The 144179-nt window shown below is 36.1% G+C and overlaps 3 protein-coding genes across 3 annotated transcripts; 1 reads left to right on the top strand and 2 right to left on the bottom strand.

Annotated features, from left to right (window-relative positions):
* Positions 1–26203: 26203 nt before the first annotated feature.
* LOC114474128 (rho guanine nucleotide exchange factor 26-like) lies at positions 26204–77383 on the top strand. The gene is made up of 15 exons (XM_028464172.1): positions 26204–26391; positions 27407–28762; positions 29814–29865; positions 29978–30120; positions 32587–32643; positions 34000–34160; positions 36632–36784; positions 36929–37058; positions 38532–38606; positions 39713–39802; positions 41517–41671; positions 48132–48341; positions 74105–74175; positions 75636–75737; positions 76103–77383. The coding sequence occupies exons 2-15, from the start codon at positions 27458–27460 to the stop codon at positions 76243–76245; spliced, it is 2847 nt and encodes a 948-aa protein (XP_028319973.1). The 5' UTR covers positions 26204–26391; positions 27407–27457; the 3' UTR covers positions 76246–77383.
* Positions 77384–78721: 1338 nt separating this feature from the next.
* dhx36 (DEAH (Asp-Glu-Ala-His) box polypeptide 36) lies at positions 78722–110543 on the bottom strand. The gene is made up of 26 exons (XM_028464669.1): positions 109991–110543; positions 106955–107112; positions 106777–106869; positions 106452–106647; positions 106189–106227; positions 105920–106090; positions 104268–104347; positions 101751–101825; positions 100637–100803; positions 100476–100557; positions 100264–100404; positions 98345–98450; positions 95674–95761; positions 94639–94694; positions 94480–94544; positions 92690–92833; positions 91773–91890; positions 90458–90556; positions 85493–85666; positions 85316–85402; positions 85143–85226; positions 84942–85041; positions 84744–84834; positions 82978–83098; positions 80126–80278; positions 78722–79230 (listed from the first exon to the last, which is right to left on the bottom strand). The coding sequence occupies exons 1-26, from the start codon at positions 110393–110395 to the stop codon at positions 79000–79002; spliced, it is 3324 nt and encodes a 1107-aa protein (XP_028320470.1). The 5' UTR covers positions 110396–110543; the 3' UTR covers positions 78722–78999.
* Positions 110544–116350: 5807 nt separating this feature from the next.
* On the bottom strand, positions 116351–126870 carry LOC114474737 (probable G-protein coupled receptor 149). Its single transcript, XM_028465224.1, has 5 exons — positions 125731–126870; positions 124410–124590; positions 123308–123807; positions 119272–119415; positions 116351–118003 (listed from the first exon to the last, which is right to left on the bottom strand). The coding sequence occupies exons 1-5, from the start codon at positions 126670–126672 to the stop codon at positions 117503–117505; spliced, it is 2268 nt and encodes a 755-aa protein (XP_028321025.1). The 5' UTR covers positions 126673–126870; the 3' UTR covers positions 116351–117502.
* Positions 126871–144179: the final 17309 nt, after the last annotated feature.

Genomic DNA, 144179 nt, shown 5'->3' with positions numbered 1-144179 from the left:
CTAATTTTTTGAATTTCTTGTTTTTGTGGGTTTTATGAGCTGGAAGCCCAAATTACGTAAAAATAAACAAATAAATACTTGAAATTGTTTAAATGTTGGGCCCTGAATCTATAATATATGAAAGTTTAACTTTTTGAATGGAATTATGGAAATTGAACCACTTTTCCATGATATTATAATTTTTTGGAAAGGTTCTGTACATGCAGAGAAGTCATGGATATATTGTCAGAAAATGTGGATTGTGTTACTATTGCAAGACTTGTCCATAAGTTAACCTGTTCAGTTTACTTTGAAACCAAAACTAAGTTGAATTAATTTAAAGATGATCAGCCCACCAAAGAAATTATGACAGCGCAATATTTTTCACCTTAATCCTGCCATTAAGGACAAGCTAATTATTGTTAAAAACAAATGTTAAACATTCTGGGACAAAAAAAACCAACACATTTTTAAGGTATATAGCTGGTTTTTAAGCTTTTTTTGTTCAATTTATTCCTAAGTTTTTTTTTTAATGTTTTCATCTCATACTGACCTGGAACAAGAGGCTCATAACAACAATGTACAAAGCTTTGCACTTTCTGCCCTGATGCTTGTCACATGGTTCATGTGATGTGAGGCTGAATGGTGTCCAGTGTTTGTGTGTTTGTGATCAGTGCACTGACAGGAAGGAAGGGTGTCTCCATCTAAGACTTCCTGTCCTGCTGTGCGACACTGTCATTCCTTCTTTTGCTCTTTCCCCCTTTTTTTATATTCCTTTACAATTTTATTGTACTCTTGTAATATTTATTTTAGAACATCTAAATATTCTACTCAGCGGTAATGAAATGTCTGCTGAAAGATTATTATTGTTATTTCTTTTTTTTTTTTTGTTTTTTTTTAAACAATGTGAAAAGAAAAAAATAAACATTTATATTAGCTATTAACCATGTTTACATTGAAAGTAGAAAAAATAAATAAATAAGGAAAAAAGTGACCTAGAGAAACAGGCAAACTGGAGATGGAGAGTTAGCATTTAGCCTAATCTTGGCCAGCGAAATTTTAGCTAAAAAATGTAAACAAATGGCATTATGTAGCAATTCAATCATTACATTCTGATACACAGTGTGTGTGATGCATCCCCCAGTGGACTGTGAATGTACTGCATATTTAAAACTTTCAGTATTGAGCAATTGGATTTGGAATTATTAAAAAAGGGTTTTGGATAGATTTTCAATAATTTTATGATGAATAATTTTGAGAAACCTGCTGTGGACTCATTAACCAGTATAACATCATTAGGCTACCATTGTTAGATCTTGTTTCTTGATGTGAACTAATAATGACACCCGTTCTTTCAAAGGCTTTTAGAAGATAGAACAAAGAATGATAATTATGGTGAACAAATGTAACCTGAACACTACATTTGGGCCATTTCTTTGTGACTTGGTCCTCTACAAACATAACAAAAGGGTGCAAACACTACAGGTAGTTAGACTTAAGATCTCATGTTGTTAATGAAGCTGTACTTTAAGGTGCTACTTTCATGCTTTGGTGGTTTCTTCCTTAGTTACCATTAAGAAAACATCTAAACCAAAATACTCTGGATGGTTGAATAGTTTAGGCCACGTACCACATGTTGTATCTAAAACATCTGTGGTTTGATTTATTGCCTATGGAGCATTTATTGCAATATTAACATCCTCTATGATTAATCTATATTTAGGGTACAGTATATCTCTTCACTATCTCCAGCAGTGCTGAAAACAGCAAAATGAAGGGAAAAGTAATCTGACAGTTAAATGTAATTTTTTTTAATTTTTTTTTTTTTCATTAAATATGCCTTGTTTTGATACTATTGCCAAATTTCGCAAAATGCGCAGAAATTTTGTAATTAGAAGCTATTAATACTCAGGTAACCATACAAGTAAGAGAAAACCTGAACTAAATAAAATAGTATTATTATCAAAAGTGTAATTTAAACAAATCACAGTTACATTTAAACAAATATTAGATCATGCATTAATGAAATGTGTAAACAAATGGTGTAAATAACCTAGGATTCATCATGTCATCAGTAAAGAGTACTGTCAAAAGCATAAAGTACATTCCAGCACTAAACATGCATGGCTCAAACACTCATTACGCTACACATCTTTCCTACTCTGTGTTTTTTTTTTTTTTTTTTTTTAGTTCATGGATCCAAGCTTTATTTTTCTATCCACTAACTGTGTTTAAGCTTTCAGACCATATGGACTCAGGGGCTTAGTGGACCACCAGCCAGCTTTTCCCCTCCCTCTTAGGGTTAACTGTCTGAGGGTAATTCATGATGGCCATCCTGTCCTGTTAATGCTTCTCCAGCTTCCAACTTTGTGTGAAGAATTTTAAAATGGCAAAAATCTTGCTTCATTTTTGTTTCTCAGTTAAGCTGTATTACATTTTTATATTAATTCCTGGTTTAAGTTAAGTGTATTTTGTTGCTCATGAGAACGAGACAAGACGAGATTTTAAGAAAACTACAGTGACAAAATATATGACTGGACCAACAGACTTTTATTTACAGAGTTGCACATGCATTTTGAAATGCTTTATTATAAGTCTTTACTTGCATGATGTAAGCATGAGCTTTTAATAAACTTCTTCTTCCACAAATTGAAACGGAAACTTAAATTTACAAAAGTTAAAATAAATAAATACAATTTTATATATATATATATATATATATATATATATATTTTTGTATTTTTAAACATGGAAAAACTGAACTTTTCTAGTTTTGTTTTTCCCACTGACTTCTTCTTCCACCTGTTTTACTGTGTTGCTCTTTTTTTACAGTTGTACATTAAAATGACAAAATATGAATATTTAACTTAACATATAAGTTTAAAATAAACCCCAAGAGCAGTAGAGTATTCAAAGGTACGAGGGCGTATTAGGGCCACATTAAAATAAAAATAAATATGGACACTAAGAAATTAAAGTCATAATATTTTGGGAACATAGTCGTAATATTTATATGACTATAATAAGAGAATAAAGTTGTTATTTCATGAGAATAAAACCGCATCTTAAAAAATCTGAGTGCTACGAGATTAAAGTTGTAATATTTTTCTACAATAAAGTTCTAATATTTCAAGAGAAAAGTCGTAATGTCTTGAGAATAGATTCGAGATTTTATGAGAATAAAGCTAAGCGCCCCCTAGTGGCCACACGTTCCGCAACACTGTCGCAAAAATCAACAAACAGTCAGTCGGGCTAGCCTCCCTTGTCTTTTGATTGTGTATGCAAAAGTTGACCTGTAACTTCAGGATAAGATGTGACTCTAAGGGCTGGGTCGGTCGGGCTGGGATGCGAAGCGGGGTTGAGCTTGCACCAACCTCCTCTCCCCGGCGCTCGACCCTCCTCGCCGCGTAGGTGGCACGCCCCCCCTACTCCCTGGCCTCGCCGCCGGTGTTGGCCCCCTTTCGCTGGAGGTCAGTGAGACGAACGGGGGAAGGGCCACCCGGCGTGCGTGGGGCGGTGTCCGGCGCCGGGCGGAATGTGGGTCGGCGGAGGGGGCCGGGTCTCGCAGGCGTCTTTTTAGCCTCCTCAGAAGCAGTTTTAAACTTTTTGCTTGCCTCGGCCATGACCAGGAGTCAAACAGGTGGAAAAATACTAGCAAAAGCCTTAGCCCAATGAGTATATCCGAGCCTGTGGTCACGTGACTGCCGTAAAGTGATACGTTCTCCAGGCATTTTCCAGGTCACATGACCTTGCCAAAGACGGTCCGGTTCGTCTCTCCAAACTTACATGGTCGGTATTTCAAGCACTGTATATTAAAATAACTCATATGGGTCAACTCTTTAGATCAAAAAGTCTGCGGTGTGCCTTTAGCATACAACTTTATTCTCGAAATGTTGTGACTTTAATCTCAAAATATTACAACTTTAATCTTGAAATATTGTGACTTTATTCTCATAAAATTACAACTTTATTCTCGAAATGTTGTGACTTTAATCTCAAAATATTAAAACTATAATCTTGAAATATTGTGACTTTATTCACATAATATTACAACTTTATTCTAGAAATATTACGACTTTAATGTCGTAGTGCCCAGAATTTTCATTTTAATTTAATGTGGCTCCAGTCAAACTTTTATTTCAATTCTGGAATAATTTGATCAACAGTTGTTCTACCTGATGTCACCTCAATATAAGCATTAACAATGGCCTTTGTAACAAGTTTGTTTTGTGCTTTAGCTTGTGGTATGCAAGCTGATCAAACCTGTCTTTGCTAATCCGTCTGATCATCTGCATCTTTGCGTTATTTTTCTTTGGAAAGTAAAGTTGTTTGTTTTAAACTGGAAACTGTTATCTAATAATGCAGTTTCAGCATTAATACTAGATTTGTGAATAAGGAGCTTGTTCTTGCAACAGCACTGCTGTATGATTGCTAATCTGTCTGTCTGTGCATTCTACCTATGCTGACTTGCAACACGAACCAGACTGCAATAAAAGCGAAGGTCACTTGAATCAAAACACTTTAAAACTCCCACGCTTCTCCTCCTGTCAGGCTTTCTCTCCTCGCCGATTAGGCAGATCACATAAAACCATTTACCTCAAACTCGCTGAACATCCGGGTAAACAATGAAACAAGCTGTTTCCTTTGGAAATGTGGGGGGAGACAGATTGTAAACCCCCTGTGGCACAAATCCTTCCACCCCCATTGCATTTTGTGCCACAGTGTTTGCTAACTGTCCAACATAGTAGCATGGATGAAGACGCAGCTGTAAGAGAAATAGAAGGGCATACGAAGAGTGGGAGAAGCAGAAGAAAAGACAAAAAGGGTGCTTGACTTTTTTGATCTTTTTTTAGTCCCTTTAATGGATCCTACAGTGAGAAAAGAGACACCAACACAAAAAGAGTGGCTCGGTAACAAAATCAACAATGTGTTTTTTGAAAACTGATTTTTCAGAGGTAGCCCACTGGCATAGTCACCATGACAACAACACACATTGCCCACCAGTTTACTAGTGTGATCAGCACTGGACTGTATCTCAAGTCACATTCTTTCTGTGCAGTTTTATAATAAGACACTAAACGTGGTACATCCTAAAAACGTGTTGTGTACGTAATCCCGTTCAGTATTTCAATATAACTGATTGAAGATAAACATGTACGCTACGATCAGATTCGTTAATTTCTTTTAATGTGTTATTTTATGGCCATCAGCGTGCGGACAACTGAGGCCATTATAAACGGTATATTTCCGTGTGTCTCTGCTGTGAAGTTGTATGCAGCGCACACAGGGGGCAGACGTCGCCTGCTTTTACGAGTGCCTTTATACGGTGGCTGACGGGGGCAAATCATAGACTTTAAAAATAATGGACGGAACAAGCTCACGGGGAAGTGAAGCTTTTTTTTTTTTTTTTAGAGCCCACCCTGCTGACTGGCTGCAGTATAGGTCATAAACCCCGCCTCCTCAATGATAACAGATAACAGGATGTGGGTCAAAATGTAAAGTTAAAATACTTGTCACACCATTTTTTTCCAAACCTAAAATCTGCTGTGATTAGTTATTATCACCCTACATTATGTCCAAGTGCTCATTTTTCTGTGACGTTTGTTTTTAAATAAGTTATTGAAGATTGAAAAATGTTATTTGACGTCATATATATAACGATGATTGACAGCCGCGGATCTTGCGTAGCTCTCTTTGTGAATAGCATAAGCAGTTACGTTGTGAGGAAAAGCCGAGACGCCATTAAACTTTTTTGTTCAGTTTTTTTGTCTTTTTTGAGCTACTAGTACTAGTACTAACCTATATGATCTGATCATCTGAACAAGAATATGGTAGAATTTCCAGCAGTAAGGATACGTAAGTTTTTGGCGTAGCTGGGCTGCGTAAGTCATCAGGGCAGTACGCTCAATGGGCGGGCGTGTTACCAGGGCCCCTCCTGCCGGACCCTACTGCGCAGACTTGACATCAAACTTGCAAGATGGAAACGCTCCTAAGCGCGGTATTTTGACTTCACTAACGTTGAGTGGGAACAGCTACACTGCACGCCCACTGGGGCAAACGCACAGCAAAACACAGGAATGCTACAAAACTGTACCTTTAAGATTTTAGGGCGTAACATGCTAATGACGATCAAATTCAGCCGCCAAATTGATCAACACCCGATCATTTGTACGCTGGGATTTGTCAGATACGAATGTTTTTTAAATCACACATTGGTCCTGTCCTACGACCAAACTCAGATTTGAACCCGTTTTCACATAAGGTTGATAAATGAGGGCCACTGTTTGCCTCAATACTTTTGCCATTCATTTTTAACGAGCTGCACTTTGCCAGGATATCCATCAAGATTATTTTAAGTTATGACCCACATGTTCACAGGGCAAGTTTTTTCATTTGACATTGCGTTTACGTGGGAGAAATTCTAACCGCAAGCTATTACCTGACACGTACTGTAAATCTGGCTCTAACCTTGCTTTGCACGTTGGTCCTTGCAAAAAAAAAAAAGTAAGAATTAAAAAGTAATGGGTTAATGTGAATAAAAGGACAGCAGCTTTTATAGTCAAAACCTCACAGTAGGTGTTTTTGGTCAGCTGTGCATTCCAGTGAAATGAATTCATTCGGCCGTGCCTCCTGGGGAATACACAGAGTGGACTTAAACACACACACTGCAGAGTTATGTGGCTGTGTCTGAGCCTGCAGTTGATAAGATAGGGTTGGGTTACACAGCTTGCAGGCAGATCCTATTGAAGCCATTGACAGGAAACTGAAACAGGGTGGAATGATGCGAGGTTGTTATTTGTGTGTGTGTGAGTTTGTCATGCATGCTTGTTTGATCATTTGCCCCCCCCTCTCTCCCCCCCTCCTGTCAAACCCTGGCCACGCACTCTTCCAAACAAACTTGCTGTTTTTTTGCTCCATGAATACGGCTACTCACTCCTGCATTGAGAGGGCTCTTGTGCTCTAGAGTGAACGAGGGTGACTGACTCCTCCCAAATAACAAGCGTGAAGTGAGGAGTCATGCTGGAGGTCGGTCTGCATTCTGCCAGTTGGCCAGCAGACGGGACAGTTGGGAGGCTACACTGGCTGACACTTTTGTCCTCACGTAAATAAAAGTCACGTCACAAACCCACAGACACATTGACCTAACGCTGTGTTTCATCCAAGTTTCAAGAGTCGTTTCCTGTGTAGGAGTAGTTCTGTGTATGCAATCTTCACATACTTCATGATTGAATGTGAGGAAATCAGATTTTTGAGTGATATATATGCACATCCATGAGTTTGAAATTAGTTAAAAATGGATGATTTAAAGACCCTGCTATTGGTAAACAGCATGACATGACTTTTATTACCTCTGCCAGGAAAGTTGTGTTTTTGCCAGTGTTGATTTATTTATTTGTCTAAGAACAGTCTAACTCAAAAAGTAATTGCCTGATTTTAATTTTTTTTTTTTTTTTTTTTATTATTATTGTAGGAAATATCCAAAATGAGATAAGGAGCAATTAATTCAATTTTGGGGATTAAATGGATCAATAACCTGAATCTGGATCTGGATTTAAAAAAAAAAAAAATCGGAGGCCAAATATGGAGCTGTTTGATCTCAAGTAGGCCAAAGATTCTATGCAGGAAAACGTGTACCGGTAATTTTAACATTATTGTGCCATTGTTTACACATCTACATACACATAAAATACAAAATATGTAAGAAACCAACAATTTCCGAGCAATAAGTGATAATTACCAGTCCCAAAAGGATCTTCACTTTAAATTTCCTAGATTGTGTGACTGATTTCTATTTAATTAAGGGAAATACTATGTAATAATTTGAAGAAAATTGAAGGATTTTGAGTTTTTTCCAACAGTTTAACATAGAAAAATGACTGCAATCATATGATATAAGCACTGGTAGTGTTGAGTTTCAATTACACAATGATTCATGTTTTCTCTGTTTTTTTTACTTTCACCTGCAGGACGAATTGGATGCTCCAAAGGGCCGGATTTGGCTCCAGGGCCATGAGTTTGACACGTGATCCAGATCACATCTAGAATGCAAATTTTATCTTGAATTTTTTTTTTAAATGAGGGTGTCCCATATTTCGACCTACTGTACAGTTACTAATGGGGACAGAAATATCTAAAGTAAAACAAGCATTTCATATCAGAGATGCCCCCTAGGAAGTATATTCTCCATATCTTTGTAACATGTAGGCAGTGACGTGCCGTGAGTACTAGGGTTGGGTAGGCAAGGCGTTCCAAATCTAGACCACCAATGTCAACACCAATGACAATTTCATATGTTTCTGTTGGCAAGTGTTAATTCATTTCAATTCAATTCAATTCAACTTTATTTGTATAGCGCAATTTACAACAAATTCATCTCAATGCGCTTATCAAAATATAAAATTCATAATAAAGAAAAAATCCCAACAAGATCCACATGAACAAGTATTTAGCCATCTAACAAAAGCAAAGTCGTAAAACATAATTTTAGAAACATAAGCAATCATTTAATATAGCCTCCATACTCTCCCAACAAGATATATCTCATGACACGGCAGCTTATCCGTTGTTCGTGTTGGAAACACAGAAACATGGACAAAATGACAACAACAACAACAACTTGGAACAGCCTCAGTGAGGAGCAGCCACAAATAACAAATAATCAAAATATCAATTCACCCTTGGGTAGGCACTGCCTACCCTGCCTACCCTGACTGCACATCACTGCATGTAGGTGACAATGGGAGACTGCTATGGCATGGTGGGGGTCCGCGATCTCTGAGTGCTTTTTGTTATAATAATAAAACATTATGTACAAGTGCAAATGACAAAAATACTATAAAGTTGTACAAACTTAACTTTTCTATTTCACGTCAAGAGTAAACTTCTCAGAATCTCTACATAGATATGGTTTTCTCAACTTACCTTTGACTTGCTATAAAAGTATAAACAACTCATTGTATGATTTCAGACTCAAGTATTCAAAGTAGGAAAAAAAAAATGTATATCCTGCAATTAGTGTTTTTCCAGATAACTGTTGTTTGTTCATCATCTACCCATACCATATTCTGTACATTGCAGAGGGATAATAAATAGTTGCATTCTTCACTACATATGCAAAGTGAAGAAAACCAAGCAATGAGGCTACTAGTCTAAAGTTTCTGAGTGACAATAACTTTCAGCCCAGAGGCTAAAAGTAATGCTACCTGTGAGGCTGAAGAATACACCCTGCAGCCTGGGTTACACACAGGTCTCTGATTCAAGTTGTGAAGTGAAAGAGGGTCATTGCAAAGAGCTCCATTAGTCTTTGAGAGGCTTGCAGTCAAACAGCTCGTCTGGGAACGGAGGCTCTCACCAAATGTGGCGTCCTTAGAGAGAGAAGTAGATAAAGGAGGGGTTTTCTGAGTGTGGAAAGATGACTCACTGTGTGGGAGCAAGAAAACAGATTAGACATCTCTAGACCCTCAGGCTTTTTAATCAAACCTACTATTACAAGAGACAAAAAGAAAGAAGACAAAGACAAAAGAAAAGCTTGTCCGTCTTTCTGTCAATCCTTCTGTTCCGTTTTACGTTATTCCTCATCATATTTCTAAATGTTGGTATTGATATCTGCTAAACTATGGTATCTCACTATTATGGCATAATTCATCACATCACTGACAATCAACAAGAAACAGCATTTATTTTTTTGTGTTTTTTAACACCAAGAATACAATAAGCCTTTCTTCCTTAGACATTCAAAGAGAAGAGGGTGGTCTGGGTTGCAGGGGGTACCAAACACAGTCCAGGAGCCTTTTTTAGCTTTTCTTGTAAGCAACACACAAGAATCTAATAATTACAACATTATGCGGCTCTGCTGACCTGCTTTACTAGCCTTATCTCTATTGGTAAGGCAATTCATTAGTTCTACAGCACGGGAATTGTTCAAGGGCCACATACGACCCAGTTTGATTGTAAGTGGGCTGGACCAGAAAAATCCACGTTTTAGTGAAGGAAAAAAAGAACAAATTCCAAACTGGGAAAGAAATATTGTGGTTCACTTACAATATGAATGTTGAGTAATTGTTCTAAAATTCTTGAATTTGCAACACATTTTTCAAAAAATGTGTGGGATAATTTGCGAGAACCCTATGAATTTTGGAAAAAAAATATTTGCTTCAATATTACTGTAAATAGCATAGCACTGCAAGCCCATCATATTTGTTTTTTTGGTGTTTTATAGAATATAGGATCTGAGATGGAGGGAAATATCAACAACTTACTGTATATTGTAATTTACAAAAAGTCAGTTTTTTACTTTGAACGACTACTTCCTGTGGGCCAGACAAGATACAATGGTGGGCTGAAGTTGACCCACAGACCTTGAGTTTAACACATATGTGAGAAGATCATAATCAGGCCAATGAACCGCATTTTCAATCTAACTGAAACCTACTTTGACTTTTGCACAAATTAGGACTCTTTGGTTTGTTGTGCTTTAAATTGACACCACTTTCCATGTCGGGGCCAGAACAGTTCATTTCTCCTTTAGTGCATCTTTATTGGTGCAATAAACTTCTGATTTGAAGAACTTTAAAGCTGCTACCCATGCTAATTTTTTTTATTCGATAAAATCATAGTGTGTGCCTCATAGATTAATGAATCGATTATTTACTTCAAAAAGAAAGGAAAAATGTTGAAATTTCCCCTTGAAAGTTTGTCTCCACCATAAAGTACTCCATTTGTTGACATTTTTGGGCATTGCATTGTGGGATGTGGGGGTGCATGGAAGTGTTTTTACTTCATTTTGATATCACAGGTAATACACATTAGAACTAGTAAAACTGAGTAAATCACTGTCCTTTTCTGGCAAAGACACACACAACATCAAGTTAAAAATTAAGAAAAAAACACTTCTATCCATTTACAGGACTCCAGATCCTATAATGCAATGTGTGAAAATGTCAACAAATGGAGCATTTATGGTGGAGATGGAAGCCAAATTTCAAGCTATAATCTTGATCCTTTCTTTTTGGAGTAAATGATGTTGGATTGATTCGTTAAACCTGGTAGTAAAGGGGAATTTGAAATATGGGATCCTGTGGTGAATAATGCACTTCATATGTAGGTGTACCACTTTAACGGTTGGAAGATGAGCTCACTCAGTGGTGAGCTCATGCTGCAGGGGTCTTTGTTCCCTCAAGGCTAAGAGACTGCTTCCTGTATAAACCCATCTACCTGTTCATCACTGGTTTCAATGACCTTTTTGTCATCACACTTGCACGTCTAAATTGTTTTCATGACATTGCAGTAGAGGCCATAAATGTGTCATATTAGGCTCTGTGCATTGGTTATACTGCACTGTTGTTGGGGAGAAAAGCCGTTTAAATCATTCATTATAAATGTCTTCAGTACCCTGCAGTTTTTGATAACGTGTTGGTGACTTCATACTTAATGATTCAAACACAGAGCATGCATGCACTGTTTCAATACATCCCGCAGGCTCTTTCCAGAAAATCCCATCTGGAGCAGAATGGAGGAAATATTCTCTCTGTTGCTCTAATGCGGGGGTGTCGAACTAATTTTAGTTCAAATGCCAAATACAGATAAGTTTGATCATGGGCCGCAAAGGTAGAGAATCGAACAATTTCAAAATAGTGCTACTTTGCAATTCCATGTTTAAATGACATAAAAGTATGTAGTACATAAGGCACTGACAATATCCAAGCACTAGGTGACAGGTAGTGACTATATTTGTTCAATTTGGGGCAGTCTTGTCAAATAATTTGAGGATTGAGCAGGATTTTGGAAAAATCTGGTTTCTTTCAACAGTTTGAGAGTAAAAATGACTTCAAACGTGTAATACAAGCATGGGAAAACTGCAAACCCCTGCAAATATTGTAGAGTTCCATTGAATTTGTCACAAATTCTAACTGCAGGATGAGCCGAAACACCTCGCTCCAATTTGATGACGCGTTCCCATTTTGATGACGAATTTGAAGCGGGACTGAGCTGGAGAAGCCACGCCTCCAGGAAGCTCTCTGCCTTAACTGACATGTAAACAGACACACCCACAAAGGTGAGCATTTTAGCGTCCTTCACGCCATGCTATGTATGTATTTTCTACAGTCTATGTATGTACCAGCAAATGCTCCGCCCCCACACTCTGTCTCGTGTTTAAAAAGCAGCATGAGCTCCGCTACGGAGTGGGTGGGAGGAGGGCGGGCCCTCCTCTGGCCCTACGTCACTGTCAGGGGAGGAGGAAGTCAGTGGTCGTCTATTGACGCGCCCACTCATGATTATGCATAAGTAGGCCATAAATCAGCCTGTTTGTCAAGAGTTGCACAGAAAGTGACTTTATAGAGGGCTAAAACTCTGGAAACCAGGCGAGTTTGGGAAAATAATACTATGTTTTTGGGGTTCTTAGAACAAATGGAGATAGGTGAAAAATAACATGACATGGGACCTTTAAAGGTCCAGATTTGGCCCCGGCACCTTGAGTTTGACACATTTGCTCTAATGTGTCACAAGTACTGGCTAAAATTAAGCTGTGGTTATTCTCTCCTAAGGGTTTCGGCAACTATTCAGATTTGATTTTTAAAGCCAATGCTTAGACATTGAAAGAGAATAAACTGCAAACCCTGTCACTATTTTAGAAAATGAAAAAAGTTGGAGGATTAAACACTAGCTGGATGATCAGGCTTTTTTTTTGTAAAAGAGGTTGATGTTTGCGGAGGATGATGAATGGGATGCTGCCAAATTTGTCAGTGGTAGATGTGACTTGTTGGGCAGAACTGTCATTCTGTCGCATTCTGGGCCCGTCAGAACGCAGGGATCTTGCGAACTGAGGGACGTGGGAGGGAACACTGTCAGAGGACAAGGAGGTGGATCTATTCAGAAATACTCGCTGTTACCACTGAGTGACAGCGCAGTGAAGAGGGTGAGATGTTATCAAACTGGATGTTTCAAAATTATTGCTATACAGAGTAGATCTGGCCAAAAGCTAGGAGTTCATACAGTATCGTATTCATATTCTCAATTTTCTGAGACAAGATTATATATAGAGAAAGAGTTCCTGCAAAAAAAAAAAATTACATGAAATAAAATGACTGTTTTCCTCTCGTTGAAAACTAAATTAAAGTACAGTATATTAGTTTCAGGATAGCAGCCAGAGAAAATAAACAAATGTGTGCTTGTTCTGTTAGGAAAGACATTTTTCTCATTGGTTTGAGGATTGATGATCATCAGCATATGGACATCAGTGGACACTGACTCATAACCTTATGCCCAAGAAAGAAAGAAAAAAGATGGAATGAACACAGAAGAAGAGGGCAAAAAACATGTCATGAAGATTCCTGGGGGAAAATGTGCCAAAGACGCCTAAAATAGTCTTTGACGCAGAATGACTAAGACTTTAATTGCAGAGGAATAGGACTGTGGTGTTCTGTTACCATGTGCATGTTCATGCACATTGCACATGTGTGTGTGTTTGCCTTCCTACACTGTGGCTAAATCCTATCTTCAGTACAAGAATGTGCTTACTATGCAATTCAGAACTATGTTATAGTTCCAGCGAGATTCATTTTGTCTTCTTTTTGAACAGTATGTTAAGTTGAGGTTTTGTTTGTTCAGATAAGGCTTTTTCAGGAAATTGTCGGGAGATAAAACATTTCCTGAACCTCACCTTAACATCAGAACTATGTTGTTTTGTTTTATGATTTTTTTTGAGTTTGTGTGTGTGTGTGTGTGTGTGTGTTTGTCTTTGCCTGTATGACGTGTGTACAAGTGTTTGGTATCTGTACTGTGTGAGAAAAAGAGCAAAACTAAACAACATTCTCTGTGTTTTCTTTCATCTTTTGGTAAATTGCTGCTGTCGTGTTGATCCTCTGGCTCAGACAAACACACACATACCCAGATTCACACACACACAGATGCACACACACACGCACGCACCCCTCTGGCTTTTTCACACTTTCTAAATGAAATAGCTTCCCCGTTACATCATTTCATTTCTGCAGAACATCTGTCCTTTGTTCTGTGTTTCTTCATTTCATAATGAGCGTCTCTGCCTGCAGATGATTCAAACCGATACTTTGTGTATGTTTACACGTGTATGGTTACAACATGAGCGTGATAGCATTGGGAAAGGTTGTTTGCCCAAAGGTAATGCTAAAGGTAGGCAGTTTATATTAATACTGCATACAATTGACTAATTATCTGAGTTGTTACATACCATTCAATGATTAATAAAAACAACAGATTACAAGAAAGATGAAAGAGGTGTGTGTGCGTGTGTTCGTGTGTGTGTTCGTGTGTGTGTGTGTCACACCATTTCTCTCCCACAAAAGAATGATATGCTGTCAATTGTCCTTTTTGTGGTTTGGGGTCTTTTGTGAGCTAATGTTTAATGTTTGTTATGTACTTATGTGCTTATTGACTTGTGGTTGGATTTTATTGGATGTCATTTAACTAACACTATTCTCTTTGTATTACTTGTCAGCAGATGAATATTCCAGGAATTGCAAAGCTGGAACTGCCTCAAAACGTTTCTGACCGTGGAAAAGCTTATCCTCCAAAAAGCAAAAACAAAAAGCTTTGTCCAGACTTGAGCCATGATGAACGCAGTTTTGTTACTTACTTGTTGTCAGAACGTATGGATTACAGCAAAGTGACATTAAGATTTTGATTTGGTTCAATCAAAAGGTTTTTTAAGCAGCTTTGAGAAGAATAATTACTGAAACTGATGTGTTCACTGAAGCTGAGACAGGCAGCTGAGAGGGTCAGGGACAGGCAGGGTAATGTGGGTGATGAGTGGATTGAACATAACTAAGTTTTTTTTTTTCTTTCGATCGCTAACAAGCATTGATTGAAACTGAAGTCACATGTTCAAAACTCTTAGCACAGCATGTTAAACAGAAGTCCAAAAACTGTGAATCACTTTTCATTGCTTTCACACTAAATGCATTCAGTGACCACAGTCACCAAAGTTCATGAACTCTTTTCTCAGTCACGACTCACGAGTTCACTAAACTTTTAGTGCACATTTTTCATATGTTCAAAACACTTAAATACCAAATCAATACAGAATAATTGTTGGGGGGGGGGGGGGGGGGGCATGGGGAATGTCTGCTGCAGCCACATTGAAATCTATTGGAAATTATATTAAAAAAAATATTGAAAATAAAATTAAATAAAACAATGATGAAATTCCAAACACAACTGAGTGTTAGTTCTCAACTGAAAACCGATTTAGGTGATCTGTGTTTGGCCTCATTAGAAACAATCTTTTTCCTTATATATAAGAGCAGTGGATGAGGTTGGTAGAAAAAGAAGAGTGGCCAGGAGAGGAAGAGGAAGACCAAGAACTGTGCTCTGATGAAATCAGGGCCACAGTGATTGACCATGTGCTAAATCATGGACTCTCTCTAAGAGAAGTTGCTTTAAGGTGCAGCCAAACTTGCAGCATTCAACAATTTTCCAGCTAAACAATAGGCAATACACGCATCCTACAATTACTGTATTGAGCCAGATTTGACAAAATAAATAAAGTAATCTATGGCTTTACATCAGCTGGAAGTTTGGAACATATATTTATTACATTACAAAAACATCTCGCCAGAAAAGACATAAGATGTGACGTGGATTGAAATTGTATTCTGCCCCTGGAATTCTGAGATTCTGCATTTTTCTGTTTAGAGTAATCATTGTATTTTCGTGAGGTCCTGAAGTACTTATGTGCCAAAGCACAAATGTTCTTACTGTAAATTGTTTTAATCGTCAAGTTCAGTGCTTCCCAAACTTTTCACAGTCCCGTACCCCTTCAGACATGAACCCATGTACCCCCTACTCCTGCACACTTCAAAACATAATAATGTAGTGTCATATAGAATGTAGCCCTAGTGCCTACAGTGAATTTCACCTATCCTGTTGAGGAATAATATATAATAATAATAACAAAAAGAATATTTGCATTTGAGGATGCAGGTGCTGACCTGCGTCGTACTGCATGAGCTTATCATTGGCACTAGCATTAGCATTAGCCTAGTAATACCAATAACCAAGCAATAGCATGAATCTTGCATCAACATTAACATTAGCATAGCATTAACCTAGCATTAATATTGACCTAGTATTAGATTAAATATAGCATTATCATTAGCCTAGCAATAGCATTAGCATTAACCTAACATTAACGAAGCAATAGAATCATCCTAGCATTAGCTTTGATCTAGCATTAGCCTAGCAATAGCATTAGCATTAGCCTAGCAATAACAAAATCCTAGCATTGGCATTAACCTACCATTAACATAAGACTAGCAATAGTATTAGCATTAACCTAGCATTAACATTGCTCTATTTATATTGTAGTTTCAAATGTTGTCAGTGTTTTTCTTTTTCATTCACGTACCCCATGACAATTTGCGTACCCCATAATTTAGAACCATCCAATGCAAAGATCCTGTTTTATAAATAAATACTGATTTACCTGACAAGAATCATTAAAGATTGAAAGCTAAGATGCATTTCATGTAATTCTGTTTGTTGTTAGTATTCTGTAGTTCAGTGTGCTCAGAGTGACACTGTGTGTTTCTATAGTGAGTTGATTTAGAGTTGATTTAGAGTTGATTTACGCTTTTGAGCTGAGGCCTGATACTGTGTTAAGAGTTTTGAACATGTGACTTCAGTTTAGATCAATGCTTGTTAGTGATAAAAAAAGTGTAACAAAAACATATATGATGGGTACAGATTAACCAATAGAAAAAAAAAACTTAACTATTTAATACATCCTATTAATAACATACAAGACAGTATGTAATATTGTTGTAAAATTATTTTAAAAGTGTTAGCCAATTTTTGATTTGATTTAGATTTTTTGATTTATTTATTAATTTCAATCATGTAAATGACAACTTAAAAAACAGTTTGAAAAAAAATAAAATAAATTCAAGAAATAAAAACAAAGCAGTATCTTGCATCTTCAAATTCTTACGCATCTTAGTTTACATGAACGAAAAGGAGTAGGAAGAATATACCCTTTTAATTTTTTTCTAGATTTCCTAACTGAAACTTTAGCAAAGTGTCAATTTACTAACAATTTGAAAACTATAATGTAAATAAACAATCAATGCGGTATAATACTCACACAGAAACCATGCAATGATTGTTTTTTACATTAACCGTACCTCCTTTATTAAACAATGTACCAAATCCCGCAACTTTTTTATTCCAAATAACAAGCGAGCACCTTGTGCCAATTATTTATCAACATACCTCTGAAAAATAATTTATTTATGATTCCTTTTGAACAGAATTGTGCTCGGAATTATTTTCATTATTACTGAAATATTTATTTATCCTGTCTATGGTTGAAGGGGGAGGGGCCTCTCTCGATTGGACATGTGGCTTGAATCCATACATGCAGTGGGACAGCCCTATAGTTTTAAATGTTTTAACAACATGATATTTTTCATAATGAGTGAATACCATTGGACAAGATTTTCCTGTCCCTCCCCAAGGGAAAAAAATATGTTCTCTTATTGAAAACCATTACTCTTTAATTCAGCTGGAAAATGTACTAAATATAATATTTATTTAGTTGTGGAACATTTAATATTTATTATAGTGTAAGTGATCTTTCTTTCTGCTCGATATCGTGCGCCTTCATTATGTTTGATCTCTAGCACAACTTTTTCTCTGACTGTAAAATCTTTGACAACATAATGAGCTCCACTGGGGCTTTTAGTAATACCACTTTCAGGTTGTCATTCATCAAAATGCTGCAGTGTGAGCAGCGCGCTCTACAACATTTTATTTCTCTATCTATAAAGAAAGAAATGGAATATAGCTACTTGGAAAAAAAATAATAAAAAAAATCATATTTTGTTGCACGTGGGATTAATGAAAAATGAAGATACATTTTGTACTAAATGTGTGGTATACCATCCCTACGACTTTTATTCATATTTCCTTTTTAATAATCTTTGTCTGTTTCCATCCTGCAAATCCAAACAGTCTGATGCAAACCTAACATTCCCGTGGGGAATTGTGCACCTTTGGGTCTCACACTCTCCCTGCCAGGTTGTTAGAGGAGCTGAAAACAACTGCTGTGTCATAGTTTTGATCCAATTCTTTCTCTCAGTTTGAGCCCTGTGGAGCATCTGTCACTGCCACACACTGCAACACACGCTCAACTTGATGACATCACAGTCCTGGGGGAGCAAACAGCCAATGAGAACCCTCAGGGGAGAGTCAATCACGGGTCAGTGCTATGTCTGCTAATCAGCACAAGCTAAAAGTCCTGTAACCATGGTGATTAGCCAGGGTTCAAACCAGGGTTGTGGTCAATTACATTTTTCAGTTACAATTACGTTTTTTATTACCCATGTTTAATTACAACTTAATTGTGATTACAGTGATCAGCTATATTTCCAATTACAATTAAATTACAATTGTTCTTTATCCTCACAAAGTCAATTTCAATTACGTTCTCAAGTACTTACGTTCAGTTACAAATAATCACAATTACTGAGCCTTAAATAAATAACCTAATAAAAGTGAACCTTCCTCATCTAATTTCTTTCCTAACTCATTATATAGGTTTTAATATTTTTGGTGTGGGCGTCTGAGCCTTTTTTTGTGTCCATATACTCCGTGATTTACTTTTTTTTTTTATGCTAAAATGTGGCAAAGCTTGATATGAAACATATTTTAATAATTGTTAACCAAATATGTGTATAATTGTACATAGAACTGTAATATTGTTCCCCAGTTTAAGTCAAAGTCAATAATCTAAACTAAATTACAATTTAATTATAATTACAACAGCAACAGTTTTATTTATTTATTTATTACAATTACAATTATAATTACACCATAAATGTAATTAATCATCAACTACACAATTACAATTAGAATTGACCCCAACCCTGGTTCAAACATACGTGTGACTTACATCCCCCTGTAGTGGTTTCTGACAGGGCCGGCTTTAGGTCGTTTGGTAGGCAAGACAGTATTTTGCCCCCAAAATGGTGCAAAATCCAAAACCAATGCAAAACCGTGCAATCAAAAGTAAAATAAGATATAAAAGTTTCATTACAAGGACATTTCTACTTTCCTGTTTGGTTTTACTAGTCAGTAACACAAATCATAAAACCAAAAAACATAATGTGCAAACAACACAATAGAATTACGTAGAATAGAACAATAATTAAATTAGAATAAATATAAATATACATAAATATGGGCTGAAGATTAGCAGGTATAGTTACAGATTTTTAATATTAATATTTAATCAAGAGAAAACATGTACAGGGATTGTTAATGGTGTGTTTCACGTTTACTATACCTTTTTAAATTATTATAAATAAATAAAAAATTAAAAATGGGGTGCAATTTGGTGCTCCTCCAGCAGATCGCGCCCTAGGGGGCCGCCTGTGTTGCCTGTCAGGAAGGCCGGCCCTGGTTTCTGATTTGCTAATGCAGAAAATATAATTCCTCTCTAGATTAGAAAAATACATCTTGTGCATATGTTTGAAGAATAAGCGCTAACACGTGCAGATTTAAATCCTAATCAATAGCAGAAATGTATTTTCTCCAGCCTCTAGACGCGATTTGCTTCCTAAGCTGTTTTTCCAGATGCTTAAACGTACAACTGTACTAATGACAGTGTTTAGCACCCCTTTGTGTTGTTCTCTAAGTGGACGGATAAAAAGACATGTGGGTGGAAATGCAGGCTGAGGGGATGGGAAGCAAGGACAGCAAGCAGCACAGCACAGCACAGCACAGCTGAGTACATGTACAATAGACTGTGAGTCAGAGGAGAGACAGGGGTGAGTAAAGGAAAGAGAAGAGGTGTGCTGAGAAAAAAGCTCTGTGTATGGAAGGCTTTTAATAGCAGAAGGCTGAGAGAGCGCTGGAATGTTCAGTGTTCTTCTCTGCATTGCAGCTCTGGCTGTTTATCCTATGTTGTAATCATCGTATTATGCAAAACAAAAGAACTGCCTCACACAACATTTAACTTAATATGCTACCAGTTGTTTATTCTGTATTCTGATACTTGGAAAGGAACTAAACCTAAGGTTTTCGGTGACGTGCATCTTGCTGGAAATTCAAAAAATGCCTAATGGGCGGGGCTACTGGAGCAGTTAAGACACGCCCAGTTTATACTGTAAAATCTCCAAATAACAATCTATGCCAGTGTTTTTCAACCTTGGGGTCGTGACTCCATGTGGGGTCGCCTGAAATATGTAGTAATTAATAAATTAAAAATCAATATAGCTATATATATTTTAATATGTTTACAATTATTATAATTTTTCAAAATAAAACCCACCACAAAAAATCTCAAGAAACTGTATTCTATACTTTCACTTTCACAAATTTTAATTTATTTAGTTCAAATGAAATTGAGTATAAAAATATGAGAGCTGGCACAACTTGTCACTTTTTGCACTAATGCTGGCTACTCTGTATTTGTAACACAGCATAACAAACATGTTCAAAAATTAAAATGTTTATGGGGTCACCATAAATTGGTGATATAAAAATAGTGGGGTCACGACCTCAAAAAGGTTGGGAACCACTGATCTATGCTATGCTAAGTACTACTCAATACTCACTATACCTCCCTATTCACAATTATCTCATTCTAACCAACTACACAGTCTAGAAGTGCTAGGTTTAGGGGTGGGGCTAACAAGAGTTCAGCCAATAGTAAAATTTGGTTCCAATAGCCAGGTTTTAACCCACAGAGGGCAGTCACTCTCATATTTTACACCAAATTAAAATAGTTTAATTTGGTCAATACTACTTCATACTCAAATCCATTTGTTTTCATCAGAAAAAAGTAGTTTTAAGGATTAGTTAGGCTACATTCACAATGCAAGCCAATGCGACCAAAATCTAATATGTTTGCCCATATGTGACCTGTATTCGATCTGTTAAAGACAGTCTGAACAGCACAGTTCAGATTTTTTTTGTTATCCGACCTAGGTCACTTTTATATGTGAGCTGAGGCATTTTCTATCCGACTCCTACGTCATCACCATGCGAAAACGTCATATGTCCCAGGAGAAGCCGCTTGGAAAAAACAACAGCCATGGCGGAGGATGCAGTTATGAAGTTATTAGTGCTGACTTTTGTTGGAAAAAACATTTCTCAGGGCGACACATGTGTAGCCTCCATATTTACTTCTGTAAACACTGTACATGCCTGTGGGGTCATGTACAGTCATCTTAAATCTCTTTCGCGCATGTGCATCACTTCAAGGTCGCATTCCATTCATACTCCAAACTAATTTAATACGTAAGATGAAAAAAAATCTGATTATTTGAAGAAATCTGAATTGTGTATTAGATCTGTAGTGTGGACGTAGTGTTACTCTTTAAGAGTCTGACCTCTGCAGCTACAGATAGCTCCATTGTTAGCACTGTTACAATTATCTCTACAAAATCAACCATGAAAATATGCTGAACTGTAAAACCTGCAACACAACTGACAGATGTGTACATACACTACCGATCAAAAGATTTAGAGCACCACACTTTTTCCAGTTTTTTACTGAAAATTCTTCCGTTTAGTGTGTCATTGCCCTCTGAATTGAAAGCATTGAACAAATAAGCAATTTGAGTTGAAAAATAAATAATGGAACAATACTGTTAGCTGATGCTCATGAGGGTCTGGTACCACAGTGTGTTCCAACACTGCTTTTATGCTGACAGAGGGGGTTGGAAGTAACCAAGTAAGTTGGAACACCTGTAGGAATTAGTAGCACCAGCTTTGTTGCAGAACCTTCATTGCTGCAGAACAGCTTTAAATTGTTAACCCACTTCATGTTCCCTGAAAAAGGCCTATTTGTATAATTCTGAAATGTACATTATTTTTCCGTGTTGGGTAACCAAACCTTTTTTTTTTTTTTACCTCTGGCTGTTCAGTACTTACCTTTGTACCATTTCAAGCTATTCATTGGACTTGCACGACTTGAATTGCAATAAATAACTGGAAAGATTTGGATGTTCTAAAACATTTGAAGAATAGTGTATATGGACGGTCTTCAAAAGTAGATCATATATAGACAGTATTAACCTGCGATAGCATATGCAGACAAGGAAGGACAAAAAGTAGATAATGAATTTCTAGAATGGCTGACCTCTCGCTGTGTGTGTTTTTTGCTGGTAGTTGGCAGAAGATCAGATGAGTCCGTGTTGTATCAAACTGGAGCAAACAGGAGGTCGTCCAAGGCTGCAACTGAGTGTTTGTTCACATTCTCTATAGTTCAAGCATGTTTATCATTGTATGATCCTAATCCAGATTCTTTTGTCATCAATTTAGTTTGTGGTTGTGTCCATTTCAAGCTTTTCTTAGACCTAGAGAAAAATGGATCACACACTTGAAATTCAGCTTGAGTTTTCTTTCACTACCTTTTGGAAAAGGAGGCCACAAAATGTGGATAAAGAAAAAATGTTACATTTTGTGGACTAAACAAGGGAATGAGTTGTTGAAGTCTTGACAGCAGTGACAGGAGTATGTAAGGCCATATTTTAGAGGTTGGTCGAGGGTATTAGCCTACATACGGATGCACTCATAGAATACCGTCTGTTACTGACTCAGTGGAGTACTTGAGTATACTTGAGTATAACTGTGTATATACTTTGGGTCCTCCTCTTATAGGAGAGAAACAGCATTGTGATAAATGTATATATATATATGTGATTTTTACTGCTTGCTTTATAAAGAGAACTAGTGTTAGCAGTTACCAAGTTTACCTTTAACATGTCTGTGCAGGAAAGTGGCAATTATGTTGAAGAGACACCTTTCACCCATTTCATTTAAGTATTTGCCCAAGGTCACAGCTCTTTAAAGGGGAAGTAAAACACTCCAACAAGTCAGTTTGATGAAATCCATTAGAGTCTTTGTTAAATATTATGTGCATTATAATAACAAATACATTTCCTTTTGCTTTCACATTTATAAACTCTGAACTGTTCCACTGTGTCAGTGAATGGATACTGTTAAACTAACAACAAAGTAATAATGCTTTGATAACAATTATTCAAAATATATCAATTTGTCATTGTTTTTTTCACTTCTCCTATAGTGATTTACTTCCTTTGTTTATTGTAACTCGTTTTGATCAGTCTGTTATTTCTTTCAAAGACAACACAGTGGAGTTGTCTTCAAGTTTGCAAACTTAAAGCTGATATTCGGAGTTTCAGAGAAATGTCTCGATGTCCCGCCCTCAACAGCTCCAGTTCCTCCCCCTGCCTCTACCAATCTACCAGAAGCCACGCCTCTACTTTTCTGCACGCGCATCGCGGAACATAACAAGGTCGCATTGATATAGGTCTATGGGTCAGGTAAGAGCCAAAATCATATTTACCTGTTTGCTGTTGTAATGCGCAGCCTTGTTTTCATGCACATTTCCTCATTCACTTTGATTGACAGTCTCAAAAACAGGAAGTCAAAGCCTATTGGCTGGGGGCGTTCGGCAATCATTTCCATTTGTATAGGGGTCTATAGGACGAAGGAGAGACTTATATACATTAATGTATATGAATGACCACCAGCAGTAGATCATAGTAAAAGACTAGTTGGGTATTTTTTTGCATTTCAAAAGAATCATACATAAACATAGATCTCTCAGAAACTCCAGATATCAGCTTTAAAGATGTTTGAGATAATAACCAGCACTAGGATTTTTTTGCCTTGAGCAAAAACACTGACGATTAATGTGATTTCATCTGTCAGGCTCACAGCCTCGGAAAATTATGCTTTGATTCAAACAGCTGCTTTCATTTGAAAATATATTATGTCCATTTGTTTCACTGGACTCTGTAGCTCTGATGGGACTGCTTTTTATAGAAAATACATCCATCCATCCATCCATCTATACAACCATCCATACATCCATCCATACAACTATCCATCCATCCATACATACATAAATCCATCCATCCATACAACTATCCATCATCCATCCATCTATGCAACCATTCATCATCCATCCATACATACATACAGTACATCCATCCATCCATCCATCCATCTGTCATCCATCATCCATCATCCTTTCATCCATTCATACATTCATACATTCATACATACATACAACCATTTATCCATCCATCCATACATACATACATACAACCATCCATCCATCCATACAACTTACCATTTATCCATCCATCCATACATACATACATACAACCATCCATTCATCCATACAACCATCTATTCATACATACATACAACCATCCATCCATACAACTTACCATCATCCATCCATCATCCATCCATCCATACATACATACATACATACATCCATACATACATACATACATACATACATCCATCCATACATACATACTGTACTTGTATATTCATAGCCATAGTCAGATGTGTTACCCCTTTATATAAAAGTGACCCTAAATCTGTGCAGACAATGTATTTCTAGTCAAGCCCTAAACTATACTTTAGATTTGTGCTTTAGCTTTGCAGGTTCAGTCGCTTCAATACAAAAATCAAAGGGCTTATTCCATGTTCCTTGACACTGGGTGTAGATATATCCAGATACATTGCTTGTGTTCTGTAAGAAAATTGATTACTTTTGTTAAACGTTAAGAACACCGATCCAGTCAAATGTTTATTTAGCTTCTATAAAATTAACTTTATTTGGAATTTTTCTGCAGCTAGCAGTAAGGATTCAAAGCATTAAGCCTGAAGTTGTGGTAACAGTTTTGACTGTTATTAGGTCATTAGGGGAGAGAAAATGACTGATCATCATGCTGACACTGAGTACTGCATTTATCATTAATGCTATATAAGACATTAACTTAAAGCCATAAAGCAAAAACATGATTAAAATCAGCCTAATCAAGAATGAGCAATTTAGTTTACAAAACCTGTCAGTAATATGTTATGGCAGATTACCTTGACTGAGGTTTATCCTCCCAATTATCAGATTGTATCAAAAACCACTAATTGGCCTCTAATAATGATTGATTTGAAAACGTATGAAAAATGAAATAACACACAACTCTGATTTGTATAAGTCATCCAGGAAAGAAAGGAACTCCAGTTCCTAATGTGATGATAATCTGCTGTGATTTATTGCACTTTTAATTCATGAGGGAACGTTTCTATAAAATTAGACGAGACAATAGCGCCTCTTAGTGGTCACAGTAATAAAGTGCAGGAGCCTGAAAAATGCAACAGATCAATCCTACTGATAATAACCGTCCGCTTTAAAGTTTTATTGAAAATATTTGCCTTATGGTTGTGATGGTTATGTGTCAGTATCACGTTTCAGTCTGTTAAACTTTTTTTTTTCATTTAAAAACAACATAAATACATCGTTTTTATTGTTGGCACGATTTTTTTTTTTTTTTTTTTTTTTTTTTTGAATTTATAATGTAATCTCGTTAATTGCATTTTTGTTTACCATATTAATTTTTGCTATCTTCTTCTGTCTCTGAGTAGCAGCCTAACACACATGTTGTCTGTCTGTCCAGGGGGTACACCCTGTCCAGCGCCCAATGAGAGCCGGAGATTGGCACCGGCAGACCCCCGCGACCCTGGAGAAAACGGGAGCAAGTGGGTCTGAAAATGGATGGAATTATCTATTTAAATTTTGATAAGTAGCTATAATTTAAATTGGGTAGTTGTTTTAAAACATATTTCTCATTTCAATCGTGGTTTCCAAGTGGGAAAAGTAAAAAATAAAATAAATTAAAGTTGAAAAAAAAATTAAAAAAAAAAAAAAAACCACCTCGAGGACTTTCTTTTTGCTCCTTTTTTTCTCCTTCAGATGAAACAAACTTGGAGTTTAGTTGAAGTTTTGATACTAAACACACGATGGCGACAACAACAAACATGTCAAATAATCCCAGTAGACCTCCTTTCACAACTGTTTATTTTGACATAGTTGGCGTAAACACATTATTCATTATTCGTTTATTGTGATAAGAAACATTATGGATAGTTGCTGCTGCTGTTTCATTAGAAAAGGTGTGGAGAGGTGACGTCAGGACATGAACGCTTGGATGAAAATTTGGCCTTTTTGGAGTTAAGAAAACTGTAATTTACAAGTTTTTTATGGACACATAATATCACAGAAAAAGGTGCTAAAGTAAAATAAAATAAAAACGTGACAGTCTGTGAACTTGTGAGTAGTGACACACACTCTCTCTCTCTCTCTCTCTCTCTCTCTCTCTCTCTCTCTCTCTCTCTCTCTCTCTCTCCTTCTCCTCAGATCTCCAGACGCGTTCAGTGCGCTGAGCACCAGCTTCATGTCAGGCAGCCCATCGGGACTTTATTGTCAGGTTTTCAACAACTTCTTCTATTTTTGATTTTTGGAGGAAAACGCATCGATATTTGCTTTAAAGCTGCATGAGAACTGCTGGAAACATGACCACACTGCAGCCCGACGACACATTACAGGTAAAGTAGACTTATTTTAACGCTAAAACAGGTTATATAGCAGTACCAGGGATGGGCAACTTTATCACAGCGAGGGCCACAAAAATGTGATTATCAATATTCATGTCAGCATTTAGAATAAAGGCCATTCTAAGCATTGATACAGGAAAGGGTTTATGTCACCTTGTGCAATTTTTTTTTTTTTTTTTTTTTTTTTTGGTTTTTTGTGTGTGTTTTACAATCATTTTGTGCATTTATTTATTTTTTGTCAATTTGTGCATTTTTCTTCCATCTTTTCTTTATTTCATTCTTGTTGAAACACTTTTTGTGTTTTTCTTTTTTTGTGTGTGTTTTTTAAGTAATTTGTGTAGTTTTGTTCTCAACAAATGCATTTTGTTGTCAATTTCTGTACTTTTCTTTCTTCTTTTAGTCATTTTGTATGTGTTTTTTGTATTACTTTTTGAGTTTTTGTGTAGTTTGTTCTCAATTAGTGCACTTCTTCCATCTTTTCTTCTTCTTTTTTTTTTTTTTTTTAAATTTCGTGCATTTTGTTGTAACACTTTTTGTGGTTTTCTTTTTTGTATGTGTTTTTGAGGCCAAAATGAGACCAAGGCCCCCATGCCTGAACTATAACTATAACAACCTGCTCACTCACTGGGTTTCTTCATTCACAACGCTGACAATTTTTCACTCAGGAATTGATTTTATAAAAGCTGTCAATGCAAACAGAAAAAAACTCATATTAAGGTCACAGATTAACAAGTGCTAAAAGTGTGATTGCTGTCGATTGTTGGGATATTACAGTAATCAGCCTAGCGGACAATAATACTCTGCTTTGTGTTGTAATTAGGGCATTTCACTGCACTGAGCATACACAATAAGACTGCCCTCTATGGCTTTTCTTCTGTTGCTGGTCAGTTGTTTCTTAAGTCCAACTATTCTGCTCTGAGCCGCTGTTAATGAGTAAACTGAGAATTTGTGCAGCTATGACCTCTCAGTTTCTGACCAGTATTTTTGTCATCTGTTTGTCTTTTAGGTGTAAGAAGGTGGTTTGGACATATAAGTGAAGAATTCCTACATCACAATCATGGATATTGGCAATGATGTGGATTTGTCTAACATTAACATCACTCCCTTGTGGAGAAGACGCACAGACACCAGTAAAATATTGCAGGAAGGGAGCAAGCCCAAACCCAGACCTAACAGTTATCACGTTAACGGGATCATCACTACAGACTTCCCTGTAGAGGATAAGAAGTGTTCCTTCACCTTAAGCCAACCCGCAGAAAGACTGGGGTTGGCATCGCCATGTGCTGGCAAAAACACTGCTGTGTTAAAGCATGTTCTCCATAAGACATCGAAAAAAACCAGAGTTGCTAGAAGCATCAGCATTTCTTTGTCGAAATTGCGGTCTGACAATAGAAAATCTGACAGTTTAGACAGTAAAGAGCCTAATGGAAGTTTCACTGAGAAGAAACTCAGTAATAAAGAAGTGGTTTGGCCTGAAAAGTCAGTCCAGGATTTTGAAAAACGCCTATTTAGTCCCCTCAGTTTGAACACTCAGAAAGACCAGACCATTACGTCTCCTCATGCTCCCAATCATCACAGCTCTGACAAGTGTGAACTCGCCTCTCTGTCGTCCACCTCAAGCATCCCCTCGCTCATGTCCTCCACCTCCTCTGACCCCCCGACCCCACGCTCCCCATCCCCAGAAGACAGAGGGCAACCATTTCTGAAGCAATCCCAATCCACCTCGTCTCAGTCTTCACAAAACACAAGACACACGTCCTCATCGTCTTCCATTTCCTCTCTGTCCTCCTCACCTTCACCATCCCAATCACCCAGTCCCTCCATTGTCCTCAGCACCAACAGCGCTGCTGCACTGAAGATGGGCACCCACCAGCTCATTCCTAAAGGTTTAGCATCTGGGACTAAGCAAAATAAATCACCTTATACTTCAGGGACACAAGGCCAAAGTTTGTCAGGGTTCCTTGGTTTGGACCAATCCAAGCGATCCGTTAAAGCGCTCAGCATGGTGGAGTCTGGCAGCTACTTTTCTACAGGAGGAGGGCGGGGTGAAGAGGGGCAAAATGAGAGCCCAGGAATGCAGAGGAGAGGCTTAAGGAGCACATCCTACAGGAAGGCGGTTGTAAGTGGAGTAGAACTAGAGGCCGCATCAGAGGATCCTAAAGCCCTTCTCTTGTCCCAGCTTGATATCAAAGTAGCAGATGTGCAAAAGTCAGTCAGTCAAACAGGTCCTACCCCTGTTAGCATCGGTAGCATTGAATTACCTAAGAGTGCCCAACAAGGAGCCAAAAGTCCAACCAGCCCCAAGAACTCAAAGCCTGCTAGCCCGGCAAGGGACAAGTTAAAGCGGGACGGAAAGAACAAGGTGGGTAATTCATTCTAACAAAGAGACCGAAAGAGATCCTCTCAAGCATACTTAGGTCATCTTACCAGCAGAACATGGAGGCACGTTAATGTTTGGAAAGACCTTTTAAACTTTCAGTATGCAAATAGTTGAATAGAGTTTTAAATGTTTCCAGCAAATTCATTTTGTTTTGTTTTTGTTTAATTGAAATACATGTGAAGGTTTTGTTTATTAAGACAATGTTTTTCAGACATGTTTCGACTCACAAGTAAAGCATCAAAGCATTTTCTGATGGCTTTCATTTATCCCTATAGGTGTATCATAGGGATACATCAAAGCATATCACCTCTGAGGAAGACTGGCAGTTGACAGTCGAAACATGTCAGGAGATGAAAAAAAAATCCTGAAAAACCTTGTCTGAATAAACGAAACCTTAACATAGAGTTTTAAATGAATTAAGTCAGTGTATTATGATTACAAAAACATACATGGACAAAGAGGAAGATCCTCATCACATGCCTGCTATTGAAACGCCCTGTGCTCTTTGGCACTTCTTTTATTTGTTTGTGCTAAAGTCATTTACTGACACTCCCTGTTACAAGTGAATCAAACATTTAAGAAAAAATGTTTTCCATTTCATAATGCAACACTAGCCTTTGTTTGTAACTAAGGCACAGAGGTGCACTGATGCTGTATAACCCAAACCCTTAAAAGGATTGGCAAAAAGACAAATCGTTCCAATGTGAGACACTTGACACTGAGTCTCGATTTCAAGGATCAAAGTCTGAAGTGCAGAAACAAATGAAAGAAACACACATTGGCAGCACTAGCAGCAGAAGAAAGGATGAAAACCTTACAGAAAACAATTAAAGCAGTTGTTGGAAGGCATGAAGTAATTTGACACTGCACATAAGTGCTTAACTACAGAATGGCTGTGATTAGACAGTGGTCACTAAAGGAGGTTAGCAGAGGTTACAGACTGGTAGGAAACGGGTGGCAGAGAAACACATGGCTGCTTCCATTCAAGTGTTTTATTTTTGTCAAAGATGTGACACTGATGCTTCTTCTCTAGGATCTAAACAAAGAGAAAGTTCTGTCCCCTCAGGCGACGTTTGACAGTGAGGGTGAGAAAGACTTATCTGTTTTGAATTATTTTACTCTGCTGTGTTTCTGTTTTTGTCCGTTGAATTTCTCATCGTCTGAGACTTTTCCATCTTTCTGCCAAAAAACATTCAGAGGAGGAGCTTTACCAGAACTACCAGGAGAAGGCCTTACATAACGACTCAGACGAGGATGCTGAATCCAGAGAGGCCAAACCTGATAACGGCATCGTGGTCCAATATAGGCCCATCCGTACCTCATGGAGCCAGCTCAGCGTGGTTAGACATCTAACACACAATCACACACATGTATGGAATGAACAAACGCATAGTTAGGCTGTGGCTGTCCAGGACTGGAATTTCAGTGCTCTGAAGAATGCTGTAGTATCCAGTTTGGCCACAATCTCTACCCTTCCTCCCACTGTTTCTGCACTCACTCCTCCTCTTCAGCGGGGAGCACAGGAGCACTTGTGCAAAAGTTCAGAGAGAGGGAAGGGAGGGTGGGACACTGAGCCAGACCCACACGCAGTTTTGGAGTTTTGGAAGTGCTGCTGGGCCTGTTGCCAGCACGTTGGCAAAACTATGAGCAATCGTCAGACTGTGCATATGCTTAGAATGTTGTAGTAAGAGATTAGACTCAATGAAAGCATAAACAGAGTTAAGAGGACGGGAATGAGCTCTGTTGTTAGCCTATAAGAGATATTCCCATTTATTTAGTTTCTTGGTAAATACGGGAACAGTGTTACCAAACTATGACTGAGATTGTGATTTGTTCTGAAAGAGCTTGCAAATGTTCATCCTTGGATTTATGAGACAAAACCTAGATAGATAACTTACTATCTTCACCAAGGAAGTACTAATAATTCCACCAGCTTTTATTTATTTCTTTGATTATATGAAAAGTACTTAATGGATTTTGACCAAAGTTTTCACCAAAGATAGACCTTAAACTTTGAAACAGGATCAAATTCCGGATGAGTTTGAAAAAAATAAAAAATAAAATACCTATCGCATATTATTGGCGAATTTAGAAAAACTGAAGATCTTTATGAAATTTGACTCATTTTTTTAAAAAATTCCACCAATTTTCATCCAGATCGGATCCGGATTGCGCAATTCATTGCAATTTTTCCTAAAAATGGGGGTGCCCATACATTTGGACCTATTATATTGGTAATAAAGAGTCAATGATCAGAGTACTATGATCAGGATTACTGATCCAGATAACTGGGACCCCTTAGTGCTCTTGTAATGAGATGTCAATAGCAGATCGAAAAAGCACAAGGTGATAAAAACGCCTTTAAAATGAGCTTCAATGCATCTTTTGTTGTTTTTTTTAAAGATAGTTTCTTGTAGCTGCCATTGTCCAGATTACAGGAGGTTTAGTTTTGTTCTGAAGGCAAATGAGAACCAGATGTACAAGTTGTCATCGTCTGAGTTTTTACCTTATCAGGAAGTCTCCTCACACTCAGCTCCTCCTTCTTAAACCACTCATTCATTCTTTAATAAATGTCACATCTCAGAGCATTTTAATATCTCTTGGACATGTCACCACTGATCCTAAAATATTGGCCTTTTCTGCAGTTCACTTCTGTAGATCTTTTTTTCTCCTTTCACGTGATTAAAATAGACAAAAGTTTGATTCACCTGGAACTTCATGGCATTTTGTTACTGTTGCTGTTTGTAAAAGCTGCCTTTGATGTGTGGAAGAGTAACTTGACAGAACAGAAAGTTGTAGCCAGTTTGTTTACGCTCAGTGTTTGCTGAAGGCTGCAGGGCTGATACTGCTGTTGAGGTGATACTGCTCTTCCTGGACTTCCAGTATCATCTCCTTGTGTCTGTTTAAAACCAATAAGTTAGTGGAAAGAGGGAAGTTTGTGTGAGCTAAACCTACCAGCAATATAATGCAAAGGCATGAGTCCATTCCCTTAAAACAGAGATGGGCAACACATTATCAACATTCATGCCGGCATTTAGAAGAATGACCAATCTAAGCATTTCGTATGATTTTAAATTCATTTTGTAGATTTTCTCGTCAATATGGCAAATTGTTGTTTTTTTGTGTCGTGTGTTTTTGTTATATTTTTTCTGTTCTTGTCATTTTGTGCATTTTTCTGTCATTTTGTGTAATTTATTGTGTCTTTGAAGTCCTTTTTGTATATGTTGTTGTTTGTGTAGTCATTTTGTGTGTTTAAGTGGTTGTTTAGTGAGTCTTTGGTGTCATTTTGTCTGTTTTCTATATATTTAGTGTGTGTTTTTCTTCTTTTTGTACTTTTCTTGACATGTTGTGCATTTTGCTGTCGTTTTCTGTGTTTCTAGAGTTTGGTGTATTATTATGTTGTTCGCCATATAACTTCCAACTTTGTGAATTACAATTTTGTTTTGGGAGCTGCATAAAATTAGACCGGGGGCCGTATGTGACCCCCTGGGCCGCCAGTTGACTATGTCTGCTTTAAAAGTTAGTATTTATTTGGCCCAATATGTCATTACACAGGCCAAGCAGTCACATACCAGCAAGCACACTTCACACTCTCAGCTTTTATCAGTTTGCTTTTACAAAAGCTCCTCAGTCAGAACACAAGAGCTGTCTTTTTTAACCTCAGGCTGGTTTTGCTCACAGCAGCTTTTTTTTTACACAGTGAGGAGTGTTAAACAGTGGTTTGACTGCATACTATACATCGTTTGATTACAAAAATGTTCTTCACAACTCTACAAGTATTAAACACATGTATATTTGTGTCGCAGGTGAAGAAAAGTGGTTTGTCGGACCAAATGACTCAGGAGGAACGCAAGAGACAAGAGGTAGGAGTATTTTTACTAATCACACTGTGACAATGATTTGACTTCAGGTCATTTGTGTAACTTTAGCCTAAGCAATAAAAAGTCCATTAAAGAAACAGTACATGACTGCTCACATCACAGGCTATTACACTGTCAGACATAACCCTAGTAAGTGAGTTAAATGCTATAAAGAATATAAAACTGTCCAGTCTTTTGGGGGCTCTTTCAAAAATGCATTCTTCTACAAATTACTGCAATTATTTTCATTAGTGTTATACTATTGTAATGGTATTCTGATAGTAATTTCCCAAAAAAGCATCAAACAGCTATAGCTGCTTCAGAACGCTGCAGTTGAGGTCTAAACCAAAGAGGTCAGAGCACATTAGTCCAGTTTTAAAGTCTTTACACTGGCTCCCAGTCAGCCTCAGAATAGACTGTAAAGTTCTGCTGCTGGTGTATAAATCTGTGAATGGGTTTGGTCCAGAATACATCAGTGAGATGTTAGTCAGGTATGAACCCAGCAGGTCTCTCAGATCTATGGACACAAGTCAGATAGTGGAGCCCAGAGCTCACAGCAGACATGGTGACACTGCTTTTAGTTGTTATGCTGCAAAGAAGTGGAACAAACTGCAGCAGAGCTGAAGTCAGCATCACATTATGGCATGACACCTGTCATAATAATGAATCATGAAGGCTGTCATTAAGTGTCGTTCATTACTCTAACCCTTTGTTACTCTAATCACGAACCTTAACCCTACCCATCACGCCTAACCGTAACCATAACCCTACTTAACCCCATTAGATCCCTCCACCTAACCCAAAAATTGCCAACATAGCTCCAAAGGTGTCATAATTTAGCGAACGACACTTAATGACAGTCTTCATGACACCTTATTCATGCTAATGACAGATAATGTCAGCCTCATATGAAAAAACTTTAAGTAAAGTGTTACCAAAGCATTTATTTTCTCTACTGCTTATGACTGAGATGGGTTTTTAAAAAAATTATTTTTAATGTTGTTTCAATTTTTTTATGTTTTCTGTTGCATTTTTTAATTATGTGAAGCACATTGAATTGCCTTGTGTAAAAAAATGTGATATATAGAGATATTTGCTTTGCTTTTACTATCAACATCAAAAGACAGACTACTAAACCACAACTCCATGCCAGTATGTGGCAGCGAGTGGCTTGCACAAAATGATTACAATGAAATCTAGTTTTTCAATGTCGTGCACCTTATTGGCCATATCGGCCATTATAGACATAAAAAATCCTGATCATGTAAAGCCTACAGCAAACATTTTCTAATAAATAAGAAATGCAACACCATTGCTATACCGTATAGCCAAAAATCTTTTTTTTTGTCTTCTCCTCAGGCTATTTTTGAGGTGATTTCGTCGGAGCACTCATATCTTCACAGCCTGGAAATCCTAATCCGCATGTTCAAGAATTCTGTGGAACTCAGCGAAGCCATGACCAAGACTGAACACCATCATCTGTTCTCCAACATTGCTGATGTGTGTGAAACTAGCAAAAAGTACGTGAGTGGAATGCTTGTACTCTATGTTATTTTTGAATTGTACAGGATTAAACAGTTTATATTTGTGAATGACATGAGACTCAAGTTGGACATTTAACCTGCTTTGGTCCTTCTTTGTGTCTTTTTTGCTATACTTTAGGTGTTGCCCTTGCAACTATGATATATGTGTTCTTTAACCTGTTGTTGTGGAAAGGTCATCCAGTGTAGAAACTAGATATTAAGACTTGCTGGCTAAATGGAAGTGAGGGTTAGTTTTAATGGTAATAAAAAATTAAAAAAAAACTATAGGCACAGTTATGCTTGATTCATGTTTTACAGGTAAAATAGTCACAATGGTTTACTTGTTTGTTTTTATAAATGTTGTCAGACTTTGCAATTGTTTCTATTCTGAGCACTTGGTTCCTATGGAGCAAAGAGAAGACCATGAGATACTGGTAGATATATATTTATAGAAGTTTTTGGATTGAAATGTTTGTGTTCTTGTGGCTGTGAAAGCTGAAAATGGTGTAAAATGCTGTATCTGCTGTTAAAGTGCCCCTACGCACTTATTTCCATAAATGATTGACAGGCAAGTCCAAGGTCTTTCGCCTCCTTTAATAGGTATATCTGTGTAGACATGTTTTGATGTGTCATCATTTCACAGGTGTTTTTTATGAGACCAGAGGTCACTGAAAGTTGAGCTGTAGCTCAGACGTTGCAGAAAAATCGGTTGTATTAAATGGACTTGATTTTATATAGCGCTTTATCACCACACTGAAACAGTCTCAAAGCTCTTTACATATCAGCTCATTCACCCAATCACTCTCACATTCACACACCAGTAGGACAGGACTGCCATGCAAGGCGCTAGTCGACCACTGGGAGCAACTTAAGGTTCAGTGTCTTGCCCAAGGACACTTCGACACATAGTCAGGTACTGGGATCGAACCCCCAACCTCTCGATCAGAGGACGACCCTCTACCTCCTGAGCCACGGTCGTATTAAAACTCGTCGTGAACTCTTCAGCTTCTACTGTTGTACAGTTTCACCTACGGCAAAAAGTAATTGTTGGTATCGTTTTAAAGAGTTTTACCTTATTATGGAAATAGGACAAGGCATGTCATAAAATGATTTATGTTTGGTGTGCATCCTCAGGATATGGTGCATGTCGTCCTCGTTTTATAACACCTGAAGGTTAAAAAAGGACATCATATTTCCTTCAATGATTTATTTATAGGCTCATGTAATAGCAGGACAATCTTCGTAGTAAATGTTTTACTTCACAACAGTGGTTCTCGAACTTTTTTTTTTGCTCAAGTCTCTTGAGTCTATTTCTGAACCTCCTTTGTCCAATTACAACATTTTGCTCAGAATACTATAAAAATAATGAAGTAATGAATGAGTGATAACACACATTTTAAATAGTATGTGTAGAAAATGTTTTACTTTACAACAGTGGTTCTTAAACTTTTTTTTGCTCAAGTCTCTTGAGCAAAGTCTCTTATTTCTGAATCCAAGTACAGTATCTCCTTTGTGTGATTACAACATTTTGCTCCATAATACTATAAAAAAACAAACTATAGAGCACAATAATGTAATGAATGTGGGATAACACGCATTTTCAATAATCAGATTTTGTAAATAAGTGGAATGAAACAATATTTAGTGTCTCTGACTGACAAACTGATTGTTGTATTTTCAGTTCTTGTTCTAATCATATTAAGATGATTATCATTTTTAACTAAAAAATAAACAGTAGAAAACCCCATTTGTTAATTGTTCTATCTCTCTCTCTCTCTTTCAAGTATCCTCTGTAGTGCCGTTGCACACCCCTACGGGTACATATACCCCCATTTGAGAAACACTGCTTTACAACGATGTTCTGGCCAAAAGTATCAACACAGGCACAGCTGTAAAACCATTAAAACCTGACTGAAGTCTAGAAGTTATCAGTTACCCTAACACTAACCCAGTATCTACTGGTACTTTCACTTTCTGTTGGAGAAACTTAGATCTGATAAAGATCTGAAGCAAGAGCAATGTGTTCAGATATTTGTTAGCTACAGTCATGACGTTTAGATAAAGTTTGGGAAGTTGAGGTGTTTTTATAGAAGAGCTCAAACCTGATCCAGCTGGACATAGTCAGCGTCCGCTGTCTGTGTAACAGTTTCCTCTCTGTCACCTCAGGTCACACACACAAAAGCACTTGTTCCTTTAAAGTTGGCATGTGGCGTGCTGTTAAACAACCATCTGTTGATGCTCAGGAAGAGGAAAAGCCTCTGTGTTGTGGTTAATGGCAGCCTACGTCTATTTTAAGTGGCTGCTTGTTCCTCCTTTGTTATCGTCTGTGAGGGATTGGCCGCCCGTTACTTTCCTGATTTTGTTTTTGTCATCGCATCCTATTTTTTCTCCAGTGGAATATGACTCAGGATGTCTCTTGCTGTTTGGTATGACTTTTATACCACTCTTTATTGTTTTGTTTTTTTTAGATTCTTCAAGGAGCTCGAAGACAGACACGAACAAAACATTGTTATTGATGACATCAGTGATATTGTTTGCAAACATTCTCAGTCAAACTTCGACCCTTATGTCACGTACTGCTCCAATGAGGTCTACCAGCAGAGAACCCTGCAGAGGCTGCTGTAAGTCACTGTTAAATCACACAATAGCAATAATCACCATCACGTTTGGATTTGATCCAGCACAGCTGCTTTCCCCTCTTTGTATCTTCTTGCTGCGCATGCAGTTGCTCCTTTCATCAAACCCATATATTTCCTTCTGTACAGGTCCAAGAATCCAGTTTTTAAAGAAGTGTTGAGCAGAATAGAGTGTCATCCAGACTGCAGAAACCTCCCCATGATCTCCTTCCTTATCCTGCCAATGCAGAGGATCACACGCCTTCCTCTGCTCATGGATGTGAGTGCACGCAAGAAATACCGGAACCAACTATATTAGTACAAGACTTTAATGCTTGGATTTTTACTTTGTTTTAATAGTCAAGCATCACTTTAGGTCTATTTTTATATTCTCTCAGTCCACCTGGCTTTTGGTGACAGTCCTGACAGCAATCACACCAGTTTATCATTGGTTGATCCCAAGCTGTTCCCACGCTACTTTAATAATAAAATAACAGTCACTTCTTGGTCCTCTTTGCCTGTTTAGGACAGTGCCTTTAGAATCAAAAGAGCCGCTTAAGCCCCGCCCATCAAGCTAACAGGAAGCTCAGAGCCAAAGATAAAGCACTATTACAAAATTATAATAAAGCACACGCATCTTTACATGGGTTAAAGATTGAGTTTTCAAAGTAAAAGCACACAGTTTATGTTGAATGGCATCAAATGAGCCTGATGACTTATTTGTTGGTGAGACAGAAGGTGATTGCTCACTAAACCACAGGGGAGAGGCAAGGGAGCCACCCTAACCCTGGTTTAGCTGCCTACTGACCAACAGTTCTAGGCCCTTTAAGTGCGGGGTAGTTATAACCCAGGGTAAAAATGAGAGCTGTGTCCTCAATGCCTACAGTACCTCACTTAGTGTTTTATCATGTTCCGCCAGCACTTCCTGTCTTAAATATCTTTTTCCTTGCGTAATTCTCAACTTTTATTCCCCCATTGCCTGTTTTCCATCAATATGTCCCCGGAGGCACTGGAGGGTTTATGTTTACGCACTCAAAGCTTTGCAGATCATGAGAAAGTTTTGCTTTTATTTTCATCCCACCCTCAGCTTCATCTTCTATGACACATTATATTCTATGATGCTGTGGGAGTGAGGGGCCAAATACAGACCAGTTTGAGCTTAAGTGGGCCACAGATTTTATTTTGGAGATTTTCAACATTTTTGTGCCCTGGTTTTCACTTATAAATCCACATATAAATGATTAAAGTATGTACAGTAGTACAGTATATCAGTACCTGCAGGATCTTCACTCAAATTTAACTGATTTTGGGGAAATTTTGTGCAATAATTTGAGGAAAATTTGGCATATTTAAAAAAAAAATGATAGTTATTTCAACAATTTGAGAAAAAAAATGACTGCCATCATGTAATAAACTGATCTCTGCAAATGTTGTGTATTTAAATTGATTTTTTTGTATTTGTAGGGGCTGAGAGGTCTACAACTGAATTAGTTGGTAATTTACAAAATACTGCATAATTTTGACTTTCTCGCGCGGGCCGAATTTGATGTTTTAAAGGGACGGATACACTGTATTTGGCTTCCGGGCCTTGAGTTTGACACATGGGGTTTAAGGGTTCCTTCCAGAGTCTCAAAGTTAACATAACAGTATATTTTCTTACTAAACACACTGGATTATTGTGACTTTATTTGTGTTTGTTTGCACTAAATGCTTTTAATGCCCTGTTTCTTTGTCCTAAATCTTCGTTTCACAGACAATTTGTCAGAAGACGCCAAAAGACTCGGCACAGTATGAAGAGTGTACAAAAGCTTTACAGGCAGTCAGCAAGGTCAGTGCTTTGTTTAACATCCACAAGTTCAACTAAAGTCCATCTCTTTCATTAAGATTTTTTTTGATAAAAGTACTTAAAGGTGCAGTCCGCAACTCTCAGATCTCTCTCTCCCCCTCCCTCCCCGCTGCTCTCTTGCCCTGCCTCCAAACTTTCCAAAGTCCCTCCCTCAGAGGAGCTAACAAGCTAACATTAGTCTGACAGCAACATCACAGTAATATAACATGCTGTGTTAAAAGCATATTACTGCATTGCTTCTCTCTCTCTCTATGTGCACACAGCTCAGCAGCAGCAGCAACTACACAGTGTCACTTATAGCACCCAAACGGAGGCTGCTGCGCGCACACACAAACAACACATGCACTACAGAGTTCTAGTGTAACAATTACAAATCAAGCATAATGTAAATCAATAAGCAGTAACTACCTCCAGACCATACACTGTAAAAAAGATGGAGTTCCAGCTCGGGAAAGGGGCGGGGACTGTGAGCAACAGCTGTCAGACAGCTCATCAAACACAATCCGGCTCTGATTGGTTCTTTTTGCTCGGTCGTGGTGCATTCTGGCAATCTGCCAAAGGCTGCAGGAGCAGCAGGGGGAACTCAATGAGTCTGTTTATTTTTCACCCAAACTACTAGTTTGATGTAAAGCTGTCCTTACATAGTGACAGCTTTAGCAAACATGACAAAAAGTCACTTTTATATGAGTTGCAGACTGCACCTTTAATGCTGCATCAAAGTCATTTGGAAAGGAAAGAGCAAAACTGTCAGCCACAAACGCTCTCGGGCCTCGGAGCTGCCAAACCTGTAGCAACATGACAAAAACAAATAGGTCAGGGTTACACCACCTGAATCCAGTTACATGATTAAGACTGAATATGTTAAAGCTTAAAGCTTTATTTTATAAATACTAATGTTGTAAGCCTTTAACTGATTTTGAGAGCTTGTTCCAGTGAGTAAGGAACCTTGTAGCTCAGAGTCCTGCCTCCCTTTGTGCTGTTAGAACCTCAAGGAACCTCCAGCAAATAAAATACTATTGCACTTATACTGTATGTTCTTCAGTCAAAAAGTGATCCCGTAAAGGTTGTGTGCGTGTTTGTGTGACCAGGTGGTGAGAAAGTGTAATGAAGGAGCTCGCACAATGGAGAGAACAGAAATGATGTACACCATCAACTCCCAACTGGATTTCAAGATCAAGGTATGATACATTTGTTTCTTTTTAAAGATTATTTTGATCAAGTGCAGAAGTACTTTACTAGCTTTTTGCTAACTAGCCACAACATTATGACCATAGAACGACATTAAATAGAAACAACAATCAAGTAATGATTAGGGTATAAAGCCTCCAATACATCCTCCACAATAATTTTGTTGCATTTTTGATTCAGTTTTGTGGAATATGTGCCTAAATCAGAAAGAGTCATTTGCTGGAAATCAAAATGCAAAAGTTTGAAATTGCCGCTCGAAAGTTTGTTTTAATTTCCACTGTAAACACGACATTTTCGGAGAAGTTTTGCACAATGCATTGTGGGATGTGTACTCACGAAGACGGATGCATAAAAGTTTTTACTTCATTCTCAGTGTATTCTTGTGTTTCTTCACCAGAAAAGGAGTACAGAAATTCACTTGACACCATATTTGTTCTATTTTGTTTCCAGTATTCACCGTGATATCACCTCACTATGCGAGACAATCAATCTCGACCAGATCTTTCCGTGTAAGCCCCAAAATTAACAATTGTTACAGCTTTCAGTCCATGAAAACACCACCACCAAACACAAGAGAAAACACTTCCATGCATCCGTCTCACGGACTCCACTTCCCACAATGCAATGCACATAACTTTTCCGACATTGTCAATAAGAGAGTGTTTATAGTGGGGATCAAAACAAACCTTTCAAGAGGCAATTTCAACCTTTTAAAGATTTTTTTCTCACAAATGATCTCCAATTTATTGACCTGTGAGGTTTTGTTTTTTTAAATGTAATAAACCAAGCATTCATTCTTCCCTGAAGTACATTCAAGACTAGGGGTGTCCCGATGCAATATTGATTTTGGACATCGGTGAAAATGAATATCGGATTTTATCAGACTGCATCTAAAATCACAGCTTTCTGATAAAATTTTCCGCTCCAGCACTTCTATCCATAGATGACTATGGTTCACACTCCAACAAAGTAACCTACTGTTTCTGACTATTGTTCTCTGTTTGAGTAACATCACTTGATCAAGCCTTTTCTACCATTCCACACTACAAAATAATATCAATATCGGTATCGGCCGATACGCAAGACCGCAACATCGGTATCATATCAAAAGTGAAAGAGTTGTATCGGGACATCCCTATTCAAGACTGTACAGAACTAACTTGTTCTTAACCCTTCTATTATCAATGGGGTCAATTTGACCCCATTGAATGTTTATCATTCAAAAAATAATAGTTGACTTTTTTATTTTTGCTTCATATTTCATGACTTTTCCTAATTTGATGAATACAATTGATTAAGCATAAAATTATCGTGATGATTTTTTTTTCATTGTGCTGAACACATATTGCACACGATGGTGTTCGTCTGTGGTCAATTTGACCCCAAGCTGTTTTAGCTGTGTAAAACTAGTCTATTCTAATTTAAAAGTTTAGCCTGATGGTGGCGCTAGAGAACAGGTGAAGGTTTCATAATCAAGGAGTTATTTCTGTATTTAACAAATAAACAAAATGTCTGACACAAAAACTTGGTCAACAAGTTTCTGATAATCATTTTCTGGAGGCAAATATCCCTGGGGTCAGATTGATCCCAAAGGTATTTGAGGATAATAGGAGGGTTAAAGCCAGGTTACTTGACCAAATTGACATTACAAATACATTTTTATTTATGAATTCCCATTATTCCATAACCTTTTCTTTCTCCTAGGCTTTCCCCTTGGTGTCTTCTTCCAGATGGATGGTAAAGAGAGGAGAATTGACTGCATTTGTCGAGGATAATGGGATCTTCCTCAAGCGAACATCGAGGCAGCAGGTGTATTTCTTCCTGTTTAATGATGTCCTCATTGTCACGAGGAAAAAGAGGTGAGTCATCGCTGTGGCTACATGGATACTGGCCAAAGTGTGCATGTTCTGTGTTGGACTTGCTCCTGTGATTGTGGCCCTTGGCATGCAAACCTAATCCATAACTGACTTGTTAAGACGTGTTTTAGGTGAAAGTGTAGGTCATTAGCATTGAGGATCTGCACTGCATGTGTGACAGACTCTGAGAACAAGGCGTGTGATTGAGCCTCTTCCATGATCGTGTTTGAACGTGTTGTGGGAAATGAGGCTCTGCAGAAAAAAAACTTCTGTTGAAAATGTAAATTGCTGATAAGAAAGTCAATAACATTCAGAAAAGGAAGCTACAACATGCAGCTTTATGACGTAGAAAGGTTATAATCAACTGATCTGAGGAATATTGTGTTTGGTATCGGCACAGAATCCCTCAGCCTCAGGTCTTTCAACGTGAGTTACTTGAACTTGCTGAAACCTGGTGTTGTAAATCTGACCTTGTTTTATAACCTCAGCTTTGAAAATGTCCTACAGTGATAAATCACCTGGATTTTGTAAACCTGCTCCACATTAGTCTTGTCATTGAATCTTCTCCACTCGTTCTCAGTTTTCACAAGTTTGAGGCACAACAATCCTGAAAACATGAGCTAGACCAGGGGTCTGCAACCTGCGGCTCTGGAGCCTCATGTGGCTCTTTGACTCTTTTGCAATGGCTCCCTATAGCTTTAAAAAAAACTATTGAAATAAAGAGTTGTTTTTTTACAGACGCCATTAATGATTAATGACAGATAAAATCAAGATGTAACAATTTGTTAACCTAAAATAAATAATGTTGTGCAATGACACCTTCCTACTTCACCTCCTGCAACATCTACAGACCATCAACTTTCCTGCACCTGTGGCTAATATTAAGTTTTAAATCCCTGGTAAGATAACTAAACCAACAAAAACACTATTCTGGAAGAAAAATTTAAAAATTTGAATTGTGTGGGGACAGATTAATTTAATATGCTGGTTAAATATGCATTCTTCATGTGTGGCAAGAAATGATCAATTAGCATGTGTTGACCACATGATCGTGCGTTATCAAATTCAAGTTACTTTTTGTAGCCTTTCAAATACATTAACTAAAAATAATATTCTTTATATAACATTGTGTTCATGTAAACTGAGATGTAGAATTTGAAGATGCAAGATACTGTTTTATTTCTTGATGTCATTTTATTGTATTCTATTCTAAACTGTTTTTAAGTTGCCATTTACATGATAAATTAAATTAAACCAAACATTATTCTATATAATTTTAACAGTATAGAATTTCATTCACTTTGTTGTCTTCATTGAGACGGTATTTTTTCTGCTCTGGGAGGACTTTAATCAAGGTGGCTCCTTTGAGAGTAAAGGTTGCAGACCCATGAGCAAGACTGAGCTTCCTTAAAATACTGTGTTTGTGTTTGCTACATTGCTGTTTAAATGAAAACCAATAACCGTTATCTTCCTTTGCATCTGGAACTTATTGTCAATGTCTAACCATTTGGACTATTTTCAAAAGAGTGAAAAAAATATCCACGCAATATTACTTTTCTTCTGGGAAACTGGTCGTAGAAGGCTGACTGCAGAAGCACGTGGAGGCAGGCTTGGGTTTGGAAAGAAGGATTTTAGAAGAGGAGGGACCTTGGATCAGAACCTTTGAATGGGAGAAGCTGTTACAATTTTAGTTTGTCCCATGTGGAGCACTGAACCCTTGCTCTGGCACGCTACTTCACTGCACTCCCTCCCTCTGCAGCCATCAAAACAAAAACACACCGAGGGTAATGCAAGGCAAGTCAGGCACCAGCAAGTCACAAACCCTCCCAGACATAACAGAGCAATAGCTCTGTTTGAGCCAAATGATAAAATGTGCTACATCGGAATTTTGAAAAAATCATTTCACAATATTTACAAGGGGAAGGGTATGAAGTGGAAGGCTACATCGTTGCTATGCACACAATGGTTACTAAAAAGCCCCCTCCCCAACAATTATTTTATCGTGCCATGGTTCCCTTGCGTACAGTAAACATCTCATATGTAAACTTAAAAAGGAAGAAACTAAATTTTGCACAATTAGAACTTCATTTTTTTCTACAAAAGCATCTGTATAAAATAAAAGGTTTGTCAAAATATGCAATTTGTTTTAAAATAAAATAAAACCAATGAATTAACGTCCAAATTGATATAAATCTCAGGCTCAAAGTATAGATACATTTTTGAACTCTAAAACTGAGAAAATAACATGCATTCAATTATGTTTTGGCGCGGTGCATTCCATTTAATCTAGTTGGTATAGGATATGATGTGATGCATTTCATTGTTGTCTGTTTATTTCATTTTTTGTAGTTTCACAACGTCCATTCACGGTCATTTTAAAGCAAGAAATAATAATTTACTCAGTAACAATTGGGTGTAGAAATATAACAAATTACTTTACTTATTTTAGAACGTAAATAAATAGAAGTAAAATTACAGGAAAAAATAATAAGAATAGAAAATATATATACAAGTACCCATAAAAGCAACTCAATGACAGTAACCCGAATACTTGTAAACTATTACTTTCACCTCTGCATATTTTTTATTTATTTATTTAAGTCATTTGAGAAGCATATAAACAAAACAAAGATTACAGAAGGAAAATAATACAAAGTTGCCACTCAAAAGGAGTAGGTGGAAGTTCAAAAACCTTATAAGAAATCCTACCCCTCTTTTCTTTATTTTATAGTGCTGTATTTACACAATTCATATCCACAAAACAAAAACAAAAACAAAAAAAACTGAGAAGCATAACACATACATATTTTATTGTTTGTGGTCCTACAAAATAAAACATATAAAAGGAAACTGGAGAACTAGAGTATAAAGTATTAGCGTTTAGGGTTGTACAAACCAAGATAACAAAATAAAAAACAATAGGAACAAGGTATGTTATCATGTTATGCTAATAAAAATGAAGCGTCATGCATTCTTAATGACATAGTTTCTGCAAATTGTATTGACTATGATCTCGATCCAAATTGGTATTGGTTATTCCAAACTCAGTCCATGTTACTATTGTCACCCATTGGGAAAGTGTTGAACTGCTGCACTCTTTGGCTCACACAGGAACACTTACATAACTGCAGCTGGCTCGCCTCTCATCTTCACTTTCCCCCCTTCTTTAGTGTGTGAACACTGGGCACCAGTCCAACATTTATTATTGTTGAGGTTTTCCTATCTGGCTGTGTTCCTGCCTTTTTTGAATGGTTGTGGCATAGTGGGTTGTCCTTTTTGAGGTTTCACGTTCCTCAAGTTTATTTCTCTTCAGTGTGTGAATAGGATATTTTTTTATGTGTAGGTCACAATGTGACATGTGGAAATCTCCCTGTGAATATGAGTGAGGTCATGTTGTTTGTCAGAAATCCGACTGTGCGTAGGGCAGCTGGTAGCTGGTACAGCTGAGATAACGTGAATCAGATGCCACTGCTATCTGTAACTGCAGATAACATTTCCCTCCAACAGAAAACTATAAACATATATACTGCCGCGCTCACTCACTTAGATTATTACAAATGATATTTCAGTGGATTTGAATTGCAAACCCTTAAGTAACCTGTCAAAACTGTCTTCCTTTGGCATGTGAGAAAACCACAAATATGCAATTTTATCACCCAACTTACTTCTAGTCTCATGTCAACGGTATTTAAGGTATTTTACCTCAAATACCTTTAAGGTACCTTTAAGTGCTAATCTTTTTAAAACTCAAGCAATATGTTAGAAATAGGATCTCCCTTCTATGTAGTATGTCATTGTCTTTTTCATATTTTGTTTTATCATAGGTGTATAGTTGTATATGATGTCCAGTGCCAATCACATTGTTTATTTATTTGTTTGTGTGTCACATCAATACATTTTGTAGGGAATCCAAATCGATATACTGATTTTATATCAGTTTAAACAATGTAAAAAAAAAATCTTTATCTCTAATCGCAGGCAAAATTTCAAAAAATTATATTTCGATTCGTAATTGACCGATCTTTATGAAATTTGACTCAGTTATGTCAGGTTGATTCCTCAATTTAAACCTACTGTATTGTTATTAATGAGGATATAAATTTCTTCCAAGCCTTTACAGTGTAAATGATCATAGTACCATGATCAGGATCATTGATCCAAATAACTGCCAATATCTGAGAATATTTGGTGTGGAGGTTTGCGCTCTGAGTGCTCTTGTTGTTACTGTAATAATCAATTAATTTAATTTAATTTAATTTAATTATGTTTTATTTTATTTATTCTACTTAAAGCTGATAGCCAAAGGTTCTGAGAAACATCTCGATGTCCCGCCCTAAACAGCCTCACTTCCTCCCATTGCCTCTCCCAATCTACCAGAAGCCACGCCTCTACTTTTCTGCACGCGCATCACGGAACATAACAAGGTTGCATTGGGCCAAAATCATATTTACCTGTTTGCTGTTGTGACGTACGGCCCTGTTTCCATGCTCAGTTCTGCATTCACTTTGATTGACGGACTCTACTACAGGAAGTCAAAGCCTATTGGCTGGGTGATCACGGCGCTCATTTCCATTTGTATAGGGGTCTATAGGACTTATATACATTAATGTATATGAATGACCACCAGCAGTAGACCATAGTAAAAGACTAGTTTGGTATTTTTTCGCATTTTAAAAGAATCATACATAAACATAGATTTTTCAGAAACTCTGGATATCAGCTTTAGGCACTCTATGCCCATCAATTTGTGGATGAAAAATGAATTTGTTGACCCTCTTGGCCTTATGGAGGATGTTTCTATTCATTTGGCATTATTTTTTTATGCTATCATTGTGAGCAGGCAGTGCACAACCACCTCTCTCTTTGAAGTTGATGGACAACAATCCAAACTTGTTAATATTTTCCCATCAAGGACTGTTAAGCAGTCATCTAAAGGCTTGGGAAAAAAGTCGATGTGACACAAAGACACATGGACTGATCATGTTGACATGAATACAAATAGAAAAAAAAACAATTTTTTCTATAAATGCAATAGCATCGTCTCAAGTGTGTCAGTTGTTTTTGTGTACACTACATATTTCTTCCTTAGGATGTAAGCTGTTATAGTGGAAGCCCATTTCACAATCAACTCCAGATGTTTCTGACTAACTCATGTACTGGTAAGCATTGGGTTCACTTTCGACCCTGTCCAGCAAATGTTCTCGTGGGAAAAAGGGTGAACTTATTTAGTATAGTGAATATATGACACAAGCATGAGACCAATGCAATGACTGGTAGATCTAGAAAAGGAGTTAGGGATAACGGTCTTGGTCTGTGGAACAGTGGGTAGCAGCGCTCTCATTCAGAAATCCTGATACCACTAACTCATTGTGCAGGGTGGAATGTTCTCTCTGTGTGTGCTGGTTTCCTTCAGTCTTCAGATTAAAGGTGTAAACATGTGAAAAAGTCCAATTCTATATTGTTTTGACTGAAGGTTATCGGTGCTCCTAGTTTTGACTGCTCAGTCAGAAAGAACAAGGGCAATGAATAGAACTGCTAATATTTTTTGACCAAATGGATTGAGCAGCTTTTAAAAAGTATATTTAAAAAAAAAAATTAGGATACATTTTATCTAAACTGACACTTAGCCATATCTGCATGTGTGCTTCGTGTAAAATATTGGTTGTAATTAGATTTACTGTTAATAATCTAATATAATCTAAACTAAACTAAAATTGTAGTTCTTGTTAAAGGGGTACTATTGAGATTGTGGTTTTGGCCTAAGGCTCGTGGTGGTGCATTAAAAGCAACTCAGAACTCTAGACATTTTTCTGACCTTTACTTGAATAAGTGCATTGGAATACTACAAACCACAAAAACATGAAAGTTTTTGTTTTAAATACTACGTCGGTGAACAATGTTTTAGAGGTATTTTGACGTCTGGAACGCTTTGAAGATGGAAATTGGAATTTTTAACTTGGAAATAATTTTTTTAACTTGGGGAAATAAGGTGAAAAGACCCTGAAAATGCAGATTTGCAAATTTGTATTGAATGCAGCATCAGCCTGTACTGTTATAGGTCATAGGTGGACTTCTGGGCGACTGCAAATTGCACCTCTACTGTGTATGACTGAGAGGGAGATTTTTAATCATAATATTGTTGATTCAATGTTTTTATTGCTGATTTTAAATGTTTTAACTGTTATTTTATGTTTTTAATGTTGTTATTGATTTTTAAGCTGTTGAATGTTTTCTATCGCACTTTTTGATCATGTAAAGCACATTGAACTTTCTTGTGTATGAAACGCGCTATACAAATGCCTTGCCTCTAGGTGGGGGCGAATCTGGTTGAAATTCAATACATCGCCCCTTTAAAGTGGCAACATTAAATAAAAAAAAATAGTTTTCCCAAAGAAGCTCTGCATTATTTAACAGTGTTGCAGAACATACCTGATGTAACACTGAACACTTTTGTTTTCCTCAGTGAGGAGAGCTACAGCGTGATCGACTACGCTTTGAGGGATGAGATCTGGGTGGGTTCCTGTCAGCCTGAAGATCTCAACCTGTCCCCTGTCAGAACCACCACCAGCATATTGAGCTCACGGCAGCCCGGCGCCAACCATCTCTTTCGTCTATGTTTTCGTAGTAACCGCTCCGGAGAAAAAGTGCCCATGATCCTCAGCACAGAGCTGCTGTGAGTACCTCCTTATTACATAGCTTTTTATTTACCTTGATTTAAAAATATATAAACTCCTTTTCTATTTCGGTTAGTCCAGTGCTGCCATGTGTTTTGTGTGTGAGATGTTGGCTCTCAGTTTCTTTTGTTTCATAGTCTAAATACTTATCTCAAAGAACAAGCTTTGGTCAAATTTCTGCTTTTTTATCATTTCTGTATTCGCTCCAATTTTCCTTTTAACCTGACGTAAGAAAATCCTTCTTCCTGTCCGTCCTCTACTCATATTTCACAGTCCCCTTTTGCACCCTTGCAAGTCACAGGAATATTTAGTTACATCCATTTGCAAGACGGAGATTTAGCCTTACTGCAGTTTTGGAAAGGCTCTGGTACTCAGAGTCGTACTGTAAAACACACAGCGTGTTCAAATTCATGTTGTTTTTACCCTGACTTTCCTTCCAGCCAGTCGTCTTTTGCAGGAATAATATTTATGTCTCGAGTGAGCAAGTTAAATTTGAAATTTATTCAATGTGAAAGGGGAAGATTACCCATAATCTTGTTCTAAAAATGCAGTTGGCTTGTTTGAAAATCCTTTAAACTCTTGCCTGTTGGTAAAGCTCAAATGCTCATCACCTGTTTTATTCCATCCCAACGAGCACGTCCCGATTATATAACCTCTACAAACAAATGGGATCACCCATATATTTGGCTTTATTCAGAGTTTTTTTTTTTTTTTTTTTTTCTCGTTAAGAGTCGCAGCTCTAGCACACACACGCATTTACAAATGTGTAACCGCACACATAGTTTTAACAGTGGTTATTGGCACTGGTTCCACGCTTTGTTTGCTTATGCACTGGGCCTGTTCCCCCTCATTCCTCTGTCTGTTTTCTCTCCACAAAGACTTTGGGTGTATTCCATTATGAGCAGAATGTTCTGAAGGGAAGTGTTCTGCTGTTATGACACCAAGTTATACAAATAACATGCAAGTTTTAAAGTTAAAGGGTTGCATTTTTAAAAAGTGTTAGATTTAAAGGAGGAGTCCGCAATCCTGTTCAGAAAATCTTTTGGTCATACTGGGAGAAATTGTCCCTCCATCCTGAGAGAAGTCAATACAATATGTCTTCAGAAATAGGAACAAAAAGAGTCAGACCTCTGTAGCAGCTGGAATTGTGTAAAAACTTTCCCTCCCATTCGGTCCGAAATGGAAAGAACCAATCAGAATCCTTCATGTCTCATCCTGAAAGATTGAGTACACGAGAAATACTATATTGGGACATTTTTTAAGTATGGACACTGGGCACACTAGTGCGAGTGGAACATAAAATTGTCCTGGAATAAGCTTAAAGCTAAAACAATCCTTTTGTAAATAGGGCTCTTGTTCTGAAGTTAAGCGGAAGTTTTGTCAGTAGCACAATGGAGGGTCTCCGAAAATCCCTGATATGTCTCCATGAAATGTGTTTTTGCAAGATTTTTGGATTAAATGACCACATGTTGATAATCTACTTGGTCACTTTCTCACTTAAAATGTTTTCAGAACTTTCAAAAGTGGAGAATCAACAGAGATATTTAGCCTCAGTGTGCTTCGGGTTTTTGTTGTTTTATGTTGGAAATACATCTTGGGAGGCGTGGAAGTATACTTCAGTGGGAAGGGTCATCATCAGTCATCATACTAATAGTATATAGTAGACAGTATATACGCATTGTGTTTGTAGTGTATAGTATGGAGTGTGCTGTTTTGAACACAGCCAATGTCTTCCTCCTGCCTCTGCCAGTGGGAAAACACTCTATTTTAGTTAGCAAAACTGTTCTTTATTCAAAGTGTGTGTGTGACTGTGATCACATGGTATGTGTGTTAGCTTCATGATGGACTAAGCTAGCTGGACTAGGTCCTTAAAATAACCCAGCAATAATATATATATATATATATATAATTAATTTTAAAGGTAGACTTTTGAATTCACTATTCCCTGTTGAATACTGATGGTAATTGTTACTGTACAAACAAAAGTTAACTTACTCATTTTGGCTTCTTTTTCTCACAAAAGTGATTCATGTTTGATTGATTACGCCAAGCTTTAGCTCACTGTCAGCTACCCTCTAACATACTTTAATCATAACAATTGAACAAAGGCAGTTATTGTACCCAGATTAAACCTCAGTGAGAGTCTAATCCCGTAGTAGTTGGAACTTTTATTTATACTGGAGTAAGAACCTACAACTTCTCCCTTCAACCTGAGGGGAAAAAAACAGTTTACAAAGAGCTTAAAGCTGATATCCAGAGTTTCTGAGAAACGTCTCGATGCCCCGCCCTAAACAGCCTCACTTCCTCCCACTGCCTTTCCCAATCTACCAGAAGCCACGCCTCTACTTTTCTGCACACGCATCGCGGAACATAACAAGATCACATTGGGTCGCATTGATATAGGTCTATGGGTCAGGTAAGAGCCAAAAACGTATTTACCTGTTTGCTATTGTGACGCGCGGCCTTGTTTCTGTGCACAGTTCCTCATTCACTTTGATTGACAGTCTCAAAAACAGGAAATCGAAGCCTATCGGCTGGGCGCACTCTGCGATTTTTTCCATTTGTATAGGGGTCTATAGGACAAAGGCAGGACTTACATACATTAATGTATATGAATGACCACCAGCGGTAGATCATAGTAAGAGACTAGTTTGGTATTTTTTCACATTTCAGAAGAATCATACATAAACATATATTTCTCAGAAACTCCAGATATCAGCTTTAAAGTTACCTCTAAATGTTGCCATATTTTCTATACCTATGATGATATTGGTATAGAAAATATTGGTATTGATTTATAGCTGGATAAATTAATCCACATGTTTCTAATCTAAATTACGCTAGGAATAGTTGTAAAAAGTCAGAAGTGGGTTTTGTTTCATACCTTTCCTATAACTGCTGACCGCTCTCATCTTCCCACTGATTGTTTACATGTCTTTTTTTATTTGTAGCATATCTGTGGCATTTGCTACTTTGTGTTGGACAAGTTATTGTTGGTAAACTCCAGCGTTTCTGCTTTGATCACATGACGAGTTTGGGGCCCTTGGCTGAGATGTAGGCTCCACTCAGGAGGAGAGGGGTGACCCTGGCGAAGGTTCATTGTTATCAGTGGTTACTGGGCATTGTTTGTGTCGTTCCCTAGCAACAGCTTCTTGCTAAGTACGATGTTTCCCACGACTAGCCCTGGAACGCTGCTGCAGCCATGATTCTTTGTGCTTTGAACCAAGAGCCAGACTAAGCGTGGCAAACTAGCGCATTGCTTTTTCACAATGTGAAAATGTCTTATAGTGTGACATTTAGATAATAATGCTAACATCAACTGGCTTTTAGTGAGAACTTAATTCATTTTAGAGGCTGCTTGCTGTGTAGCAGGGATGCTCATGTAGCATATGTAAATGTATACTACAGTCCAACAAGATGTCCATCAATACCAATGGAGTCTCAACATTGTCCATCTAAACTGCTCCTATAATGTACTAGTTACATTTTGATTATACATTTTAAACATGCACAACATTATGCGTTCAATATATTTTTATTTATCAAAAATGTAATGAAAAAAATGAAAATGTGTAGTTCATACTTAAAAAGGGGGAAACATTGTTATTGTGCTGGAATATTTTCTTCTTTCTTTCTTTCTTTCTTTTCTTTCTTTCTTTCTTCTTTCTTTCTTTCTTTTCCCGGTGTCTGAACCAACTCACCTACTCTTCACCCACTGAACCATTATGTAGAGTCACAAAAATTCACACAAAATTCAATCACGTGCTTCTCTAATTTCTGGCTATTTCCGATTTTAAAAATGCAAAAATTTGACGCGCCAGCGCCCCCAAGTACACTTGCAACAATGCATTACGAGATAGTAATTTCCAAAAATATGAATTAATCGTAGATAGAATCATGAAAATTGACAAAGAAGTAGATCATGACAAGACAAGTAGAAAATATAATTATGACCACACCAGAAAATCACAGGAAGTCCAGAATCTTTAATTGAAAATTGAAAATTACAAAATTGCTATTTCGCTCACGTTGTATTTTAACACTTTTCTACTATGGCGTTTCACTGACGGGGTTCAAAATCGCTGGAGATCATCTAAAGACGTGGGACACTGAAAGCCATCCATTAATTTTTGATAACTTTTACAGTATTTGCAGGGCGGAGCTGTGAATCTTGGCCAAAATGACTAAATATAATTTATTTGGTAAATGCTCCCATTTGCACATACAAACTTTGATTTGCATCAAATGTGAATCAGTTTGTAAACTCCCAGCCCTAAACCAGCTCAGTGTGGAAAAACGGACATTGCCGCGTCAGTGCTTTATTTATTACTATTATTTATTTATAGGGCATATACATATGTATAATCAAAGTCAAAGGTTCACGGATAATTAAATAACATGGGACAGGTTTTTAATGACAGTGAGTCTTTAAATGTGACTTAGATATGACACTGACTCAGACAAGCTTTTATCCCTGAGGCAAATCTTTTTTTTCAAACCAAATTTGAAAAAAAAAATTTAAGCTATTTTAGCTAATTATATTATTTTGTACCAACAAGACTTGCAGTAATCTTGTGTTTACCTTGATAGGCTATATTCAACGTTAAAAATAGGCTGTTATTATTCTATTCTAGGCAGCTACAGCAGGTAAGCAGTAGGCCATCTACCAGCAAAGAAGTTGAAAATGACACTTTGTACACTTTTTTTGTTCTGACAGGGGAAAAAGAGTACAGTACACTAATCTATCATTGTAGCTTGTAACTTGCTTAACTTCCATGTGCGTTCATTCCAAAGAAATAAAACGATAATGATTGACTGATCAGTGCTATAATGTGAAAACGTACCATTTCAAAGGTCAAGTAATTTTATTAAGATATGACATTAAATAAATATGTAATTCATTCAACATGTGCCTGTAATGTTTATTTATTTTTTAAGTTTCACACTGCTATAATAAGGCAGCCGTCAGTTCTACACGCCGCATAAAATGCCCTTATTTTTCACTGAACACCTGCCCCCCAAAATGTCTGTTGCACGCCACGGATGATCAGGGAGGAGTTTGTGAAAGGCAATTTATTAATTTGAACCGCTCTTTAGTTCTCTGCCCGTTTGATGCTGTGTGCTTACGTTATTGAATAATTGTTATTTTTTAAATTTATTTATTTATTTTATTATTACAGTTTACAGTGTACAGATTTTTATATAGATACTTGGGCCCAAGAGATGACCTGTAGGGGGGTAACGGCTTTTAACAATTTGTCTGACTTTCCATCTATCAGTCCTATTTAGTCCTATTTCGCCTTGTTTGTGTAAGTTAGTGTGGTGTGCATGAAGTTGATGTTGTGTCTAGCTTCTGTTGTAAATTGTAAATTATGAAGCCAGAACACAAAGCAGTACTGATCAAACACCCACTCCTGCCAGACGTGGGATTTGTGCTTCTATCTCTCACTCGTGCAGTTTTCTCTTATAGTCTGCTTACATTTCTATGAAAGCTGTATAGTTTCTTTGTGGGAATCTGGTGACTCTGTCTGGGAACTCTTTTATTTGCTTTGAGCTTAGATATGCAATGTTTTGGTGTCAGATCGTACCCTATTATCACTCTATAGAGGTGGGAACATGGATGGTCTCAGTACAGAGTAAACAAGTTGATACGGCAATGAGAAGGACACTGAGGAGGGGAAACAGAAGTAGGAGGAGCCTGATGTTGGTTTTTGTTTGAAAAGAAGAGTAGAAACCATCTGTTATCAACCAGTTTATGTTCCTGTGAGAGTGGTTTTACTGCACAGCAGCAGAACCTCTTCTTTTCAGCTTAGAACACAAATGCCCGACAAAGGATTTATGACTCTTGGCATTCTTGTTCTCTATGGGATGAATGGTTGAAGACAAACGAACCTTTGCTCCCATGTTTGGAATAAATCCCGCCCACACTTACAGCTCAGAGCATGAATCAGGACAAGCACCTGCTACTGATGCTAATGCGGTATTACTATTCACATGCCTTTGCCTAAGCACATACTTACAATCCTCTTTCTTTTTTTAACCACTTTAAGATGAGGAGAAAACAAACCTGTCATGACTGCACACATGTGTGCAACTGTTGTCGTGCATGTTCAGCTGTCAGGAGCAACACGTAGCAGCTGCTTTTCTCACAGACAGTTTTGTGGAATGTGGAGGACGTGCACAGAGGAATGACTGTGGCCACACCTCTCTCTTTAGTACAATTCCTCTAAATCACATGTCAAACATAGTATTTAGTAGGCCTGGGCAAGTCAATACGCTGTTAGCAGAGGTGAAAGTAATGGATTACACGTACTCACGTTTCTGTAATAGAGTTGCTTTTATTGGATACTTGTACTTTTTTGAGTATATTTCCAAACCAGTCATTTTACTCTAACTTACGTACGTTTGAAAATAAGTCATTCATTACATTTCCACACCCAAGCGTTACTGAGTAAATTATTATTCTTTGTTTGAAAATAATCCACGGACATTGTGAAATTACAAAAAACGGAATGACCAGACAACAATCGAATGCATCACGTCATAATCAACCAAAAAGAAACGTAAGGGGTGAAAGTAACTAGTAACATTTACTTTGATTACTATTTCATTGAGCTACTTATGTGTGGCTTACTTGTACTTGTACTTGAGTACAATTTAAATCCAGTAACAGTACTTTTACTTGTGTAGGATACATCAGTACTCTTTACACCCCTGTCTGTTGGCCAGTTTAAATTATTAGTTTATTTATCAATAGACAATTCAGTAAATCATTTTATTCATAAAACAATAAGATTATATTTATTTGATTTCAGGAGCATCTCAGCATAAAACCAGATCCTTCTTTTCACCCAGCATGAGTCATCATGACTGACGTAGTTGACTTAGCTAAATACATTCTGAATACCAGCTAAATTTTTTGTGTTTTCTTTTTGAATAATATGTCAAGGTTTCATTTGTTAACATATTATTCAAAGAGAAGACATAAAGAGTCTTGCTAGAATTACTATGCGGAAGTCAAGAAGTTGTTTTTTGGTTTTGTTCTCAAAGTAAAATGTGTGTCAAGCAAAAAAGACATGACTGCGCAGAGGTTTAAAATGTTACATCTTTATATATACAAATATAAAATAGGTTTTGTGTGATTAGGTTTATTGTGAAACGAGAGCATATCTTTGTGTACTACAAAGGCTTGTAACAACTTGAGAACAATATTGAGTTGCGAGTCATGAAGCCCAGCCTGCTGAGGTCCATGTGAGTCCTTTATAAAAAAGGGGAACCCCGTCTGAGTTGCTCATGGGCCTGATGCAGACCAACAGCACTGAGTCACCGAGAGCCCTTGTGATCTCCCACTGTGGTTCATTTCCTGCTCCCCCATCCAGCCTTTCCTCTTTTTCTCCATCTAAATCCATCCCAACAGGTGAAATGAAAATATAAGGTTTCATGGAATCCGACCTGTACGACTCCACCTACTTCCCTTTTTTTCCCATAGATCTCACACAAGAGAAATAGTGATGATGGGAGAAGGCAGGTCTGTCCTCCCTGAGAATCAGCCTTTGTGCTGGTTGTCCCACTGAAAAATCACTCCTCTGTTCTGTCACCACTGGGATACTGGGGGGGGGGTCGAAACTGGTCAGGCAAGAAGATAATCTGTTTATCACATTACTGCAAACAGCTCAACGGGGGGATGGAAACACACACACACACTTTTTTCACTTGTAAGTATGATACTTGGAATTTGAAGTACTAATTTACTATTTTTAGTAGAACTTTTAATGTAACTAATTTAATCTAGAGTTTTGGTACAATATGGAATATATATTCCCATCAGAGCTTTTTAATATAAACAATAATCCTTTTCAAGAGAATTGCTCTCACCTCTGATGGTATGTACAGTATGTTGTATGAATGAGATTTATTCACAAATTATTTTTGCTGTATGATTGACTTGTATGACTGAGTTGAATTCCAACTGGAAGATTTATTGTATTAGTTAGTGATCTTAAAATGATATTTATAATGATCGTAATTTTATTTTTATTTTTAACCGGTAGAATGTACATAACATGCACTGTATATATTGCATTTTGACCCCTCCCCTCAAGGACTACAGATGGAAAAAATAGCTTTTTTAAGATAGAGTCTGGTACAAACATATCTGTTTTTATAACTCAATGTATTTGTACACTGTCCTAATAAATTAATAAAGAAAGTGTCTATTTGTATGGTTGCCGTACCGACAACCAACCTTGCTATTGGTACAATTACCGAAGTACGTATGTAGCGTTCTAGGGTTAGGGTTAAGATTAGGGTTAGGTTATAATCCTATATTGCATCAATTTTGAGGGTTTGGGTTTGGGTCAGGTTTAATCTTAGTCACGTGACCTAAACTGGCCAAATATAGGTGCTGCATACGGATAGAATGTCGGTATATTGGTACGGCAACCGTACGGATAGCCACTGCCATGAATAAATAAAAATGAAATGATATGTATATATGGAGAGAGAGAGTTCATTTGCAAAAGCAGTTAAGTTGTATATGTATAATAAGGTTGTTGTTTTAACCCAGATAGCACACATACGTCTCGCCGATATCAGCCTCAGATCTTACGTCGGCATTCTACTCCTAATGCGTCATTTTGTGTGTGTGTTTTTTTTTGTCCCAAATCAGTGATATCACTTATAAAATTGTAGAACTGTAAAATGTCTCTTACATGAAGCTGTTTTTGTGTTGGGGCTCTTTTTTTGAAAATACATTTATGATCATGAACTGTTTCTTTATTTTGTCCACACATAATAAGCTATTTAGTGGTTGCATATTGTTTTTTGTTGTTGTTGTGATATTGCCATATTCCTATCAGATTTAAGTAAATACTCATCTATGAATATGGAGATATTTATACTAGTTGAATGATCTGAGCTAAATAAAGGTTAATAAAAGCTGGAGAGAGGCCGCGCTGAGCATCTTTAATCCATCGTCCAAACATCGGCCAAATGCTGATGTCTCCACAACTTCTGCCCAATGAGCAAACGCTCTCATAATACGTCCCGCCGATGCAACTTCATTCATCGTGCCAACGTCAGCGAGATGTGTGTGCTATCTGGGAAAATACATTTTGTAATTTATTTTAAAACTAATTTTGAAAAATTATAATATGATGCACATAGTTAAACAGGGCTAAGAAAGCAGTAAGGCACAAAAAATAACAAAAATAAAAAATCACCCAAATTCGGAGGTAAGGCATAATTTTCAAAAATTTCTAAAAAAAAAATTGAGTTAAGACCATCATTAGACCCTAAAAATGACTGCAAATGTGATGCACATACTCAAACAGGGCTAAGAAAGCAGTAAGGCACAAAAAAATGACAAAAATTTAAAAAAAAATCACAGAAAGTCGAAGGTAAGGCTATAGCAAGGCATAATTTGAGAAAAAAAAACAAAATAATTGAGTTAAGACCATCATTAGACCCTAAAAACTACTGCAAATATGATGTACATAGGTATACAGGGCTAAGAAAGCATTTGGGCACAACATTTACAAAAATAAAAAATCACCCAAAATCGGAGGTAAGGCTATATATAGCATATTTAGCTGTCGGCAGTGCAACCAGCTAAAGCAGATAAGCCGGCTTCCTCCTTCAGGTCTCGCAACCAGCCCATTGCAGTCTATCATGGTTCGGATAAGCCTAAACCTGACCACCGCCAGTCTACAGAGGACATCCAACCAGGGACTAAGCAGCAGAAGTGGAAGAGGATGTGTCTATACTGCAAGAGTACCGAGCATTACCTCTCACAGTGTTCAGACATCGTCCAGCGCTCGCCTGAAGAGATCGAAAGGTGGATCAATGATAGCAAGCAATGTTGCCACTGTGGTCGAGCTAACCACAAACAAGATGCCTGTACCCTAAAGAAAGCATGCAGCGAGTGCCAATAGATTCACCTCAGAGTACTTCACACCATTGCCAACCAAAGCCCCTACGTCTACCTCATTACACCAAAGGATCACACTTCATTTTCCAACTCCGTCAAAGGGGGGAAGGTGTATCTCACGGTGGCACCAATCATCATCAGCAATGGGAGTAATGGGTGCCGAACGCACTATTATATTGCCGGCAGCTGTCAAACACTTGGTACTTAAAGGTGAGACTGAGTCACTAGCCCTCCAGACAAAATGCCAGGACGTAACCTGCCCACAGAATGACACTGATTAAGGGTGCCTTCACTTCAAACCGGCGTAGTTCTTCAGAGCAAAATTATCCGTTTCTACACTTCTGGACGCTATCGACAACTGAGAGACATAAACTGCAGGGGTTCATCAGAGCACAGCCACCAATGCTACTGGGGTCAGATGCACCCACGGATCACTGCCAGAAAGCCCGTCAGTTCGGCCCAGCTGGGGCCTGGGCGTTCACACAGCTCTCGGTTGGGTCTTCAGGGTCCCGATGGTTTGGGTCTCAAACCTTACTACTTTACTTCAACCACTCAAGCCAGGGCAGATGAATCTTTGACATGTCGAACGTATGGCAGCTGATGTTCTAAACCATTCCGGAGTGAGCGGTTAGCCAGTGCGGTCCCGTCTGGATCATAAGGCGTGAAACATCCTTAGAGGAAAAAACTGAAAGGTAAAGGTCGGTGACATCTTCCGATATGCTACACCTCTGCCACGTATCGATGTCGGTGCAGTCATTCCCATGCTCCGTAGCACCGAACGATGACTAATGAATGACCCAGCTAGGGCTAAAGTGCATGAAGCCGAGATTAAGAAGCTTATCGATGGAGGATGCGTCACTAAACTTTCAGCAGAAGAGGTGTACAGTTCCAAAGAGTCATGCAGGTTCAAAGTCTTTGTGGGTACAAGGGTCTCTGAGATTCAGGAGCTGACGGCTCTGCACACCTGGCGGTATGTTGATACGGCAAACAACCCGGCCGACGATCTAACATGCGGCAAGACTTTGGCTGAGCTGGCGACATCGAATAGATGGACTCAAGGACAGCTGGCCATCACTTCCTTCCTCTACAGGATCAGAAGATGCTTCCGAGCTAAAGCACAGTATCTTTTGCGGAATCACACAGACAGTCCCAAAACTTCAGCTACCAGACGCCACAAAATTCAATAGTTGGATTGGTGTGGTCAAAGCCACACAAGAGGCAGTAGTGGATCCCCCCTCGCAGCAGCCTGAAGCTTGGGATGCTGAGAACTTCCTGCTCCAGACCAGCCAAGCAGACTGCTTTCTGGAAGAAATGAAGAGTCTCGGGGCAGGGAAACCAGTATCACCAAGCAGTAAGCTCAGTATGCTTTCACCTGAGATGGATCCTATGACGGGCCTCATTCGTGCGGGTGGACGCTTCCGGCAGATGGACGCTTCCGGCAGATGGACGACTCCTGCTCTGCTGAAATCCATCCAGTCGTCCTCGATCCTCATCATGCAGTGACAAATCTACTCATCCGGGATTTCGACGAACGCCTACTCCATCCAGGGTCTGACAGGGTCTTTGCCGAGATCAGACGCCAGTACTGGATACTGCAGGGGAGGCAGGCCATCAAGCACCATCGGAGATCTTGCACTGAATGCAGGAAGTGGAGAGGGAAGCCAATTGTGCCGAAGATGGCTGACCTACCTCCTGCTCGCCTGCGTGTCCTTAAACCTCCATTCTTCTCTACTGGGGTGGATTGTTTTGGGCCGTACATCGTTATGGTTGGACGGCGCAACGAGAAACGTTGGGGAGTCACCTTTAAGTGCCTCACGACACGTTGTGTCTATCTTGATCTACTGGCAAGCCTGGATACAGACTCCTTCCTCTTTGCCCTCAGGAGGTTTATCGCTCGTCGAGGAACACCTGCAGAGATTCTCCGTCCAAGGGATGAACTTTCGGGGTGCAGAGAGGGAGCTGAGTGGGGCCTTTGAAGCCATAGAGCCAGAACTCCAAGAAAGTCTCGCAAAGCACCGGATAAAGTTCAAGTTGAATCCACCAGCCGCACCTCAATTTGTCAAGCAGGCACTGCAGGTAGTCGTCGGCACACAGCCCCTCCAGGAGGAGGTCCTACTGACGTTCCTGATCGAAGTGGAAGACATTCTCAACGCAAAACCATTAGGATATGCTTCTTCAGATGTGGCAGACCCGGATCCCATGATGCCAAGTATATTGCTGATGGGGCGGCGAGATGCCTCTCTACCACAGGTCTCCTATGCCGCTGACACACTCACGAGAAGGCGTTGCCATCACTGCTGGGCGAGGTTTCTTCGTAGCTACCTTCCAACTCTCCAAGTCCGCCAGAAGTGGCGCCAACCTGCAGATAATATTGCCCAGGATACCGTGGTGATGGTGTTTGATCCTCAACTACCGCGAGCTTACTGGCCTGTCGGGAGAGTAGTGAAGCTGATTGCAGGGACCGATGGATGCATCGGTTCCGCAAAGGTCCAGGTTGGGGCAATGACTTACCTGCGACCAGTTGCACGTCTGGTCCAGCTTCCAGCCATTCTGGACGACTGTATGTGTGGAAATGTATGTGTTCTTACATAATAGCCATGCTATTCTGGGGGCGGCTGTTATACATTTCCTATGTTTCATTTTTATTACTGTGTTTTTATGTTCAGGCACCTAAACGGGCTGCTATTGTTTTCACCGTTGTGTTCGGGCACTGTTGCGGTCCGCGAAGGGGTCTTAACCACTGAATGTGCGATTGACAGTATTTTCCACTACACCCCGCGAGTGTTCGACCGGCCGATGTGTCGTCTGCTTTGAATGTGATGCGTTCATGAAAGAAAATACCATCACAAAATATCGGTTATCTTGTACATCAGTGAACAAGTGGATAATTCATCACTGTTTCCCTGCTGTGGCATACATAAAGACAAAGACTGAATTCTGTATCCTTGTTTCTCTCTCTGACTGGAGCAACTGGGTGGATGAGATGTTCCAGCAATTGTTATTACACACTGTCAAACACACGTGAGAAACAATAATCTCCAATAGCTATAGCAAGGCATAATTTTCAAAAATTTCAAACAAAAAAAAAAAAATTCAGTCAAGACCATCATGACACCCTAAAAACTACTGCAAATATGATGCACTTGGTTAAACAGGGCTAAGAAAGCAGTAAGGCACAGTAAATGACAAAAATAAAAATAAAAAATCACCCAAAGTTGGAGGTAAGGCTAAAGCAAGGCATAATTTTCAAAATTTCCAAAAAAAAAAAAAAAAATGAGTCGAGACCATCTTGAGACCCTAAAAACTACTGCAAATATGATGCACATACTTAAACAGGGTAAAGAAAGCAATTGGGCACAATATTTAAAAAATTTAAAAAATCACCTAAAATCAGAGGCAAGGCTATTGCAAGGCATAATTTTCAAAAATTTCAAACACAAAAAAAAGGGAGTTAAGACCATCAGTAGACCCTAAAAACTACTGCAAATATGATGCACATACTTAAACAGGGCCAATAAAGCAGTAAGGCACAAAAATGACAAAAATCAAAAAAATCACCCAAATTCGGAGGTAAGGCTAAAGCAAGGCAAAATTTTAAAAAAAATTCCAAAAAAAAAAAAAATGTGTTTAGACCATCATTAGATCTTAAAAAGTACTGCAAATATGATGCACATACATAAAAAGGGGTAAGAAAGAAGTAAGGCACAAAAATCAAAAATATCATTCAAAGTCAGAGGTAAGGCTAAAGCAAGGCATACATGTCAAAAATTTCCAAAAAAAAAAAAATTGAGTTAAGACCATCAGTAGACCTTAAAATCTAATGCAAATATGATGCACATACTTAAAAAGGGGTAAAAAAGAAGTAAGGCACAAAAAATGACAAAAATCAAAAAAATCACTCAAAGTCAGAGGTAAGGCTATAGCAAGGCATAATTTTCAGAAATTTCCAAAAAACAAAAAATTGAGTTAAGACCATCATTGGACCCTAAAAAATACTGCAAATATGATGCACATACTTAAAAAGGGGTAAGAAAGAAGTAAGGCACAAAAAATGACAAAAATCAAAAAAATCACTCAAAGTCAGAGGTAAGGCTATAGCAAGGCATAGTTTTCAGAAATTTCCAAAAAACAAAAAATTGAGTTAAGACCATCATTGGACCTTAAAAACTACTGCAAATATGATGCACATACTTAAAAAGGGGTAAGAAAGCAGGAAGACACATAAATGACAAAAATCAAAAAATCACCCAAATTCGGAGGTAAGGCTAAAGCAGGGCAAAATTTTAAAAAAATTTCCAAAAAAAAAATGGGTTTAGACCATCATTAGACCTTAAAAACTACTGCAAATATGATGCACATACTTAAAAAGGGGTAAGAAAAAAGTAAGGCACAAAAAATGACAAAAATCAAAAAAATCATTCAAAGACAGAGGTAAGGCTATAGCAAGGCATAATTTTCAAAAATTTCCAAAAAAAAAAAAATTGAGTTAAGACCCTCATTTGACCCTTAATACTACTGCAAGTATAATGCACATACTTAAACAGGGCTAAGAAAGCAGTATGGCGCAAAAAATGACAAAAATTTAAAAATCACCCAAATTCGGAGGTAAGGCTAAAGCAAGGCAAAATTTAAAAAAAAATTTCCAACAAAAAAAAATGAGTTTAGACCATCATTGGACCTTAAAAACTACTGCAAATATGATGCACATACTTAAAAAAGGGGTAAGAAAGAAGTAAGGCACAAAAAATGACAAAAATCAAAAAAATCACTCAAAGTCAGAGGTAAGGCTATAGCAAGGCATAATTTTCAGAAATTTCCAAAAAACAAAAAATTGAGTTAAGACCATCATTGGACCTTAAAAACTACTGCAAATATGATGCACATACTTAAAAATGGGTAAGAAAGAAGTAAGGCACAAAAATCAAAAATATCATTCAAAGTCAGAGGTAAGGCTAAAGCAAGGCATACATGTCAAAAATTTCCAAAAAAAAAAAAAATTGAGTTAAGACCATCATTAGACCCTAAAAAACTACTGCAAATATGATGCACATACTTAAAAAGGGGTAAGAAATAAGTAAGACAAAAAATGACAAAAATCAAAAAAATCATTCAAAGTCAGAGGTAAGGCTATAGCAAGGCATAATTTTCAAAAATTTCAAAAAAATTGAGTTAAGACCATCAGTAGACCCTAAAAACTACTGCAAATATGATGCACATACTTAAAAAGGGGTAAAAAATAAGTAAGGCACAAAAAATGACAAAAATCAAAAAAATCATTCAAAGTCAGAGGTAAGGCTATAGCAAGGCATAATTTTCAAAAATTTCCAAAAAAAAAAAATTGAGTTAAGACCATCATTAGACCTTAAAATCTACTGCAAATATGATGCACATACTTAAAAGGGGGTAAGAAAGAAGTAAGGCACAAAAAATTACAAAAATCAAAAAAATCACTCAAAGTCGGAGGTAAGGCTAAAGCAAGGCATACATGTCAAAAATTTCCAAAAAAAAAAAATTGAGTTAAGACCATCATTAGACCCTAAAAACTACTGCAAATATGATGCACATACTTAAAAAGGGGTAAGAAAGAAGTAAGGCACAAAAAATGACAAAAATCAAAAAAATCATTCAAATTCAGAGGTAAGGCTAAAGCAAAGCATAATTTTCAAAATTTCCAAAAAAAAAAAAAAAATGAGTCGAGACCATCAGTAGACCCTAAAACCTACTGCAAATACGATGCACATACTTAAACAGGGCCAAGAAAGCAGTAAGGCACAAAAATGATAAAAATCAAAAAATCACCCAAATTCGGAGGTAAGGTTAAAGCAAGGCAAAAATTTAAAAAAATTTCCAAAAAAAAAAAATGGGTTTAGACCATCATTGGACCTTAAAAACTACTGCAAATATGATGCACATACTTAAACAGGGCCAAGAAAGCAGTAAGGCACAAAAACAAAAATCAAAAATCATCCAAAGTCGGAGGTAAGGCTAAAGCAAGGCATGTTTTTTAAAATTTCCAAAAACAAAAAATTGAGTTAAGACCATCATTAGACCCTAAAAACATGATGCACATACTTAAATAGGGCTAAGAAAAAAGTAAGGCACAAAATATGACAAAAATAAAAAAAAAATTGCTCAAAGTCAGACGTAAGGCTTTAGCAAGGCATAATTTTCAAAAATTTGCAAAAAAAAAAAATTTGAGTTAAGACATCATTAGACCCTAAAAACTACTCAAAATATGATGCACGTGCTTAAATAGGGCTAAGAAAGAAGTAAGGCACAAAAAATGACAAAAATCAAAAAATCACCTAAAGTCGGAGGTAAGGCTAAAACAAGGCATAATTTTCAAAAATTTCCAAAAAAGAAAAAAATTGAGTCAAGACCATCTTGATAACCTATAAACTACTGAAAATACGATACACATACTTAAATTGGGCCAAGAAAGCAGTAAGGCACAAATATGACAAAAAATCAAAAATCACTCAAAATCGGAGGTAAGGCTATAGCAAGGCATAATTTTCAAAAATTTCAAAAAAAAAAAATTGAGTTAAGACCCTCATTTGACCCTTAATACTACTCCAAGTAATATGCACATACTTAAACAGGGCTAAGAAAGCAGTATGGCGCAAAAAATGACAAAAATCAAAAATCACCCAAATTCGGAAGTAAGGCTAAAGATAGGCATAATTTTCAAAATTTCCAAAAAAAAAAAAAAAAATGAGTCGAGACCATTAGTAGACCCTAAAAACTACTGCAAATACGATGCACATACTTAAACAGGGCCAAGAAAGCAGGAAGGCACAAAAATAACAAAAATTAAAAAATCACTCAAATTCGGAGGTAAGGCTAAAGCAAGGCAAAATTTTAAAAATTTCCAAAAAAAAAATGGGTTTAGACCATCATTAGACCTTAAAAACTACTGCAAATATGATGCACATACTTAAAAAGGGGTAAGAAAGAAGTAAGGCATAAAAATCAAAAATATCATTCAAAGTTAGAGGTAAGGCTAAAGCAAGGCATACAGTACATGTCAAAAATTTCCAAAAAAAAAAATTGAGTTAAGACCATCATTAGACCCTAAAACTACTGCAAATATGATGCACATACTTAAAAAGGGGTAAGAAAGAAGTAAGGCACAAAAAATGACAAAAATCCAAAAAATCATTCAAAGTCAGAGGTAAGGCTATAGCAAGGCATTATTTTCAAAAATTTCCAAAAAAAATTGAGTTAAGACCATCAATAGACCCTAAAAACTACTGCAAATATGATGCACATACTTAAAAAGGGGTAAGAAAAAAGTAAGGCACAAAAAATGACAAAAATCAAAAAAAAATCATTCAAATTCAGAGGTAAGGCTAAAGCAAGGCATAATTTTCAAAATTTCCAAAAAAAAACCAAATTGAATTAAGAACATTTTGAGAACCTAAAAACTACTGCAAATATGATGCACATACTTAAATAGGGCGAAGAAAGAAGCATGGCACAAAAAATGACAAAAATCAAAAAATCACTCAAAGTCAGAGGTAAGGCTAAAGCAAGGCATACATGTCAAAAATTTCCAAAAAAAAAAAAAATTGAGTTAAGACCATCATTAGACCCTTAAAACTACTGCAAATATGATGCACATACTTAAACGGGGCCCAGAAAGCAGTAAGGCACAAGAATGACAAAAATCAAAAAATCACCCAAATTCGGAGGTAAGGCTAAAGCAAGGCAAAATTTTAAAAAAATTTCCAAAAAAAAAATGGGTTTAGACCATCATTAGACCTTAAAAACTACTGCAAATATGATGCACATACTTAAAAAGGGGTAAGAAAGAAGTAAGGCACAAAAATCAAAAATATCATTCAAAGTCAGAGGTAAGGCTAAAGCAAGGCATACAGTACATGTCAAAATTTCCAAAAAAAAAAATTGAGTTAAGACCATCATTAGACCCTAAAAACTACTGCAAATATGATGCACATACTTAAAAAGGGGTAAGAAAGAAGTAAGGCACAAAAATCAAAAATATCATTCAAAATCAGAGGTAAGGCTAAGGCAAGACATACATGTCAAAAATTTCCAAAAAAAAAAAAATTGAGTTAAGACCATCATTAGACCCTAAAAACTACTGCAAATATGATGCGCATACTTAAAAAGGGGTAAGAAATAAGTAAGACAAAAAATAACAAAAATAAATAAATCACCCAAAATCGGAGGTAAGGCTATAGCAAGGCATAATTTTCAAAAATTTCAAAAAATAAAATTTGAGTTAAGACCATCATTAGACCCTAAATACTACTGCAAGTAATATGCACATACTTAGAAAGGGCTAAAAATAAGTAAGGCACAAAAAATGACAAAAATCAAAAAATCATTCAAAGTCAGAGGTAAGGCTATAGCAAGGCATTATTTTCAAAAATTTCCAAAAAAAAAAAATTGAGTAAGACCATCAATAGACCCTAAAACTACTGCAAATATGATGCACATACTTAAAAAGGGGTAAGAAAAAAGTAAGGCACAAAAAATGACAAAAATCAAAAAAAATCATTCAAATTCAGAGGTAAGGCTAAAGCAAGGCATAATTTTCAAAATTTCCAAAAAAAAAAAAATTGAATCAAGAACATTTTGAGAACCTAAAAAACTACTGCAAATATGATGCACATACTTAAATAGGGCGAAGAAAGAAGCATGGCACAAAAATGACAAAAATCAAAAAATCACTCAAAGTCAGAGGTAAGGCTAAATAAAGCAAGGCATACATGTCAAAAATTTCCAAAAAAAAAAAAATTGAGTTAAGACCATCATTAGACCCTTAAAACTACTGCAAATATGATGCACATACTTAAACGGGGCCCAGAAAGCAATAAGGCACAAGAATGACAAAATCAAAAATTACCCAAAGTCGGAGGTAAGTCTATAGCAAGGCATAATTTTTAAAAATTTCCAAAAACAAAAAAATTGAGTTAAGACCATCATTAGACCTTAAAAACTACTGCAAATATGATGCACATACTTAAACAGGGCCAAGAAAGCAGTAAGGCACAAAAATGACAAAAATAAAAAAATCACCCAAAGTCGGAGGTAAGGCTAAAGCAAGGCATGTTTTTTAAAAATTTCCAAAAACAAAAAAATTGAGTTAAGACCATCATTAGACCCTAAAAACTACTGCAAATATGATGCACATACTTAAATAGGGCTAAGAAAAAAGTAAGGCACAAAATATGACAAAAATAAAAAAAAATTGCTCAAAGTCAGACGTAAGGCTTTAGCAAGGCATAATTTTCAAAAATTTGCAAAAAAAAAAAATTGAGTTAAGACTTCATTAGACCCTAAAACTACTCAAAATATGATGCACACGTGCTTAAATAGGGCTAAGAAAGACGTAAGGCACAAAAAATGACAAAAATCAAAAAATCACCTAAAGTCGGAGGTAAGGCTAAAACAAGGCATAATTTTCAAAAATTTCCAAAAAGAAAAAAATTGAGTCAAGACCATCTTGATAACCTATAAACTACTGAAAATACGATGCACATACTTAAACAGGGCTAAGAAAGCAGTATGGCGCAAAAAATAACAAAAATCAAAAATCACCCAAATTCGGAGGTAAGGCTATAGCAAGGCATAATTTTCAAAAATTTCAAAAATTAAAATTTGAGTTAAGACCATCATTAGACCCTAAATACTACTCCAAGTAATATGCACATACTTAAACAGGGCTAAGAAAGCAGTAAGGCACAAAAATCAAAAATATCATTCAAAGTCAGAGGTAAGGCTAAAGCAAGGCATACAGTACATGTCAAAAATTTCCAAAAAAAAAAAATTGAGTTAAGACCATCATTAGACCCTAAAAACTACTGCAAATATGATGCACATACTTAAAAAGGGGTAAGAAAGAAGTAAGGCACAAAAATCAAAAATATCATTCAAAGTCAGAGGTAAGGCTAAAGCAAGACATACATGTCAAAAATTTCCAAAAAAAAAAAAATTGAGTTAAGACCATCATTAGACCCTAAAAACTACTGCAAATATGATGCACATACTTAAAAAGGGGTAAGAAATAAGTAAGACAAAAAATGACAAAAATCAAAAAAATCATTCAAAGTCAGAGGTAAGGCTATAGCAAGGCATAATTTTCAAAAATTTCAAAAAAATTGAGTTAAGACCATCAGTAGACCCTAAAAACTACTGCAAATATGATGCACATACTTAAAAAGGGGTAAAAAATAAGTAAGGCACAAAAAATGACAAAAATCAAAAAAATCATTCAAAGTCAGAGGTAAGGCTATAGCAAGGCATTATTTTCAAAAATTTCCAAAAAAAAAAATTGAGTTAAGACCATCAATAGACCCTAAAAACTACTGCAAATATGATGCACATACTTAAAAAGGGGTAAGAAAAAAGTAAGGCACAAAAAATGACAAAAATCAAAAAAAAATCATTCAAATTCAGAGGTAAGGCTAAAGCAAGGGATAATTTTCAAAATTTCCAAAAAAAAAAAAAATTGAATCAAGAACATTTTGAGAACCTAAAAACTACTGCAAATATGATGCACATACCTAAATAGGGCGAAGAAAGAAGCATGGCACAAAAAATGACAAAAATCAAAAAATCACTCAAAGTCAGAGGTAAGGCTAAAGCAAGGCATACATGTCAAAAATTTCCAAAAAAAAAAAAAATTGAGTTAAGACCATCATTAGACCCTTAAAACTACTGCAAATATGATGCACATACTTAAACGGGGCCCAGAAAGCAGTAAGGCACAAGAATGACAAAAATCAAAAAATTACCCAAAGTCGGAGGTAAGGCTATAGCAAGGCATAATTTTTAAAAATTTCAAAAAACAAAAATTGAGTTAAGACCATCATTAGACCCTAAAAACTACTGCAAATATGATGCACATACTTAAATAGGGCTAAGAAAAAAGTAAGGCACAAAATATGACAAAAATAAAAAAAAAATTGCTCAAAGTCAGACGTAAGGCTTTAGCAAGGCATAATTTTCAAAAATTTGCAAAAAAAAAAAAATTGAGTTAAGACTTCATTAGACCCTAAAAACTACTCAAAATATGATGCACGTGCTTAAATAGGGCTAAGAAAGAAGTAAGGCACAAAAAATGACAAAAATCAAAAAATCACCTAAAGTCGGAGGTAAGGCTAAAACAAGGCATAATTTTCAAAAATTTCCAAAAAAAAAAAAAATTGAGTCAAGACCATCTTGATAACCTATAAACTACTGAAAATACGATACACATACTTAAATGGGGCCAAGAAAGCAGTAAGGCACAAATATGACAAAAAATCAAAAATCACCCAAAGTCAGAGGCAAGGCATAATTTTCAAAAATTTCAAAAAAATTGAGTTAAGACCATCAGTAGACCCTAAAAACTACTGCAAATATGATGCACATACTTAAAAAGGGGTAAGAAAGATGTAAGGCACAAAAAATGACAAAAATAAAAAAAAATCATTCAAATTCAGAGGTAAGGCTAAAGCAAGGTATAATTTTCAAAATTTCCAAAAAAAAAAAAAAAATGAGTCGAGACCATTAGTAGACCCTAAAAACTACTGCAAATACGATGCACATACTTAAACAGGGCCAAGAAAGCAGGAAGGCACAAAAATGACAAAAATCAAAAAATCACCCAAATTCGGAGGTAAGGCTAAAGCAAGGCAAAATTTTAAAAAAATTTCCAAAAAAAAATGGGTTTAGACCATCATTAGACCTTAAAAACTACTGCAAATATGATGCACATACTTAAAAAGGGGTAAGAAAGAAGTAAGGCACAAAAATCAAAAATATCATTCAAAGTCAGAGGTAAGGCTAAAGCAAGGCATACAGTACATGTCAAAAATTTCCAAAAAAAAAAAATTGAGTTAAGACCATCAGTAGACCCTAAAAACTACTGCAAATATGATGCACATACTTAAAAAGGGGTAAGAAAGAAGTAAGGCATAAAAATCAAAAATATCATTCAAAGTCAGAGGTAAAGCTAAAGCAAGGCATACAGTACATGTCAAAAATTTCCAAAAAAAAAAATTGAGTTAAGACCATCATTAGACCCTAAAAACTACTGCAAATATGATGCACATACTTAAAAAGGGGTAAGAAATAAGTAAGACAAAAAATGACAAAAATCAAAAAAATCATTCAAAGTCAGAGGTAAGGCTATAGCAAGGCATAATTTTCAAAAATTTCAAAAAATTGAGTTAGGACCATCAGTAGACCCTAAAACTACTGCAAATATATGCACATACTTAAAAGGGGTAAGAAGAAGAAGTAAGGCATAAAAATCAAAAATATCATTCAAAGTCAGAGGTAAGGCTAAAGCAAGGCATACAGTACATGTCAAAAATTTCCAAAAAAAAAAAAATTTAGTTAAGACCATCATTAGACCCTAAAAACTACTGCAAATATGATGCACATACTTAAAAAGGGGTAAAAAATAAGTAAGGCACAAAAAATGACAAAAATCAAAAAAATCATTCAAAGTCAGAGGTAAGGCTATAGCAAGGCATTATTTTAAAAATTTCCAAAAAAAAAAAAAATGAGTTAAGACCATCATTAGACCCTAAAAACTACTGCAAATATGATGCACATACTTAAAAAGGGGTAAGAAAGAAGTAAGGCACAAAAAATGACAAAAATCAAAAAAAAATCATTCAAATTCAGAGGTAAGGCTAAAGCAAGGCATAATTTTCAAAATTTCCAAAAAAAAAAAAAAATGAGTCGAGACCATCAGTAGACCCTAAAAACTACTGCAAATACGATGCACATACTTAAACAGGGCCAAGAAAGCAGTAAGACACAAAAATCAAAAAATCACCCAAATTCGATGGTAAGGCTAAAGCAAGGCAAAAATTTAAAAAAATTTCCAAAAAAAAAAAAATGGGTTTAGACCATCATTGGACCTTAAAAACTACAGCAAATATGATGCACATACTTAAAAAAGGGGTAAGAAAGAAGTAAGGCACAAAAATCAAAAATATCATTCAAAGTCAGAGGTAAGGCTAAAGCAAGACATACATGTCAAAAATTTCCAAAAAAAAAAAAATTGATTTAAGACCATCATTAGACCCTAAAAACTACTGCAAATATGATGCACATACTTAAAAAGGGGTAAGAAATAAGTAAGACAAAAAATGACAAAAATCAAAAAAATCATTCAAAGTCAGAGGTAAGGCTATAGCAAGGCATAATTTTCAAAAATTTCAAAAAAAAAAAATTGAGTTAAGACCCTCATTTGACCCTTAATACTACTGCAAGTATAATGCACATACTTAAACAGGGCTAAGAAAGCAGTAAGGCATGAAAATCAAAAATATCATTCAAAGTCAGAGGTAAGGCTAAAGCAAGGCATACAGTACATGTCAAAAATTTCCAAAAAAAAAAATTGAGTTAAGACCATCATTAGACCCTAAAAACTACTGCAAATATGATGCACATACTTAAAAAGGGGTAAAAAAATAAGTAAGGCACAAAAAATGACAAAAATCAAAAAATCATTCAAAGTCAGAGGTAAGGCTATAGCAAGGCATTATTTCAAAAAATTCCAAAAAAAAAAAATTGAGTTAAGACCATCATTAGACCCTAAAAACTACTGCAATATGATGCACATACTTAAAAAGGGGTAAGAAAGAAGTAAGGCACAAAAAATGACAAAAATCCAAAAAAAAAATCATTCAAATTCAGAGGTAAGGCTAAAGCAAGGCATAATTTTCAAAATTTCCAAAAAAAAAAAAAAATGAGTCGAGACCATCAGTAGACCCTAAAACTACTGCAAATACGATGCACATACTTAAACAGGGCCAATAAAGCAGTAAGGCACAAAAATCAAAAATCACCCAAATTCGATGGTAAGGCTAAAGCAAGGCAAAAATTTAAAAAATTTCCAAAAAAAAAAAAATGGGTTTAGACCATCATTGGACCTTAAAAACTACTGCCAATATGATGCACATACTTAAAAAGGGGTAAGAAAGAAGTAAGACACAAAAATCAAAAATATCATTCAAAGTCAGAGGTAAGGCTAAAGCAAGGCATACATGTCAAAAATTTCCAAAAAAAAAAAAATTGAGTTAAGACCATCATTAGACCTTAAAATCACTGCAAATATGATGCACATACTTAAAAAGGGGTAAGAAAGAAGTAAGGCACAAAAAATGACAAAAATCAAAAAAATCACTCAAAGTCAGAGGTAAGGCTATATATAGCAAGGCATAATTTTCAGAAATTTCCACAAAAAAAAAATTGAGTTTAGACCATCATTAGACCTTAAAAACTACTGCAAATATGATGCACATATTTAAACAGGGCCAAGAAAGCAGCAAAAAATGACAAAAATCAAAAAATCACCCAAAGTCGGCGGTCAAGCTAAAGCAAGGCAAAATTTTCAAAATTTTCCAAAAAAAAAAAAAATTGAATCAAGAACATTTTGAGAACCTAAAAACTACTGCAAATATGATGCACATACTTAAATAGGGCTAAGAAAGAAGCATGGCACAAAAAATGACAAAAATCAAAAAATCACTCAAAGTCAGAGGTAAGGCTAAAGCAAGGCATACATGTCAAAAATTTCCAAAAAAAAAAAAAATTGAGTTAAGACCATCATTAGACCCTTAAAACTACTGCAAATATGATGCACATACTTAAACGGGGCCCAGAAAGCAGTAAGGCACAAGAATGACAAAAATCAAAAAATCACCCAAAGTCGGAGGTAAGGCAAGGCATAATTTTCAAAAATTTCCAAAAAAAAAAAAAATTGAGTCAAGACCATTTTGAGAACCTAAAAACTATTGCAAATATGATGCACATACTGAAATAGGGCTAAGAAAGAAGTAAGGCACAAAATATGACAAAAATGAAAAAACAATCACCCAAAGTCAGAGGTAAGGCTATAGCAAGGCATAATTTTTAAAAATTTCCAAAAACAAAAAAATTGAGTTAAGACCATCATTAGACCTTAAAAACTACTGCAAATATGATGCACATACTTAAACAGGGCCAAGAAAGCAGTAAGGCACAAAAATAAAAAAAAATCACCCAAAGTCGGAGGTAAGGCTTTAGCAAGGCATAATTTTCAAAAATTTCCAAAAAAAAAAAACAATTGAGTTTAGACCATTGTTAGACCCTAAAAACTACTGCAAATATGATGCACATACTTAAACGTGGCCCAGAAAGCAGTAAGGCACAAGAATGACAAAAATCACCCAAAGTTGGAGGTAAGGCTAAAGCAAGGCATAATTTTCAAAAATTTCCAAAAAAAAAAAAAAAATTGAGGCAAGACCATTTTGAGAACCTAAAAACTACTGCAAATATGATGCACATACTTAAACAGGGCCAAGAAAGCAGTAAGGCACAAAATAAAAAAATCACCCAAATTTAGAGGTAAGGCTAGAGCAAAGCATAATTTTCAAAAATTTGCAAAAAAAAAAAAAATTGAGTTAAGACATCATTAGACCCTAAAAACTACTGCAAATATGATGCACATAGTTAAACAGAGCTAAGAAAGAATTTGTGCACAATATTTACAAAATTTAAAAAATCACCCAAAAATGGAGGCAAGGCTATAGCAAGGCATAATTTTCAAAAATTTCAAACACAAAAATTGAGTTAAGACCATTATTAGACCTTAAAAACTACTGCAAATATGATGCACTGTATGTGTGCTATCTGGGAAAATACATTTTCTCCAACGGATTTAATTTCAAACTAATTTACCAAACATGTATGAAAACAGAGTTTAGACTCTCTAAAATAGACTCCTATGCAGTTATGAGAAGAATGAAAAACTCTTGATGCATAGCTGGGTTGTTCTGGAGGTCATAAAGGACATTGATGAGCTGTTTGCTTTGCTTTCAGGAATGAACGTGCTCGATGGATCAGTGCCCTCGGTCACAATGACAACAACAACCAGAGTCTGGACAGAGCCAGTAAGTTTACACTGACTGACAGTGACCGCTTTATTTAGCCTCTACTACCATCATGTGGTGATTTGGTGAACTACAAATAACGCCCACAAGTCATCTTGAAAGCTGAGAGCATTAATTTATCTCTAATCCGTCATATCAACCACAGTTGAGCTTTACTAGTGCTAGAAATTACACAAATACATGTACCTCAATCAAATAATGTCATTATTAGTATCAGTGAAGCAAAAAGCAGAAAGTCTTATATGCTTATACAGAGGCGGGAAAAAGAAAAATCAGGTTTGCCATTGGCTTTCCAAAATAAAACAACCAATCAGGAAGCTGGATTCCTCCTACATCATTTGCATTAAGTCTACTAGTATTACTAGTGAATTTTTTGGCTTTACTAATAGGGGTGACTATTGGAAAGGATGTTGCAATACGATATGTATCACGATACTTTGGTCGCGATACAATATTATTGCGATATATAGCAATATTCTACCCAGTTAATATCAAACTTAAACGTAGAGATGAAAACTGAAGTTGCTGTATATGTTCATCAGAAGATATTGATCATTCAGATGACAAATTGAGTCCAAACTATTTGCTTCAAAACATCCTTTTTATTATTTATTATTTATTATTAGTGATTTGCACATTTTCACTGAAAAAAAAAGAAAATGCAGCATTCCACACTGCCATCATAAAATAAAGTGCAACAAGTTTCTTTTCACTGAAACTATTGTGTAGAAGTCTCAAAGTAACCATGACAACATAATGGCGGCATTGTAACAACTGTAACTGTAAAATAATTTGTCCTATTGTGTCAGTTTAAACACTGATCTGAACAGATTATATGAAAATAAAATGTCTGCATACATAAATAATGCAGTCATTACACTTCCATCATAAAAACACGTGCATCAAGTAACCATTGCAACACACTGAAAGCATTGTAACCACCACTGAAATATTGCACAAATACACAAAAATATAGATAAAAAAAACAATTAAAAAACTGATTTCAAATCGGCACCCGAAAAATCGCGATATATCGTGAAATCGATTTTTTTTTCACACCACTATTTACTAGTAATACTAGTGTTCTAGTATTCTTAGTGGTACAAGTAAACTTTTTTTTTTTTGTGCACTAGTGTACGAGTAGACTTTACTAGAAAAGGATTATTTAAATGAATTTAAAAAAAGATTCTGTAACACCACAAGGAATCTTTCACTTCCTCAAATACAAGATAAACAAAATGTATGAATAAATAATTAATGAAATAACAATAAAAATTTAAATATATTTCATTTTTTTAAAGATCATTATTATTTTTCAAATCCTCAAATATATATATATATATATATATTTTTTTAAAGTTTCTGGGGTCCCCAGAAATTTTCTCATGCTAAATTAAAGATCCTTTTGCATGTGACGTGTGATGACTCAGCATTCCTTCCTGTTTGTGTGTATTTTTTAGATGCCATGCAGGTGGAGGTGATCAGAACGTACACCTCCAAGCAGCCGGATGAGTTGTCTCTGCAGGTGGCCGACGTGGTACTAATCTCACAGATGGTAGATGGTACGTCAGCTCCTAGTGTCACTGTGTTATACATCAGACCCATTAGAAAAGCATAGAAAGCCCAACATTAAAGAGACGATCACAATATTCTCACTTTTTCTTTCTGCTTTCAAAGCTCCATTCACCCTCCACTGCCTCCTTTAATCATGCTCTTTTGTGCTTTCATTTTTTTTTTACATAATACACTCCATATTTTCAGTATGTGGCTTTGAATCAGCACAAACACACTGAAGCCAAAGGTTATTTTCCTTTTGGTGGCCATAGCAACTGATTTTAATGTGAGAGAAGGCAAGATGGTAGTAATGCTTAGGGGGGAAAAAGCATGTTCTTTGGTGTCATGTGAGTTATGTAATGTGTGTGCGTAGGCTGGTATCAAGGTGAGCGACTGCGTGACGGAGAGCGGGGATGGTTTCTGACCGAGTGCGCTGAGCCAATCACATGTCAGGCCACCATAGAACGCAACCGGCAGCGTATGGACCGCCTACAGGGACTGGAGACCAACGTGTGATCAAGGCCTCCATCTAACCTTTAGTATTATCCACGTCCTGCTCTTTTAAAAGACTAAATGCAGTGAAATGAGTTCAGAGACAGAGTCATCAGAACAAGTTCATCACTATGGATGTGTGGAGGCTGCTGATGAAACAAACAATAACAACAACAGAAGAAGAACAGATGTTCCTCCTCACTGATTGGTCTGTATGTGGGCGTAGATAGAAACTTTACACCGTCTACCAAAGTTAAGCATATATATATATATATATATATATATATATATATATAACTCAACTCAAGACTAGGAACTTAAACAAAAACATCTTCATGGAAGATGTTTGTAATACATATTTGTCAGTGTGGGTTAATAGAGAAAGTATATACAAATATGACTTATGAACTCTACTACATAAAAAAATAAACCAAAAGCAACGCATAAAGGTGACAGAAATGACGATAAGTTCTGACTGGTAATATCAAAACGTTCTTTTACTGTATGTGCTTTTAAAAACTTCCAATTTTTCAATAGAAATCAATTATACTGTATATAGTTTTGTGTTGTCTTACTTTCGGTAAACAATAATAATAGCTTAATACTGGTAATGATATGGGTGTCCTGATCCAACTTTTCCTCTTCCGAAACGATACCAATATTGCAGCCTTGAATATTGGTAGATACCGATATCAACACAGATCATACATAACTATATTTATTTTGTAGTGTGCAATGTTAGAAAAGTCTTGATCATGTGATATTACTCAGAGAACAATAGTCAGCAACAGTACAGTATAATAAGACCTGACCCATTTATGTATTATTAACAATGGGTTACTTACAGTACATTTCAGCCTTAAACATAAGAATATTCTACAATTGAATAAAATGATTGAATAAATTCATTGGAACACCCTGAAAAATAACATTAATAAACACATTAATAAGAAAAATTATATTTGTAAAATAACCACTAGTTTAACACAAATATAAGAATATTCTACAATTGAATAGAATAAGAAAAATCTAAATTACCAGTAGAAGAACGTGAAAAATAACCTCTAAACAAATAAAAACAAATTATACTTCGGATTCAAATTTCAGATTTTTTTTTTTTGCGATTACTTTTTTTATTCAATTGTAAAACACTAAATATTATGTTAAAGGTTAAAATTGATGTAATCAGTTGGTTAATAATAATAGAGTCAGTTTTTCTCATACCTACTGTTGCTGACTATTGTTCTCTGTTTGAGAAACATCACTTGATCAAACCTTTTCTAACATTCCACACTACAAATAAGTAATTATTCTTTTTTTTATTAAAAAAAAAAAAAAAAGTAATACAATTATGTATGATTCATGCTGATATTGGATCAATATCGGTACGATACGCAAAGGCTGCAATATTGGTACCATATTGGAAATAAAAAAAGTTGTATCGGGACATCCCTACAGTAAACACAGATGAATAGTTTGTGTTGTTGCAGTTAAGTTTTTAGTCACGCTTTGCTTAAAGATGCATTTAAGTTAAAAAGTAATTTATTTCCTAATGACGACCACAGCAGTCGTGGGTAGAACTGGAGGAGTGTTCACTTTGCTTTGCACTCAGGGAAACACATTCACAGCTGTTTGTAGCTAATGTAAATCATTGGTGCAGTGTTCTGTAAATATGCAAGCTGTCTTTGTAATTTCGATGTGTTGTTTTTTTTTTTGTAAATACAGATTTCAAAAAACTATTTGACTTTTGTATATTTTAAATACAGCCACTGGAAATAAAAAAAAAAAAAAAAAAAAAAAACATCTTAACAGTCTGATCCATCTCTCTTCCCTGCAGATCAAAGCTGGATAAATAAAAGAAAACTCATTTTCGTTTTATATTTCCATTTGGAATCATGATTTAGCAGCAATCTCTAAAGTCACGTGTCAAACTTAAGGCCCGGGGGCCAAATTCAGCCCTTTAGAGAATCAAATTTGGCCCGCAGGATTAAGTCAAAATTACAGAAAACATGAATCATTCTGTACAAATACAAAGTAATCCAGTTGCAGAATGCCTTCAATGAGTATCCTCAATATTTGCCAGGGCTCAGTTTTCCCACACTTTTATCACATGATGGCAGTCACTTTTAAATCCAAAATTTTTCAACTTTATTGAAATTATTCCACACATTTTCAAATTGAATAAAAATTGGTCACAAGGAAATTGGATTGGATATTGTCGTTAATTTCCATTACTTTACATACACATATATATATATGGCAGAATAATGTTGATATTGCTTTTTTCCCACCTAAAATTTGCAGCCCATCTTAAGATCAATGTGGTCTGTGTTTGGCCCTTGAACTAAAATACTTTGACACTCATGCTCTAAGGACCTGAATAGCGCGTCAGTAGTTTTTAAAGAATCTTCAGAAATCAAAAGGACAGCTATGACATCAAACATTAAGCTGAGATTTAAATAAATGCAGTGTTTGATTTCAAACATGAGTTCGGGGACAGTTTCCTTTCATGCCACGACAAGCAGTAGCATCTTCTTTTTATTGCACAAGACATGAGGTAACAATGCAAGGAAACAAGTGTTTGGAACAAACAAAAGAGTTTTTTATTGTACACAAAGCTCCACCAAGCCTTTTCATTAGGAACAAAAAAAAACAATTAATTGACGTGCAGAGGACGTTTCCCTCCAGCAGCCTTCTGTGATTGGCTTTAAGGGACATCACGTAAATTCTTACTTTCCTTGGATGCTGTTTTTTTTTTTTTTTCTTCACAAAATGCCTCTAATCATCATCGTCGTCGTCATCGTCAAAGTGAAGGCGTGGCCCTTTCTCAGCAGATTCCCAGTGTCTGTGGAAGCTTTGATTGTCACGTAGAGGTTTCTCCTGAGTGGTGATCAGGTCTATGATGGCCGTGATGACGGCACAGTCTTTGGACTGACGGTTTAGCCAGTCCACGGGAGCTGGGTTACAGATTTTCTCCTGCAGTAGAAAGTCCAGCTCCTTCTTTAATCTCTGAAAGGAAAGCATTGCAACAAAAACATTAGTGATGCGCCCACATTCCGGCCACCGAAACACTTTCCTGACTGGAAAAAGCCAACTGAAACAGGATGGTGCGATGACGTGAGTAAAGAGTGCGTGTCACTTGACTCGTGGAGAACTGTATTTCCACACATCTGAGTACTTAAGCGTTTCCTGAGCAGATATGACATAGTTTCTGTGTTACTGTAATTACGTGTAGCCCCCTACGGACCCCTGCACCGCAGCTTGAGGCACAGCTGCTCATCGATAACATCTAGTTTCAGAGTCTGTCGGCGCACATTTCTCAGAGATTCTCTGCACTTGATCACGACTGTACTTGGTTCACGTTCTAAAGACAATTACATGGATGGGAATAAAATTAAACCAGCATGCACAAGAAATAATCCATGCCGCAATCAATGTGTGTGTGTGCGCCTCCAAGAATATGCTTGCATCATAAATAAAGCTGATAGTAATAATAAGTAGCTGATTTTTATCAAGAACGTCAATGCACTTTGTGTTTCAATGAGAGAACATATTTAATGACTGTCTTTCAGCAACTCAGTCTGTTATAGACCTTTAAATATTATGTAATGTATGAGTGGGATCTGGTTAAACATTTTATTTGTTCATTTTATATTGTGCATTGTTGGAATGTCATTGCTAAATAAATATCATATTTTTAATGTATTTATTCTTTGAAGCATTAATATGAATTTATACAATTGCAAAGTTTTAATTTTAGTGAATGCAATGGGAATAATAATTTCTTTCAATGTTTCCGTTTTCGGCCTTGGTTTTCCATTTCGGTGCATTTCTAAAAAACAGTTCTGAATCTAACGTTGGCTGAATTGTTGATTGTTGATGCTGCTGAGCGAACTGTGTTTACCTGAACAAGGTGAGCTATGCGAGCTGGGGATCTGAAGACAATCCACTGGTCCACGGCGATGGTCTCTTCGTTCCCGTCCATCTGGATGGTGACGTCTCCACCGAAGAACAGCAGAGAGAACGGGGACACTTCAGTGCAGTCGTAGAGGAAGATCTGAGTGAGGACAGAAAGAGATGGTAGATGCACAGCAGGAATGCATTCTGTGGCAGGAAGTCATGATTTGGTGACATCGTGACCTCACACGCATTGTGTGGAGTGTTTCCCATTGCTGTGGAGAGGTTAGGGATGGGTAAGTTTGCCTAAAAAATTAAGTTTCGATTCGATTTTCGATCTTCTTTCATCGTCCTTAAAAATGACTGCAGACATCAGATATATTGTCAAAAGTGCAACTTTATTGCTGTGATTGTCCTCAAGAGTTAAAATGTGTAGAACAATCTCAAAATAAAAAGTAAATGAGGCTCTGTCATTTAATAACTTCAAGCTTTAACCCAAGTTTAAGCAAAAGTGCAACAGCAACTGCACAGTAGCTTAAATTTTCTGATTAAGAAATCAGATAACTACATATTTTATAACATTACAATAAAAACAATAAACTCTTCCCTTAGTATCTCAGCATAGCGCGAATACAAAATTTAACATCGGTATGCGGTAACCCACAAGGACGGATCGCGAAAAAGTCAGAAAAAACTGTGGTGAAAATAAATGAATACAAAATGTAAACTCAAATTTGCAAAATAAAAATAGTTTTCATCTACAAATTCAATAAACTGATTAAGTCGATTTTTTTTGCCCAGCTCTAGGAGAGGTTAAAAAGTGTTTCGGAGCCACCAGTGGGAGTCGTCGTGCTCAGTCTATGAGTCTCACTTATTTATTACACATCCTCATTTTCCTCTTCTCTTCTACTTAAATAGTCTTTAATAAATGCTTTTAACTGTTGACTCAACGCTACTAAAACACAAATCAAGGACTTGCATAAAAATTAATTTCAGCCGAAAGTAAAAAATTAGAGAAAAGGAGAAAGATAAATTTTTCCCTTTTCTTTTCCTCCATATACACGTGATGTGTAACCAAGGCAACTGTGTAACTCAAAATTACTTTCACGTCCTTACAAATTCAGCTTTTATTCTGAAGTTTCCTTCCTTTTCTGTTAATAAATAAATGACCTTGAAAGGCTTGCCCTTTCATAACGCCAACACAGCAAATAAAGAAATAAATACGAGTAACAGCTTTTCCTGAACACAGGCAGCCAAGTCACGTCCACAGATCAGAATCAGAAGAATCCACATAAAAGGTGTTTTTTCCAGCAGGATGGAAACATTGACACTAAGAGACAGCACAGGAAGAACAAAGACTAGATGTGAGGGAAATGGAGCGTCAGAGGGAGGGTGGGGGAAAAAGGCGGGAGTCAGGAAAGAGTATCGACCGTCCTGGCCTCGTCTCCAACCTCCAGCCCTTACGTACATTGTGTCTGCCAGCTTTGAAGCACAGGCACCTTCGAGAGGAGGCTGAAAGGCTTATTTTAATCAAATATTCATTGAGCCACAGGAGCTGCTGTAGCTCTGTAGCTCACCTTTACTAACCAGTGTCGTCTCCTTTTTTTTCCTTCTTTCGCTTTTTTTCTTTTCTTTTCTTTTTCTTACTTTTAGTAACCAGTAGGGCTGAATCATTTTGGAAAATAATCTTAGGGATGTCCCGATGCAACTTTTTCATTTCCGACATGATACTGATATTTCAGCCTTGTGTATCGGATGATACCAATATCAGCATGAATCTTACATTCTTTTTTTTCCCTCTTTTTTTTTTTAAATGGAAAAATATATTTACTTATTTTGTAGTGTGGAATGTTAGAAAAGGCTTGATCAAGTGATGTCACTCAAACAGGGAACAATAATCAGGAACACTAGGTATGAGAAAAACTGACTCATTTAATTACATCATTTTTAACCTTCAACATAATATCTACAGTATTCTACAATTGAAAAAAATAAATAAAAAAATGAATTGAAAAAAAAAAAAAAAATCGGAAAATCCAGAAATTTGAATCCGATATCCAATATTCGTTTTCAGGCTAATATCAGACCGATATCTGATATTGATATCGGATCAGGACACCCCTAAATAATCTAACTCCGATTTTTTTCCTCAATATTGCGATTGCGATTTAATATGCGATTATTTTTTCAAGGGCTTCTTGTCATGTATTTTTCAATGAACACAAGCAACAAGTCAATCTGTTTCATAATAAACAATTTCAGATTAATTTAAATTTTGAAATATATATTTATATATATATATATATATATATAAAATGTAAATTTTAAAGCACGGATTACAACAATAAAGCAAACAAATCTGTGGCTTTACCTCTTCAACATATCTAACTAACTTCACATTTCATGAAACATGTAAACAAGCGGACTGCACTTCTTAAACACTCTCTGAACTTAACAGGACAGTACATGACAGGATAAATAAATAAAAAATAAATAAATAAATAAATTGCAGCATTTGCGATTAGAAAATTGTGTTTTATGATATCGCGAAAATATCGCAAATGCAATTAATCGTTCAGCTCTACTAACCAGTGCCTTCTTCTTTTTTCACAATTATGCAATAAAATCAATGCATTTATTTAATTGCAATAACAAAACATGCATTGTTGTCACAAAAAGATTGCACTACATGTAGTGTTGACCTTCGACAACTTGTGCAGACAAGGTGAAAAAAAGGGAAAAGAAAAAATGAAGAAAAAAAAAGAAAAAGTGTCTGTTCTCACTATGAGTTCGCAAACGCACGTGAATTAAAATGTAAGATCACACAGCAGCTGCTGCAGAATAGTGTGGTTCACTCACACTGCTCGTCCTCATCTTCAGGTGGTAAACGAGCCACTTGTAGTTGAAGTTGGTCTCTTCAGCGTTGACAGATTTGGGGTGGATACACACCTTTCCATCAGCCTGTGTGTACACCTTAACTCTGAAGGAAAATGACATTGTGTGACAGCGAGAATGTTGATGACAGGAGAATATTGTATGTGAAGATTCATCCATGTGAGATAAATGTATGGATCATACTTCATAATCTGAGCGGGTGGGGGGAATCAGGACAATGAGTGTCTGGTTCTGTTCCATCCATACTTTGGTATTTTTAATCAATCCTACCATTTCTTTTCAAGCCATCAAATCATTTTCGGCAGGATAAACTATAAAGTGTTTACCTGAGTTTAGAATTATGATGCTGTTCAGTCGAGACACTTCAAACACAAAGCCTCTTTATGCCTCTGATCACGTACTCTGGCTTTTTATGCCTGTATCTATTTCCAGCAAGTATTTTAGTTCTTTTTGCATTTTTTATTCTTTTGACGTCACGCCAGCTCTCTTATTTCAATTAAAAATTCAACCCTGAATGCACAGATGAGCACAAACATTTTAACCATTCAGGTCAAAGGAAAATGAGTCAGAGACCACAAACATTGGCGTCATTTTGAGAGCCTCGAGAAGAGATGGTGCTGCTTGACTCTGCCTGAGAAGAGTCATTTATCGTCAGTTTTATTCCCACAGGACTGGATCAAGCGGATGCCATTTACTGTGAGGATCCACTGCTGCCTGGCATGGCTCACTATTTTACCAACACATTCCTGCAGTCTTCATGTACAAGAGGATTTGTTTCCTTAGGTTAAAGGAGGTTTAAGGGGAATTTGAAATTAGTTTACATTGTATTTGTATGCAAACTTTTTTATTATATGTGTGGTTTGTTTTTTGTTTTTTTGTTTTTTTTAACAAAGCATTTTAATTATTTTAGTCATGCATTCTTTGATCATTTAACCTTCATGCAAATTTGAAATTGTGAAGTACTTTGCATTACAAATTCGCAATGAAGAGCTTGTATTGTTGAATGTCACTATTGTTCTTCAACAGACTCACTAGGTTAATATTGGTTGACATTAACTCATTGAGTGCCATTCCCGTCTATAGACATGAATTGTGTTTTTCAGCTGGGGTTGCTAGGAGACAGTGTGACGAAGCTCTCCGGTGAATATCTAACTTGTCCCATGATGTAGTAACCAACTGGTGACATGTAGGGGGCAGCAGCGCACCTTTGGATGAGATATTACCCGTGATGGGCAAAGCTCAGAGGAAGAGGAAACTAGTTTACAAAACAGAAAATGGCGCTACGAGAGTTGATGCTGAAGTTCCGAGCAGCGCACACTCGACCAGAACATGTGTGGAACCTAAGTGGACTATTGAGAGCGTCGCGATGGTGAGAAAAAACAATTAAAAAGAAATGATATTCAGATTGTCATAGTACAAAATATTCTGTGGGTCTGTGGGAAAATTAGTCAAAATGCTCTAAAATGGCTGGCACTGAAAGAGTTAAATAGCAACTTTAATTTAAGTTCTAAAGAGTGGTCTATGCTGAGAGGCTCACCACGTACTGGGATCTAAAACGATTATTTGCAAAGGAAAAATTACATAAACTAAAAAAAAAAAAAAATCAGTCAGTCAATACGGTATTATTGAACACTAAAAGGTCACACTACCTGTTGGTTAGGTTAAATTTATCAGTTGACAGACATAAAGTAATTAATTTGGTTTTCTTTGCTGGATCGGATCAGACTCACCCCGGTCTCTTTTTGCTGTGCGATGGTCTGATCATTGCCACCTTAGGGTACAAACCAGCTACTATTACTGCCTTGATTAACTTCTCATTACCTGCAAAAAGGGAAAGACAACTATAAATACATTTACCGATTCAAGTACATTTCCAAACCACATGACTAAACACTACACAGGACTATAGGAAAAAAAATCTTTGTTACAAGAATTGAAGTTGGATTTAGGGTCCTTTGGGTTCTTGCTGCTGACAAATCCTGCATTCATGAGATGTTCTGCAAATTGACCCTTCATATTGTGCAGCATCTGCATTCAAAATAGATAAATAGGTTAGCCAAACGCAGCCTTCTGCTCTAACAAAGGGCTTTGTTCCATCTCGTTAGATTCATACAATCGCCCTGACTTACCTGAAGCGTATTGGCAGACAGAAAGTAGTCCCAGCAGTACTCCCTCTCACACCTGGCACCATGTACTTTTGCATCTTCCCATCCCTGTCAATCAATGCAGGACAAAGGTTTACAAATAACCACAAGAAAAAAAAATCTGTTGTGGTTGTTTTTTTTTTGTTTTTTTTTATTACCTGAAATGCATTGACAATGGTGAGATGATCACTCTTGGAGTTCCTGGATAAAACTTTCCTCTTCATGTCTGCCAATTTTTCTTTACCCTAAAATACAAAAAAAGAACAAAAACATGGTCCTTCTTTTTACACTAACACAGCAAGCTTTTTTTTTTTGTTGTGAACCATGCAACCTACCAGGGGGATGAAGAAAGGGTCTTTGAAGCTGAGTGCAGCAGCAATGGTGAGCACGGGGTCGAGGCAGCCCAGCAGAGCTCCAAACAGGATGAGTTTACCGATGTGAGGCTCAACAGGAAGGCGAGCCAAGTGGATACCCAGCGCAGTTAAATTCTCTTCATGATCCAGTGCGTTCTAGCACAACAGTCACCACACAAAGAGAGGACACAAATCAGTCAGCCCCTTGATGTATTCAAAGCAAATACAACTTTAACTAGAACTGCAAGCAGTTATGAAAGGGGGACAAGCCTTCCCGCGCGACTCGGCCCCCAGATTTCGCGGAGCCCGTGGAAGTTTGCACGAAGGATGACGGGCTTGTGGCGAGCGTCAGGACACAGGCCAACGTGCCATTTGCTGTTAACAGGTGGATATGAAGTTTTGGAAGATGTGATTTAAAGTGTAAAAGTTACAGGGCAAAATGCGTTTGCACCCATTTTAGCACCACCGAGTGGTGCACTTTTTGGTATGGGTGATCTGTGTGTTCTTTTATAGTTACCCTGTAAATTTCACAGCCCTCAACATAATACTTCAGCTGAAATAAAGGTTTGTTTATTTATATGTTATGTAGTAATAAGCCACGCCCACTTTGACCAATCGCGATTAACTTTGAGATACGGTCCTATCAGCAACCCAAGGTCATACCCACCGAGTTTGGTAAAATCGGTTGTGCCATTTATAAAATATACTTTTCCCATATTTGCAACGCCCCCTAGTGGCGTAAATAATTAAAATTTTGCTTATACCCCCACAGTCACATGCCAACAAAAGATCTCAGATTTGGTGTTGTTAGCAATTATTTTGACCGAGATATGCAACAGTTATGCATTTTTATAGCTAGCTAGAAAAATTTACTCAGTAATTATTCACGAATATTTTGAGCCAACAAAATTATTTTATCAACTTTAGATCAGGTTCAACTGAAGACTCTACGTGCCAAGTTTCATGTTGATTGGACAAAACCCCAAAGAGGAATTTGAAAAAGTATCTTTTTGATATGTCGTGACTTACAAAAAGCAATGTGCTGTGGGAGTGGGCCTGGCCTATGTCAGATGATGCAACTCTATGTAAGGAACATGTGGATATGAAATTTATGAAGATGTGAATTAAATTGTGAAAGTTAGAGGCAAAAATATTTTTACAATTATAGCACCACCTAGTAGTGCAATTTTTGGTATGGGTGGTCTTTGTGGTCTTCTATATCTACCCTATAAATTTCACTGCCCTCAACATAATAATTCAGCAGAAATAAATGTTTGTTTATTTATGTGTTATGATGTAATAAGCCACGCCCACTTTGACCAATTGCAAATAACTTTGAGATATCGCCTCAGGAGGGACCCGAGATCATACCCACCAAATTTGGTAAAAATTGGTTTTGCCATTTAAGCCATAAATATTAGTTATTTGCGCCCCCTAGTGGCCTATATTAATCAAATTTGGCACATACCCTCACAGTTACATGCCAACTAAGGATCTCAGATTTGGTGTTGTTGAAATCGGTTGAAGAAGTTGAAATCTGTTGAAAAAGTTGAAATTGGGTGAAATCTGTTGAAAAGTTGAAATTGGGTGAAATCTGTTGAAAAAGTTGAAATCGGTTGGAAAAAGCTGAAAATGGTTGAAAAGTTGGAAAAAAAATTAAATCGGTTGAAAAAAATTGAAATCGGCTAAAAAAGTTGAAATCGGTTGAAAAAAAATTGAAAGAGGTTGAAATTGGTTGAAAAGTTGAAATAGGTTGAAAAGACTGAAAGAAGTTGAAAAAAGTTGAAATCGGTTGAAAAAGTTGAAATAGGTTGAAAAAACTGAAAGAAGTTGAAAAAAGTTGAAATCTTTGAAAAAGTAGAAATCTTTGAAAAAGTGGAAAAAAGTTGAAATCGGTTGAAAAAAATTGAAAGAGGTTGAAATTGGTTGAAAAGTTGAAAAAAGTTGAAAACGGTTAAAATAGGTGAAATTGGTTGAAAAAAGTTGAAATCGGTTGAAAAAGTTGAAAATAATTAAAAAAGTTGAAATCGGTTGGAAAAAGTTGAAAATGGTGAACAAATGGAAATCGTTTGAAAAAAGTTGAGAAAAGTTTAAATTGGTTGAAAAAGTTGGAAAAAGCTGAAAATGGTTGAAAAGTTGAATTTTTTTTTTTTTTTTTTTTTTTAAATCGGTTGAAAAAATTGAAATCGGCTGAAAAAAGTTTAAATCGGTTGAAAAAAATTGAAAGAGGTTGAAATGTTGAAATAGGTTGAAAAAACTGAAAGAAGTTGAAAAAAGTTGAAATTGGTTGAAAAAGTTGAAATAGGTTGAAAAAACTGAAAGAAGTTGAAAAAAGTTGAAATCGGTTGAAAAAGTTGAAAAAAGTTGAAATTGGTTGAAAAAGTTGGAAGAAGTTGAAAAAGTTGGAAGAAGTTGAAAAAGTTGAAAAAAAGTTGAAATTGGTTGAAAGAATTTGAAATGGGTTGGAGGAAGTAGCTGAACATGTTAAAGTTTGAATGGTTTGATCATCGATGCGGCCATTCGCAGCTGTGGCCGTAAAGTCTCTGGTGCCTGTCGTGGCGACAATCCCAATCCCACTGCCACGTTTTCCGATGAGGAAGCAGAGGCTGGGGATTCAGAGGCGGACTCGCCTCTGTCAGCGAGGTGGTTGGAAAGCTCCTCGGGGGCAGGGCTCCGGGGGCGGATGAGATTCGTCCTGAGTACCTTAAGTCTCTGGATGTTGTAGGACTGTCTTGGTTGACACATCTCTGCAACATCGCGTGGCAGTTGGGGACAGTGCCTCTGGATTGGCAGACCGGGGTGGTGGTCCCTCTCTTTAAGAAGGGGGATCGGAGGCAGTGCTCCAACTACAGAGGGATCACACTTCTCAGCCTCCCCGGCAAGGTCTACTCCAGGGCGCTGGAGAGGAGAATCCGGCCGATAGTCGAACCACGGATTCAGGAGGAACAATGTGGTTTTCGTCCCGGTTGCGGCAAACTGGACCAGCTCTATACCCTTCATCGGGTGCTCGAGGGTTCGTGGGAGTTCGCCCAACCAGTCCACATGTGTTTTGTGGATCTGGAGAAGGCATTCGACTGTGTCCCTCGTGGTGCCCTGTGAGGGGTGCTCCAGGAGTATGGGGTCCGGGGCCCTTTGCTAAGGGCTGTCCGTTCCCTGTATGACCGCAGCAGGAGCCTGGTTCGCATTGCCGGCAGTAAGTCAGACCTATTCCCAGTGCATGTTGGTATCCGCCAGGGCTGCCCTTTGTCACCAGTTCTGTTTTTTTTATGGACAGAATTTCTAGGTGCAGCCAGGGACTGGCGGCTTGCAGCCGAGTGTGATCAACACCTCAAAATCTGAGGCCATGGTTCTCCATCGGAAAAAGGTGGCTTCCCCTCTCTGGGTCGGTGTAGAGTCCTTGCCTCAAGTGGAGGAGTTCAAGTATCTTGGGGTCTTGTTCACGAGTGAGGGTTGGATGGAGCGTGAGATTGATAGACGGATCGATGAGGCGTCAGCAGTGATGCGGTCGCTGTATAGGACCATCGTGGTGAAGAGAGAGCTAAGCCGGGGGGCAAAGCTCTCAATTTACCGATCGATCTACGTTCCTACCCTCACCTATGGTCATGAGATTTGGGTAATGACCGAAAGGACAAGATCGCGGATACAGGTGGCCGAAATGAGTTTCCTTCGCAGGGTGGCTGGGCGCACCCTTCGTGATAGGGTGAGAAGCTCAGTCACTCGGGGGGAGCTCGGAGTAGAGTCGCTGCTCCTTCACATTGAAAGGAGCCAGCTGAGGTGGCTCGGGCATCTGTATCGGATGCCTCCTGGTCGCCTCCCTCGGGAGGTGTTTCAGGCATGTCCTACTGGGAAGAGGCCTCGTGGAAGGCCCAGGACACGCTGGAGGGACTATGTCTCTGAGCTGGCCTGGTGTTGCCTCGGGGTCCCCCAGAATGGCTGGAGGAGGTGTGTGTGGATCGGGAGGTCTGGGCATCTCTGCTGAGACTGCTGCCTCCGCGACCCGGCCCCGAATAAAAGCGGAAGAAAATGGATGGATGGATGGATGGTTTGATCAGTTGAAGAATGGCTGTGGATGAAGGGCTTGAAAGTTCCAATGAAAGTGGATGGGAGCAAAAAGTTGCACGGCAAATGCCTCCTGCATTCTCACTAATTAATCTGTTGGTGCTGTTAACCTCCATTCATTGGTAAAATCAAAGACATTTTGCTAAATTTTCACAGAGGGAATAAATGTTGGCCGATTAAAAAACTAAAAATTGAAGCGATCGACCAGTTATGCAATTTTTAATATTGAATCAGCCATAAGTTAAAATTATTTGGTAAATGTACACAAACATGTTTTTGTTAGTAATTGCTAAAGGTGTCCTGATGGCATATTGATATCAGATATCTGTCCGATATCTGCAAAAAAAAAAAAACATATACAGTATATATTGGATTATATATCGTATTTATCTATCTTATCAGATTATGCACTTCAGTACATAATCTGTTTTTATTGATTCATTGAGATTATGTTTCAGGGTCTGGTAATTCTTTTTTTTTCCAATTAATTCTATTCAATTGTAGATTATGCTTATGTTATGTTTAAGTTAAAGTACCGATTAATGTGCACTTAAAAATATTTTTCTTTTTGTTTTTATTGTATTTATTGAGGTTGTTTTTCAGGGTCTTCTATGTTATTTTTTTTTATTTAACTGTAGAATATTTGTTTTTCTCATACCTCATGTTGCTGACTATTGTTCTCCGTTTGAGTATTTGTTGATTAAAGCCTTTTCTTACGCAATAAAACTATGTGTGATTAGTGCAGATATTGATATCGGTATTGACCAATTCTCAAGGAAGCAATATCGGTATTGTATCGAAAGTTAAAATGTCTACAATTTATTTTCCTTTGCTACTGGTGAACTTGAATTTTGGTTTAGAACATTTTCAAAAAGATCGTTTACTTACCAAGTCTGTGAGGTTCTTAATAGCCAGACCGACGGCCTTTAAAGTGGGCGGGTCCAACGCTTTCTCCAAAAACTGGCCAATGGAGCCAAGCTTCAATATCTATATCAGAAACAACACATTTTATTTTCACGTTCAGCAAGTCTAAGGTTGTACCATTAACAGGAATCATCAAACAAATCAATGCTGGTACGGTATATTCAACCACTGCTGGTGGTGCATGGTTAAATGTGAAGTTGCCATCACCCTAGATATTCTGGAATATTACTGGTATTGATAAGCTTCTCTGACTTAGGATAATATGAAAACTGACAAAATGATAGCCCAGCTCAGGGGATGCAACACAAATGTGGATATAATGTGATTTTAATACTTTTCATTTGAGCTAAAAAAAAAACAAAATATATGAAAGAAGTATTTAGGCATCTTAAGATGGCTATGATATAAAAAGGGGTTGGTTGTTTTTTTAATTACATATTCAAATGTCAAAACAATCAGCAACATTGGCTATTATTGACTTTAACCACACTATTATTTTTAAACTCAATAAATGTGGAACAGCAGTTAAAACATTTATCCCATCTGCCATTAGGTTATTCAATTCACACTGTTAATGTCCACATATATGCACTTTTTTAATATATGATAGATGTATGTACTGTATATACCATATATGCTGTTTGTTTGAGCTGCTGTAACAGCTTAATTTCCTGAAAAGGATCATTAAAGTATCAAACTTTAAAACTTCCATTTCTGAAAAACAGTGGAGTGAGATAGCAACAGCAGCTCAATGTGTGACTAATAGGGTGAAGTTATAGCCCAGAAGCGTCAGCTCAGGTTTAGCACGATGTCAGTGTTTCTCTCACTTTGGAAACACCAAAACGCACAAGGCCAACTCTTTCACATTGATGGCATCAATTACAGCCAATAATAGAAGAGTGTTATTATCATAACCACAAGGTTTGAAAGTGAAAAAGGCAAAGACAAGATGGAAAAATGTTTCTAACAAGCAAAAACTATAAAAAGACTTCTGCTGCAAATTTGTCCCAAGATAAATATTGGTACAATGCATTAGATAGAAACACTTATGCTTGACATTGTCCCTTAAAAAATAGAAATTGACCTCATCTCTAGATGGAGAATATATTTTAAAATTATTTTCTTTGTTTAAAAAGTACTGCTGTTAAAAGGTAGTTCGGGTTAGGGAGTTAAAGGGAATAAGAAGGGATCATAATAAGCGATGAACGTGTTGTAAAAACTGTATAAATAAAACTACATAAATAATTGAATCTCAACTCTTTCTATTTACACACGTGACCTTGATTTGCAGGCAGAGCTCCTCCAACGGTGTCCTCATAATTTCAGGTAATTGGTAGGCATCGAGTAGACTGGCTCGTAGACCATTGTACAGATGATAACACTTTCCTGGACGAACCCTGACAAAAGATAGAGAAGTGAGATGAGGTTCCAAAAGGTTACATATTGCATCAGGACCCACGACAGGAACTTGCAACACAATAAGCAGCTCGAGTTAATTAAGCTTTTCTATGCTTATGATGTGTGATGAATCAAAGTGTTAGGACGTCACAGACGGGGAAATAACGAGGGACTGACTATAGCTGGCTGTCTTTTTTTAGCAGGGGAAAGGGAGCTGGAGGGCAGTGTTGGATAAGCTTAACAACTGATTTAGGTACTGTAAGTCCCTGTAATAAATGTGGTGTTTCCAGGATGTTCATATATGGTTTCATTATGAAAAGATCGCTCCAACAAACACATAAATTGTAACAAGTCCAAATACCAACTATTCACAAATGTTTTAGCGCTTTTCACTTATGAAACAAACTGCCTAAGGACCTGTAAGACATGTCAACATAATGAACCCGACAGTCACCCCTGCTCATGACCCTAGTGGTCCTCGAGGCAATTGTTCTGTATTTAATGTAGTTATTAAGAGGCAGTGGAGCCAACCCATGTAAGCTCTTATAAATAAGAGCCAATCTTAATGTATATATATCATGTATTTTTTTATTTATTTGTTTGTGTAATAAAAATGTGTATGATGTTTCTGTATATTTTTACCTGTCTTCAATTTTTTTTCTGTTCTTACATGTATAAGAATCTTGATTTATTTATTATTTTTTTAAATGGACCCCAGGAAGATTAGACACCACCACGTTGGAAGCTAACGGGGATCTAATTAACAAACAAATGAATAAAAGGGAAGTAAGTACACACCTGCCAGCACGGCCTTTTCTCTGCTTAGCATTAGCCAGGCTAACCCACTCGGCTGCCATTGTGCTAATGTTGTTGTTGGTGTCAAAGTGGGTCTCTTTAATCTTGCCGCCGTCTATCACGAACACGACGTCGTCAATGGTGATGCTGTAAGGATGACACGCATATAAAAAATTAAAAATGATGAAACAAAAAAAACTGTGTGAAAGCAACCTGTCAAAGTACCTTTTTTCAGGCAAACCAAAACACTCAGCAGTAAAAGTGGAGTCAAGCCAAAGAAGTGAAAAGCAAAAGCAGCTCTCTACTGTATTGTGTGAAATGAGGCTCAGTTTTTTTTTAATTAACTGTCTATCACAGTTTAGAATGGAGCCAGTGTGACTGTGTCTATCTGAGAAGTGTTTGTTAATTGATGAATTCGTCATCGCTGCATTGTGGGATTTGAGTCGAAGGTCACGCTAACCATAATACGTGCACTGAAAAATAACCCACACTAGAGGAAAAAATGAAGCATTGTAGATTTAAAGTGGAGAAAAGTGCAAAGAGAAAAGAATTGTGTAAACAAAGAGGGTTTGCAGTTATACTGCCGAGCAAAAGCAGAAACTTGTGGCACTTTCCTGTGCAGCCTGGAACCAGAAGTGGCAGATTTGAATTTAATTCGCAATTGTAATTGGCATGGAAATTCTATTAAAACTGTCTTTTAGAATTTAAGTAAACGCAAACCTGGGGAACCATGTTATGGCTTAAACATACCTAGTCAATTATTAATATATGTTTCAGATCAACTTTTCCCACTACCTGTCATTTCTCTTGAGGATCATTTCTCCATTTAAAAAAAGGGTGGTATAAACATAGAAAAAAAGGCTCAGACACCCACACCTAAAGTATTAATACCAATATTTTCATGGATCAGGAAGCCTAACGAGGTAACCAAGATATGGAAAACAAATTAGACGATAAATCATTTTTTTAATGTATTTTACAGCTGATTTAAAAAGATTAAAACTGACTTGTTATGATAACAAATGCTAACAAAAAGCGAACACAAAAGGAAGGTTCAGTTTTACGAGATTATTTATGAAAGGCTCAATAATTGTGATTAATTGTAATTGAACTTTAGTATTCGAGAATTAAATTTTATTAGATTTTCAGGGGAAAAATAATAAATGTAATTGGAAAAAATGACGGCCACTGCAATCATAATTGAGTTGTAATTGAAAGTGGATAATTGAAAACATAATTACGATTAAATTGGATAATGTAATTGACCCCAACCCCGGCATGTACATTAACATAGGGATGTATTTCACTGAAATGAATGCTCATTTAACTGTCGGAGTCTCTCCTCTTTGGTCAGGAACGTATTACAAATACAAACGGTGGATCACAGATGCATTCAAAATACTGATCACAGTCATGTACATTTCTCATTTCCTGAGTGCATTATTGCCGTTTGTGCATTCCTTAATGGCACAATGTGAGCCGGGCATACCAACTTCACCGTTCACTTTTCGCACAATGTAAATACGGCGCTGAGAGATGAGTTGGGTTAAAGTGACCTTTGAACACCAATTCCCATGCATGCATACTAGAAATGTCAATTCAATATATTATCACTAAATTCATGAATGTCATTGAAAGAGAGAGAGAAAGCTGCACGGGAAAAGTTAACAAAGTTACAGAAATGGCGCCAACCAAATATGACATTAAATCTTCAGCTTTCCAAACAAATACATTTTCGAAAAACAGAAAAACACCCGACGAGCTCATCAACATGCAAACATACACTTACTCACCTGGTCTCAGCTATATTTGTAGCAATTACAATCTTTCTGACTCCGGGAGGAGGTTTTTTGAACACCTAAAACGAGTGAGATAAAAAGATGAGCTTGGCTTTTGAAAAATGAGAGGAAAACTGGACAATCAGCAGACACAGAAAATGGAAAGAGACTGACCTGTATCTGGTTTACGGTCGGCATGAGAGAATGCAGAGGGATGATGACAAATCTGTCTGTGAGATGACATTGGAGAAAGGTTCTGCTGAGCATCTATCCATAAAACAAACTCAATGTTGCTGAAACTTCCTGGCTATATATGAAATAAAATTTATATTTATCTATTTTGTATTGCATTTATTAGCTATGTAAGGCACTATACGGTGCATCCAAGTGTATAAAAACTGATTTATAAATAAAGTTTTCCTTGGTTTCACAATATCCTCTAAAGTCTAAAGCAAAAAAAAAGTACTGTGGTAGCGTATCAGCATTTTACATACTGAGCCTCTAAAAGCTCTCCTGCAATAGAAAAAAAATAAACATAAATATTACAACTACAACACTCGGTGAGAGTAAAAAAGTTTATGAAAATGTCTCTGATGTTTTGTGTCTTTACATGAAAAATGCAGCTTTGTGATGTGAACATGGCAAGCCAGGCATAAAGCATCAATAATGTATTCTCAAGATTTCCTAGCTGAGTGGGTTAGTTGGATATAATCTGTTGGCATTTTAATATTACTTTAAAAGAAATATCTTTTTTATTTTGTTTATTTAATATATTTTGCTGAAATAAATATATTACATACAATACAACATCTTACAGTGGTCCTATTGTACACAGTGTTTTTTTTAGTGCTTTAACATAGTATTTCTACGTAAATCAAATAAATCAAACCAAACACTGATCGCCTATTGTTTTAGATTTACAGTGAATGAGAAACAACTTTTTATTTACCGCACATGTACTTAATTAAATCACACAAGGTTAAGAGACTAGAAACATTTACATTAATCTGCACAAATACACCAAATTATATTGGCTATGGCTTAATATTTCTCTTTCTTGCAAGAAAAATAATACATTTTTCTAAAAAAAAAAAAAAGGCAAAAGGACGACACATTATTTGGTGCTAATTTATCTGATACACACTTCCATTTCTGGCATTTTGTGTGTGTGTGTGTGTGTGTGTGTGTGTGTGTGCTGTTTTGTTGTACCTGATCTGAACATCTGCTGAGCCATGAGAAGATCGTTTAGAGTGCTGATGTTGTCCCAACCGGGCAGGAAGACCAAGATTGCTCCTTCCTGTCAAAACGACACCCGACTGTGAACAAAGCTCTAAAGATTACAAACCTGAGCTGTGCTTAGGCAGAATGTTTTTTCTGCAGTATATTATATAAATACTGCAAAAACTATTTTTTTTTTTTTTTTTCATTTAATGCTCTTGGACAGAGTAGAGTTGTGGAGCCTCCTTTCTAGACCCCCACATTGCTTCAGAGTAACCATTATTTATTGCCATCACATTTGTAATAGTGGAGGTAAGCTATATATGTAACCATAGCTGCCCTGGTAAAAGGGCAAGAATCATAATGTAGCCAGATTTATACAATGTTCCAAGCTACTGCCAGCTCAGTAGGAACTGCTCACCGGGTACCCCGATGTTATTCTGATCTCTTTTAATTTGTTAAGGAAAAAGTCTGCATGTAAGTAAATGTTAGTATAAAATATTATCACATTAATAAAAGACGCTAAATGAGATCTACATATAGACAAAACTATTATCTGATATTTTAAGGTTTCATTTATTCAGACAACTGTTGGTCAGGAAATCCACTTTGATCTCCTGATATGTTTCGACTGTCAACTGCCAGTCTTCGTCAGAGGCATCTGCTGATTGCTTTGATGTTTCCTTTGATGGTGGATTTCCCGAGAAACCTTTGTCTGAACACATGAAACCTTAACATATTATTCAAAAAGAAGACTGTTCTTGATGAAATAATTACAAGGAAGTCAAGGAAACATCAAAGGAAACATCAAAGTTGACATTTGAAACATGATCTCCTGATTAAGGTGGATTTCGTGAAGAAGAGTTAAGAGTTAATAAATGAAACCTTAACATATTCAAAAAGAAGACAAAAATAATCTTACTGGAATTATCAACTATAATTTGGGTTATATTATGCTATCATAAGACTTAGCTTTATGGTTTATTTAGTGAGAAAAACAAAAGCAAAATGAAATTCAGACCTACAAAGTATCATCTGTGTCTAAAGCAGCATATCCTTTTAATGAACTCCTGTTATTACCAGAGCTAAAACAGTGACACTGTGAGTGGGAGAGAACAGTGGTGGAGCGAAGTAGAGCTTCTTAAACAGAATAATAGCTTACAGTACAGTACACACACACTGATGAAGACAACAACCCTCCCTCTACGCACAAACTTGTGCCCAGCGAGCATTCATTACTGCCAACGTGTCAAACACTTGGATGTCTAATCACAATCACATAATTAATCAATCATCACAGTCAGAATCTTGGCAAACGACCCGAGGTTTCATCTTAGAACGCCGTCACGGCAAATATGCCAGTTTACGTGCAGCAGCCTGATGATGCCACTGCAAATCAACTGGTCAAGTGACTGTGACAGACAAAGATTGAGCCTCAAAAACAAGAAAGTAAAAGATTATTACGCTGTCTATTTCAATCAGTCACTTCCTTTTTAGGGGGCATTTTCCTACCCTGGTCTCTGCTGTATATTTATAAACACAGACATCAATGTAAGATGTACAAGTTCCATTTGTTTAAGTCTTTATAGGCCTTTTTATTCCTATAATAAAGACAAATGGCTTTAATGAAACTAGGACTTGCTCACAGTGACAGAAATACACACATGTGACTAAATACAAACCTCATTATTTAGAGAAGGGTTTTTAAAGCAGGGAAATTATTCAATTTCATCAAATTGGTCTAAAAAAACCTTTTTAAAAACTAACACTCGTTTAACAACACAGAACAAAATTTAACTATAAGACAATATTTTTATATGTATGTATTTATTATAAATGCATTTACTAATAACAATTATATATATAAATATATATATAAATTTCATAATATAAAAACAAAGAATATTTAACAGAATAAAGTCCAATTGCAGTTCTAATCATATTTTATGTTTTGTTTTATATTTGTGTTGTAGACAATTTGATAGGACTGACTGCATATTTTCAACTACACATTTTAATTAAAAAAAATAATAACAGATTTTTGTTCCTATTAAAAACACAAATAAAAATTAATGCAGATTGTTTCTTTTTAACAGAAAGATGAAATGTGAAATTGTGTTTATTTGAGTTTTATTCAAGACACTTTGATAAGAATGACCGGGTGCCTTGGGATTTTTTTTTAAGGAAAAGATGTACCTTGGCTCAAAAAGGTTGAAAAACTCTGACTTAGATATCAGAAATGATCAAAACCTTACATCTGACGACATTTGTCAATTTAAAGATTTAACAGTCTAAAAAGCCAGATAAAATGAGGGGGAAAAGCATGAAAAATTGGACGGAGAAAAAGGAGATGTGATGCAGAGAGCGTCTCTTTGATCAGCAGCACTTATCCACTGCCAAGGTTTTCATCATTCCTCTGCTGAACGTTACTCACCCTTATGCTCCTTCCATCTGCTCGACCCAGCAATGAACTGGATCTCGTCCTCTTTTTGTAACTAAGCCTTTCGTTTTAATTTCATCTTTCAGAATCTTACACAAACTGCAATTAATTAAATTAGTAGTTCATTTTCGATACTAAATCATGCAACTATACAAAGAAAAAAAAAACATAACTTAAAGAGTCAAGCCTCTCTTCCAGATTTTGAAAAAAAAGTTAATTGACCTCCTCATTGAGCACGATGTAACGAATCAGTGCCAGAATCAGATCCAGATCGATCTTGTCATCACTGTCCAATGTCTCCATTGCTTCAATGGTTTTTGTCGAGTACCTGTACAAACACACATAAAATCATCTGTTAAATCTAAAAACCTCTAAATGACACGTGTCAAAGGCCCGGGGGCCAAATCCAGCCCTTCAAAGCATCAAATGTGGCCCACAGTGGAAGTAAAAATGACTTAGAAAACATGAATCATTGTGTAAAATACCAACTAATTCAGTAGATACAGTATATCAGGCCTTCAAAATAGGGTTGTCCTGATCCACTATTGATATCGGTCCGATATCAGCCACAAAATGAATATCGGATTTTATCGGACTACATCTAAAATATCTGATATATATTATATATTTATTCAACTGTAGAATACTGTAGATATGTTGAATGTTAAAATGTATTTACCCAACTGGTTAATAATAGGGGTGTGTATTTCATGGCATCTGGCAATACAATTCATATTCCGATACATAGGTCACGATACGATATGCCAAAACGATATTAAAGTTTAAGGACATTATTGCAATATTTTTACATATATGACTGAAGAAACAACTAATCTGTACATTTGTACACCTTCATGAGAACATTATGTATGAAATATAGTTTATTGGCATATTTTACACTCAAAAGAGTGGTTTTAACATGCCATGTGCCAACAACATACAATCTGCCTGTGGCTTTTAAACCAACTTTGACTTTAGTGCAACTTAACTGAGGTATATGCATAGAACAACAAATACATGCATAAAGTTAGTACTTTCTTTTTAGATTTTATTGAAAAAACACAAGCTGGCCAACATGCCCAGGTTTCAGTGCACTTCTTTGTGCAGTTACAATGTCTCCTGCAGTGGAAAAGACTTTCCACTGCAATGAAAAAAAATGAAAAAAAAAAAATCGATATTGATGCATTTAGAATCAATCCGAGAATTGCGTGATATAATTGTGTAATATCGCGATATATCACCGAATCAATTTTTTTCAACACCCCTAGTTAATAATAAATGGGTCCCTTTTTCTCATACCTGCTGTTGCTGACTATTGGTCATCGCTTGATCAAGACTTCTCTAACATTCCACACTACTAAATAAGTAATAAAAGTATGTATGATTCGTGCTGATATCGGCCAATACTCAAGGCTGCAATATCGGTATTGTATCGTTAGTGAAAAAGTTGTATCGGGACATCCCTACTTCCAAAGAGCTCTCATTTTTCCCGTTGCCCCCTGTCCTTTTTAATTGCCATTTTTCAGAATTTTTTTTTCAAAATTCAAAAGTTTTCTTCAAATTATTCCACAAAAATTCCCCCAAATTCAAATGAAATTGCTCTCAAAACCAAACAAATGTAAAGAGAAGATCCTGCAGGGACCGACATCTGTCACTTATTGCTTGCACATAGTAGGACAAACTAGGGCACATTAATGCTGAAAAATGCTTGTTTGTTCGTTTGTTTTTTACTACCTAAAATCTGCAGCCCACTTGAGATCAAACTGGTCCATATTTGGCCCCTGAACTAAAATAGTTCTATTTGGATTTTCAACAATATTCAAATTATGTACCATCTAGGCATCTAACAACTCATCTATCAAGATAGCTTTTAGGTGTACATTTGTAGTATTTTTACAACTAAATGTTGATAAATATGCAGTTCTAGTGGTTTAAAACAGATTGTTAAAATTGTTACCATAAAAAATACATATATATAACGTATGCTACAGGAAATCAGACAAATAGAAGCATTTAAAATCGAGAGAGAATCTGGACATTTTGTCTTGCTGAGCTTGTGCTTCATTTCACCTGAACACAAAAACCTGTTCAGCAGCAAAGACGCTGCTGAACATACCATCGCATATTTTACACCCACTGACCTTCCCTGCAGTGTGCGAGCAAAACAAGGCCAGCTCTCTTTGTATTCAGCCTCTTTCTGTTCCTTCTCAGGTCTAGACTGCTTTCCATGCCAGAATCCTCTCTTCCAAGAGGAGCGCTGGTCTTTTTTCTTGGGACAATAACTGGCAAAAAAAAAGGTCACCGTTTATGTCAAGAAATCTATATTTCTCTATGAGGCGAGGATTTATTTTACCATGTCATCTCCACAACGTCCTCAAGAAGGAACTCTTCCACTGGGAACGTCAAGCCAGGAATGTGAATTATAGCACAGTTGTCTATTGGAGAAATGAGAATAGCAATAAAGCACTTTACAATATACAAGTTTTGCTTTTGAGAATATGTGCCATGTGTTACCAAAATATTCGGAAAACTTCTCAGCATTGAGCGTGGCACTCATTAGAATGATCTTGAGGTCGTCGCGCCGCTTGAGCAAATCCTTTACAATGATTAGCAAAACATCGGACTGCAGGTTCCGCTCGTGGATCTCATCTAAAACAAGGTGACTGATAGTTGACAACAATCTGAGGAGAAAAAAAAAGAAAACTTGTCAAAAGGTTTTTCCCTCTGTTGTCTCAGGGTAATATCTTTATTTGTTTTTCATACCAAGGGCTTTCCATTTTCTATATTATATCTGTATTTTCAAGGTTCAATGCAGGCTTACAATTGCTGCAAAATAACATGAGCAGTGCAAAACAAATATTTTTTCAAACATTATATAGTTAAGTCAGAGGTTCCCAACCTTTTTCCATTTTGATATCACAAATGATATCATTTCGACCCCAGAGCCATTTTTTTCTCCCAAAATTAGTTTTGATCAAGTTTATTAAAATGTGTTACAAATACAAGTATTTACTGTGTATGATGTGTATTTGAACAAGAATAATCATTTAAATATTAATATATAAGTTTTTTTTTTTTTATATATACCTATTACCAGACATTTCACGTCACCACATGGGGTGCCGACCCCAAGGTTGAAAAACACTGAGTTAAGTACTATATATAATGAGCAGAAAGGATCCATCAAATCCATATTTGACATATTCATTGTACCAAATTTGCATTTACAGTGTGAAGTTCAGGGTTGTTATCTAAAATGCTGCACATTTCATACGCCAGAAGTATCTACAGGGAACAATCAAGAATATGTAGAAACACTTCCTGCTCCACTAGAAAACCTGACCAACAGATGAATGAATCGTTTAGTTTATTTGAAAAAGAGATTCACTCAGATTTTTTTTTTTTGTCTGAATACAAAGACACAATCGGGAGTAACTCTACAGAATCTGTGGTTGTGTGTGTCTCTGCTTATGGGGATCCATACTGATGAGGTTTCAATGTGCAGTTGATCAGTGACAGTGGGGATTGTATTGGATATGAGGGGCTTACGGGGGGGGGGGGGGGGGGGGGGGACTGAGGACACGGGAAATGTGAAAAGAAAGAGAAAATGAGGTGAGATCATACTTACTGGTCTGAGCGAAGCCATTGAAGGATGATGCCTGTTGTACAGTACAAGATAGAACCCTGTCTCCGTGGTAACCGGCTGTGAAACAGGAGAGGTAAAACATTTTTTCTCAACAACATAAATTGAGACATGAATAATTCAACATATGAAATTTGCTCAACGAGTTCAAAGCTTATTTTGTTAGTCATAGATTGTCCTTTTACTTTGCACAATTCTTCAGTAGAACTTTTTAATCAGGCAACTCCCTGACAATACGATACGTATGTCACAATATGATGTATGTCGATATATCCCCAAACTAAACAATATATGTATTGCAATATCAATAATTACAAATGTTTCCTTTACAAGTACAAAATGGTATAAAACACAATTTATTACTTGCAAGAACAACTAAATGGTAACTAACTGTAATCCCAGTATCAAAAAAAAAAACAAGTGGTATGTTTATCAAACTGTCAAATGACGTTTAAAAAAAAAAAAAGTTTACTTTTGCTTCTACAACAGATTCTGATTTTGGAACGTTCTTTTTTTATTTTCTTTTTTTAAGTAACCACATACTGTACATCTATAAAAGTGCCCAGTATGTTTTATGAAAATAACTTCCAAGCTAAAATGCATTGAGAAGTGAGGTAGTGTAACAAGGTATTATGTGCTTCACTGACACCTAGTGGCCAGGAGTCTACGTGCTATGCATATGTTAGCACAATTACATGTTTTTCTTTTTTTTGTGTGTGTGTTTTAAAAAATGTGCTTAAAAAATAATTTTGCACATTTTTTTGATCAATACGATACTGGCATTGTGAAATATTGCGATATATCGCAGAATCAATTATTTCCTTACACCCTTAACATTCAATTTAACGCATTTAATATATAACAAAGAAATGCACTTCTATCTTTGTATTTTGCTCAGGTATTAGTAAAAGAAAAATTTCCAGAGTAAGTAGTAAAATGGTACCACTTATTTCAACGTTATATATGTGCAACAGTATCTTGATTACTGTATATTGTCTTGATACAAAGCAAACAACTAAATCTATATTTTCACTTTTATTAAACAATGCATGTATATACTGTATACTTGTATATAAAGTGCATAAAATGTTACAAAGATATGCTAGGCATCGATTGAATAACCTTGTGCTTCTTCCCATTCCCTTTTTTTTTGTTTGGTGATTTTTGATTAATATGTTTTAAGCCGAGTACATGCATAAAGATTTTCTAAATTTCAAAAGATATTTTATCTGTTACAAACCCCACACATGAACATAAAATATCAGACAGAACTGTTTTGATCGTGACTGTCCGCGCCTTGTGGTGGTAGAAATGTTTGGTAATTATTATGGTGTCATAGATGCCAATAATGTGTTAGTAATAAATGCCTTGAAGTCTTTGCAGGGTAAAGATTGCACAGGAAAATATATGAAAGAAACACTAAAAAAAAATGTAATTCAGGAAACAAACCCCTAAGCAGAATTATCAATATAAATCAATATTTTTATTAATCAAAATACATCCTTGTAAAGACAGTAAACTTTAGCTAAACTACATTAATGTTGGCAAATAGTTACTCTTTTTGAAAAAACAAAATAAAAAGTTAATCTTACATTTGCATCACAATCAAACACAGACAAATGTAAAAAAAAAAAAAAAGCTTTTTCTTCTCATAACTTCTGATAATTCTAAATTATTCAATTGCATGAAATGATCAAGGGTAATGTTTTGACTGTATGAAAAAATGTGGCACAAAGAAAACAACTGTAATCCATGAAAGAATCGTCTGAGATTCAGGTCCTATTTTCTGACAGTTACCATCTTTTTTTCCTCTAATAGCGTCTACGTTTGTGCCAGTTCATATTATACCGTGATTGGTTGTGCCTCCATTTTCACTTTCACACCACAATGAGCAGTGAGATTCAGTCGAGATTGCCTCAGATCCCTCTCCTCTTCGACCAGCGGCGGCCTCAGTCTGCCCATGGCTTTGCCCGTCTCTTCCTGAGTCAATTCTCGTGATTGCTGATTTTTTTGAAAAACCATTTCCTCTGACAATAATTGCATCCGCTTATCGAATTTAAAGTAGCCTGCACTTAAACTAACCATATGCATGTAAATCCGATACCATCTCCTCTTGATGCGTACACATAAAATGTGAATCAATGTATTTAAAATTGGTGATGTTGGCTATTTAGAATTTATATTCAACGCAATATAAAGATGTAATTGCAATGCAAAGAAAAAAGATTTCTAAAGGAACCAAAACTAAATCAGTGAGGCAAAAATAACTTTCCATGAGCACATTACCAGAATAGTTACACCTATTTTTTAAAATGCAATTTATTGCTTCACTAATTCAGATGCAACACTGCTATGCATAGAGCTGGGTTTTAAACTGAAGGCATTTCTTTCAGTGGCTTTATCCCTTATGCCCCAGCCGAGGGAAAAAACTTGGGCCAAACTGAACAAAGAACTTATTTTTAGCTCCCGCAACATCAGATGAATAGAAATACAATACATTACCTCTGCAGACGAATCTGATAACCACACGAATTTCCATTCCCGACACTTTCTGCCCTCTCTGCTGCCACGCGCTCTGCTACCTGAAAGGGAGTTCATACGCACAGCTCGTGAGCAAACACTTTTTGTATCTGCATGAGGAGTGTCTACCTCTAGTCTAGGGTGATCAATAAAGGCCATAATAAGTAGGTCCTTATCAGATCAGCTACGGGGCTCAAAGAGGAACAGGTGCTTCTGCAAGAAAGTATCAAAACCACTCGAGCATGGGACCTCCTAACCCACATCACAGATGTGGTATAATATACTATTTTCTTGTCAACTCCACTGATATTTCCTTATCGACTCATCTATTACTATCTACTTTAGCGTATTACTACATTATTGCCCGTTTTTCTAAAACAGTTCAATTAAAGCACCACATTTTCTACATGGAAAAAATAAACATATGGATAATAAACAGGGCAAGCGTTAGTCATTTCGCCTTATTACTGTAGCCAACAGGCAGTAGCAACATTATAATCAATGTGATCAACATTGCGCGACAAACTTTGCAATTTAATGACAAATGTCTTTCTGAGATCATTCACATTAAACAACACACCTACACATAAAGAAAGTAATAATAATAAGAAAAAGAGCATTAAATTATAAAACTGCATTAGAATTGCAACCGGGAACTAAAGCGAAAAAATAATGATTTAAAGTGACTGAATAAAATGAATTTCCTTTTTGGTTTTCTTAAGCTTTTTGCCATAGATGGTAAACAATGTTCTTTTATTTCCTGTATTTTTGACTATTTAACTATTAGTCATTAACTAACACTTTTAAAATTGGTTTACATGCAGGTGATTAGTTTAATTTAGTTTTTAATTTTAATGTATTCATGAAATGTGTCAGTTGCATTATGAAACATTATGTTACTGGTTCCCTGTTTCATATGTGCACTGACTGGTGACCCCATGTGGGGTAAATAAAATGGGGTCGTCTGAAATGTCTAGTAATAATGGGGTTTTTTGTTTTTTAAGTGATGAAAATTGCATCTTAAAAATTTTAAATTGTTAAAAAAAAAAAAAAACATTAAAATTGAAATAAAACATAAAAAATTTTAAATAAACAATGAAACTTTAAAAATTTGAAATTAAAAAAATACAAGTAAAATTTTATTTAAAATTTTCAAAATGTTAACTTGTTTTTTTTTATTATTTATTTATCTATTTTGCACAATAAAAAAAAGATAATATCACAGAAATAGATATCCAGTGAAGGAAAAGTCAGAAAGCTCAGAAAGCTTAAATAATTACTATTTTTTTATTATTATTATTAAAACACCACAGACAATCTCAAACAACTGTATTCTATACTTTTACTTTGTCAAATATAAATCTGAAATAAAATGCAGTATAAAAATATCTGAGCTGGCACTGATTGTTACTTTGTGCACTGATAGTGGCTACTCTGTATTTTTAAAAGAAACATGATCACAAAACTAATTTTAGAGGGAAACAAAGACTCCGGGGTCACCAGAAATTTATGATATAAAAATGGAGTCAGTCCAATACCATAGTATCCTGGATTAATCATGCATGCACTACAGTGTATGTCGTTTAACCCTTTACTTGCCAGGCTTTACAGGTAGCCGTGCAGGGAGGACATACCGAGATGGCACTGATGCGGCGTGGCTGTGTGCACACCACTCGGCAGGTCGAGCCAACGTCTCGTTCTATGTGGTCATCAAGGATGAACTGAGTGACCTGTGTGGTCTTCCCACAACCAGTTTCCCCACTGACCACAAGGACACGGTTAGCGTTGATCAGCTCCACCAGCTCCTGAAAGCGAGATATGAGCACGAGTAAACGTTAGATACACATTGTTCCACGAGCAGGGAGCTTAATTCAGATTGGAAAGAATAAAATCAAACACTAACTTCTTTTTTCCCATAGGATGGTAGTTTTTCTCGAAATTTCTGAAGACAAAAATGCAAAAAAGTCAAAATAAATTTTTTTTATTATCCAAAAAGAACAGATAATCAATTAAAATGAATCCTATTCACTTACACTTGAACGTGTGCATAGTTGAGATAATTTATTAATAATAATAAATATATTAACTTTCAAACAATCAACCAGGGTTATCTTCAGTAAAGCTAGATGCCAAACGATTGGTAAAAATAAATGTTACCACGCTCACCAGCATGTCATTGTGCTTGTTTCTGTTCTGCATATCTATCTTCAGGTATTGATCCAATGATCTGTCTCTGTTCACATCATGTAATAAAAACTCCAGGTCCTTGTCTCTAAGTACTGGTTTTGTTTTCTCCTCCTCTGGCTGACATTCATCGTCCCACACATCTGGAGTCTCATCTTTCACTGCAGCTGTAAAGGCTCTAAAACAAAAACAATAATGGACACACATAAAAACAAGTTATATAAAAAAAAAAAAAAAAAAACACTGGCTCTTCTGAGAATACTGAAGTATGTTTTTATGGGAGGTTTTAATGAAAAAAAAAAATCACCTTTGAGACGTTTCCTGACTGATGTCTTCCTCTTCCTCAGATTTAATCATGTTCTTGTATTTAACCTTTTCAGGCAAATCTCCATCAAAGTAACTGATGTTCATAAAAAAAGATTACTTAAAACAGTCCCAACGTAAATACATTTTCAAATGAAAATCCTATGCAAGCAGTTTCTCACCAGTGGCTACTACTGTTAGCAGCTGTTTGTTCTCTGCCAGATGTGGACGGCCTTGCACCCCTGCTTCCTCTCTCTGAGTCAGACTTATCTTTTTGGACGGTGGAAAGCAGCTTTGTGATATGCTGCTCTGTGGACTCGTCCATCTGGACCACTGCACGCTACACACACCAAAAAGAAAACGCTGAAGTTTAGCCTTGATTTTGTAGTCACTCACACTTGGTTTAAAACACATTTTTGGAAGTTTATTATGGCAGCCAAGAGAAATTCTATCCATTCTAACCCAAAGTTATCAGAGACAGGAGTAAATTGCACATATCATGAGCAGCTCTTGTCTGTTTAATAATATGTATTTATATCTTTGATAAATTGTGCTACTTATTTTCATTTCTGATCTATTCATTTGTTATCTGGATTAGGCCTGTGCAATATATAGAGATTAGAGTTTGTCTGCTAAAACAAGCCTTAGAAATCTTGGCATTATTTTTGACAAAGCAATGTCATTAGAGCACCACTCTAAACTGTTGACAAGGAACTATTTTTACCAACTGAGGAAAATCTCTAAACTACGTTCACTTGTGTCCAGAGATGATCTTGAGATGATTATCCACGCCTTTGTGTCTTCCCGTTTAGACTATTGTAACAGCTTATTTTCCTGTCTAAACAAAAAGGCGCTGTCTCGTCTTCAGCAGGTACAAAACTCTGCGGCAAGGTTACTGACTCGCACAAACAAAAGGGCCCATATTACTCCCATTCTAAAAGCCCTTCATTGGCTCCCAGTCACTTTTCGTTTCAATTTTAAAATTCTGGTGCTGACCTTCAGAGCCTTGCATGGTCAGGCTCCCTCCTACATTAGAGACTTGTTGTGTCCTTATACCCCCTCCCGGAGGCTGAGGTCCCAGGATCAGAACCTGCTCATGGTCCCCCGTACCCGTTACAAGACCAGAGGAGATCGCTCCTTCCAGGCGGTCGCGCCAACGCTCTGGAACGATCTTCCGTTTTCCTTGCGTTTGCTTGATTCTGTTGATGTTTTTAAGAGCCAACTGAAAACCTATTTGTTTCAGAAAGCATTTTAAAATTCCAGTGATAAAGGGTTGTTTTATGACCATCATATTTTTGTGACTGTAACTGTAATTTGTATTGTATTGTATGCACTGTTTGTATTGTGAAGCACTTTGTGACTCCTGTCTGTAAAAGGTGCTATATAAATAAATATTACTTACTTACTTACTTACTAGAGATTCGTGATATATCGAGTTCTCTATTTTGGCGATATCGAAAATGACAATATTGCCTTTAATGATACATTTTCATATTACATATTAATACTTAATAAACAATAAAAGGGTTTTGTTAATTTATATATTGCCACTCTAAATTTAATTGAGAACATTGGTGTCATAGATATGAAATAGTATAATGTTAATATTATGTACATGTCATGTACATTCATGTGTATGTACGTATGTATATATGTTTGATGTGCATGTATATGCTGTACATGGCGATTGTGGCTCAGGTGGTAGTGGGTCGTCTTCTGATCGAGAGGTTGGGGGTTCGATCCCAGTACCTGACTATGTGTCGAAGTGTCCTTGGGCAAGACACTGAACCCTAAGTTGCTCCCAGTGGTCGACTAGCGCCTTGCATGGCAATCCTGTCCCACTGGTGTGTGAATGTGAGAGTGATTGGGTGAATGAGCTGATATGTAAAGCGCTTTGAGACTGCTTCAGTGTGGTGATAAAGCGCTATATAAAATCAAGTCCATTTACCATTGACCATTTACATATAAAACATGTGCAGACTATATATTGAATTTATATTGTGAAAATAGTAATATAAGTTAAATTATTATTTTTGTGTGTGTGATATTACCTTGTTTTGTTTTGTTGTGATAAGTAGGTATGTATAAGCTTTGTTATAACCTACACCCTTTTGTCTAAAGAATGAGACAATTGAGTGTTGTTTGTTCTGTTTTGTTTTTCTGTGGACCGCTGAAATAAAATTCAAATTCAATTTTGAAGCTAATTTTGTATTAAAATACTTGTTTTAGGAGTTGCACATTTTGTGCAGCCGTTTGTTGATAAATGTGCCTGTGTGAGTTTTTGCATCAGCAAATTTAACCCAGAGTTGTCTTTCTGCCTGGTAAGACTTTATTGAATTAAAAATATCAAAATTTATATAGTATATCGCCATTTTGAGAAAAAAAATATAAAGATGTGAAGTTTGGTCCACATCGGTCAGCCCTAATCTGGATCAGTGATCTTCATCATGGCACCATGATCATTAACACTTTAAAGACTCAGAATAAATTTCTATCCCCATTAAAAACAATACAGAAGATCCAAATGAATGGAAACCCCCGTTTTTTTTTTTCTTCCTAAAAATTGCAATGAAAAATGTAATCAGATCAGATCAGATCTGGATGATACTCAATGGGGTAATTGAGAACCAACCCGACATAACTGAATCAAATTTGATAAAGATCGACCAGTTACAAACCAAGATATAGATATTTTAAATTCCCCCAATGTTATGAGAGAGGGATTTGTGAAACTGATCCAGAATCAGTATACTGAATATTGATCAGATCAAATCCCCTCCAAAATGTAATGGAAACTTCCTAGGTGTACCTTTGGTTAAGATTTGTCAAAATCCATTAAGTGCTTTTGACGTGATCCTGCAAACAGAAAAATAAATAAATGCTATTGAAAATATTACTCATACTCAAATATTCCTTCACTCGTTTTTCCTAATTTTCTTAATTTATTTTCTTACTTAAATCTTAAATTGAAAAAGTGGTTAATATTCTTTAGTCTGAATGTATTTATTTATGTTTTCACATATTTTAGGCTAAAGTTTTTTCGACTACTTGCTAAGACAAATGTTGTGTAAATGTCGAAGTATAAGATTCTCTATAATAACATGGTTCAAGTAAAAGCAGCCCCATGTTATGAGTTGGAAAACCCCGATCCCCGTTTGTGACAACCTACATAAACACAATCATTATCATAATAAAGTATATGTTCAATGAGTACGTACTGATCTCCTGTCAGCCTGTTTGTTTCTCATGGCTCCGTGTCTGGCGTACCACAGACCGATCTCCCGGCCTTTCAGGTGTGGAGGGGGACGATCCCTGGGTCCAGATCCTCCTCCACGGTCAGTGTCACAGTCCGGGTACCTCGAATGTCCCCTCGAACTCCCTCCTCTGTCCCACCGCTCCCTGCTGCCATCTCTATGCCCACGGCCGCCTCTCCTGCCTCTTCTTCCGCCTCCCCCTCCATAATCATAACTCATACTAAAGAACGGACAAAACACCGAAACGTTGCTTCGGGGTTTCGGCTTTTTTGTTTTGGTTTTAAGTCCTGCGCTAACACTGCTTCGCAAAACAAAACTGGATTCTACAGGGAAAACTGAGCTGTAAAATACACTGCTAACACGAATCATCAACGTTACAGTCTTTAACTGAATATTAAGATACACAGTTTATATTTGCTCGAGCTGAGTTACTTTAAAACCAAAATGTGTAATTGTAAAATAAATAACACCGTTAGTATCTGTCCGGCATGTCGCATATCGATGACGTAATTACTAAGCTCGGTCCACGAAATGACGTAGGGCTCTCTGATTGGTTTTCCTGCACGTGTTGGAGGAGAAGATACGGTATATGAAAAGAAGAAGAAAATAAAATAAAATACTGTTCATTAAATACAGATACAGTAGAAAATAATAATAATAATAATAATAATAATAATAATAATAATAATAATAATAATAATAATAATAATAATAATAATCAAAAAGCTGTCAGGTTAAAGTGAGGCGTTGTAAAGTTTGATCACCACAGGCAGGAATGATTTCCTGTTGCGTTCTATTATTATATATTGTATGTTATAATGTTTAAAGTCGATTTTTTAACTTTCAGAACCACTAATATATGTACTGTAGTAACTTACCCTGTTTAACGTTTTACTGTTTAAGTGTTTTAATCAAGGAATGCACATATGAGTTGCCTTGTGCATGAAATGTGCTTTAAAAATGCATTTGCCTTGCCTTGTTGTCTCAGTGTCTACCAACCTTCAAACCCAGGATTTTTTCCACGTTTTATTATTCCATTTGTTCTTTGAGTGTTTAATTATTTTCATGTTACTTTATTCTTTATTTGCTTTGTTAATATTTACATTTTATCAGGTCTACTCACCACTTTGGAACAACTTCCAGATGCTTCTTAGTTGGAATCAGAATAAAATATCGTTGCAGTTAAAATGTGGTGTATTAACTTATCAATCTCTTCTTTCAATAAACATCAATAATAATATCTGTATAAGAACATTCCAGGTAACAAACAAATTAAAAAGGGTCATTGTGTTGTTAATAACAGCTCACTTTGCTAATAATGGAATCCATAACAAATCTGTAGGATCAAGAACATTTGGTTATTCTTGAGTTTCTACTTTAGTGTTTTTATGGGCTAAATTTTGCAACGCATGTGTGCAATGAGTTTACAGTATGGAAGCAGGAATTCAGGGGATTTAGAATGGGCTGATGTCTGAATGTGAAATACTGGGAAGTAGATAGAAGATAAAGTAAAGGGAGGCTCACCTTTTGAGAAACAAATAGATTGTTTAGGTACTTAGATATTGCTTTATGCATAAAAATGTATTGTAAGACTTTGGCCATGTCACATGACACTATATTATGTTTTAAACCAGTTAAAAGTGCATAAGCATATTAGAGACACTCCACCGATCTCTCGTTTTGCCCCTATATGGGGTAGTATGCATTTTAATGCTGGCAAAGCGGATGGTGGCTTTAAAATCTGGACGCATAAAGTTGTGTGTAAAATAGTGGATCTTTATGACAGAGGCAGCCTCCTTAAATTTGAACAATTGGGCCTGATGTATAATATTCCTAAAAAAAACATTTTGTTCAAATATCTGCAGCTGAGACATTTTTATATCATCAAAGCATAAAGATGTAATGGCTGAACCACCACTGTCGCATATTGAAAATTTCATAATTTAACATTTAAAAAGACAGAAAGTGTCTCTGCTTTGTGAAGCTTTGATGTGTCATGATTAAATATCCACCACTGACAGATTAGAAGCACGGAAAGTAGATATACGAGAAAGCATATCAAACTCTGAATGGGAAATGGCATGTGTAAGCGCCCAGAAACAAAACATTAAAGGTGCAGTCTGCAACTCTCATAAAAGTAACTTTTTGTCATATTTGCTAAAGCTGTCACTATGTATGGACAGCTTTACATCAAACTAGTAGTTTGTGTGAAAAAAACAGGCTCATTGAGTCTCCCCTGCTGCTCCTGCAGCCTTTGGCAAATTGCCAGAATGCACCACGACCGAGCAAAAAGAACCAATCAGAGCCAGGATTGTGTTTGATGAGCTGTCTGACAGCTGTTGCTCACAGTCCCCGCCCCTTTCCCAGAGCTAGAGCGCCGCCTTTTTGACAGTGTATGGTCTGGAGGAGTAGAAGATGGAATTGGTGACTTTTTAGCTTAAAAGGTAATTACTGCTGCTTGATTTACATTATGTATGATTTGTAATTTTTACACTAGAACTCTGTAGTGCATGTGTTGTTAATGTGCACGGAGCAGCCTCCGTGTGGGCTGCTGTAAGTGACACTGTGTTGTTGCTGCTGCTGAGGTATGTGCATATTGAGAGAGAGAAGCGCTGCAGGAATATGCTTTTAACAAAGCATGCTATTATTGTGATGTTGCTGTCAGACTAAGGTTAGCTTGTTAGCTCCTCTGAGGGAGGGACTTTGGAAAGTTTGGAGGCAGGGCAAAAGAGCAGCGGGGATGGAGGGGGAGAGAGGGATCTCAGAGTCGCGGACTGCACCTTTAATACGAGAATGAAGCTATAACAACACAAGTGGTTAATAAAAACGTATATCACACTGGTAAGATTGAACCACTGGTCCCCTGGCATTGCAGATACCTGCATTAAGTGTCTCCATGAGAAAGTGACTCAGCTTCACTGTTTTTGAGGGTAAGTTTTTGGAAAGCAATTGTTCACACAAATTCTGCAATTGTGAAGTTGAATGTGCCTCTCAAAACCAAAAGTTTAAGTATATATCCAGAAAACTTTAACGTCAATTCAAAACAACTGACTATAATCAACTTCGGACTCCTGCAAGCCAGGAGGATGATCGCTTTAGCGTGGAGAAAATATATATACCTACAATAAGTGTCTGGGTGAAAGGGATGACAACCTGCATTGTGTTGGAGAAACTCACTTATATCGTCAGAGGTAGAGACATTTGATTGTGTATAGAAACACTTATTGCATTTTCCTGAACAACAATGTGTTTTAAGAAGTTTTGCTGTGTGTTGAGCATTTTATTTTAACTGTTTGTGTATTGTTGTGCTGTATTTTTTTTTCTGTTGTTTATATATTTGTCTTTGTTTGATACTTATTGTTTGTTTGTATAAAAAGGGTTAAAAAAAAATAATGGTATAGTTTTAGACAGACCTAAAACACAATCTTTTCATGTTTTATTAGGATTTGATTAACCTTAAAAAAAAAAAAAAAAAAACATACATGACAGAAACAACAAAATCTTTAAACCTTACAAACTTTAAAACTTGAAATTGAGACGCTTCAAGCATTGTAACATATTTTGGTTCAGTGAAGGTGGTTGTGTTGAACAGGCCTTTTAAAATTCCTTTGATGCTTACTGAATTTTGCATTTAAAATTATCAGCTCAGTCAGAGGCTGGTGGGTTGACAAAGGTCCTAGAAATCAAAGAGAAATTAAAAACCAATTAGAAAAGCTTTTGGTCCAGACCTTTGCCGCACTCTCCATTTACAGCTTTAAATGCTTTATCTTTGATAAACACTCAACCAGTATCATGCCGAACAATGCAAACAATAAAATGATTGTATTACTGGGATCTTGGGGGCAGAACTGATGCTGTTATACACTATATGTAGGTCAGCCTCCAGAGTCTATAGTAAGGCTGTGTCGTTTAATTGCCTTTTGTTCCAAAGCACTTCTGTAGCACATTGTTTTTCGATGACTATGTCAAAATGTTTTATACAAAAACTACCTGCTTAAATAAGACATTCAATAGATCAGTATGTTCGTAGTTAGGGGTGTGACGATGTCTCAATATGGCGATATATCACAATATATTTTCACACAGTCGATGATCGATTTGCTCGCGCTATCAATTTTTTTTTCACTAAAATGTGCAGGTAGGTCTTCATGGGAATTTTGTCACTATTTGTTGAAAGAACCAATATATTGTTTACTGGAATGTTGCACTATACTGGTGTCACTGGTAAGAAAGACCTTATTTTTTGTTTACAGAAAGCACTATTGGAGATACTTATTCTTTTACATTGGTATGTTGACACTTATTTACAGAAATGTTGCACTAAAATAGTGTCACTGTTTATAGGACACTTTTTCAAAATATTGTCTTTCAAAGATATAAAATAAGAATTCTAATTTTTTTACTTAATATTTTTTTTCCTTCTTGTTATGTCATAAATTATCGTAGATTGATTTATGACCAATATAACGATAATCGCAGTATCGTCATATCGTGAGATTATCGTTAGCGTGAGCTTTGTATCGCGTATCGTATCGTGAGGTACTCAGAGGTTCTCACCTCTATTCATAGTAGCACTGACCAGAATCTGAACTAATGTCCTGTTTAACGCTCATAATAAGCAGATGGTAGAACTACTTCCAGTCTATTGGCTGCAAAAATGAAACACTGCTTAGCTGTAGCTGTGCTAAATGTTTGGCACATAGAAACAACTTCACATTTATTGTTATTAATACATGTGAACTATGCATGTAAACTTTCTTTTTTCTGGGACTGATTGAAATGGGAATGCAATGGTAATAATAAATGAATAATTTCTACACTTCTTATCCTTTTCGGTCTGTGGGAGATGACCAAAAATGAGACTGACACTTGTATATTCAGTTCATGTTCATGACTATAATTTTTTAACCAAAAATACACATTTAAAATACCTTCATAGTTTTCATGCTTTTATTTATTAACTTTCTACTCTCTCTATCAAGTACCCCTTGTAGTGCCATCGTACCCTCATTTGAGAAACACTGATTTAAACTATATTTTCTTATGAAACATGGTCTCACCAATAAAGCATGAAACCCACAGTGAAATGCACATTGCTGTCTATTGAAAAAAAATACTCGAGACATGCCATTGTTTTTATATCAATGCTTGCGTAAAAGGTTTCAGTGACACAGTGATTGGAAAGGAAGTGTACTGAGCAAGTGCTGATGATGAGAGCTTACACTTGGAAGCTTCCCACTGGACTAAAATATGCACATTGATTAATTTAAATCACACGAGAAACATAAGGCAGAAAGCTGAGAAAGAGCATCCCCTCGACTCTATTCATGGTGCTTTGGTGTATCTAAGGAGCGGTTTTCTAATCTAATTTAACCGACTTAAGTGTACGACACAATGGACACCATCACAGTGCAAAGTAATCATAAGCGTTCTCTTATAAGGAAATCATAAACGCTTGTGGTAGATAAAACAATGCATTACTCTTGCCTGTATGCCATCATCACTATAGGCAGGGCTTATCGCTCACAGCAATGCGTGCAGCACACATAAATGAGTCAGATGGGAGGGTCAGGTGACCCATCCCTGGACAGCTGAGTCATAGATGACGTACTCTGCAGAAGACGCTTCCTATCAGACAAAAGGTCCAATCTGAGCTTCTCCTTTTCTACACTGATGTGATTTTTAATTTTTTTTTCCCAGCTGTTGCTGCTGGGGTATGAGATGGTAGTGAATCTTTCTCTGTCTGTCTCGCTCTGCTACCATGCTAGTATTACAACTAACTGCCCTTTTAGGAGTCACTGTGTCAGTATCTGTGCTCTACAGTTTGGTGATTGGAGTGCTCTTATATTTTTAAAATGAGTACAGGAAATAGCAAATGTACTTTTTAGGCAGTCATAAGCTGAGGCTGTAGTAAAGTCACCTGTCAGATCTGTTATAGAAATAACTAGAGTAGGGTTAATGCAGACTGATGGGGAAATTTCTGCTCATTTAAAGCTGATTTTGTTATTCGATATATCCATAGTGTAGCCCTAACTGATCAGTAAATCAAAGATCGTTGTGCTCCAAAAAAAGATGTAAACGGTAGAGATTGTCGCTCAAAAGTTTGCTTTCATCACAACATTTGTTGACATTTAGACACATTGCATTGTGGGATGTCTAGTCGCGTAGACAGGTGCATACAAATTATTTTATTTCATTCTGATATCACAAGGAATGCCGAGATCCAACTAGAACAAAAACAGTGTTAGGTGAATCACTGCCCTTGTCTGGCAAAGAAACACAATAAATCACTGTAAAAAAAAAACTAAAAACACTTCTATGCATCAGTCTCCAGGACACCACATCCCATGATGCAATGCAACGTGCAAGAATGTCTTGGCATCAAACAGAGTGATGGGCTGTGTTCGAAATAGCATACTAACATATTACTCATGTTGTCAAAATGAGTATGAAGTACATTCACATTAGATAGTATGGAAAGATTGAGTATATGAGGAATACCCCGATGTATACTAACATATTTTAAGTCTGCACGGTGGGCACACTAGTCACTCAACCGTCCCATGATACATTGCGAGCGGAACGTAAAATCGTCCTGGGACCATCTTTAAGGTAAAAATCAAACATTCTCTTTTCAAAACAAAAGCATTTTTGTTTTATTTTTCTCCATTGAAGCTACTCTAATATAATTCCAGTGAAGTTTGATTCATCAGAGGAGGGTGGGTCCACCACAGAACAGGAGAAATCTGACCCCGGTTCTGGGACTGAACGTAATATTCGGACTCACTCCCTCAGCTGGATGGTGTTGCTTGCTTTTTGGACTAAAAATCACAAAACTGGATGGTCACTTGCACTTGTCTATGCAGATCATGTCATTTTGATAAATGTCCATTCCAAATAAAATAAACTATATATAAAAAACAAAAGCATCTCTTCTTGTCTTCCATTAGTTTTTAATGCTTTTTAAAATAGGGCTGTAGTTTTGAAGTTAACTGGAACTTTTGTCAGTAGCACTCTGAAAAACGATGTAATGTCGGCATGAAATGTGTTTCCATGAGTTTTATGGATCAAATCACCAGATGTTTATATTCTACTTGGTCATGTTCTCACTTAAAATGCTTTCAGAAATTTTAAAGGTAGAAAAACAATGAAGATATTTAACCTCAGTGTGCTTCAGGTTTTTGTCATTGTAGGTCAGTGGGAACGGTCATCATCCTAATCCTCCCATACTTGTAGCATATAGTAGACAGTATATACTGACTGTGTTTGTAGTGCATAGTTCGGAGTATGCCATTTTTAACACAGCCATAGAGATGAAAACAGACTTTCATGCATCTTTTCTTTTTGGAGTAAATGATGTTAGATCTATTAATCTATGAGTCATACACTATGATTTTATCTGTAAAGAAATATTATTGTGGGAAGCAGCTTTCAGGGATTCCTGTGAGAAATCCTTGTGTTTTTTCTGTCTTTATGTCACTCTTCCCTCTCAGCGACTTGCTTTCTGTAGGCTTCATTAAGCAGCTGTATCTCCTCCTGATACCCCGAGCCCCCCTGCGTCTGCCGGCGACTGTTCTGTCGGTGTGCTTCCACTGTGTCTGGTATGGTGATATTAATGGTCTCTGCCTCGCTGCCACTGCTGCCTGGGATGAGCAGAGAGTAGGAGGCCGTCTCTCCCAGGTCACATGAGACAAAGCGGTTCTCCCTGCGGGAGTAGCGCAGAGAGGGTGAGCGGGCGTGGGTGGAGGACTGGCTGATGTTGGAGATGATTGAAACACTATCCATGGCCTCTTCATTATCACAGATCTCCAGGACCTCGAGGTGGATCTTGACATTTGTGTCGCTGACGCCACCTCCCCTTCCTATTTCCATGCCCAGTCCCACACTGCTGACATTCACATCTCTGGTTTGGCCTTTTGACGTTGGGTCATCTGCACTGGGCTCATGGCCAACTGATTTAGAACGATACACTTCAACCTTTAAAAAGAGAAAACATATGAAAGATAATCCCATTCAGCAATGATAACTTGGTTATGTTGTTACCCAATTTTATCATCTCTGCAATTTGGTCTTTATTGTTATTTCTAAGGTTGACACTATTTTGACATCAAAAACTGCCACATGGAATTTTGTACCACATATGTGTCATTCCATGTCAATTCACAAATTGCCCATGCACTTTGGTCTCAAAAAATTATATATATATATATATATATATATATATATATATATATATATATATATATATATATATATATATATATATATATTATAAGACACAGAGGCAAGCTACAATGGCCTCATGTAAAGGATTTACAATATCCACAAGTGGTGAAATAACCCACACTTGGGGTCCAAAATAAAGTTGAATGAAGAAAAAATGTTTCATATCCCAAGAAAGAGTCATCTTAGATTTTTTTTATCACGTTCCCACATGCAGATATGGGACAATGAAAATAGTAAAAAACTTTCGGACTTCAAGAGACTGTCACCCAAGAACCAGTGCATATATGTGACTAATCATTAGTGATGTGAACAGTCTATGTACATAGCTCAAAGCTGATCGCATATGTTAAGTTGTTTACTGAAGGTCCAAAAATGTTCGAACCCCAATCCCAGACAAACTTTTTTCCAATTTTGAGGGGAGATAAATAGATAGATAGATAGATAGATAGATAGATAGATAGATAGATAGATAGATAGATAGACGTTGCATTAGGCACAACAAAAACAGTTGGATAAGCAGCGAGAATACAAGAGTAAAAAGAATAAAAGAGGAGAAAAAGGATAAAAACCAGGTCAGGTCAAAGAGGGATGCACTATAAATATATAAATACATAAATATATCAGTGCAAAGTGTATGTGCAGGAGACTATGTGCAAAACAGGTACTGTAGATAGAATAAACAATGATGAGGTCTGATAAAAAAAAAAAAAAAAGGATGTATAGCAGATCTTTTTATATGTTCTGAGAGAGTAGATGGAGCTGTATTATGATACCAAATTTCAGTTTCCTATGTGGTGTAATTTATGAGTTATTGGAAGCTGAAAATGGAATAAAAATAATGACAAGCAAAAATCGACACACCCCCCTCACTAAATTGTCCATATCTTAAAAAGCATTAATCCGATTCAACAAAAAATTCCCAGTGTTCAATTTTGAGACCAAAGTGCGTGGGATGACCTGAACATTTGTTGAAATGTAATGAAATGAGCCATATAGCGACTGTTAAATTAATGTATTACCTTCTTGGCATTGTTGGGAGAGATTTTTAGACCATCACTGCTGACTTCATAGGTGGAAAGTGACAGCGTCTTCCCTGTGGGCGCTTGCAGTGATACAGTACCTTGAAACGCACACAGAGGGATGGAGAGACCACCTGCAGATCGCTGCACAACAAAATCATAACAAAAAAGGACAAATAACTTTCAGTCAATATTTATACATCCTTCAACTGGCAGAAAACAATACCTTAGGAAACTACTAAATATGATAAGTTTATCTAAGACCTCCAACTGACTGTTGACCATGATAATTTCACACCTCATTTTCTTTGACCTAAGAGTGTAGGGATTTTGCCATGGGTTTCAAGTGAAAGGAGATGAATAATTTGCTCCATCCTTTTCGTCCTCAGGGATAATGAGACCTACATGTATGAGAGCCATCAACAGCACTTCACTTCTAAATTTAGATTTGGAACTTCCATACCAACCTCCAGGTTCACAGCAAGAGGACCAAAGTATGATGAGTTCCTTCTCTTGTTGTTATCACAAGTTGAAGAAGGATAGATAATGAATAAAGGAAAGTAATGCGTAATTTCAATGCCAACTTTTGTTGTTGTTTTTAGTCATATTTTCATTTTCTCCTTCATACTTAAGCTTTTATGCAATGAAATAAATGTTGCATCCAAGTGAGCGACTGCAGAGGAAATGTTTTTGAAAAAAATGCCCATTTGCAACAGTGAAAGCGCAGACATCGTCTGATATAATAGTGGGAGGATGGCAGCTCTCCTTAAGCCACTGAGACGACTTTAATGTAGTGATCTGACTGAAACTATGAGGCACAATAAAGACAACGGCGGTTTTAAATTGCATGTCTTCCTTTACTCTCTGTTTTTGTGCCATTCTCTTGGATCCTTTGGGAGTAAAGAATGAAAGAAAAGCTATATATGATAAGCCAGCAGCTCACGCTCAAGTCAAAAATAGTTAGACACTCATATATGTAATTAATCAAGTAGTGCTTTTTCTGCTTACATATTCTAATTCTAATTCAACTTTATTCATATAGCAAACAAATGCAACAATAAGTCATCTCATAGCACTCATCACAAAACACAGTTATGTTTATCTTACATCTTCTTTTAAATAATGTTATTTATCCCAATAATTACGACAGACCAGTATTGACGTGATTTTCATCATTAACAGTGTTCATGTGATTCAAGATGGAGAACATGTTTTAATTTCATAGTAAAATTCTAGTAACACTAAATAGAACAAGAAACTTCAGAGAAAGCAAAGCTGTGCTAAGTTCCAAATATCCACTTGTTGTCATAGACTAGCAGTTATCATTGATTATTTAAACCATTAATAATGATATAGTACGTCAAAATGTATGGGCATTCTTTTGTTTGTTTGTTGAAAAATCGCAATCTGGATCTGATCCTGATGAAGCCCAGTGAGGTAATTGAGGAACAAATCTGACATAACTGAGTAAAATTTCATAAAACTGTCTTTTTTATGAATCAAGATATAAACTTTGGAAATTTCATTAATGATGGAGTCAGAATCGCATCAAGTACTTTAGTGAAATCCTGCTAACATACAAACGAACAAATAAACACAGGTGAAAACATGACCCCCTTGGAGGAGTAAATGAGTTCACTTGTTGACGTACAGCTCTGTTTTGATCATTAATTTGCTAAAATAAAATAGATTTTATGTAATAATGCTATAATTTTAGACTGATTACTAACTTGATACAAAGTTCTTTCAGCTCTATTGTTATTCTGACCCCTCATGGATTCTTGAATACTGCTTTGAAAACAAATACTCAGCTAAACATTTCCTACCAGCGTCACGCTCTAAAAACACTGGTGGATGCAGCATGTTGAATCAAGCAGGGAGGTGGGGGGGTTCACGACAAATCAATACATTTTTCATTTTCAGGTCCTGCCATGAGTAAAAGCTTATCATTTGCATCGCAGGACTGAGTGGATTTTAGTTATACATTACAATAGCTCAACCGTTGTCCTCTAGGAAAGGGCTTGTGTGCGCACCCTCAGCTCTGTGCTCAGCCAATAGAGTATAAAGTCACGGAGAGGGTAAATATGTCTTTAAGCTTTAATTCCACCTACCCTGGATGCGAAGAGCCAGAGGGGCTGAGATAAAAAAAAAAGTAAAACAACACTGGATAATAACATTGAGTCGGCTAACAAGGAACAAATCACAGCCAGGGAACATCTTAAATCACAACTATTTGATCTTGTTTGCTGTGTATCAGCAGTTATTTTTGCTCTAGGATTGCTGGACTTAATTTGATCTTTTGTGATTGTGGTCAAGAAACTGATGTTGTTTGCACAGTGGTAATTATTTTCTTACACATATAAAAATACAGTCAATAAAAAAAAAGGCCTGAGGACACCTATTAGGCTTATTTTGCTATTGACAAAGTAAGTAAATGCAAAATTCAGCAGTAAGGTGTTTTATATTTTAAATTGATTTTTAGACTCTGCCATTTTCAAGCCACAGCACTTCAAATTTCTGACTTAGACCAGGGGTCTGCAACCTGTGGCTCTGGAGCTTCATGTGGCTCTTTGACTGTTTTGCAATGGCTCCCTGTAGCTTTAAAACTAACCTAAAAATAAATCACATTGTGCAATAACTTCACCTTTCTACTTCAATTCCTGCAACCTCTATAGACTATCAATTTTCCTTGCACCTGTGGCTAACCTTAAGTTTAAATTGGTGGTAAGATTACTAAGCTAACAAAAATACTATTCTGGAAGAAATTAGAGGCTTTATTTGTGTGGGGAAAGATTTATTTAATTGCCAACATGCCAGCTTAATATGCATGCTTGATATGTGGCAAGAAATTAGCAATTAGCATGTGTTGACCAACAAGATAATTATTTACAGTATTTATGAGCATAGGGGTAAGCCAGCTAACCTACAGTGTCACCTAAATCTACGCTCATTTACTTTTTCCACATTTTGAAATGTTACAGACTTATTCTAAAAGTGAATTGAGTGTAGGTTTTTTTTTTTTTTTTTTTTTTTTTAAATTCACATTTTCAGACACGTTAAAATAAATAAACAAAAATAGTAAGTAAGTATATTTCCCTGCAGGGATTAATAAAGTAATTAAAATTTAAATTAAATTAAAATTATATGACAGCAAAAGCTTCCCTTGTGGGAGCCCATTAAGTTTTAGCAAAAAAAAAAAAAGGAAGTGTTTGTAGAAGTTGGGTGAAAAGAAGATATTTTAGGAGCAGCAAAGTAATTTTCATTGTATCTTAATTACATGTGCTGACATCTGTTAGTGAATGTTTTTTCCTACTACCGCTAGTTATTACATTATGTAAATATATCTTATCCATTTATAAGTTGCTTTTTGGATGCCTTTTTTTTTTTTTTCTGTGCTTCATTATTTTTTTGCTTCAAAATCTGCATTTCTATATTATATTATGCAAATAATGTGTTAAATAGCAATCAGGAAGCCTTGTACTATTTGCATATTTGGAATAAAATATTAATAAAATACTAATAAGTCCTCCTACATTACATCTAATTACTGCATGCCCTCTCTCACTTTACTCTATGTATGTTTGTATTTGCATGTGCATATGGGTATATATATATATGTTTTAATTTTGTATATTTTTTTTTATTTTCAATTCATATTTTGTTCAATATTTTCTTTGTCGTTATATATTATTTTTCCTCATATATCAAAGATTAACTGTGAAATTTTGAGCGTTTATTTGTTAGCCTTATTTTAGGTTAGGGGTGGAGCTCTTATACAAGCCCATTGGGCTTCGTTCCCTCCTTGCACCTTTAATATTGTTTTTTTCTTTAATGTGTGCTAAATAAATAAATAAAAAATGAAATGAAAATAAAAGGAAGCCACACCCACCCACTGTATTAAATATGGTTTATAACACTATCAAAAATTCTTGTGTTTCTCTAACACAGCGTGATGGTTGGAAGAACTCAGCTTTATCAGAAGGACAATACAAATGAACTAATGAACGGTAATTCCCATTAACAAACTGGTCTGTACCTGTCTGGGTGTTCTTTCAGATTTACTCCTGCACCACTCCCAGTCCGTCAGCTCAATGTTCCGACTCTCCGCGTGCGACAGCCTCCTCTCCGGCCCCTCAAACACGGATGATGGATCAATGAGATCATGATGGTGTCCTTGATGATGCAGAGGCAGTGAGGTGATGTGTTGGAACTGATCGTCACCTCTGTGCCTCTCATTGCTCAGTGGGACTCTATCAGCAGGTGTCTCTACACCCCCTCCAGCCTCAGCCTCCAACAGAGGCTCTGCATGAGTGGAGGTGTCCACTGGGCAGGTGAGGCTGAAACCCAAATTGTCTCCCATGTTGGGGAGTCTGGCGCTTTGGAGCGCATCAAGTTGAGTAGTAGAAAAATCACAGTTAAAAAGGCTGTGATAAGCAGGTTTCTTAATAGGGGGAGACATTGTTGCACGTGACAACTTGTACACCCCGTAGCCTTGTTGGAACGAAAGGTTGAATTCAATTTTTCTTTTCATCATCACTGTGAAAAAAATGAAAAAAAGGTATTAATATGTTATGGACCCTCAGTTAGAAAATATTAAAGCTGATATCTGGAGTTTTTGAGAAACGTTTCGATGTCCCGCCCTAAACAGCCTCACTTCCTCCCACTGCCTCTGCCAATCTACCAGAAGCCACGCCTCTAATTTTCTGCACGCACATCGCAAAACATAACAAGGTCGCATTGATATAGGTCTATGGGTCAGGTAAGAGTCAAAATCATATTTACCTGTTTGCTGTTGTGACGTGTGGCCTTGTTTCCGTGCACAGTTCCGCATTCACTTTGATTGACAGTCTCAAAAACAGGAAGTCGAAGCCTAATGGCTGGGAGATAGGGGTTTATAGGACGAAGGCGGGACTAAGCTATATACATTAATGTATATGAATGACTACCGGCAGTAGACCATAATAAAAGACTATTTAGGTATTATTTCTCATTTTAAAAGAATCATACATAAACATAGATTTCTCAGAAACTCCAGATATCAGCTTTAAGGGCTGTGATTGAAAATGATAGACACTAGGCCGGGTCTTCTGCTTCGTTGGATGGTTTCAACAGTAAAAGCATTCATTTCATCAACACACCTGAGGGTTCTTTTGTTGGCTCCTGTTTGCAATGGATGAAGCAACCACAGGGCAGGTGGATCCAGTGTTCCGAAAGCACAAACAATGGAGTGACCGCAGGCGCAAGCAGAGTGAGAAAGAAGCTCAGAGTCTCCAGGGAGGAGCTGCGCATATTCACTGCATGCCGTACCAGCACCAAAGTCTGTGGATGAAGGGGAGGGAGGGAAGGATTAACCAGGTGTGCAGCCTGTAAATCTGTATGCATGAGTGGATGCAGGGAGATACAATAATGAAAGGAAATCACACACTATTCATCCAATGTAGACTTTCTACAATTTATTGATATTCGTTTACAGTATATAGCATAATGCATGTTTGAGCCAAAATGTTTTTTTTTTTTTTTACTTTTGTAACCCACCTAAGAAACTGAATGGGGAACCTTCATTGTTTTGGAAAAAGAAATGTATCAAATAAATTAAGACATCCAAAATTTGATCAACAATAAATAACTATATTTTCTCTAACTCCACAACCCTGACTTATTACATAGCTAGACTCCAACATGTTTGGATGGAAACAGGTAATGTGAGTCTAATTATTCATATTGAATACACTTCACCCCTCAGATGGTTATTAAATATGTTTTTTTCCTTAACGCCTTTCTAAAATTTTGTTTGCTAAATTAAGTCTTTCCCTCCTTTGTTGTGAAGTAAAACAAAATTAAGAGTAAAATTGTTTTCATCCATCTTGCCTGACAACTTTCAGTCACCTAACATAAAAAGCCAGGATACATAAACATGACATGGCAAATTCACACAGAAACACCCACAAGTTTGGCTTTTATGTTTTTGGCAATATCTCTTCAAGGTCCTTAAAGAGATTACAACATCATGTTTATGAGCTAAAAAAAAAAAATCTATTTGTTATTAAACCCAACTTTGAAGTATCATTTAATGCATTCATCGATACACAGAATTTTGTAGATGGCCACAATCTGCAGTTTGTTGTCATATGATGAATTGACCCTTGTCAGCGTCCGTAGATTTGACTTCATTATCAGACCTTTGACTTTTGTCACGATATTGTATTTTGAGTTCATTTTTGAAATTTCGACTTTGATCTCGACATTAAACTTCAACTTCATTTTCAAAATTTTTATTTTAATCTCCACATATCGACTCTATTTTATGATTTGTCCAAATTAATTTTCACCATCAAAATTGGCCCTCATACACTTCCATATTAGAGAAAATAAATATGTTTACTTATTTATCATTTTTGACCACCTGATAAATGTGTGCCCACCCCATGTATGGAAGTGTAGCTCCGCCCCTGTTCTTACCATCATTGGCATCCATAGAACCACTCGGACCATCGCTAGGATCATTGAGAAGCGCTTTTGTGCAAACCCCACCGGTGTGTCCCCTACAGCTGCTGGCCCCTGTCCTCTGAGGGCCTCTGGGGACACACCGCTGTCCTCTCTCTGTCTCTGCTCCGTCCCACACGAACTGGGACTGAGGTCGTTGTACGTCCCGAAGCTTGAGTTCATACTGTCCCTGGAGAAAGACTGGAGCTCCTTCTCCATCTCCTCAAAGCTGGGGTACATCAAAGTGCTGTGGGGCTCTCTGGAGCACAGCAGCTGGTATGTGAGGGGGGTGAAGAAACAAAACAACCCACAAAAGCACAGGGAATATAAAGAGAAGAGCAGGAGGATGTAAAAACTGCCACTTTCTGGGAAACATCCCAGAGATGAGGGTGTGAAGCTGCCCCATCCACACAGAGGCAGGACACTGACAGCCAGGCTCACAGCCCACACACCCAGCACGGCCCACCTCACTGTCAGCGGCCGGCAGACCGCCTCAAGCACCCCGAACCTCGTCTTAGTGACAGAAAAAGTATACGCTGCTATAAGGCACGCCTTCATGTTGCTGGAAACACCCTGGAACACGTAGAGAAGTCCGGATAAAGTGCAGAGACTGACCGAGCTTTGAGCCCGGTCCCGGTCCCACTGCAGCAGCAGGAACAGGGACAGAGGAACCACGCTCAGCAGGTCGTCTACAGACAGAGAAGCCACGATCACACACAGGGAGGTCTTTTCCCTCATCCGGAGGAGGCAGAGCAGAGAGTAAACCCCTCCGACGAAGGTAACAGCGGCGATGGCAACGCACAGACCGAAGAGGAACAGACGCACCTGTGCGTCCCTCCCGGAGGGGTCTGTGGTGGCGCTGGGGCCGGGGGTGTAGCTCTGGTTTGGTGCCGGAGAGCTGTAATGTGTGCCGGACATTTTCACAGGACTCTGGTTTGTCTCGTAAAGTTTGACAGAAGCAAATCGCACAACGTGGTTAAATCACACAAGGTAGAATGAGAGAGACGCAGTGCAACATCCTCTTCCTCCTCCTCCTCATCTAAAACACACGTTATCAGCGCTGTGCGGTCACTTCTGTGGACGTAGAACCCCAGGTATCCCTCCAAAGAGCCGGTCCTTAGAGCTCCAGTAACAGCAGGCACTTTACGCTTAAACTGAGAAACAGGAGCATCTCTGCATGGTCTCCAGCAGCTGATCTACGCGCAGTCGTCGTCATCACCAAATCCCTTCGATTGGGGGGGGGGGCGGGCCGACCACAGCACAGCTATACTATTACCATGCGCGAGGTGTGCGCGCGCTTGTGTTGTGTGTGCATGCGTATTAGAGCCCCGAATCCGTCAGATGGGCCCCATAAGCATCCAATTTATAGCTTTAGACCAGTGATTCTCTTTTTTGGGTATCCCCCCCCCAACGCACACACACACGCACCGACTCCGCCCCCAAATAATCCGGCCAAATAACACATATTAAAATGTATTGAACTAACAGGGAAAAAGTAGCTTCATGTTTCATAATGCAAGTGTCATATTTCATAAATAAATCAAAACTAAAAAACATAAACTAAAACGATTCACCTGCATAAAAAACAAATGCAAGAATACAGTAGACAAAAAACACAGGAAGTAACGAAACATTGTTTGCAATCTGTTAAAGTTAAAGAAAACAAAACAAAAAAAAAAAATGTATTTTTTAAGTCAGCTATTGAAAGTTTCTTTATTATTTTGCTCCATGTGAAGTACATGCCGTAGTAAATAATTATTTTTACACTTTAGTTTCGAGTTACATTTTGTTCCCGGTCCATATCTAATGCATTTTATTCATTGAATGCTCTTTTAATTTCTGCCTCATTTTTTAGGCTTCTCATTATTACTTTTTTATTTTGTGTGTGTAGGCATTTTGTTTAGTGTTATTGATCTTTATTAGAAAGGCATTGAAAAAGATTGACATGAAATTGAAAATGTCCTCCTGTTTGTCAAGCCCCACCTGTCATACCTCCATTTCCCACAAGGGGGCGCGACACACACTTTGGCTGAACAAGGCTGCAATGTCCCAGAAAAATAGTTTTTTTTTTCTTAACTTCTAGGGAAGAAAAAGAGAAAGAAGAGTTTGCATGGGTAATGTCATTATTTTGTGCTGTGCCAGCCCAGTCTCACGGGGATAGTGAAGCCTATAATTTTTTTATGCGTGGCAACACAATTTCCTCATATTTTTTTGTGTTACAGGGAACATTTTTTTTCATGCTAGGTGACATGACTTAGTTTTGTTCTTTGGAAAATTGTGCGAAATTTTGTCGAGCTGCTTCGATCGAATTGCAAACCAATGGGATTTATCACCTTAACCTGACCCTGAATAAAATGTTCCAAAAAGTTGTAATTGCACAAAATAACTTTCATTCAAAATACATGCATTTAAAAGCGGTGTCCAGCAGCACAAAAAACACCCAGAAATTGTGTTCGCACGCACATAAAGAGATACGTTAATTTTTGTGACAGTGTCGCGTTTCCGGCATGGCCAAAAAGTGAAAAAATTTAGAATATTTTTTTTCTTGATCTAAGGCTTTGGAATTACTCTAAATACAAGTATAAAAATTACCACTTCAGTTATTTGGGGTTAGACTGAAGTAAAGTAGAGAAAATGAAAAAAAATTAAAAAGCACAAAAATGATAAGGCATAGCCAAAAAGTGAAAAAATTTAGAATTTTTTTTTTCTTGATCTAAGGCTTTGGAATTACTCTAAAAACAAGTGCAAAAAATACCACGGCAGTTATTTGGGGTTAGACTGAAGTAAAGTAGAGAAAATGACAAAAATTAAAAAGCACAAAAAAGATAAGGCGCAGCATGGCCAAAATGTGAAAAATATAGAATTTTTTTTTTCTTGATTTAAGGCTTTGGAATTACTCTAAATACAAGTGCAAAAAATACCACGGCAGTTATTTGGGGTTAGACTGAAGTAAAGTAGAGAAAATGACAAAAATTAAAAAACACAAAAAAGTGGCCAAAAAGTGAAAAAAATTTGAATTTTTTTTTTCTTGATTTAAGGCTTTGGATTTACTCTAAATACAAGTGCAAAAAATACCACGGCAGTTATTTGGGGTTAGACTGAAGTAAAGTAGAGAAAATGACAAAAATTAAAAAACACAAAAAAGTGACCAAAAAGTGAAAAAATTTTGAATTTTTTTTTTTCTTGATTTAAGGCTTTGGATTTACTCTAAATACAAGTGCAAAAAATACCACGGCAGTTATTTGGGGTTAGACTGAAGTAAAGTAGAGAAAATGACAAAAATTAAAAAACACAAAAAAGATAAGGCGCGGCATGGCCAAAAAGTGAAAAAATATAGAATTTTTTTTTCTTGATTTAAGGCTTTGGATTTAGTCTAAATACAAGTGCAAAAAATACCACGGCAGTTATTTGGGGTTAGACTGAAGTAAAGTAGAGAAAATGACAAAAATTAAAAAACACAAAAAAGATAAGGCCAAAATGTGAAAAAATTTTGAATTTTTTTTTTCTTGATTTAAGGCTTTGGATTTACTCTAAATACAAGTGCAAAAAATACCACAGCAGTTATTTGGGGTTAGACTGAAGTAAAGTAGAGAAAATGACAAAAATTAAAAAACACATGGCCAAAAAGTGAAAAAAATTTGAATTTTTTTTTTCTTGATTTAAGGCTTTGGATTTACTCTAAATACAAGGGCAAAAAAATACCACGGCAGTTATTTGGGGTTAGACTGAAGTAAAGTAGACAAAATAACAAAAATTAAAAAAACACAAAAAAGATAAGGCGCGGCATGACCAAAAAGTGAAAAAAATTTGAATTTTTTTTTTCTTGATTTAAGGCTTTGGATTTACTCTAAATACAAGTGCAAAAAATACCACGGCAGTTATTTGGGGTTAGACTGAAGTAAAGTAGAGAAAATGACAAAAATTAAAAAAAACACAAAAAAGATAAGGCCAAAAAGTGAAAAAATTTTGAATTTTTTTTTTCTTGATTTAAGGCTTTGGATTTACTCTAAATACAAGTGCAAAAAATACCACGGCAGTTATTTGGGGTTAGACTGAAGTAAAGTAGAGAAAATGACAAAAATTAAAAAACACAAAAAAGATAAGGCCAAAATGTGAAAAAATTTTGAATTTTTTTTTTCTTGATTTAAGGCTTTGGATTTACTCTAAATACAAGTGCAAAAAATACCACAGCAGTTATTTGGGGTTAGACTGAAGTAAAGTAGAGAAAATGACAAAAATTAAAAAACACATGGCCAAAAAGTGAAAAAAATTTGAATTTTTTTTTTCTTGATTTAAGGCTTTGGATTTACTCTAAATACAAGGGCAAAAAATACCACGGCAGTTATTTGGGGTTAGACTGAAGTAAAGTAGACAAAATAACAAAAATTAAAAAAACACAAAAAAGATAAGGCGCGGCATGACCAAAAAGTGAAAAAAATTTGAATTTTTTTTTTCTTGATTTAAGGCTTTGGATTTACTCTAAATACAAGTGCAAAAAATACCATGGCAGTTATTTGGGGTTAGACTGAAGTAAAGTAGAGAAAATGACAAAAATTAAAAAAAACACAAAAAAGATAAGGCCAAAAAGTGAAAAAATTTTGAATTTTTTTTTTCTTGATTTAAGGCTTTGGATTTACTCTAAATACAAGTGCAAAAAATACCACGGCAGTTATTTGGGGTTAGACTGAAGTAAAGTAGAGAAAATGACAAAAATTAAAAAACACAAAAAAGATAAGGCCAAAATGTGAAAAAATTTTGAATTTTTTTTTTCTTGATTTAAGGCTTTGGATTTACTCTAAATACAAGTGCAAAAAAAACCACGGCAGTTATTTGGGGTTAGACTGAAGTAAAGTAGAGAAAATGACAAAAATTAAAAAACACAAGAAAGATAAGGCGCGGCATGGCCAAAAAGTGAAAAAATTTTGAATTTTTTTTTTCTTGATTTAAGGCTTTGGATTTACTCTAAATACAAGTGCAAAAAATACCACGGCAGTTATTTGGGGTTAGACTGAAGTAAAGTAGAGAAAATGACAAAAATTAAAAAACACAAAAAAGATAAGGCGCGGCATGGCCAAAATGTGAAAAAATTTTGAATTTTTTTTTTCTTGATTTAAGGCTTTGGATTTACTCTAAATACAAGTGCAAAAAATACCACGGCAGTTATTTGGGGTTAGACTGAAGTAAAGTAGACAAAATGACAAAAATTAAAAAACACAAGAAAGATAAGGCGCGGCATGGCAACAAAGTGAAAAAATTTTGAATTTTTTTTTTCTTGATTTAAGGCTTTGGATTTACTCTAAATACAAGTGCAAAAGATACCACGGCAGTTATTTGGGGTTAGACTGAAGTAAAGTAGAGAAAATGACAAAAATTAAAAAACACAAAAAAGATAAGGCGCGGCATGGCCAAAAAGTGAAAAAATGTTGAATTTTTTTTTTCTTGATTTAAGGCTTTGGATTTACTCTAAATACAAGTGCAAAAAATACCACGGCAGTTATTTGGGGTTAGACTGAAGTAAAGTAGAGAAAATGACAAAAATTAAAAAACACAAAAAAGATAAGGCCAAAATGTGAAAAAATTTTGAATTTTTTTTTTCTTGATTTAAGGCTTTGGATTTACTCTAAATACAAGTGCAAAAAATACCATGGCAGTTATTTGGGGTTAGACTGAAGTAAAGTAGAGAAAATGACAAAAATTAAAAAAAACACAAAAAAGATAAGGCCAAAAAGTGAAAAAAATTTTGAATTTTTTTTTTCTTGATTTAAGGCTTTGGATTTACTCTAAATACAAGTGCAAAAAATACCACGGCAGTTATTTGGGGTTAGACTGAAGTAAAGTAGAGAAAATGACAAAAATTAAAAAACACAAAAAAGATAAGGCCAAAATGTGAAAAAATTTTGAATTTTTTTTTTCTTGATTTAAGGCTTTGGATTTACTCTAAATACAAGTGCAAAAAAAACCACGGCAGTTATTTGGGGTTAGACTGAAGTAAAGTAGAGAAAATGACAAAAATTAAAAAACACAAGAAAGATAAGGCGCGGCATGGCCAAAAAGTGAAAAAATTTTGAATTTTTTTTTTCCTAATCTAAGGCTTTGGATTTACTCTAAATACAAGTGCAAAAAATACCACGGCAGTTATTTGGGGTTGGACTGAAGTAAAGTAGAGAAAATGACAAAAATTAAAAAACACAAAAAAGATAAGGCGCGGCATGGCCAAAATGTGAAAAAATTTTGAATTTTTTTTTTCTTGATTTAAGGCTTTGGATTTACTCTAAATACAAGTGCAAAAAATACCACAGCAGTTATTTGGGGTTAGACTGAAGTAAAGTAGACAAAATGACAAAAATTAAAAAACACAAGAAAGATAAGGCGCGGCATGGCAACAAAGTGAAAAAATTTTGAATTTTTTTTTTCTTGATTTAAGGCTTTGGATTTACTCTAAATACAAGTGCAAAAAATACCACAGCAGTTATTTGGGGTTAGACTGAAGTAAAGTAGACAAAATGACAAAAATTAAAAAACACAAGAAAGATAAGGCGCGGCATGGCAACAAAGTGAAAAAATTTTGAATTTTTTTTTTCTTGATTTAAGGCTTTGGATTTACTCTAAATACAAGTGCAAAAGATACCACGGCAGTTATTTGGGGTTAGACTGAAGTAAAGTAGAGAAAATGACAAAAATTAAAAAACACAAAAAAGATAAGGCGCGGCATGGCCAAAAAGTGAAAAAATGTTGAATTTTTTTTTTCTTGATTTAAGGCTTTGGATTTACTCTAAATACAAGTGCAAAAAATACCACGGCAGTTATTTGGGGTTAGACTGAAGTAAAGTAGAGAAAATGACAAAAATTAAAAAACACAAAAAAGATAAGGCGCGGCATGGCCAAAATGTGAAAAAATTTTGAATTTTTTTTTTCTTGATTTAAGGCTTTGGATTTACTCTAAATACAAGTGCAAAAAATACCACGGCAGTTATTTGGGGTTAGACTGAAGTAAAGTAGAGAAAATGACAAAAATAAAAAACACAAAAAAGATGGCCAAAAAGTGAAAAAAATTTGAATTTTTTTTTTCTTGATTTAAGGCTTTGGATTTACTCTAAATACAAGTGCAAAAAATACCACGGCAGTTATTTGGGGTTAGACTGAAGTAAAGTAGACAAAATGACAAAAATTAAAAAACACAAAAAATGAAAAAAATTTGAATTTTTTTTTTCTTGATTTAAGGCTTTGGATTTACTCTAAATACAAGTGCAAAAAAAAATACCACGGCAGTTATTTGGGGTTAGACTGAAGTAAAGTAGAGAAAATGACAAAAATTAAAAAACACAAAAAAGATAAGGCCAAAAAGTGAAAAAAATTTGAATTTTTTTTTTCTTGATTTAAGGCTTTGGGTTTACTCTAAATACAAGTGCAAAAGATACCACGGCAGTAATTTGGGGTTAGACTGAAGTAAAGTAGAGAAAATGACAAAAATTAAAAAACACAAAAACATGGCCGAAAAGTGAAAAAATTTTGAATTTTTTTTTTCTTGATTTAAGGCTTTGGATTTACTCTAAATACAAGTGCAAAAAATACCACGGCAGTTATTTGGGGTTATACTGAAGTAAAGTAGAGAAAATGACAAAAATTAAAAAACACTAAAAAGATAAGGCGCGGCATGGCCAAAATGTGAAAAAAATTTTAATTTTTTTTTTTTCGATTTAAGGCTTTGAATTTACTCTAAATACAAGTGCTAAAAATACCACGGCAGTTATTTGGGGTTAGACTGAAGTAAAGTAGAGAAAATTACAAAAATTAAAAAACACAAAAAAGATAAGGCGCGGCATGGCCAAAAAGTGATAAAATTTAGAATTTTTTTTTTCTTGATTTAAGGCTTTGGATTTACTCTAAATACAAGTGCAAAAAATAACACGGCAGTTATTTGGGGTTAGACTGAAGTAAAGTAGAGAAAATGACAAAAATTAAAAAAAACACAAAAAGATAAGGCGCGGCATGGCCAAAAAGTGAAAAAATTTTGAATTTTTTTTTTCTTGATTTAAGGCTTTGGATTTACTCTAAATACAAGTGCAAAAAATACCACGGCAGTTATTTGGGGTTAGACTGAAGTAAAGTAGAGAAAATGACAAAAATTAAAAAACACAAGAAAGATAAGGCGCGGCATGGCCAAAAAGTGAAAAAAATTTGAATTTTTTTTTTCTTGATTTAAGGCTTTGGATTTACTCTAAATACAAGTGCAAAAAATAACACGGCAGTTATTTGGGGTTAGACTGAAGTAAAGTAGAGAAAATGACAAAAATTAAAAAAACACAAAAAAGATAAGGCGCGGCATGGCCAAAAAGTGAAAAAATTTTGAATTTTTTTTTTCTTGATTTAAGGCTTTGGATTTACTCTAAATACAAGTGCAAAAAATACCACGGCAGTTATTTGGGGTTAGACTGAAGTAAAGTAGAGAAAATGACAAAAATTAAAAAACACAAGAAAGATAAGGCGCGGCATGGCCAAAAAGTGAAAAAAATTTGAATTTTTTTTTTCTTGATTTAAGGCTTTGGATTTACTCTAAATACAAGTGCAAAAAATACCACGGCAGTTATTTGGGGTTAGACTGAAGTAAAGTAGAGAAAATTACAAAAATTAAAAAACACAAAAAGATAAGGCGCGGCATGGCCAAAAAGTGAAAAAATTTAGAATTTTTCTTTTCTTGATTTAAGACTTTGGATTTACTCTAAATACAAGTGCAAAAAATACCACGGCAGTCATTTGGGGTTAGACTGAAGTAAAGTAGAGAAAATGACAAAAATTAAAAAACACAAAAAAGATACGGCGCGGCCAAAAAGTTAAAAAATTTTGAATTTTTTTTTTCTTGATTTAAGGCTTTGGATTTATTCTAAATACAAGTGCAAAAAATACCACGGCAGTTATTTGGGGTTAGACTGAAGAAAAGTAGAGAAAATGACAAAAATTAAAAAACACAAAAAAGATAAGGCCAAAATGTGAAAAAATTTTGAATTTTTTTTTTCTTGATTTAAGGCTTTGGATTTACTCTAAATACAAGTGCAAAAAATACCACGGCAGTTATTTGGGGTTAGACTGAAGTAAAGTAGACAAAATGACAAAAATTTAAAAACACAAGAAAGATAAGGCGCGGCATGGCAACAAAGTGAAAAAATTTTGAATTTTTTTTTTCTTGATTTAAGGCTTTGGATTTACTCTAAATACAAGTGCAAAAGATACCACGGCAGTTATTTGGGGTTAGACTGAAGTAAAGTAGAGAAAATGACAAAAATTAAAAAACACAAAAAAGATAAGGCGCGGCATGGCCAAAAAGTGAAAAAATGTTGAATTTTTTTTTTCTTGATTTAAGGCTTTGGATTTACTCTAAATACAAGTGCAAAAAATACCACGGCAGTTATTTGGGGTTAGACTGAAGTAAAGTAGAGAAAATGACAAAAATTAAAAAACACAAAAAAGATAAGGCGCGGCATGGCCAAAAAGTGAAAAAAATTTGAATTTTTTTTTTCTTGATTTAAGGCTTTGGATTTACTCTAAATACAAGTGCAAAAAATACCACGGCAGTTATTTGGGGTTAGACTGAAGTAAAGTAGACAAAATGACAAAAATTAAAAAACACAAAAAAGATAAGGCGCGGCATGGCCAAAAAGTGAAAAAAATTTGAATTTTTTTTTTCTTGATTTAAGGCTTTGGATTTACTCTAAATACAAGTGCAAAAAAAATACCACGGCAGTTATTTGGGGTTAGACTGAAGTAAAGTAGAGAAAATGACAAAAATTAAAAAACACAAGAAAGATAAGGCGCGGCATGGCCAAAAAGTGAAAAAATTTTGAATTTTTTTTTTCTTGATTTAAGGCTTTGGAATTACTCTAAATACAAGTGCAAAAAATACCACGGCAGTTATTTGGGGTTGGACTGAAGTAAAGTAGAGAAAATGACAAAAATTAAAAAGCACAAAAAATTAAGGCGCGGCATGGCCAAAAAGTGAAAAAAATTATTTTTTTTTTCTTGATTTAAGGCTTTGGATTTACTCTAAATACAAGTGCAAAAAATACCACGGCAGTTATTTGGGGTTAGACTGAAGTAAAGTAGAGAAAATGACAAAAATTAAAAAACACAAAAAAGATAAGGCGCGGCATGGCCAAAAAGTGAAAAAATTTAGAATTTTTTTTTTCTTGATTTAAGGCTTTGGATTTACTCTAAATACAAGTGCAAAAAATACCACGGCAGTTATTTGGGGTTAGACTGAAGTAAAGTAGAGAAAATGACAAAAATTAAAAAACACAAAAAAGATAAGGCGCGGCATGGCCAAAAAGTGAAAAAATTTTGATTTTTTTTTTTCTTGATTTAAGGCTTTGGATTTACTCTAAATACAAGTGCAAAAAAATACCACGGCAGTTATTTGGGGTTAGACTGAAGTAAAGTAGAGAAAATGACAAAAATTAAAAAACACAAAAAAGATAAGGCGCGGCATGGCCAAAATGTGAAAAAATTTTGAATTTTTTTTTTCTTGATTTAAGGCTTTGGATTTACTCTAAATACAAGTGCAAAAAATACCACGGCAGTTATTTGGGGTTAGACTGAAGTAAAGTAGAGAAAATGACAAAAATTAAAAAACACAAAAAAGATGGTCAAAAAGTGAAAAAAATTTGAATTTTTTTTTTCTTGATTTAAGGCTTTGGATTTACTCTAAATACAAGTGCAAAAAAAAATACCACGGCAGTTATTTGGGGTTAGACTGAAGTAAAGTAGAGAAAATGACAAAAATTAAAAAGCACAAAAAAATAAGGCCAAAAAGTGAAAAAAATTTGAATTTTTTTTTTCTTGATTTAAGGCTTTGGGTTTACTCTAAATACAAGTGCAAAAGATACCACGGCAGTAATTTTGGGTTAGACTGAAGTAAAGTAGAGAAAATGACAAAAATTAAAAAACACAAAAACATGGCCGAAAAGTGAAAAAATTTTGAATTTTTTTTTTCTTAATTTAAGGCTTTGGATTTACTCTAAATACAAGTGCAAAAAATACCACGGCAGTTATTTGGGGTTAGACTGAAGTAAAGTAGAGAAAATTACAAAAATTAAAAAACACAAAAAAGATAAGGCGCGGCATGGCCAAAAAGTGAAAAAAATATAGAATTTTTTTTTTCTTGATTTAAGGCTTTGGATTTACTCTAAATACAAGAGCAAAAAATAACACGGCAGTTATTTGGGGTTAGACTGAAGTAAAGTAGAGAAAATGACAAAAATTAAAAAACACAAAAAAGATGGCCAAAAAGTGAAAAAAATTTGAATTTTTTTTTTTCTTGATTTAAGGCTTTGGATTTACTCTAAATACAAGTGCAAAAAATACCACGGCAGTTATTTGGGGTTATACTGAAGTAAAGTAGAGAAAATGACAAAAATTAAAAAACACTAAAAAGATAAGGCGCGGCATGGCCAAAATGTGAAAAAAATTTTAATTTTTTTTTTTTCGATTTAAGGCTTTGAATTTACTCTAAATACAAGTGCTAAAAATACCACGGCAGTTATTTGGGGTTAGACTGAAGTAAAGTAGAGAAAATTACAAAAATTAAAAAACACAAAAAAGATAAGGCGCGGCATGGCCAAAAAGTGATAAAATTTAGAATTTTTTTTTTCTTGATTTAAGGCTTTGGATTTACTCTAAATACAAGTGCAAAAAATAACACGGCAGTTATTTGGGGTTAGACTGAAGTAAAGTAGAGAAAATGACAAAAATTAAAAAAAACACAAAAAAGATAAGGCGCGGCATGGCCAAAAAGTGAAAAAATTTTGAATTTTTTTTTTCTTGATTTAAGGCTTTGGATTTACTCTAAATACAAGTGCAAAAAATACCACGGCAGTTATTTGGGGTTAGACTGAAGTAAAGTAGAGAAAATGACAAAAATTAAAAAACACAAGAAAGATAAGGCGCGGCATGGCCAAAAAGTGAAAAAAATTTGAATTTTTTTTTTCTTGATTTAAGGCTTTGGATTTACTCTAAATACAAGTGCAAAAAATACCACGGCAGTTATTTGGGGTTAGACTGAAGTAAAGTAGAGAAAATTACAAAAATTAAAAAACACAAAAAGATAAGGCGCGGCATGGCCAAAAAGTGAAAAAATTTAGAATTTTTCTTTTCTTGATTTAAGACTTTGGATTTACTCTAAATACAAGTGCAAAAAATACCACGGCAGTCATTTGGGGTTAGACTGAAGTAAAGTAGAGAAAATGACAAAAATTAAAAAACACAAAAAAGATACGGCGCGGCCAAAAAGTTAAAAAATTTTGAATTTTTTTTTTCTTGATTTAAGGCTTTGGATTTATTCTAAATACAAGTGCAAAAAATACCACGGCAGTTATTTGGGGTTAGACTGAAGTAAAGTAGAGAAAATTACAAAAATTAAAAAACACAAAAAGATAAGGCGCGGCATGGCCAAAAAGTGATAAAATTTAGAATTTTTTTTTTCTTGATTTAAGGCTTTGGATTTACTCTAAATACAAGTGCAAAAAATAACACGGCAGTTATTTGGGGTTAGACTGAAGAAAAGTAGAGAACATGACAAAAATTAAAAAAAACACAAAAAAGATAAGGCGCGGCATGGCCAAAAAGTGAAAAAATTTAGAATTTTTTTTTTCTTGATTTAAGACTTTGGATTTACTCTAAATACAAGTGCAAAAAATACCACGGCAGTCATTTGGGGTTAGACTGAAGTAAAGTAGAGAAAATGACAAAAATTAAAAAACACAAAAAAGATACGGCGCGGCCAAAAAGTTAAAAAATTTTGAATTTTTTTTTTCTTGATTTAAGGCTTTGGATTTACTCTAAATACAAGTGCAAAAAATACCACGGCAGTTATTTGGGGTTAGACTGAAGTAAAGTAGAGAAAATGACAAAAATTAAAAAACACAAAAAAGATAAGGCGCGGCATGGCCAAAAAGTGAAAAAAATTTGAATTTTTTTTTTCTTGATTTAAGGCTTTGGATTTACTCTAAATACAAGTGCAAAAAATACCACGGCAGTTATTTGGGGTTAGACTGAAGTAAAGTAGACAAAATGACAAAAATTAAAAAAACACAAAAAAGATAAGGCAAAAAGTGAAAAAAATTTGAATTTTTTTTTTCTTGATTTAAGGCTTTGGATTTACTCTAAATACAAGTGCAAAAAATACCACGGCAGTTATTTGGGGTTATACTGAAGTAAAGTAGAGAAAATGACAAAAATTAAAAAACACAAAAAAGATAAGGCGCGGCATGGCCAAAATGTGAAAAAATTTTGAATTTTTTTTTTCTTGATTTAAGGCTTTGGATTTATTCTAAATACAAGTGCAAAAAATACCACGGCAGTTATTTGGGGTTAGACTGAAGTAAAGTAGAGAAAATTACAAAAATTAAAAAACACAAAAAGATAAGGCGCGGCATGGCCAAAAAGTGATAAAATTTAGAATTTTTTTTTTCTTGATTTAAGGCTTTGGATTTACTCTAAATACAAGTGCAAAAAATAACACGGCAGTTATTTGGGGTTAGACTGAAGTAAAGTAGAGAAAATGACAAAAATTAAAAAAAACACAAAAAAGATAAGGCGCGGCATGGCCAAAAAGTGAAAAAATTTAGATTTTTTTTTTTCTTGATTTAAGACTTTGGATTTACTCTAAATACAAGTGCAAAAAATACCACGGCAGTCATTTGGGGTTAGACTGAAGTAAAGTAGAGAAAATGACAAAAATTAAAAAACACAAAAAAGATAAGGCGCGGCCAAAAAGTTAAAAAATTTTGACTTTTTTTTTTCTTGATTTAAGGCTTTGGATTTACTCTAAATACAAGTGCAAAAAATACCACGGCAGTTATTTGGGGTTAGACTGAAGTAAAGTAGAGAAAATGACAAAAATTAAAAAACACAAAAAAAATAAGGCGCTGCATGGCCAAAAAGTGAAAAAATTTAGAATTTTTTGTTTCTTGATTTAAGACTTTGGATTTACTCTAAATACAAGTGCAAAAAATACCACGGCAGTCATTTGGGGTTAGACTGAAGTAAAGTAGAGAAAATGACAAAAATTAAAAAACACAAAAAAGATAAGGCGCGGCCAAAAAGTTAAAAAATTTTGAATTTTTTTTTTCTTGATTTAAGGCTTTGGATTTACTCTAAATACAAGTGCAAAAAATACCACGGCAGTTATTTGGGGTTAGACTGAAGTAAAGTAGAGAAAATGACAAAAATTAAAAAACACATAAAAGATAAGGCGCGGCATGGACAAAAAGTGAAAAAATTTTGAATTTTTTTTTTCTTGATTTAAGGCTTTGGATTTACTCTAAATACAAGTGCAAAAAATACCACGGCAGTTATTTGGAGTTAGACTAAAGTAAAGTAGAGAAAATGACAAAAATTAAAAAACACAAAAAAGATAAGGCCAAAGATATGGCCAAAACGTGAAAAAATTTTGAATTTTTTTTTTTCTTGATTTAAGGCTTTGGATTTACTCTAAATACAAGTGCAAAAAATACCACGGCAGTTATTAGGGGTTAGACTGAAGTAAAGTAGAGAAAATGACAAAAATTAAAAAACACAAAAAAGATAAGGCGCGGCATGGCCAAAATGTGAAAAAATTTTGAATTTTTTTTTTCTTGATTTAAGGCTTTGGATTTACTCTAAATACAAGTGCAAAAAATACCACGGCAGTTATTTGGGGTTAGACTGAAGCAAAGTAGAGAAAATGACAAAAAATTAAAAAACACAAAAAAGATAAGGCGCGGCATGGCCAAAATGTGAAAAAATTTTGAATTTTTTTTTTCTTGATTTAAGGCTTTGGATTTACTCTAAATACAAGTGCAAAAAATACCACGGCAGTTATTTGGGGTTAGACTGAAGTAGAGAAAATGACAAAAATTAAAAAACACAAAAAAGATAAGGCGCGGCATGGCCAAAAAGTGAAAAAATTTAGAATTTTTTTTTTCTTGATTTAAGGCTTTGGATTTACTCTAAATACAAGTGCAAAAAATACCACGGCAGTTATTTGGGGTTAGACTGAAGTAAAGTAGAGAAAATGACAAAAATTAAAAAACACAAAAAAGATAAGGCGCGGCATGGCCAAAAAGTGAAAAAATATAGAATTTTTTTTTTCTTGATTTAAGGCTTTGGATTTACTCTAAATACAAGTGCAAAAAATACTACAGCAGTTATTTGGGGTTGGGCTGAAGTAAAGTAGAGAAAATGACAAAAATTAAATAGGACAAAAAAGATAAGGCGCGGCATTGTTCTCATTCACGCAGTCATGTCCTTAACTTTCACATTAACATTGTTGTCATAGTATAGATGCACGTACATATTTTCCTCTGTGAGATTGTGTTGGTTGAGCACTACCCATGGTTGGCTGATAGAGGCATGGTTTAGTAGAGCATATTCCACCTGTCAATGCACAAAGCAGGCTGCTGCACCCAAATGAATTGCTTTGTTGCCAATGAAGGTCAACTTTGAAACTGTAATTTGCATGTCCTTAGTGTTGATGTGCAAACACCCTGAAGGAGTTAACATTCAACAAAAAAACATATCCTTCATTCACACATTCAAATTTAATTCAATTCAATTCAACTTTATTTGTATAGCAGGATTTAATAAAATTCATAATAAGAAAGAAAGAACCCAACAAGATCCACATGAACAAGCATTTAGCGACAGTGAGAAGAAACAACTCCTTTTTAACAGGAAGAAATCTCCAGCAGAACCAGGTTCAGAGGTGGCAGCCATCTGCTTTGACTGGTTGGGGTTAGTGGAGAGAGGGACCAACAGATCAGGATAGAGAGATAGAACATCAGAGTGTCCCAGACTAGTTGAGCCGTGAACCACAGATCAGGAACTGCCATCATCAGCTTCACAACACCTGAAATAGAGAAAAGAGAGAAGGGTGAGGAGAAGGCACTGACTGCAGAAAAACATGATACATTATTATCAAGTCAGCCTGCCTTAGCCTTGGGCCTCACTCCTAGTGGCCTAGTCAATACTTATTACAAAGGTGATGAATATCCTCCCATTTATTGGTAAGTTAACAGTGACTCCAAGGCCTGTAAATGCGACTGTTCACAGACGAGCCCATGTCCGCTCTAGTGGTTAGGTTATGTTATGATTCAGTCCTGTTTATGCAGACTGTAAATCATAACCAGCTACATCAGAATTTGAATCGCTTCTCGTTTATTGAACCTGTAAATGCGACCGTCTACAGATGAGCCCATGTCCGCTATAGCGGTTAGGTTATATTATGTTATGAAACGGTGACACAAACTGTTAATTGGTTTGTGTATAACAGCGATCACATTTGCTAACTAGTAATTATTATAGTTTGATCTGAAATCAGAAAACCATCCTATTAACAATGCAAAGTGGATTGAATATGTCAATGATTAATGTTGTCTGCCTCTGCCTGTAAATCCACTGCAGTGGCATTGAGTTTGTCCAATCCTTCACTTTGATGTTCAAGGATTTTCAGTCTGAAGGACTTTTTCAGATGTTCTTTGGTGCTCTTTAGACCTTCAAATGTTAAACCAACTGAGTAGTACTTCTTTTTTTTTATTTTATCATCCATGACAGACTTTTTTGGACCTGTGCCTTTTATGCTAATTAAAAGCTAATTACAAATGGTTGCGTGATAAATCACAGCTTGTTCTCATTCACGCAGAGTCATGTCCTTAACTTTCACATTAACATTGTTGTCATTGTATAGATGCACGTACATATTTTCTCTCTCTCTCTAGCTCTAGTTCTCATATATTGACGTAAATGCAAACCACAGTGAGAGTACATTTGACATCAGGTGTTGTAATTGTGTTAGTTTAGACTAAGTGACTTAAGAGCCATTCAAATTACTCCACTCACTACATGATTGGGACAAAAACAGAGTTATACAAGGACATAAACACCAACTACAAGGCTGTATAAACACCAAAAAGGGTGAAAGCGTAGACTGATAACTTTGCAGCTTCCACACCACCAAGGTGACCTACTTTGTGAGTTCACATGGTTGTGTGCCTATTGCATCCAATCAGATAGACACTGCTTAAGCAATGGTACTAAAGAAAATATAGAGTAAATTGTGAAAAGTAAAAATAAAAAGGTTTCTACGCAAGAGTCTTATTAGAGTGAAAGCCACCAATCAAATGTCTGCGATTCAAGGCAATCTGCAGTATAACGTCAGCACGTATTAATAGAGGACATTCAATGATGCATTTATAGAATAATTTGATGCATTTAAGCCTTTTGCAATATTCAACACCCAAACTGTTTTGGTAATGGCTTGATTTTTTATCGGAAATAATGCTGATGTCCCTTTTTTTGCACTTCAATTTTCTCTCTGTTTTTGCAACTTAGTGTCTGGATTTGAGTGACTTTTTGCTATCAAGAAATCTTTTTTCCAATCTCAGGAATTGTAGTAACCAGGTGGACCACTGAGATTTCCCTATGGAGGTAATGGTGGGATTAAAAATATCTTATTAGTAACTGGTACATGGCTTCTAGTAATAAGCTAAAAAAACAAAAAAAAAAAACATTTTGGTCTCATATGTTTATATGTAAATTTATTTTTAGTTTTGAGATTTCTGTGTGTCTTTTTAAACAATTTGTAAACATATATTAAACCCTTGAATCTCTCTTGTTGTTACATATGGGTATGGAAGTATTCCCCAAACAAATTTCTTACACTTTGTAGACTAAGTTTCTTGGTAATCAAAAGAAAGGCTCTGTTTTTGTGACCTTCATTGTTGTTTTTTTTTTTTTTAAATATAAAAACAGGCTATTTCAATAACTCTGATGGAAATCCTCCATTCCCATTTTATTTACTTATCAGGGCCACTAATTCTTTCTCTGTAGCCCCTGGCTCATTTGTCAGATATAATGATACTTGATTACAAAAGAGACATTCAAGCAACGAATACAAAAGATTAGCAGTGAACACACATCATAATACAAATATGCTTCAAAATAATTACCCCATGAGATCAAGACGCACTCAATAGCATTTAGAACAATAATGCAGATTGAGAAAATTGATTAGAAGTAAAGGAAATGCATAATAAAAAATTTTGGACTTGTATTCCACTCATATTAGAAATTTTCACATGATTGACTGTCGAAGTGCCATAGCTTACGTAAAACTGATATCCGTCATTCACATACATTCGTCTTATAGACCCCTATACAAATGGAAACGATTGCAGAGTGCGCCCAGCCAATAGGCTTCGACTTCCTGTTTTTGAGACCGTCAATCAAAGTGAAGGAGGAACTGTGCACAGAAACAAGGTCGCGCGTCACAACAGCAAACAGGTAAATAAATATTTTTGGCTCTTACCTGACCCATAGACCTATATCAATGTGACCTTGTTATGTTCCACAAAGCGCGTGCAAAAAAGTAAAGGTGTGGCTTCTGGTAGATTGCAGAG

This window comes from Gouania willdenowi, chromosome 13 (genome assembly GCF_900634775.1).
Source record: "Gouania willdenowi chromosome 13, fGouWil2.1, whole genome shotgun sequence".
In the NCBI taxonomy this organism is placed as follows: domain Eukaryota; kingdom Metazoa; phylum Chordata; class Actinopteri; order Blenniiformes; family Gobiesocidae; genus Gouania; species Gouania willdenowi.
Note: the sequence above shows the minus strand (reverse complement) of the source record. Positions and strands in the feature narration are given on the sequence as shown.

What these genes read in the sequence shown, in the direction of transcription:
- LOC114474128 (XM_028464172.1), top strand. Translation starts at nt 27,458, where the DNA reads ATGGATATTGGCAATGATGTGGATTTGTCTAACATTAACATCACTCCC. An exon ending in GCCTTCCTCTGCTCATGGAT is followed by an intron (nt 37,059 to 38,531) that starts GTGAGTGCACGC and finishes TTCGTTTCACAG; the next exon opens with ACAATTTGTCAGAAGACGCC. An exon ending in AATCTCACAGATGGTAGATG is followed by an intron (nt 75,738 to 76,102) that starts GTACGTCAGCTC and finishes GTGTGTGCGTAG; the next exon opens with GCTGGTATCAAGGTGAGCGA.
- dhx36 (XM_028464669.1), bottom strand. Translation starts at nt 110,395, where the DNA reads ATGATTCGTGTTAGCAGTGTATTTTACAGCTCAGTTTTCCCTGTAGAA. An exon ending in AGTCAGGAAACGTCTCAAAG is followed by an intron (nt 106,648 to 106,776) that starts GTGATTTTTTTT and finishes TTTTTGTTTTAG; the next exon opens with AGCCTTTACAGCTGCAGTGA. An exon ending in CGACCGTAAACCAGATACAG is followed by an intron (nt 94,545 to 94,638) that starts GTCAGTCTCTTT and finishes CACTCGTTTTAG; the next exon opens with GTGTTCAAAAAACCTCCTCC.
- LOC114474737 (XM_028465224.1), bottom strand. Translation starts at nt 126,672, where the DNA reads ATGTCCGGCACACATTACAGCTCTCCGGCACCAAACCAGAGCTACACC. An exon ending in GCCAACAAAAGAACCCTCAG is followed by an intron (nt 123,808 to 124,409) that starts GTGTGTTGATGA and finishes TTTTTTTCACAG; the next exon opens with TGATGATGAAAAGAAAAATT. An exon ending in CTCCCAACAATGCCAAGAAG is followed by an intron (nt 118,004 to 119,271) that starts GTAATACATTAA and finishes CTCTTTTTAAAG; the next exon opens with GTTGAAGTGTATCGTTCTAA.